This window comes from Phycodurus eques, chromosome 13 (genome assembly GCF_024500275.1).
Source record: "Phycodurus eques isolate BA_2022a chromosome 13, UOR_Pequ_1.1, whole genome shotgun sequence".
Classification (NCBI taxonomy): domain Eukaryota; kingdom Metazoa; phylum Chordata; class Actinopteri; order Syngnathiformes; family Syngnathidae; genus Phycodurus; species Phycodurus eques.
The window spans coordinates 11,602,110-11,724,149 of NC_084537.1; the positions used below are offsets into that span (position 1 = coordinate 11,602,110).

Here is a 122,040-nt window from a genome sequence, read left to right on the forward strand (position 1 = left end):
TTTGTCTGGAGTGACACCCATTGTGAGGAGACGGGCTTCACGCTGGCGTTGTCACTTTAGAGCGCCCCGTTGTCACGGTGTGGAAAAGCCCAGGCTTTTCCACACCGTAATCATTTTGAGAACTTTTTGTTTTCAAACATTTTTTTAGGAGAATATTTTGTTCACCTTACACGTACCATACGTTTTATTGGAATCATTATTGAGGTACAGTCTTACAGTTTTCCTAATATTTAAGTGTGGTGTTAATTTTCAAACATTGGATAAAGTTTCAGTGTCTTACAGTAATGCTAAAAATACTTTTTACGAATAGAGCCTTAACCTCATTTTTAAACTACAATACTATATTTGAATGTTTAATGATTTTTTTGGTGGTGGCACTTGGTGTAAAAGGTTTGCCAACTACTAGTATAAACTACAACCCCTCCACTTGATGCACAAGATGCTGCAAAGCCAAAGCACAAACATCAACATGCACACACAAAAACTTCACTTCATATGAGAGAAAATGTCTATTGTGCAGCAAATCTCAGGCTTTTGTTTTCATTCAATTCAATAGTCACACTTCCATGAATACAAAATGTCACTCTCCTTTATCAATCAGACAGCGACATGTTCAGTTGTTCTTTCCCCAAATTTTGGCACAGATGTAATCGCTTGAGTTTAAACATAAACATTTCCATTTGAAATCACACTTTAGTCTTTCCACGTCCTTTCCCCCCCAAAAGGATTTCTAAAGAACCCTTCAAACGCAAACCTTTAGATTGTCTATCTGCAACTGGCGTAGTTGAAATTTCAAAAACAATCATTGTTAAAGAAATGTTTATTATTATCATTCATGAGGTCAGACTCATTCGACTGAACTATAAGTGAGTGGGTAGTCCCAATGTATTTCTTCATTAGTATGGTCAAGATTGGTAAAAAAAAAAAAAAAAAAAACTTTCAGCTGTCATACCATTTTTTTATTAAATGAAGTCTGAGTCATGAACATTTAATGATGACTAATGGATTTGTAGATGGAGGGAGATTATGCATATTTTTTTAAAGGAGCTGACCTTGGTGCTGCCAGACACTGCTCTCAGTCCTTTTGCAAAACAAAATAGGGTTTCTCCATTTGAAACAGCTCAAAATTAATTATAGTTATTGTTGATATTATTTAGCCTGAATGAGACTCACGTGTCAATTTATAGGGATGGCATAATCACATCGTCTGAATGAAATCCTGGCTCCAAAAAAAATCATTCACAAGAGATTTTCAGTGTTATGGGAGACTTCTGGAGACAGCAGGAGATGCTCACACCTCTGCGTCCAGACTGCAAATGAAAAGGGGCTTGCACAAAGCCACCACTGGCTAATAGGAAAAGTGCCAGGTTCAAGGCAGTTGAGATCAAAGTCTCTTGCGCATTCACCGATACCGAGCGCCGATACCACAAGTACTCTTTGTGACCTAACATTTCAATGAAAACAATCATTGATAATTGTGAACCAATATCTTTCTTTCTCTTTGATGCACATGGTTTGCTGGTGTGACAAACTGCACAGTTTAGCGCCAACTACTGGCAAGGAGGACTTGCGCAATGTCAGATTTTCTTTTTTTATTTGGGCTGGTATCAGCAGCCTTCACGGGTACCCGATACCTTGAAATAAAGCCGGTATCGGTGCTTGCCCATCCCTAATTATAATCTTTGATACAGTTCTTGTATTTGGATCTCATTTAATTATGCAGGGTGGATGAGTGGTTAGCATATCTGCCTCACAGTTCTAAGGTTGATGGTTTGAATCCGGTCTCCAGCATTCCAGTGTGGAGATTGCATGTTTTCCACGTGCTTGCGTGGATTTTTGGCGGGTACTCATGCCTTCTCCCGTAGTCCAAAAACATGCATGTTAGGTTTATTAAAAAATACTCTAAATTGTACTTTGGTGTGAATGTGAAGGGTCGTTTGTCTGTTTTGTACCCTGTGATTGGCTGGGGACCAGTCCAGGGCGTCGGTCGGGTTAGTCTCTAGTCACACACGACACTAATGAAGACAAGCGGTTTGAAAAAATTGTATCACACGTTGTGGTCAGTGCGTGGTCCCCCCCAGTCCCCTCGTGTTTATTATTGTCATTTATCCTCAGCGAGTGAACAATGCAAGGCAGGCCCCTCTCTGCCCCTTCTGATAAATGCTTTGCACTTAATGATTTGACTCTGTTTGTAGAAATTGGATCCACGGGGAGCGGATGGCGCTTGCATGCAGCCCGCATGCACGTCACAGTCCTGACATCAGCACTGAGCTTAAATACGCGCACAGGAGTGGAGAGTGTACACGCAAGCAAGTGCAGCTCATACGGGATAATAACACTTGAAGCGAAGAGCAAATCGCACCTGATGCTCTTTTTGCAACTCTTTTTTTTTAATTATTACATGGAGGACGACATGCTGCACTAGCACAAGTCGAAATTGTCGATTTTCTAAATGATGATCAACGACAGCATAGCGTCGGCCACCAATGTTTCGGAGCCGCCTCTCGCGCTCTCGCTGGCCCACAGCAACCACAGCGCGTTCCCCGCGCTGAGCCTGGAATCCCGCTCACTGGTCACCTCGGCCACCATGTTCGCCGTGGGCGTCCTGGGGAACCTGATCGCCATCGTGGTGCTGTGCATCTCCAAGAAGGAGCAGAAGGAGACCACCTTCTACACGCTGGTGTGCGGCATGGCCATCACGGACCTCCTGGGGACGTGCTTCACCAGCCCGGTGGTGATCGCGACCTACGTGGCGGGCCGGTGGCCCGGCGGAGCTCTTCTGTGTCACTTCTTCTCCTTCTCCATGCTCTTCTTCGGCTCGGCCGGCATGTCTATCCTGTGCGCCATGGCCGTGGAGAGATACCTGGCCATTAACCACGCCTACTTCTACTCGCAGCACATAGACAGGACCATGGCTCGCTTCGCCCTCCTCTCAGTCTACCTGGCCAACACGGTCCTGTGCGTCATGCCCAGTTTCGGCTTCGGCCAGCACGTGAGACACTTCCCAGGAACGTGGTGCTTCCTGGACTGGAGGGCGACGGACCCCCTGGGCGCCTGCTACTCGTTCCTGTACGGCGGGGCGATGCTGCTGCTCATCGCCGTCACGGTGCTGTGCAACCTGGCCGTGTGCAGGTCTCTGGTGGGAATGAACCAGAGGACCGGGATCGTTCGGGCCGAGGCGGGCGAGCAGGGCGGCACCAGGAGACGCTTCCCCCGGCTGCAGTCGGTGTCCTCGGCGGCGGAGATCCAAATGTTCTGGCTGCTCGTTTTCATGACCATCGTTTTCCTGGTGTGCTCCATCCCTCTGGTGGTAAGAACACCACCGAGTGCACTTTTCAAAAATAATCTCGCAGCATACCACAAAAAAGCATGAATGCTAAAATAATGATATCTTCTCAATTCACTCACAAACTCAGTGGGTTTTTTTCCGGTTAAAACTGAGTGGAACTCAAAGCTATTTTTCTGGTGTTTGATGAAGAGCAACAGCTGGATACAACTTGATGCCACTTTTTGCCATCTAGTGGAAGAGCATTAAACTGTTCTGCCTGTCACTATACATTCGAGGAATAAAGATGTATTTGTAATTCCTAAGTAATCATTTTCGGAGAAATTGAATCATTTCCAACGGCATACCTGATGAGCCACCTTGGTTGCGAAGCTGCAGTATTTCGAAAGCCACCATGGCTGCTGTGTTCAAGAGAAATGGGAAATACTCACACGCTGTAGCAAAAATACATGTACAGATAGTTGTGTCAAAAAAAATACTCGGGTAAAAGAAGACACTACACTTAAGTAACAAAAGTGCAGACTCTGAAATGTACCATAGTACAAAAGTAAAAAGAAAAAAACAAATAGTCAAGCCAAGATTCTACTCCTGAATTTCAGAACTGTGGGGTAAGAGTTATTTTTTTCCTCACCGATTTTCTTGGTAAACATTCTGGGCTGACAATCATCAGTTATATCTGCTCGATATTCCATCCATCCATCTTCTTCAACTTATCCGGGGTCGGGTTGCGGGGCTAGCAGCTTTAGCCGGGGAGCCCAAACTTCCCTCTCCCCAGCCGCCTCGTCCAGGGCGATCTCGAGGCATTCCAAGGCCAGTCGAGAGACATTTCCTCTCCAGCATGTTCTTGGTCGTCCCCGGGGCCTCCTTCCGGTGGAACATGCCGGAGCACCTCTTCCTCACCAGATGCTGCCCGAGCCACCTCATCTGGCTCCTATTGATGATCAACAATCCTAATGTGTGCGGTCAACACCAAGTTCAGCTGAGCCACGGACTCTATGATTGCGTGAAATGGAATGATAGCCTGGCTTCTATTTCTTTATCTACTACAGTGGTGCCTTGAAATACAAGTTTAATTCGTGCCATAACAATGCTTGTAACGAAATTACTCATATCACAAATCATCTTCCCCATTATTCTGTTCCAGCCTCCCAAAAAACAACCAAAAGATGTGTCATGTTTTTTTTTAAATGAGAAAAACAGCACTATAATATTTTACTGTTATAAAACCATACAGTAATGACTTAATTAAATACAATTAAAAATAAGCACTTTGCACCAATTAAATGTTTATTTTGCTGCTGACCACCTGGGGGCAGTGTCAGACAGACAGACGGATATACCGACCTGTACATGAACTTCTGTACAGTGTCGCCATCTCAGCTCCTCGCGGAGGATACGAATATATGACTATGAGTAGTGTTGCTGCACCGTTTGTGTTCAAATATCTGTAGCTTGAAGGGTTATATGTGTTTCCAATTATGTGTTAGCATTAAGCTATCGGACTAAAGGTTTGCACTCACAAGTCAAAGCAAAAAAAAAAGAAAAAAATCGAACCGAAAAACCAAATGACAACTCGTATCTGGAAAAACTCACAAGTCGGGTCACCCTTATCTCAAGGTCCCGCTCTACTTGTTCTTGTTCTTTGTATTGTCTGGCAGTCTGGCCATCCAGTGGCACCATGCTGCCTCTCACAGGCTCGTATTGGTACTACAACAGACACCGTCGTGTGTGGCATTTCTCATAGTTTAAAAATGGGTTAAGATGTTAAAAATCCGGATGTGTGTGCCCTGCTGAAGCAGTCTTTTTCTCTGTTTGTCAGGTGAGAATCTTCGTGAACCAGATTTACGGCCCTGCTTATATTTCCGCCGGAGGGAAGCCCGACTACCGCAGCGACCTGTTGGCAATTCGCTTCGCCTCCTTCAACCCCATTTTGGACCCGTGGGTGTACATCCTGTGCCGGAAGAACCTGCTCCTGAAGGGCTGCGGGAGGCTGAAGCGGGCGGTGACTCAGGTGAAAGAGACCGGCGGTAATCATATAGGCTGGGTCGGAGGTCAGGACTCCCCTCCGTCGTTCAAGACGAACGACACCAGCTACCCGTCGATACGCAGGAATGACGTGGAGCGGCGATCGGCCGCCGGGGACGCGCCGTCCTTCACCAACTTCGCCATGAGACACGCATGGGACTACGACACAGCTCCGGTCAACTTCCACCCCTTCAGCGTGGAAGCGAGCGCGGTGCCCGGAGGCACGGACGAAGTAGGGGCTAATGTGAAGCAGCAGCAGGAGGATTCAGTGAAGGCCTCACCGGGGCGCCCCACTTCTGCGCATGTCAGGAGAGGAGAGATGGTCACGTGCACGTTCAGCACCCCGAGTTCCTGTCAATCACTTCAATGCCTCTAATGCAGTGTTTCCCAACCTTTACTGAGCCAAGGCACATATTTTACATTTGAAAACGCTCATGGCACATACTAAAAATATAACGATCTTGTTTCACAAATTGTATTGTGCTGTGTAAATGGCAAACAGTGGAAGCCGACGTTAATTGTAGTGGAAGACTATTTATCGTTCTGCCTGTCACTATATGTCGCTGGCATAGATTGTAGTAAATAAAAAAGTTCAATTGGATAATTTCCTCTCACAACTCACTAACATGCTTGCGCACAGTGGTTGGGAATCACTGATAAAATGACCTCATTTATACAAGACAGTCTTCTTCTGCAGCTTGCATGGATGTACCACTTTGACCAATGTACAAGGTACACGTTATTAGGTACACGTTCACATTACAATGACATCTGATACAAGGGATTTACAAAAAAAAAGCCTCTGACAGTAATAATAACAATAATAATAATAATAATAATAATACTCAGTTTTGATGAACATTGCCTCACAGTGAGGGGATTTGTAATATTTTGCTTACATTATTGAGCAACATGAAATACGAAGATATGGAATTGAACAATGTGATGATAAGGCTTTTGTTCATAATGTTGATAAAAACTGAGCATTATGATTCTTATAAGGGCAGAATTTTTGATACAGCTCTTGTATTGGGTTGGATTAACGTGTGTGTATATGAACTAATGTTGTGACTGGTGAGTGTTTTTTTTTCTCATGGTTTGGAAGAGAGGTTATCAGATATTACCATTTACCTCGTAGTCAGATAACAATACAGACTTGAACCGCATGCGGCAACTATTTATTTATTGTTTTTATACAGCCCTTTCGCTTGGATCTCATTAGATTGGATAGTTTGTTGTAATGATTTGATGAATTACAAGAAACAAGAAATTGAACAACAACTTTAAAGCTTAAAGTTAATAATTGAACCTGTTCTACATTTAAAAAAATGCACATCTTTGATTCCAAGTGGAGCTGTCATCTAATTTTAATTATGCAGCATTTTGACAGCCTCTCTGATAATTGTGACTTGAGAAACCAACCAACCAAATACATTTTAATCAACTTGTGTATTTGACAGCATGAAAAATAGATGCCTGGAAATGGACCTGAAGGTGCTTGATTCTGGCATCCCTTAAGGGTTAGTCCCTATTAAAAACCTGGACACGAACTGTCAAAGAGGTGCAGGTTCCCAGAAAATGCATTTAACTTATGCTGTGCCAATTTCCAAGCAAGGAAATGTATACAAAAACATCATTATTATACCCCATGGGTACAAATGAAACTTAACATGTAATGCATCGATTTGTGTGACTTGTTTGTGTAATAAGACAATGCATGATGGTGTTGAAATGTACTTTTTAAACGACATGCTGCTAACCTACTCTGTGCCATAGAAAAGTGATGCAGGGACAAGTGAATGTATACAATTTATTTTTTTCTATCACTACTTGCAGATGTTTTGATAAATCCTAAAAAAACAAACAAAAAATAAAAAAATGTTACCTTTATGACATGTGACGTGTGTACCAATTACAAAGAAGTAAAACGATACTTAAGAGCTCAGTAGAGAAAATGTAACCAACCTGTCATGATGTTCCCATTCAGCCAACAGATGGTGCTACAACATAAAAAGCCCATTCTGCTAACAAGAGCAAACGAAGACATATATATATATATATATATATATATATATATATATATATATATGTGTGTGTGTGTGTGTACCCTCGGGCTTCCCATACAAAAACACAATATAACAGCATAAAACTTCCCCACGTACATCATGAGTAAAATCGAAGCGTCGTAGGTCGAGTACGTCGTAACTCGAGGACCTCCTGTATAGTTGAAGTTATGTGGGCCAGCAGACTAGATTGGCGTGGCAACAGGTAGAGAGTGAAATCTGATTGGACGGGGAAAAAAATAAAAAACTAACATACACGCAGTGTTGGGAGGATTACTTTGGAAATGTAGTTGGTTACAACTACAAGTTAACCTGTTGAAAATGTAATAGCAGTGTAACTAGTTCAGTTACTTTCTCAAAGTAAGACATAACTAATTACATTTGAAGACATTTTCATGACTTTTCTTCATTTTTCATGCAATTTTTAATGATCAACAGGACTCCTGGATGTTTTCTCTAAAAAGTGGATTAAAAGCATAAATCATAATTTTAGAATCAACCACATATGTCTTCCTTAAACAAATAATAAACTGAAAATAAAACATGATGAAAAGAAAATACAATATAAAAAACGTGTTTGTTGCATATGTGTACAGTATGTGAAAAACATGCATATCATGCCATGTTGAACTAATGACAAATGTGGGCAATCTAGACAATATAGCTTCTTATGACAACCCATATAAGTGAATGTTCCATAAAAAAGTCCAAAATTATAAAAATGAAACTGTTCAAAAGTCAGTGTTTTTTTTTTTATGTGTTCAAACCTTTGAGTTTAAACTTTTCAAAATCTCAGACAAACTAATAGATTGTACCACAAGGTGGCTCTTCCAGGTCATATTTTGAAAACAAATATGCAATGTTTGAGACTTGGGCAGAATGGTACACGACCAGAGAGAGTCAATCACAAGGGTCAGCCTCACGTAATTTACGCCCCAACACTGCATACATGCGCTGGAAGCAGTGCAGCCAAGGCTTACACTATGAGAATGTTAAGAGAATGTTGGGAATTAATTCATTAAAAATAATAATATTAATAATAATAATTCATCCAAAAAATATTAGAATTTAGGTTGCCAGTGTCGTTCACTGTTCTAATAGTCATAATACATAAGTTAATAGACTGAAGTATACATATCATGTCATAATTCCATTGCAGTTGTTCAAGTTGGTGACTCAGTGTTCAGGTCAATCAATCATCAGGCTCAAGTGTGTGAGGTACTTTTAAGCAAGGATATTTATTATGCACACAATGACATTCGACTGGACGTCAGTTTGCAGATTTTATCAAGGTGTTGTTTTCACTAAAACAAATCCAGCCTGTGCATCTGCTATACTCAGTCTGACTTCTTTTTTGAGGCATTGGACTACTCTGAAAAAGAGATTCAGCACCTTAATGAAATATGTACATTGTGTATGGCGGGACCAGAAATAATATGAAATCCGACTTTTTGGCAATAAATAGATATACATCTACAATACAAAGTGGAATAAAACAGCTCTCGTGGGAAGCTATAATAAATAAATAATTTATCAGAAATAAATATATTTTACTTTTATACAGTAATACGTGAAGATGCATGGCATCCATTTGGCTGAGCTCACTTGAACATTGAACCCATTTACTTGTTATTGAACTTCTGGGAAGAGCTGGCTTCACTGTGAGTTGTAAATATTGAACATTTCACCGCCGTCTGTTTGCTTGTTTTCCAAGATGAACACTCAGTCGCTGCTCGTGCTGTCTCGTGAGTCTCAGACTTTGGGCAGTAATGCATGTCAAAAAAAATAAAAATCACAGCAGTCACGTTCATATCGTCCAGTCTGTGAGTCTGCAACAAACGCTGGATAGAAGAAAAAGAGCTGTCTCGTAACAAGAAATCCATATGGTTGGCTCCATGGTGGCCTTCTGTGGATAGCTGTTTGAGCATTTATTCGTTATACTTGATATCCAGCTGAAGGTCCATGTACGAGTACGGGCTTTGTTCGCACTAGTGCACGGGTGTCAAACATATGGCCCGTGGGCCAAAACTGGCCTGCTAGGGGGTACAATCCGGCCCACAGGAGGAATTTGAAAGTGAAAAAATACAAAAAAACATTGTGGTGGTGGGGACTTAGGAAAATTTTGAAGATTATTATGCTCATGTAAAAAATGGAATGGTAATAATTCCTAGGTCTTCATAGGTTGATTAAATTTCTAAGTGCAATGCTATATTTTTCAGTTGAAAATACCTATGGCTTAAATTTCTGTGCCTTAAAATACAATCATTACTACAATTTTTATCTATTATTTTCTATTATATCAGGTATGGTAAGATTTCAGTGGTATTGCCCCTTTTACATCTGAACCACAATGCGTTTGACACTCTTAAACTAGTAAGACAATTCAGCATGCTATTAGATTGACTGTGTGTTACTAGTAAAAGTTTTTACTTCCCAATTTCCTACGAGTGAGGACAAAGAGCATACGAGTACATGGATCTTCACCTGGTTATCAAGAATATTGAATAAATACTCGAACAGCTTTACGGAAAGCTGTTTGAGCATTTATTCCAACTAGTAGCATGTAGATGTCAACTAGTTAACTGTTTTGCCTCACTAGTAACGTGTAGATTTCCTACTAGTGTGCGAAAGCTGCCCTACTAGTGTGCAGTAATGTCATTCAGTGGTGGTAGGCAGGAATGGAAAAAAGAGTTGCTGTCGTGCTGAAATGTCTTACCAGTAAAGACGTCGAGTACTAGGACATGTACGTTAAGGTGGATATCAAGGAAATCGAATAAATGCTCAAACAGCTTTATAGAAAGCCTTCTCTTAGGCTCTGATTGTGACCTTTGCCCCCAGTCCAGTGATTCCCAACCAGTGTGCCGTAAGAGCTCATCAGGCCGCCGCAAGAAATTATCCAATTTCATTTAGCTTGTCCGTAAATGATTTATTTACTATGAATAATGTATCTTTGCTGAACTATCTCGCGGCATATAGTGACAGGCAGAACAATTGAAAAGCTCTTCCACTAGATGGCAGAATTCTTACGACTAACCTGTGCATCCACGTTTGGTTACATTTTAGTTAGGTGGCGTGTTGTGAGAATTTTTCTCGTGTAAAATATGTGCCTTGGCTCAATCACGTTTGAGAAACACTGGCCTCGTCATTAGCTGCACCCAGACCTCGCTCTCCACGACAGAAAAAACTAAAACAGGACGTGGCCTCCATCACTTCCTCCTTCATCTGTCTTTGGTGCATTTCTCAAGTTGGCTGTCGGCTCTTTCAGCCCATACAAATGCAGCTGGCAGCAGATAAGGACTGGATGGTCCTCCAGGTGGTCTGAGCATCCATGAAGGACACTGGCTCGTATCGGTCGGGTCGGCAACACGGGTGGTTGCTGACCTTGCGGGCGGTGCGTCGCAGGAGCGAGCCGTTCTGCATCAGAGCTTTCAGCGCCAGGTCGTAGTTAGTCCTGGAAGACTGGCAGGAGCCCACGCAAAATTTGAAGAGGACGATCTCGTCCGAGTCGAAGCCTAGTCCCAGATCGCGGACTTTCATCTCTCGCTTCTCTATCCGGCAATCCCGGCTGCTCTGCTTCGGCTGCTTGTTTTTACCACGGCCTTTTCCGTCTCCCTTCACCGCGTCCTCGGCTTCGTCCTTTTCTTTCCTCTTCCTCTTCTTCTTTTTTTTAGGCGAGCCTTTCGGTTGCGGTTCGGAGGGGTCCGAGGAACGTGGCGTGCGGCCCGCCCAGCGAGTGCTCGGATGATCGTCCGCTTCATCGATGACCAAAGGGTCTGAAAACAACAAATATAAACTGTTACTGTTACTTGTGTTCGTCACACAAAAATATCTTCAAGCTGGGGTACAATAATGACAAACAATCATGACTTTTCCCAGTGGATCTTAGCAGTTTCATTACCGTAAAGAGGATGCCATGGAGAGTACGGGTCGTTGTCGTCTTCCTGCGCCTCGTCCTCCATCACCTCTGGCAGCGTCACATGAAGTTGCCGCTTCTTCTGCCCTCCCAGCAGGCCCGCCATGTGACCCGAGTCCACTCCTGCACCGGCAGCACCGGCGTTAACGCGAGCTCCGTCGACCAGAGGCAACAGAAACAGGAGCACCCACAGCAGCACCTACAGGACACAGAAGACTTGTGAGCTGAGGTCTCCTCTTGTTCATACATGTTTAGCAACTACATCAGTGTTTCACAACCTTTAATTGAGCCAAGGCACAATACATACATAACAACATTACATAAAAAAAATTGTACTATAGTGAGTGTGTGTCTTAGCCACCAGGAAGCAGTATGATCCGTGTATACGTATATACATAATGAAGAAGTACCATTAGTCATTTTTTGCAGAGGATAAAGAATACCATTTGTGTTCAAATAACCATAATTCTGAAGGCTTTTAACACTATGACATTGATAATAGCTTCGTTAGCCCATCTATGGCGTTTTGCATTGTGTGTGAGCATTAACCTAGCAGACTTTCATCAGACAAAGTTATACGCTTTCTTAAATACAAAATGTGTAATTGTCTTTTGTTTGATGTTTAGTTTTCCAGTAAACGTCGACTGCTTGTGGCAGTAAACAGCCTGAAGGAAGCGCTTGATCTCTGAAACTCAACATTTTTGCTTAAAATAAAAAAAATAATCAGCCGAGCAACTGCTCACACCTCGGAAAATTTTAAGTCGGGTCACTCGTGAATGAAGTAAGTAACCAATGTAGCCACGTTTTGTGGGGTTTTTGTATTTTTGTTTGGTTAGAGATTTCGCGTGTACCTTGGCTCAATAAAGGTTGGGAAACAACGACTTGAGTAACAGCATTGATAGCTGCCTAACCTTTGCCAACATCACAGAGGTCGTCACTGGTGCCTCCTTCCTCCGATTCCTCCATCGGGTCCCGCCTGGATGCAATAAGAAAAAGAGGGAGGGAGGAATGTGAGAACAAGGTATCACTCTGTCAACTTCCCTCCTCCTTTGGAAAAGGGTAACATAAACTAAAAGCACAACATGCGGGCAATATGATGATTTCACATTCACACAATGGTTCAGATACTGTAAAATAAAAAAATAAAAAAACTACACAAAACCCCTGAAAAAGGGGACGTGTGAAATAAATCACGTCCTCCATGCCCAAGGACACCTGTCTTTGTTGCTCCTTAAAGGACCAGTGTTTGCTTACAGCTAGTGTTGGCTTGTCTCTTCATACATGCATGCAAACAGTCCCAAACAAAGAGCAACATCTGCGATATACTTGTCAAAAGCATTCTTCACGAGTTATTCCTGCGGCAGAGCCGAGATCGCTTCACGGAGGTCTCGGCCGAAAAGCCCCAGACATGCAGGACAGGTGATAAGAGGTGTCACGGATGCAGATGTTTATATATAGTACGTGCAAGTGTGAAGGTTCGAGCCCGCCGCCCGTCCCGTAACATGAGGTCATCAAGTTCTTTTGTTGATCCCCCCCCCGTCCCCCGCAAATGTCAAAGGAGGTCAGCGCATCAGGTGTCAGGAAAAGTCCAGCTTGCTCATCTGTCTTGAAGCTGACACTATTGGTGTTAGGGTGAAGGTTAGAGGTTGACAACTCATACACAACTCTTTTTCATCCAAACGTATAGAGACCCAAAACATGAAATGAGGGGTTGGGGTTAGGGTTGCGTTTGGTTAAATTGTGGCCACAATATAGCTATAATGTACATAAAATGCCAATTTGTGGCCCGAAAATACTCATTTGTTGCGATGAAGTACCTGTGGCTTCGTACAGGACACGTTCACTTGAAACATTAAGTAGAGGCAAAGGCCGACTTACCATTAGGCAAACAGGCAATTGGCTGGGGCCCTCATCTTATCTTTAAAAATAATAATAATCAAGTTTTCTTTGACTTAACGCAATTATTAGCTTTGTCTTAATTAGTGTGCTTCAACCCACATCAAAAGGTGTAAACTATCAGGATCATTTCAAGTGCCCCACCACCCCTTCTCATGCAATAGACTATTCCATCTTCTTACTGCACATGTGGAGACTTCATTCAAGAAACACATTTGTTGGCGCGTTGTGAGGAGAAGGAAGTGGAAATACAAATCAAGCACAAAAACCAACTACTAAAACTAGCTTTTCTGTTCGGGAATGCAAACAGATAACTGTAATTGAAATCTTCATCAAGAAAGAATCATTTGCTTCAATTACATTTTTTAAACAGCACAAAATATCATTTGATTAAAATAGATTCTACACACTGTACTGGTGTATTAATAAACATAAAATGACAAAATGCTAACGGTAATATATAAATGTGTTAAGCATTTGCATGGTAGTATGTGGGGATTCCGATAAGATGCTGTTATGACTTAAGTAGCCTTTTAGTCTTCAATTCATTTCTTACGTTGGCAATTCAGCTCTCAGCTCCCTTGTGCAATTTTGCGACGACAACAGGGACAACCAACACCGTCAGTGATCCCTAATACTTTGTATTCATTCAATCCCGAGTGGTTTTTCTCAACCCGACGCGGAGAGTCTGGCCCAAGCACAACAGTGAAGACGGGGAGGAACATTGTGGACATAATTCACACCGACAGACAGCCAACACACCATGGCTGCAACATAAAACCAACCCATGTGGACTTCTTTGCCTTTGCATCTCCAAGCTGATTTAATCCTTACATACAGTTGATTTTCCATACGCACACACAGTAGCGCTGTGGGTCAACTCTGAAGTATATCCTCATAATAATTGTCCATATCAGTGCTTCTCAAATGTTTTACACCAAGTACCTTAAATCAATTGTTTCTTTTGATATCGCTACATTACCGCTACTTGTTTTTGCAGCTGCAGTCAAGGTACCCTCTGTCCTCTGTGCGACTTCTGTTCCTGTGTTGCTCTTACTTATTCTTTTACTGTTTCGAGATTCCCCCTTCTTAAGGCTATGTTTTGGCGGGAACCTGTGCAAATGTGGTGGCCACACAGACAGTTCTGGGGACTGTTTCAAGCTCCCTGTTGAAAAATGTTACAACTGCCCCCCCCCAAACCAAATACACAAATTTATGGCATGTACAATTTTTACCACAAGTGTCCTTTCACAAACACTGTTAAATCTAAAACCCACTTGAGTACACACAGGTCAGCCTCAGTGTCCACAATCTTTCTAGCACCTGTAAAAAAAGAATATCATTTTTAGATCGTTTCATTTTTGTGTATTTTGCCACTTGTTTTCAACCCAAACCACCAGTATGAGTACTCACGCTTGAGTACTCACCGATACCGAGTACCAAACACAGACTTTTCTTTCTTTCTTTCTGATGCACATGATGATTCGCCGATGTGTCAAAACCATTGCTGTGTAGAGCCAACTACTGGCGAGGAGGACTTACTCAATGTAGAGATATTTTTTGCTGTAAGTATCAGTGGCTGCTATCAGCAGCCTTCACGAGTACCCGATACCTTGAAATAAGGCCGGTATCGGCCTGATATCGATACCTGGTATTGGTGCTCGCCCATCCCTTGTCTGAAGTCTGCAGAATGACATTTATGGTATTCCTTTTGCTGTTAAATCACAGTCAAATTTGACGCGAACAGTATGTAAGTCTTCAAAGCTGACAGCAGTGGGAGGCGGAACACTTCTGAGGGGTCGGTAGCGTGCAGGCCTTTGTCTGCGGGTCGAGTCCCATTCAGAGTTCCTCATGCCACAGCTGGGAGTGCTTAGCCTCTTTAGATGACTGTGCTGGGAGTCTACAGGGGCCCGTCTGCTGGTTCATTTCACCCTGGCACTCCGGAGCTGTTTACAGACCGACGCCCGAAGCCTTTTCAGGGATGCGTTGAGGGGGTGAGGAGCGAGTATGGAAAGCCGTTTGAGCGTTTGTTCCAAATCCTTGATATCCATCTTAAGGTCCATGTATTCGTACGCTCTCACCAGTAAGACAGTTATTATACTATACATATTGCAGGTTAGCCAGAAACAGGAACCTCAAATGAAATTAAAAAAACAAAACAAAACAAAAAAAAACAAAGTTCTGGATGCGTATATCATACACAGTTGGTATGCAAAAGTTGTGTGGAGACTTTCTCTTTAGCGATAAAGGCTTCTCATTGGACAGCAAGTCAGTGAAATCCTATGGCAAGTGTATAGTATCTAAAAACTACGTCAACACACTCCCTCGTGAAACTCCTCTGGAAGTTTTCTGCAGGTTTCCAGAAATGTACACAATTACCTAGCTGTGGCTTTATTTTTGTAACTGTTATCTCTTTGCCGTTTTTTCTTTTTTAAAGTAGCACATACATCAGTTGAAGAACATTCATCGTGTACTATGAAAGCCTTTCCCATTTGCGTGTACAGTCTCAAACATTTGATGATAAACAAGTCAAGAAGATTAAAAAGTGACTCCTAAATCATTTGGTTACAAGTGCAAACTGTCATAATCATTAATGCAATTTCTACCAGCTGGATTTGCAATGAATGAGAGGTCAACGAAACATAAATGTGTTTGTGATTAAGGATGTAGGTGCCTACTGTATACTGTTACTAGCTCAGAGCTGGCTGCTTGCCGACATTCTCTATAAACCTCTCACCTTGTTTTAAAAAAAAAAAAAAAAAAAAAAAAAAAAAACACCACCGCCATCTCTCGTGTTTCACCAAACCTCTCTCATAATGACCCTTTATTACGGACAAAATAACACTCTCTGCAACGTGCGCGTGCACGTACGCAAAATGACCTCCAGGGTTAACTTGTCACTAACATGGTGCCTGATTGCAGCAGTACAGTAAATCACTGCTGGCTCAATAAAACACACCTGCAGTGTAAGAAGAGATGTGGGAGAGGCAGAACACCGGGAGAGCTGCCTGATCACTACCAGACACCCAACAGTCCGAGGCAGGGGGGGGTCCCGAAAGATGCACAATGTGAGTATGCTGACTAGCTTTGCACACTGTCGAATACATGCATTGTTATTGTTTTTTTTTTTTCATTTCAACAAAATCAGGATGCTATTCCGAATGTATCAAATTAGACCTTATTTATTTAAATATTTTTGAATCATTACCATGGATCAATTGACTTAACCAGTGGTTCTAAAACTGGTGTCCGCGAGCTATGACTTGGTGGGTGTGCAAAATAATTTGCAAATTTATTACTTTATTTTTAAAAAAGGGAAAAAGAAAAGAAGGATACCTACAGGATAAAAGAGGGTAACTACAACACATATGGGGACTAATGGGGCAAAAAAAAAAAAAAAAAAACCAACCAAAATAAACCAATTCCTTGCCCCTACCTTAACTTTGGCCAATTAAAAGCACCATCAGAGTATCATCCCATACATATGACATTTCTGCATAAATAATTTTTTTAAGGCGTATTATTACAGCAATAAAGTCATATTCTTTTTGATAACAAAAGGTCGATTTTTTTTAGGGGTCTCTTTTTTCAGAGAATAAGGCATCTTTTCCAGAATAAAAGATTTAAGCTTCAATATGTTTATTTGTCATGTGCACAGTAAAAACACAATGGAAACACAGAGATGAAATTCTTACTTAGCTTGTTTCCTTCCATTAATATAAAGAATATAAAAACAGCAATTATAAAAGGAAAGGAAAGACAATTGTAAAAAAAAAAAAAAGTGAGTGTATTAGAGAATAAAATAATATTTGTGAAATTCCCTGAATAGAATATGACTCTTATTAAACATTGAGTTTAATAACATCCATCCATCCGTTTTCTGTACCACTTATCCGCACAAGGGTCACGGGAGTGCTGGAACCTATCCCAGCTATCATCGGGCAGGAGGCGGGGTACACCCTGAACTGGTCGCCAGCCAATCACAGGGCCCACAGAAACAAACAACCTTTCGCACTCAAATTCACACCTACGGGCAATTTAGAGTATTCAGTCAACCTTCCACGCATGTTTTTGGGATGTGGGAGGAAACCAGAGCACCCGGAGAAAACCCACGCAGGCATGGGGAGAACATTCAAACTCCACACAGGCGGGGCCGGGATTTGAACCCCGGTCCCCAGAACTGTGAGGTGGATGTGCTAACCAGTCCCGTCCCGTGCCGCCGAGTTTAATATCATATTATGACTGATTATCATATTGTGCTTTATTTTGGAAGATTATTATTACAACTTTATTCTTGTAAGATTATGACTTTTTACCGTACGATTTTTAAAAATCCTATAATAATACAACTTTCTTCTCATAAAAATGTTCAACTTTTTTTCCCCCTAAAAACTACGATTTTGTGTTAAACATAAAAACATGGCATTTTTTCACAGAAAAAAGGGGAACTTTTGCATTCATATGGCATTTAAGGCTACACATGGTAGGTATGGTTCATGGCTTTTGGATTATGAGGGGGGTCCTAAGAAAGAAAAACAATCCCTTGTAAACAGCTCCCTGGACCACAGAAACTGGATTAAACTCGCATTTCCACTTAGTAATACTGTGTCTCTGTTCTTGATGGACATTTGACTACTTTTCCTGGAGAAAATTAACAATCAACTGATCGAGTAATAGTTAGTTCTTAAATTTTATTCTTGTTAGTTTTTTTCCCATCCGTTATTTGTACCACTTGTCTTCATTGGGGTTGTGGGTATGCTGGAGGCTATCCCAGCTGATTTTGTGCGTGAGGCAGGGTACACCCAGGACTGGTCGCAAGCCAATCGCAGGACACATATAAACAAGCATTCACTCCTAAAGAGAATTTAGAATGTTCAATTAACCTAAAATGCACGTTCTTGGAACGTGGGAGGGAGCCGTGCTCGATTATTACATTTGGATTATGTTTTTGATCAAATTGGGAATGGGAGAATGGGGAAAAGAGAATGCAACTCAAAGATAAGAGACACAACAACTACAACAACTAACTTCATCTATCACTACTGTCCAAAACCCACAAAAGACAGCTAAGCCACGTTAACGTCACCGTTAAGCTCACCAATAGCGGTCAAACATGAACTAACCTGCATGCCCATAAAATAATGGACAAATACAGACAATGGTTTTGGGATCATTAAAAAAGAATGTGATTGTGTTTGTACAGCTAAATAATGCAAGTACAGATAGTGAGTGAAAAGTGGCGAATGTGCAAATATATGTTGTGATTAAGCAAGATTGTATGACTTGACTTGTTACCACCAGGTTTATGACTTCACTTAGTTGATATTTAGTGGGTACTCAACTTCACTTGCTTAATTATCGCCACAGTAACTTGGGACTTTCTCGGAAGACTTGGCTTGCATATACTGTACGGTATGTGACCAACATACCAACACTTACGACACTGACGTCATATTGCAAAATATGAATGTCAATGCTCAACTACATATACATAAATATAAAACACAATATATGGACAACTGAAGTAGAAACAGTGAATGCTTAATTTTTTGGAGAGGCGAAAATTCCGATTTCTCCCGTTTTATGACACGCTACGCTATGAAACACAAGATGAGACTTTGTTGAAGAGAAACATACGCATGACTACCACTAAGTACAACAACCAGATTTAGCGAAATGGTGAGTTTTGTTTTCAATAGTTTGTTTTTATTTGTGTCTACGCCTGTCCGTCGAAATGTGTCTTTATGTGAAATGGGTCCATGACGCAAAGAAACGTTGGGGACCACCATACTGTGTTGAAAAAATATCAATGACATCCTTAATTAATCGACTTGCATCACATTATAGTTGACTAGAAAAAAAAAACCTTGAGCTGTTCAACCCCTGAACTGTACATTCCATATTAAATTCATTCCCGGTCTACATAAAGATCACTGCTGTACTCACCACAGGAGAGAAAAAAAGATCATAATTGCGTTGGCTGCAATCGTATGATAAGGAAAATTAAAACTAAATCCCTGCTCAGCATATTACTACTTCCTCAGAAGATGGGAATTGTCATTATAAATCTTGGAAAATAAATTCCTGTTTCCTTTATTCAGATTATCACCAAACTGTAATGTTCTTTTCCATAATCCTTCTTAATGCACCTATTCCAAAATGACTATTAAAAAAAGTCATTAAGGGCCTTAGACTTTCCCTCAGTACTGTAAATTCCATATTAAATTTGTTCAACATTATACTCACCATAGGAGGACCCCCGCCCCCGATAATAATTGCATTGCGGGTAATCGTATGATAAAGCGAATTAAAAATAGAGAATAGGTTATTGTCCAGGGGAAGCAGGACTGAAAAAAGAGATAAAGTTAAATCGGGGACGCAAAGGGAACGTCAAATTGCGAGTGCAGACTGAAGGCCGGTCAGACAGTAATCCCATAATCCCGAGCGGGCAGGCGGGATGTAATTGCTCGTTAGTGCCACTTTCCACTCGGAGGCCTGTCACTGAGGGAAAACCACAGAAGGCTGTGCCGAAATGAGGAACAGATAGCAGGTCCGATGCGGATGGACATGTGCACCCTACTCAAAACACACACACATGTGGACTCACCATACACACACACACACACACACACATTAAGTCTCTGCCAATTTCTCTCACACACCGAGGGGGCTCACGGTAATCAGAGGTGCGGACACTAGCGAGCCTGCAGGAGCATGGCGAGGAGTGGAGAGGATCTGTGCGCGTGACCCCCCCAGCTCCCACTCCCCACTCTGCAGGTCTCCCACCTGGAGGTTTTATTAAGCCACTAACAACATCTGATTCTTTCGGAGAAAGTGGCTGGGTGGGGGGGTCAACATGTGTGGAGGGAAAGTGTGCAGAGTTGTGAGGAATAACGTGTCACAAGCCATCGAAGCTGGAAGTGGCTCTAAAGTGGAGCTGACGGCGTTTGATTGCAGTATCTTTGCATTACATTCCTGCATTATTTCCTCAGCCAAGGTTCTGCAGTTGGAAATGCAGTAAAAATGTACTTCAGGACCATGTAAAGTGAATTCAGAGATTTGTTTCTAAATCCATTATGCATTTGAAGAGAATTGCTGCAAATGTGTGCAAAGACTGGGAGCGACAGGATGTCGTACTGAATTGTGGAGAGTCAGCATTAACCTGTTTTTCACTATTTCAGTTTTCCTGATTTTTTTGGGGGGGAGGACGATGGCTAAAACGGCGCCCGGTGACACACTCGGTTGTCTTGCATAAACCTCTTTTCCCCAACTATAAGCATTTGAGCACCTTCATTCACATCAGTGGATATAGAGCGTAAATGCGAGTTACTTAGGCTACGTTCACACGGAAGTAAATACAGGTATGCCCCTTGGCGTAGGTCTCAGTCCTGACGCATTTGTGGCAATTTCAAGGATTTTCTGCAACCGGAACAAACGTTTTCTTACCTAACTAATTTTACGTAGGAGATTAAGAAGGAAGAGGGGCAGGAATTTGCAGTTTGTGGGGTCGCACTTGTTTGTCGAACAATTTTGATGATTGTCGCATTTTGATGATGTAGACATCAGATGACCGCAACCTGAGTCGTCCAGATCTGATTAATATCCACATATGAAACAGGCCTGTGTCGGATTTGAAAAAAATCTTAATTGTACTGTTCACACTGACACGAAAAAATCTGATCCATTTGGCATATGGGCCAAGAAATCGGAATTGACCTGCAGTATGAACATAGCTTTAGTTATTATTACTAGGCCCATTTCTACCACTGCAGCATGCAGTTACCTAGCTAGTTGTGGCTACACCTCGAAAATCCACCATTCCTGGATGTCACGATTTACGGAACAGCTCTTTACAGAACAGTCATTATTTAAATTTCCAAGTGAGGAGGTGACGCCGCAGTGGGTTCCATCACCTTTACGCAGGCCAAGAAGCCTGAGGCACCTGTTAGCTCGTGAGCTAGCTAGCGTCTCGTCGTGGCGTGCAGAGCCCAGCGACTACGCACTGGGATATATTCCAGCCACTAGAGCCTATTTTTGTGTCTAAAACATAGTGATGTGTTTCAGGCATAAGAAAGAATCATTGCTATACAGTAGATGTATCACCCATTTTTCAGAAGGGTGTGGCTTCATTCAGCGGACATGTCCACAACAGCTTGATTTTGAAGGCTAGTTTTTTTTTTTTTTATTTTTATTTTTTTTTAATAAATCATTCAAATTAGGCAGCACTCTTCTCTGTGGTGTGTCAAATTTAGAAGACATTTTTACTTTCACTTTACAGGGACTTCAAGGGATTTGTTTGATGTCGCGGGCATGCAGTGACTCTGGGCGAGAGGCAAGGTAAACCGGAAACTGGATAATATCCCACCACACACCTGATGAGCTCTCAAAGCAATTTCAAGTGATTGAGAATTCCTGCCATAATATGAAGGGTAATCTCATGAATGTGACATTCTTACTATTTACTATGTAAGTGTAAAAGGCTCGGTTGATGACGCAACAGACTGTAAATGCTTTGATGGCTGATCTTTTTGAGATTTCACTCGATGTGTTGACGCGCCTTTTTATGTATTATCCAGTTTGATTTACCGGTAACTGGTCCCCCAAAATTTTAAAAATACTTACTATAAATAATGTATCTTTGTTCATCTATCTATACCAGCGATGTATAGTGACAGGCAGAACAGGACCAATTTCACACTATTTAAGTAAATATGCGAGAAAATTGGCACGGTGAACGACTGGTTAGCACATCTGCCTCACAGTTCTGAGGACCGAGGTTCAAATCCCAGCCCCGCCTGTGTGGAGTTTGCATGTTCTCCCCAAAAACACGCACAGTTCAGGGTGTGCCCCGCCTCTGGCCCAGAGTCAGCTGGGATAGGCGCCAGTACACCTGCGACCCTACTGAGGATAAGCGCTACGGAAAATGGACGGGTGGGTTTGCCGTGAGATATTTCAAATGTAAAACACAGTATGTGCCTTGGCTCAAAAGAAGTCGGAAAACTCCGCATTTCGTCTTTGTCATCGTAAGAATGTTGGACCAGCGTCCCACAGCGGATTGTGTTTGACCTCAGAGTCGCACTGGATTATGGCTGGGCCTCGGTGGTTTGCGCTCTACTCCGATGCATTAAAAGCTGCACGAGAAGATTTATTGTCATGCTTGCGAGCAGCACCGTGATATGGCTAACATCGACTGCTCATTCATGCATCCTGGGATTTATTTCGACTTGCGTTTCTGACCACCTGCTGGACTTACTCTCCCTTTTTAATTCTGTTTTTCATCCCTGGGAAAACATCTGGCTCACTTCGTGGCGCTTGTGAACAGCAGATTTTGAAAACGGCGGCCTGAAATTGCATGCCGTAAAACCAAAACATTAAGAGTGGTCAACACTCATATTTCTCTGTGGAGCCATCAAAATATTTATTAGAGCGTTTTAAGATGCATTTTATGTCACACTGTGGTGATTATCGACGTGATTACTGACTTGTGAATACTTCTAGTTAACTAGTGGCAGATTTAGGAACACCAAAACACATTTGTAGCTTGGCCTAAAGTCAGACAATACAACCTGGACTTAATTAGAAGTCCCAATTAGGGGAAACATATTGGGTGCCTGATGAGGAACCTGAGTGAGTGATTAGTGGTTTCCTGCAGCCTTCCCTCCCCGCCAACAAGCTCCAGAGAGCCAAATGTCTAATGGTTCTTTCAGAGCGATGAAAAAGGAGAACAACGTGTTTGAAATGGGACAGCGTTCACACGTTTGCCAAAAGGTCCTCCATCAGGATTTTTGGGGGGGCACTGTAAAATACACGCGGCCTTAAACATGTCAGCTCAGATGGGACAGGCACTTGGAGCTGCAAACTTTATGACTTTCTTCTGGGACTGATTCCTCAGTGGGAAGAAATCATTAATGGAACTTGTGTGGAGATGGTGGTAGTTTCCTTACTAACATGAACAGAGGTTCACTGCCAAATTTCAAGTGGATAAAAAAAAAGAAGAAAAAAAAGGTCTCAAAATCTTTATAGTACTAGTTTTGGAGTGGATGTTCATCCACTTGGCATTTTAACAGTGAGAGAGATCAAGATTTCAGCTTTTATTTCCAGGTACTGTGGTGCCTTTTGATAAGACTGACTGAAATTAGGTTTTTGAGATACGAGCTGTCGTTTGGCCCATGTTTTTTTTTTTACGTTGACTTGCTTAGCATTAAATTGGCATGCAAGTGTTGTTTGGTGGCAGTAAAACCGACTCACTTCATAAGAAGTAGCACTTTGTCAGATAATGAACGATTCTTCTTCTTCTTCAAAAAAAAAAAAAAAAAAAAAAGGCTTCATGCAGTATTCCCATTCCCAGGTTAAGTTTACGTCAAACAAAACATAAAACAATGAGAACTACACCTGCATTTAAAACAACCACCTAGCTTTGCTTGAGATGAGTCTGTTAATTTGATGCTAACAAACTGCAAAAATCCATAGAGGGGGTAATGAATAGCATGTGTGTTGCGGTGTTACAACAAAGCAAAGGATATTTGAACACAAATGGTGGGCCAACACATGCTGACAGACAATGTAACAATACTCACAGGCATATTTCTTTATCCTCTGCAAAGAAAGACTAATATGACTGCATCTTACTGAGTTGTGACCACCGTCTATGTATATCCAAATGTATGTATCATACTGCCCCCAGGTGGCCCAGGTGCATACACCAGAAGGAGAAGCACAATGTCAATTGAACTGAAGCAAAAATGAGCAAAAACGGTTTTGTTCTTTACATTTTATTTAATTCTGTCAATACTGTTCATTTTTATAAAGCAGAAAATTAAAGAGTTCTATTTTAAAACACAAATTTCGTCTTGATGGGGTGGCTAGAACGTATTAATGGCATCTCCATTCATTTTAGTGGAGAAAGATGATTTGAGATAGTGAGTGTTTTGCATGGTCATGGAATTGATAAAACTCATAGCTCAAGACTGAATTGTAGATTTGATACAAAACTTCGAAAATACTTGAAACAGACAGATAAAATAAATAACTAAAAAGACATTTTTAAAAACAAGATTCATGTGGATACAATTTGATATTTAGTTGACATTTCTTTGCAAGTATTAAATTAAGCATTAAGCATGTGACCCACAGCACCAAACGTTTGCGTTATTCTTTTGTCATGCTTTTCCTGGCTTTCATTGAAGCCTCTTTTGGTTATTGTTTGTTTTGGTTTTGGTTTTTACTCTCTAATGCATGCTCTATAGGTTTTAAGTCTGGAGCTTGACTAAAACCTTCCACTTCTTGCCCCTGTTGAACTCCTCTGTTGTTTTGGCAGTATGCTTTTCCCCCCATTATTTTGATGCAAGATGAAAGATCTCCCAATCAATTTGTTTGTACCTTCCTTTAAATTGTCCTAAAAAAAAATTCCTGCAGACTCCTGAGTTGATTTTGCTGCCGCTGCCATGATGTGTCACATCAATGAAGATTAATGAGCCCGTCCCACAAGAAGCAATTACCTCCACTCAGTTTCACAGATGAGCTAGTATTTTAGGGATCATGTACACATCTTGTCTTTCTCAAATATTCGGCCTTTTCATCACTTTGGTAAAGGTTAATCTTTGTCTCATCAGTCCATAAAACGATCATTTCTGAGGCCCGCCTCTGTAGTTTTTGGTAAATCACGGCCTGGTTGTCCTGTGTAGCCTGTGTACTTTTCTGTTCACGCTCATGACCTTCACTTCCATCCTCTGGAAGTTGTTGCTGATGTGATGTTTTAGGGTCATTTATTAAAGCTCTTAAAAGGTTTCTGTCAGTCACATGGGCAAGTAGTTTTGCTCACACGGAAAAATTGGTGGGTTCAATCAAAAGGTGCTTTTACATAATAAATTATACCAGATCCGGATGACATATTGATATCTCGTCTCATATTCATCTTGAGATCTAACCAAATCAAATCTAAATGTTTTCAGTAAAATTAAAGCTATAATCCTCCATTTGTGGTGCCTCGTAACGCTGGAATTCAGCATTACAACAAAGCTTCAATGAAATGCTTGTCCGGCGCCCTCCTTCTCCTTCCAACCCCGCCCTACCTTTCCGAGCCCCCCCACCGTTTGTCACAAAACGTCGGTTACTTTCCTTCTCTGCTAATCATCCTTCAGCGGCAGGCTTTTTCTTTGTGGTAGTATTGGACGTTTTTTGGGGTTCTGCTGCGCCATGTTGCTTAAATTGCTTTCTCCTTTCTCTATGGCTCAGTCGAACCTGCGCGCTGTCCATATATGTGCCTGCCCGTTCATAGGTAACACATACATACATCATTTCCACTACGTCATTTTAGAGCACCACCAAGAGATCCAGTGCGGGAATGTATAGGATAGTTACTAAATTAAAGAAACATATAAACATCCATCCATTTTCTGTACCGCTTATCCTCACTAGGGTCACGGTCCCAGCTATCTTCGGGCGAGAAGTGCGGTACACCCTGAACTGGTCGCCAGCCAATCGCAGTGCACCTAGAAACAAACAACCATTCGCACTCACATTTACACCTACGGGCAATTCAGAGTTTTCAATCAACCTACCACGCATGTTTTGGGGATGTGGGAGGAAACCGCAATGCCCAGAGAAAACCCACGCAGGCACAGGGAGAACATGCAAACTCCACACAGGCGGTGCCGGGATTTGAACCCCCGGTCCTCATAATTACGAGAGATATACACTGTATTGAAAAATATAGCAACATGTGTCAGAAACTGACAGGTTTAATCAGCAATCTGTCATCTACTCTTGTAGTGGTATGAGGGAAAATTAATTTTTTTTTTTTTAAAACAAAATATAGTTGTGGATTATAGCTTTAAGGAATTTGCCTCACTCTTCCAACACTTTTGAAACATATCATTTTCAGGCCATAACAAAAGTGAATGAAGTTACAGTGGAAGTTACGGCAATAACAAAATGAATCATCATTTTGCTATGGGATTGTTTCCAGCAATCCACTTGTTGTACCTGCCTACTAGTCAGGCTTGATGGCTATGAGCTGTCCTTCATGCATATGTTCCAAAGTTTTTTTTTTTTTTTTTTTATAAAGCTACATTGCACCCTGTGTCATCATTGCTGATATGTACTATCCACTGCTGCCAGGCATATCTCAGAACCTGGACATTTATTGCTATTATAGTAGTTCTTAGCAGGGAATGAATATTCTATTTTTTTTTAGTCTGCTTGAAACAAACATTTGAGTATTAATGCGCTCAGTGTCAGTGTTTCTAATATTCAAATTATTAAACGATCATTATATAGTATAAATACAATTCAATCTATGAGTTAAATAATAATTATGTCCTTACTGATGTCTACTAATGTAGCTTTTCAAAGATGCTCATAAGCAGTTCCATAAATATTGCCGGATCCTGCGCAATGATGAATGACAGATGTCACCAACCATATGACTTTTTATTTACAGTTTTGAAGCAAAGTGGTATTTCTGCCATGATTAGTTGAACATGAAGCTATTATTTTGTTTTATGAATGACAACAGGTAGATACACAGGTTAATTGGACCTTCTGCCGTTTAGTGGAAGAACATTTAATTGTTCTGCCCATCAATATACGTCACTGGCATAGATAGATGAACAAAGATACAAAGATCATTTTGTAAATAAATAATCATATTTGGACCAATTCAATTAATTTTCTATCGATTTGCCATCCTGGCATTAATGAACTATTCTCTGATTGAACTGCCTTTTAGCCCAGTTTAGAATTCTCCTGCATGATGTATGAAAGTACAAACAATGCTTTGTTTCTGCTACAGGCACGTTAGTAATTGATAAAGGCTGCTATTGCTGCCTTATTGCACTTGCTGGCAACAAGTGAACACTATTATTATTATAACTATTAGTTACTTTTAGTGCAAAGAATGAAGGTTAAAATGGTAGCGAAAGTGCCAAGTGAGGAGAGAAAAGTGCTCCTCGCACACTCAGGAATTCTAATGACTCCGCTGTAGGATTTTCCACATCAGCTGTAACTTCCTACACGGCAACCGCTTCTACAAGATTAAGCTTGCAGGGTCACTGGAAAGTTGTGCTCGTATGCGGTTAGCACTAATTACCGGAGGCGGGAAGTAACAGAGTACAAATACTGGAACTTTTTGTACTGCACTTAAGTAGATTTTCCAAGTATCTGTGCTTTTACTCCCTACATTTAAGCAAATCTATCTGTAGGCTTGGCATTGTTTTCAACCTCTGCTGATGATGACACATTGTGTAAAAAAAATCAAATCAAATCAAAAATAATAATAATAATAATAATAATAATAAAAAGACAAATATGGAGAGGTGAAGTCAACTGCTGGTGAAATCTTGATTGCTTGAGATGTTGGTGACTTACAGGCATTTAATGCAAATAGCATTAACGACGATGATGACGCAACAGATTCGGAGGAGAAAGATATTCCCAATTCATGGCTTTAGTTAAGAGAATTGTTTGATATGGTTGGCCCCGAGAATTATCTGTGGCAAATGTGTTGTGCCAGCCTAAAAACCACCGGCTTCTGGCGTTAAAACATTCTTAATATAATCTGAGAAAACAAGTACAGTTAAGGTATATTTTTGCAGTTGTTATCATTAGCTAGTTTAGAATATTAGTCAGTTCTGGTGATGGTGGTAGCACGTCGCTCTGAAATCACAGCTTTTGGAGGTAACGAGCAATATAACTTTACAAATCAGTAATCACATTCAAGTTACTATTTTATATTATCGTTTGTTACTTCAGTGTATGTAAGACATACTTCAGCTTTGCTATTTGAACTTTACAGTTGCAGACAATCTCCACTAGCATGCAGTAGAGCAGTAATTCTCAACTGGTGGGTCGCGGACCCATTTTGGGTGGGTTGCAGACTGCTCGTAAAAAACAATAACGTACAGTATTCGTGTTCAGATTGTTATGGAGCGGTACAGAGGTGTAACAAGCTCCCACACTGAACATATTAAGCAAACTAACTAACTAACTAAAAGGTACACAACAAACAATTGTACAATATGAAACAAAGGCGAAATATCGACAAACGGAGCCATGAGGCATTCTGGTAGAGGTCAATCGCCTTCCCGGCTGGGGGAGTGACGTCGCGTTTTCAGCATGTGGACAGCTCACGTGTACAAGCAGTCAGTCAACAATGGAAGAAGGGTTTTAAAGGTGGAAATTCAGTCACTATTTTGAGTTTTTCCCAGCTAAAGGCGAAAATACTGAGCATTGTTGCACACTTTGCTGTCGACAAACAAACACTCTGTCAATTTTAAAGAAACATATGGAGTGGCGCAGTACATTCAAGCTTTCAGAAAATGTCCCACATTAAGATATGAACAATAGGTAGATATGACACGCTTCTTCGAGCTGCGTGCCAAAGCTGACGCACGGCTAGCGGGGGCAAAGTGTCAGCACGTTCCATTTTTGTGCACAGAACGAAAATGAAAAATAACAAGGATGCTTGCACTTTGCGTATTGTACAATGATCAGAACGAGGAACTAGGAGTAACGTTTTAAAGGTAAGATTAGTCTCTTTTTAAAAACAATTCTGTATTGATAGCACATGGTTTGGCGTTGGCCAAAAAAGTAAACCTCATTGAAAATGGTTTGAGAAATGAGCTGGATATGACTTATTTTCAATCTCCATGCATTGCCTTTGATAGGAACGTCGATTTCAACAACTACATTCAGCGCATTGGTGACATTTATTTTCAATCTTTGGTTTTGATTTGTGTTTATGAAATATGTCTTTATGTCAAACCGGTCTGTGGCGCAATCAAGGGTTGGCGACCGCTCCACTGTACTGAGAAATATCAATGATGTCATCAATTAATCCTCTTTGACAGGTACACTGTAACTGACAACAAACTGTACTTTTACTTTTCTACATAAGTACATTTTACAATCTGTTCTTTTTTACTTTTATTTAAGTAAAGGATATGGATGAGTACGTCTGCTTTCACCAGAGTCTTTTTTTAATTACACCTCTGCTAATTACCCCAACACACATAACAGTAACCGATAACAGACTCGGATAGGTTACACAACGGATCACTTCAAGTTGACGGGATGAGTTTCGCTGGATTGCAGAGTTAAAGACGTCCTCCCGATGTGGCAAACGAGTGTCCTCCCCGTTCTCTTCCCCGTCACTCACGGAGGCAGCTTCACCGCGTCCCTGACCCGAATAACCCAAATTCCTGCCTGATTGAGTTGGTTTTAAAAGGAAGCCACACAGAGAGCGCTCGGCTGATCCTCACCTTAAATGGGAACACATTTTGGACGTGTGGGAGAGATGATCAGAGAAAGATTTCCTCTTTCCGGTGCTCATGCAGGGGTTGGGGGGGGGACGCCGCTTTAAAGGCCTCAAGAGAGAAAGAGAGGCCAAAAGGGAGACAAAAGACAGAAAACACCCTCGCCGCTCAGTCTGCATCACTTAGTCTTTCTCGTTTACATCCTTACCCCTTACTCTTGGAAAAGAGAAACAGTGAACCTCCGTTTATCGCAGGGGATACGTTTCAACACATTTGAACCTAACAAAACACTTTTTAAACACATTGTAAATGTATTTGAACGAAAAAAAACATAAAAATTGAAAATGTATGTTTGTAGTGTCTGTGAACATGCATGTGCCTTTAAGAGGCAGGGCCTCGTTGGGTGACATCGTTGAGTCCGCGTGTGAGTGTCTAGGTGTAAGCTGTGGCAAACAGCAGCTCCTGTGTGAGTGTGCTCATTGTGTTTTATTGTTCACCCGGCGTTCAATATACGGCTAAAAAGTCCATCACAGACTGAGGCTCTCCTTTCCCACATGTGAGAGCATTTCAGTGAGTAAATACAGTGGCAGCTTGACTTACAAGTTTAATTTGTTCCGTAGCCAAGCTCATAACTCAATTTACATGCATAGCAACTCAGTTTTCCCCATTTAAATGAATTGCAATGCCCTCGGGAAAAGAAACACCAAACTATATTGTTCCTTTTTTTAATCATGAAAAATAGCATTCTCTTGTATATCCTTGCCCATATGCGAAGGTACAGTACAGGTACAGTAACTCAAAGCCATAGAAGACAAAGTCTGGCCACTGACATGCATTGCTCCATATTGTCACCCAGCTAGACCGTAACGTCACTGAACAATGCAAAGTAACGCAAACTGTAGCATATGTTAAGGATATTTCCCACAGAAACTCACAATATACTGTGTGTTTGCGTGTGTGTGTGTGTCTGTGTGTGTGCACGTGTGTGTGTGTGTGTGTGTGTGTGTGTGCGTGTGTATGTATATATAATATATTTGAGATTATAAGCATGGCCAGTTAGTGAACTGTAACAGAAGTAGGCTACGACTATTAAGACAACATAAATGTTTTTGACCAAGGCCATCAAAAGGGGGCAGGAGATGTGTTGACAATCGCAACACCCTTTTGAAAAAAAAAATATCATTTTCCTCACAAAGTAAATGAATTATTTATCAGTTTAAAATAATGACGGAAGACTTTGTTACTGCTTTAAACATAATTTGAGCAATATTCTATCATGCTTGAGCATGATAGAATATTGTTTTATCATGCTTGAGCGACTATCATTACAATATGTACAATCAGGGGTTGCAAATGTGTCGGGCGAGGTACCCACGCACGTCTTGAATTGAAGTTATGCACTCGAGATAACAGATTGAAACTTCTCACACTTTGTGGGAACAGAGCGACATAGATGAAGGAAGTCAGAACCCGGAAGAGATGAGATCATGCCGGCGAGACGCTTGCTGAATGATCGCCAGTGGACTGTACCACTTGTATGACAGCTATTTGCTTGAATACAAAAATGAACCTATTTCTTGACTCCCTCCACGAGCTTATCAACAAGAGAACGGGGAAAAACAATTATAAAAATAATGCACGCGCACGCCCTGTCCAGGATGAGCGGAACAGCCTACAGCCAGACAGCAAACCATTTCCCCCCCCCCGCCCCCCCCCCCCCAAATCGCCATAAATCCACTTGAAAGAGGCCCAAAACTGACCAATGCGAATGCCAGGCAATGGAGACCCATTGTCAACTCACAAAACTCGTAAGTTGGGGCAAACCTGCGGGGGAACACTGCAATGTAAAAGTGATCTAGTCACGACACACACACACACTAACTCCCCTCTTGACCTTTTTGTGCTCTCGTTATTTCTCTAAATTAAGCCCACGCTGTGAAAAGTAACACACACTCACACACACACGCTGTGATCATTATGAGCGTGTCTTGTGTCTGGGTGAACCAGAACTCTCCAAAGTGTTTCCGCGTCGCCCGCTCGCGCCCCAGACAGGCTGGCTCTAATGACCTGGCCTGACGGTTCAAAGCGGCCCGCAGACGCTATGATTGATGAACGGGACCTGCTAATTTCACCAGAATACAGTTTATTGTATGTATTAAAACACACTCTAGTTAACATTCTTCAGTATTTTCAGGAAAAGTTGTTCTAAGGAAGGCGATCTTACGATAAAGACGAGTTCATTTCATGTTCCGAAAGGATTAACTGCTCCCTTGCTCTAAATTATTGGAAACCGTTTGAACTTGAAGAAGTCAAAGTGCTCAACAACAACTAAACAACTCCAGATCAGAGCTTAGGAGGAAGGGGGAATAATTTCCCTTGGCACTCTTACTCAAGATCGTCCAGTGCGACAAAAAAAGAGGACTCAAACAAAACAGCATGGGAAGCATTTGTCCATCGAACAAATTGAAATTCCTTTTTGTCAGATCATGCCTCCTTCAATTTGCCCTGAAGTCATCAGTACGACTTGCTGTAAACTTTAAGCATTTCCAGATTGAAGTTGCCCTGTGGCACTCCGCGTTGCATAATCAATCTCTCTCAGCGCACTGAGTAACGCTGCACATCAGGTCCCGAGCATGCAGCTATTTCATTATAGCTCCAAAGACCCTACATCACTTTAATGGATGTATATTTGATTTCATCAGGGTTATTAGGGAAGTGTGGTTCTGAAGTTTGTCACTGTTGGAGGACTACGTTTATATACGGCAGGGATCATCAATTAAGATTTGGAAGGGTCTGGTTGCTACGTTTTTCTCAGGGCAAAGGTCTGGACCTAGAAATGTTTCCATTTGCGTCGCCGACCTGTCAAACAAATTCGAAATGGCACATTTTCTTTTCCTGTTCACAATGCTGATTTGTGGCTTTGCAAATGGGATGTTTTGTTTTACATGAAAAACAACGTCTCTTTCTGTGCCACGAATGAAACGACTCTGATCCTACTAAAGGACAACAATGCATGAAGATCCGTGTTTCGTTTGGAAGTGCCGCTTAACTTTCTAACATTTTAATAAAGTCAAGGTCTCGCAACATACGATATTCAACAGATTTGTGATAGCTTCCAGAAGAATAGAAAAAGTTCTGTGTCCATCCGTTCATTTTTTTATTTAAAAACTGCGTTTTCTGAGTCAACTCTCTACATTTTTGAACAAGCCATACATTGTCATCATTTGTGCAAATCTCTTTTGGTAAACAACCGGTCTAATTGGCTCAACAAGGGCTACCATAGTACTAGATATAGCTGCGTACACAGTCCGTGAAAGCCTGTGTAAGAAAGAAACGTGATGATGGACATACTTTATTTAACAGCAATTGACAATGGGTTCGCATGAGGCCATGACTTGGTTAGACCTGTTTGAAGATACCGATATACAGGGTGTCCCAAATACACGTAGCTCACTCGTTGACTGCCCATTTTTTTACTCATACGTTTTTTGTTTCATGTGCAAATACAGTGAACCCTAAATAACAGCAAATGTACGACCGAGTTTTGAATAAAGAAAATGTGTTATGAATTGCTACTGGAAGTACAAATAGGTCTCGAAAGTGCAAATGCAATTTATAAGACAAGTTTCATCGGGATCAACTGACACAATGCAGCACCGCTTGCATCAAAAAAACAAGTTTCAAGCAGATGAAACCGTTCTGGAAGACATCGGACATCCACTAGCCTCACGAGAGCAGAGCAATTGTTGGGATTGCTTCTCCAAACCTCAAAGAAATCCATACGACAATTAAGTCATGGGACAGAAATGGCTAAATTTAGCGCCAATCACATGTTGAGGAGAGCCCTTTGCACAGGAATGAGTAGACTACACTAGGAGGAAAACATTAACATTGTCTTCAAATTTTCATATTGTAACCCATTATTCTTGTATCTTTGTCACTAAACACCCAAGTCAATCCAAAATATACGCATAATGGCCATTCAAAAAAGGAAGTACATTTTTGGCGACACACTGCATAAAATACAACATCAGTTTTCCAAACCGATTATTTTCAGTTTCGAATCATGACGGCATAAATCATAATGACATCAATCATAAGGGCGACGCCTGTCTGTTTGTCAGATTGTCAAACAAACTTGAGCAGAATTTTTTTTTTTCTTCCCCACTTTTGTTACGAGTTTGGCTTTGGCGGAGGTCTGCGATCCGGACAGTGTTGACCTGTTTATCACTCATGCAGTTTATGATCATTTCCAAACGTATTAAGGGCAGCGTAGTTGTTAGCACGGTAAGTCAGCTTGGGGTTTTGAAACCCTGGCGTTGGCATGTTGGCCTTTTGCTTGCGTGGGTACTGCGGCTTCCTCCTGCGTTCCAAAAACATGCATGTTAGGTTCGTTGAAGACTCTAAATTGTCCAGAGGTGTGAATGTGTGTGCGAATAGTTGTTTGTCTCTATGTACCCTACAATTAGCTGACAACCAATCCAGGGTGTATAGAGTACCTCAAAGCGGTACTTGAATAAAAGTACAGGTATTTGAACTGAAAATAACCTATAGAAGTTAAAGTCACGTAGAATATTGATTCAAATTCTATATGTGACATTTGTTGTCATTTTCTGATGTGAGCGGTTCGAATTTTGATTGTCTTCATTTGTTAAATTTTAAATCTTATTTTATTTATTTCGTTTACTTCAGTGATTTAAAGTGGTTAAAGATCTCTGTGTTGGTTAATGAGCAAAGTTACCATGGCCATCAAGCTGAAAGAAGCAACAGAGAGAGAAACACTAACGGGTCGGTGCGCCCATAAAAAGACTTCCTGATTACCTGCGTCTCATTTTCATTCCTGCAACAACAAACAATCGCTTCGGACTTTATTTTTTCTTAGTTACAAAGATCGTTAGAAGAAATGCATCAGAGTAAAAGTATTTTATTGATTAAGTAGTAAGTATTGGAGTCAAAGTGAAAGTTGCACTTTGACTCCAGTATAAATAGTATAATATATATACTACTTAAGTGTATATATTTAAAAAAGGTATTTGTACTCGGTTAGATCACAAAACTACCGCCTCTCACCCAGTCAGCCACCCTAATGCGGGCAAGCAGTACAGAAAATGTAAGGATGGATGTATTAAGAGCTGTTTGAGTAACTGGCTGACAGGAAATGTTGGCGAGTTTGCAGGAGACGTGGCAATCTGTAGCTCAAATGTGCACTGCCGGTATACATGTTTCATGCAAAACTCTGATGGGAACTCCTGCACATTTATATATGGAGGGGGGGGGGGGGGGGGGGGGTACCTGGAAAAAAAATCCCCCAGCAGCGCACTCTGTCAGGCACCTGTCTGCAGCAATATATCACCTCTTGGTCATAAGCGGATGTAATATTTATTGAGATGCTCAAATAATTGATTTTGACTTTCCTTTCAGTCTGTTTCCAAATCATTCCCCAGGTGTAGATGATTATGCAAGCTGAGAGGAAGGTTTATCAACATGAAGTTTTGTTTAAGTCAGTGTGGGAATAGAAAAAAGTCTGCTGAACCAAAACAAGTACTGTCCAACTCTATTGTGGTATTATTGAAACATTCAATGTCTATTAGCAATGGGACTGTTTCTTTAACCAATCACATTTCAAATGTGCTGTCCCACAATATTGTAAGCACTTCTCCGTCCTATGATTGGTTGGTCAGAGCAAAAATGTTCGACTGGCAAAAAACAGCTGTAGCAATCTGCACATACAGTATGATTACATTTAGTAATCAGTAACTCTGGTGAGTATGATTTATTTCATTTACATTTTCAATATTTGTGTCATACAAATATTGATTCTGAACTGCTCCAGATGATTAAAGTGGTACAGTTATATTGCGGATAATTGGGTGAGGAAGACATATTAAACATTAATGAGGATCTTTATATACAGTATGTAGATGAGAAGTCATAATGGTAACTCATTTTGTCATTTTAATTGCGAGTCTGGAACTGGCTCGCCGTGAGCCCGACGATCAAAACGACACTTCAGAGCAACAAACCGCCGCTACGTCTCATCGAGCCTCCCGCCAGTTAATAGAAACCAGACCACACATCACGGAGAAGCACGCTGGCTGGCTGTACGTGACCCCGAGCGGGGCCGCCGACCCCCGTGATCTTTGACTGCAGGAAGTGAAAGCTCCGGCAGAGGGACGGCCCTTTGTGAGAGGTCTGCGCGAGCCGCAGCTCTCGTGTCAGCTCGGCTTCTCAAACAGGGCTCCGCAGACCCACGGGGGTCAACTCGCTGTAACTTGGGGTTAGCAAAACAGTTAGCAATAAATTATGTCAGATCATTTCTTCAAAACTAGGCGTACCTACGCTATATAAAAAGTCTACATCCCCATGTTCAAATGACATTTTTTGGGGCGATATAAAAGAATGAGACAAAGATAATCCACCATTAATGTGACCTACAACCTGTGCAACCCAGGTAAAAATAACCAACTGTTATAATGCGGTTGCACAAGTGTCCACACCCTTTTATATCGGGAATGTGGCTGTGTTCAGAATGAACCAATTACATTCAAACTCATGTCAAAACAGAAGTCAGCACACACCTGCCGCCATTTAAAGCGCCTCTGATTAACACAAAATGAAGTTCAGATGTTCTAGTAGGCTTTTTATTTGAAATATTTTCTTTAGTAACTTCATTATAGTTACTTGGTTACAGTTACTTAGTTACAATTAAAGTTACCTAGATACAGTTACTTACTTAACCAATCACATTCCACGTCATGTTAAATAATAGCCAGCACACGCCTTCCACCATTTAAAGTGCCTCTGATTAACCCTAAATAAAGTTCAGATGTTCTAGTGGGCAGTACTGACAGTAGTTACTGAGTAACAGTTACATAGTTACCTAGTTCCACTTACTTAGTCAGTTATTTAGTTACAAATTGGGGATGTAGCTATGTTCAAAATGAAGTAATCACATTCAAACTTATCAAATGGGAGTCAGCACACACCTGCCACCGTTTAAAGTGCCTCTGCTTAACAGCACACATAAAGTTCAGATGTTCTAGTAGGCTTTTCCTGGCATGGTTTGCTTTCTAGCAGAAGCCTAAAGGTTTTGTGCTAACACTAACTGCTGTTTCGAATTGTTCATAATTCCATCCAATTTGTCGAAGTTGAGTTAGCTCGGTCGGCTTCGGTGTTTCCTACTATGTGTTAATGTATGTGTAATATACCCTTGCACTCTTTGGAGTTATGCTTGATTGACATTAGGCTTATAAGGGGCTTCTTGAGAAAAAAACATTTTTGACCCCTTTGCTTTACAAGGTTGTTTCACAACATGTTTCCACACAACGTGCCGGCCTTTTACAGGAGTATGCCTGCTGGAAAGGGGTTAGATATCTCAAGTCGCGGCAAAGAGGAGAGGACGTCAAGTGGAATGCAAGCGTAAACGTCGGCCATCGACCCCCGTCCCCCGGTCCCTTTCCACTTTGCCTCGCCTGTGTTCCTCAGCCATGACACATTGCATGCACATGAGCGTGAGTCAGTGGGTCACTGAGTCAGTCATGGACTAAACTGAGTCAGCCAGGTGCCTTTTTTCTTCATTCTGAAGAGGCCAAATCCTGACAAATGACAAAGAAAACACAAACAACGACATTCCACACAAGGACACAGAGGTGTGGGAGAGAGAGAGAGAGAGAAATAGAGAGATAGAGAGAGAGAAAGAGAGAGAGAGCGAGTGAGTGAGTCCCTAACCCTAAGGTTTGAAATAGAAAGAAAGGGTCACGTTGGGCTCACAGCCAGCAGCTCAGGAAGCCGACGCGATCAAAACAGTTTCATGTGAGAATGAAGCCACACTTCAGTGAATTCTGCTCTGCCAAAACACATCAAGATTAAGACACTTCAAGTGCGCCCGATCCCCTCACTGGTACTGGACAGAGTGTGTCTGCTCTGTTTGCATGTGCATGTGTCTGTGTGTGTGTGTGTGTGTGTGTGTGTGTGTGTGTGTGTGTGTGTGTGTGTGTGTGTGTGTGTGCGTGCGTGAGAGAGAAAGACGCTGCAACATTTTCCTATTGTTGCTGTCCAATCAAAAGCATGAATCCCAATTGTTATTTCTTTTATCAACAATAAAAAGTCACTACAAGGTCCCTGAGTTTTGAATCTCAGCAGTTTTTGTTTGTATATTTCTATCTTATTATTTATCTATGGGACCATGTCCTACGAGTGCACCTTCAAGTCTTTGTACAGTCACATATACAATTTTTTTATTTTTATCTTTTTTCTCTCTAGATAGGAAAAAATAATAATAATCTGAAGATATTTTTAAGTTTGTTTGGACTTTAAAAGGGAAAAAAAGTCATACAATTTTGAAGAAACGTGTGGGGATATTTTCAACTTCATTTTGGGATAGCGAGGAAAACAACACATTTTGAGCACGTTTGAATTGTTTTCTTTTTATTTGGGATGAAAAAGGGAAATTAAAACTTAAAAAAAAAAAATTCAAACACAATGAAAAGCAAACCCTTTTTGTGTTATTTTCAGGATGGGTAAAAAACTCGGCACAACAACAAAAATCATAATCATTATCGCTGAAAAAGGGGAAAACTGAATGTGGATTTAAAAAAGATATTTTTAGATATAGCAGGGCAACACTTCTTTTTTTAGCATGCATAAAGAATAAGAGGTAGAAAAAAGTATTTTCAAGTTTTAAATTTTTTTTTGTAGGAAGAGAGCGATTTTGAAATGTTATTTAATCAAAAAATATATTTAAAATTTTTTTTTCCCACAAAAATTAATTTGAATTTTTTTAAAATAAAAGCTAACACTTTTTATCTCAGCATAGATAACAAGGGACCGTGGCACAATTCTGAGATATTTCTGGATTTTTTAATTTTTATTTTAAATAAAAGAGGGGTAATTGTCTGTATTGTGGATGAAGCCTCCCCCCAAAAATCAAAACATTTGGATAATTTAACTAAAGTCGGCAATCCTCATTTGAAAATATTTCCCCTCAAGAATGGTAATAGAAGTGATCCTCATTGGGCAATATAAAGACTTTCAGCCCGTAGTTGAGGCTCCCGCTGGAAGACGTCCTGACAGCCACAGCTCCTCCTAAGCCGTCTCAACGTTAAAAACTTCACAAACCCTTTCAGCATCCTCCCCCTCTGCGTCCCTTTCACACAAACTTTCAAATAAACCCTAAATTCAGCCCCAGAAATGTTGCCTCCAGGTTACTTTGACCCACCCTGCGGCGAGTGAACCAGCTGGCAGGTGAAAGCAACACAGTATGAAAAAGCCATCCAACATGAGCCAGTGTTGTCACAGCAAACACACTGTGACAAATGACAGCTCTCAGCAGAGGCCAGAAAAACAGAAAAACAGCTCCTGATAATCAGGAAGGCTGTCATAGAATCACCATGGCAACATGCTGACACAAATGTAACGCTCTGCCTTACCGGACGACGTGCAGAGGCGCGCGCACGGGGGGTCGGGAGCGGTCCGTGCCCCCCGCAGGGTCATCGATTGACTTGTGCATCCGCCGCAGGGTGTCATGTTTTTAACGCCTCGTCGTCACAGCATGCAGGAGCTCCGAGATGACCGTCTGCTCTGATGGTGGAGCGAACGTGAAGATTCCATCTGCGTGGGGCCGGCCGGAGGCACCTCCTCCCCCCCTACGAGACCTCGTTCTGTGGCTGAGTCCAGCCTCGGCCTCCCCGCGCCACCCCCTGGCCTTGCGCAATCTCAGCCCCCTGGACAAGAGTGGAGAAGGTGTAAACAGCCAAATGCGAGAGCAATTTAAAGTGTATTGACGCATCGCCGCTTGTTTGGATTGCAATGTCATTCAGAACAAACAATTTGATGTGATTAGCAGTTTCTGGGAGCCATGAACCACACTAAAGACTTTTCTTAAAACAACAGTACAGTGAACCCTTGTTATATTGCAGTGCATCTTTCGCACCACTCGCTATATCGCCGATTTTTAAGGGATTGCTTTGAATGGCTTTTTATAGTTTACAGGTAAAGGCAAATTTAGAGTTGCGACCTTTAAGTGTCGTAACATGTTGTGCCGCAACATGCCGGGCAGTACTGAGTTGCAATAGAAGAAGTAGAAACAAGAAAGAGGAAGAAACAAGAAGTAAGCGGAAGAAAAAGAAGAAGGTACAAGAAGATGAAGAATAGCTGTTGGTCCCCCAGAGCAGAGAGAACATATATAGTACCTTGAGTATTGTTTTATGTTCTGTTTGTATGTGTTGCTGCTTCGTGTGTGTTAAAGTAGCAGTTGTTTAAAGGTTAATAATTATTCATTAGCCTGCCTATGGCGTTTCACCTTATAGGTCAGCATGAAGCTAAGTTTGGTGGAACGAATGATTAAACATACAGTGTTGGATAATATTTGGTGTCAGTTTTACAGTAAACTTCAATTGTGCCAAATAGCTTGAAGCAAGCACGCTTTGCCTCATATTTGGAGAACCGTGTTATCGAGTGTTTCCTTAAAATGATGTTGTACAATAGTCTCCCATTTTTCAAGACTGAGAGTGGGAGACCAGGCATAATGAGTCCTTTAAAAAGTGTTTCAATAGGTTTGAGTGTGTTTTAATGAATTGGGAGGGGTAAAACTATTATTAAAAAATGTTTTTATAAGGTCTATATTTTTTCTTAAATTGTGGATTTTCAACTGTCATGGGGTAGGTAGGGTCTGGAACCTATCAATAAACAGGGGTTCACTGTACTGTTCAGAAGTCTTGAGACATCATTAGCTTTGTTGTTGTAAGCGGTCATTAAAACCTTTCTGTCTTTCTTTTAGAGTGCAATCAGAAACAGCAAAGAGACAGCAGAACATTAATTACACTACACTGTTATTTGTCACTTACATGCACAATGTACTCGCTCTTTGACTAGCCATTGCTCATGTAGTTTGATTTATTGACATAGATGCAAGTGTAATGAGGTAATTAAAGAAAATAACATTCCATTTAAGATAAAGTCGAGGCTAAAAATATATGAATAATGGGCAGTCAAGAAAGCCAGTTGTGACTTTTGCACGGCGCTGTACGGAAAAGGTATCTTAGTTATTTCAAGACTTGAGCACCACAAGTTGGAATACGAGGCCAGATGGGCAAACAAATTATAATAGTAAACTTAACAACACAGTGTAGCTCTCAGACTGAAGCCTGTATTCAATCTAATTGGAGTGCGTTTGGAAATGAAGCCACAACCTGGAGGACACACACACACGCACGCACGCACGCACGCACGCACTCAGACATGTAGAAAATATTTGTCCTCAATTTGCTTCGAGTGCTGCCTCTGTGCTGACTCACATCCAAGAACAAGCACGCGTGGTTTTCATGTGATGAAGCCAGTTTTTCTCCTTCACAGCAGCGCCACACTAACCTGTTCAGTCCTGCCTCCAGTCAGCGTGGATGCTTTTATGGCTGAGCGGGGAAAGTCTCACAATGTACGCAAAACTTCCAGTGAGTGAGAAGTCTTCTTCTGAAAGTTCAATCTGAGGAATTTAACGAAAGCTTCCAAAAAGCGAAAAGCCCGTGTGAAACTCCTTTACGCGCTACCAATCCGGTTTACGGAGATTTAAAAGGCTTTCCCCAGGTAAGTATCCAAATGTTGAGCGTCTGTGCAGCTGCGTTTGCGTGTCGGCGCACTGTGAAGTGAGGCTAAGCGCAGCGGAGTGTTCCTCCAATGGCCCGCGGTAGTGTTGGCTGTGCGTAAAAGGGAGCACGCCGCTCCCCTCCGCCTGTCAGAGTGAAACTGGAGCACGCCGGTCGCTCCTCAAGCTGTTGTGACTTCTCTCTCTCTTTCCCACCTCCCGCCTCGCGTATACATAGCTGCTCGAGTGTCTTTTTGTTCCTCAGGGGGAGGAGAGAGGAGGAAAAGAGGCTGGCACCAGGCAGGGATGGGGAGTGATTGTCACTGAGGAACATCGAGGAACATCTTTCCTCTGCTCACTGCACCCATGAAGGCCCACAGCTCACCTGCAGTCCAGTCCGAATGGATGGAGGAGGATTGGTTCTGAAACAACAACTCAGAACCTGCAGTCTGTCCACAAGTGGCGGGCCGTACATTTGGGACACACTAAAAAATGGTGGGTCAAACTTGTAACTCAACTCTTGGTTTGGCATTGTCATTGGTCAATTTGAACCAACATTGGAGCAAAATCTGAGCAAATTATTAACCCGTCTGTTGGGCAAGAGATGTCCCGCCCACACCACAAAGACAATGCATTTATTATTTGGGGAATAGTTCAATGTGAATGGCTGGCAAGCAATTCAGGGTGTATACCCCGGTGCCTCTTGCCTAAATTCAGCTGGGGTAGGCTCCAGCAGCCCTGCGACCCAAGTGAGGATAAGCGCTTCAGAAGATGGATGGATGCATGGGTGGAGTAATGCTAACTGGAAAATACTTTTCCAGAAGAAACAGTTTGGGCTGGTTCTGTATGATGAACCTGTATGATCAACGTGGGGCCAAAAAACAGTGGGATTAATAATTGATTTGTTAGACCGCTTTTTGTTTCACATTTGACCAATCCAATGGCAAGATCACATTCAACCCAACGGCAAGGTCACAGATGGCGCAACGGCAGGGTCGCGTTCGACCCGACGGCGGGGTCGCGTTCGACCCGACGGCGTGGTCGCGTGGAACCCATTTTGGGGTAGACGTCCACAACCCAACACGAAGGGTCAAACCCCCTAACCCGGACCTGCCGGTCTAAAATAGCCACTCGTTGGGTGGGTCCAACTTTAGGAACGCACTGGGTTACCCAAATAATCCACTTTAGGTTGTTTTTGAGCCAGCCATTTTTAGAGTGTACCTGAGCCTTCATTCAGCAGGGACTTACCCGACTTAATTGACCTCTCTTTTTACAGTCAGTCCCAATCGCTGTGCCTTGGTGTATTTCACTCCGAGGTGTGAAATAACCCTCGGAGTGAAATTTGTAGTAAGTTGACATATTTTAAAGCAGTTATTTGGGGATCATTACTGTGATATGTTTACAAATTGAAACTTGAGAGTGCAGAAAGTGGAGGAAACCATTTTGGCTTCTGAAACATAATTACCATTACTGTTATGAAGATTTTTTTTCTTTGCTTTTTTAGTATTTTCAAATCTAGAAAAGCTCTATATAAATCCAATTCAGGAGTAATATTAATAGTTGTGGTTGTCAGCAGCATCACACACGAGAATGTGGGTGTCGCAACCCTCCACTTTATCAGCACCCACACTTTTCACGCTGCCCACCCTAACTTTTGTTTAATAATGTTGCGGCCATGTTTATTTTATTTTTAGTGTATGCCAGGGGCCGCCTAAAAATGAACGACAGGCTGCAGGCAAATGGCCCCCCGGGCCGTAGTTTGGACATCCCTGTATTGTGTATATATGTGTGCAGATTGCTACAGTTGTGTTTTGCAATTGTAGTCAAACAACCAACCAATTAGAGGACGGGAAAAAAACTGATGTTGTTGTGGGCCTAGTGGCAGGCCCTGTGAGGCGAATTCAAAATTGGATTTTTTAGGGAAAAAAGTTTCATTGCTAATAAAGTTGAAGTTACATGGGCCAGCACTACTGATTCCAAAGGCCCTGGGCAGATTGCATTGGCATGGCAACAGAGAGGCTGAAATCTGATTGGACAAAAACATACAGTATAACATCCACATACACACATGAGAAGCATTGCCGGCAAGAGAAATTCTACAAGGTGAAGAAATTAGACTGTTGGGAATAAATGAATACAATTTCATGGAACAAATATCAGAATTTAGTTTGTAAATGTATGTTACTGCATCTGCTAGTGTTTAGGCGAGCAGTAAAGACCTTGCCAGCCCTGAGGGCGCACCACCGTTCTCCACCTTCCACACAACAACGAGGCACTCCCTGCACAGCAAACAGTTCAGGCCTGCCGCGCACAAAGGCTGGGTAAACAGCTCTCCAGCGAGAGCCCACTCACCACGCAAAAGGCAGAGACAAATGCAGGGAGGATCCCCGTTCTGCGTCTCTATTAATAGTAGCCGCGACAACAATGCGCGCGCCTCAAGTGGGTGACATGCAGGAATGTACAGTCGGATAACAAGATGGGCTCAAAAGCAATAGCAGCATGTGAAAGGGGAGAGAAACAAGTGATTGATGTTTTGTTTGGCTGATAAAAGTCACTTGGGACATCGTACAACAAGGACCACCTCAAAAATATTTAGCTCTCAAAGTACCACCATCATGACCAACATTGACATACAGTAGCTAGTCGGTCCAAGTGTTCATCAAATACAAGGCAGAGCCTTTATTCCTCAAAAAAAGTACAGTATAGCTAATATTATTGTAAAACTGCAATCAGCATCATTTGAACATTAACAGTGAAGAAAAAAAAAACTAATAATGATTCAATTAAAATATATGACACATCAATTGAATAAATAATGTAGCTAAATAAATGTTAATAAATATCAAATCCAACTGTAATGTACTTAGAAGTTAAATACCACTGAACAGTACTTAAAGGACTTATTGGGTCTAAATGGTCCATATTTCACTAATAAGTTGATTTTCTTTTATTGTTTTGGTCAAGAAAATTAAACTGGCAGTTATTTCCAGTAATAATCCGTTTTGGAGCAATTGGTAGATAACCAATGCCTTTGAAACGCCCCCCCCCCCCCCCCCCCCCCCCCCCCCCCCCCCCCCCTATTTTCGACAATCAAAAAATTGGCCCCCCAACCCCACCCCCCTTGCTGTGAAGGGAGACCAAAATTCACCACATAGCCGTTGGGGGGAAAGGAATGCACTATACTATAACGTGGCAGTATTTAGTCATATTATATATACTGTAGATGTCAGGCAGAATCTCCCCACCTCCAAAAGGACAACTTTTTAGGAAATAATTAACCAAAAAAAACAAAACGACAGCTCGCTTGAGTTTCCAAACACCACTTTGTTCAAGTTGGTATTATACCTTATAGCACTATCATATACAGTTGCACTCTCACATGAACACAGAAGCACCCCAAATGTTGCTCAATTGCTAATTTACCATGCTGAAAAATCTCTAATTTATTAGGCTGTCATCCATGAAAATTTTACGAGCACGGTGCCAACTATCCGTGCATATCGAAGTCCACTTGTGTCACATGACGCCACCACCCTAAAGAAAGCCTTTAAAAGCAAACGCCTGTGTCACGTCAACCATCCAAACTCTTTTCAAACATTGTAGAGGCATTCTTGATGCAATCAATGCAAAAGTGAGCTGACGAAACCTGTGTATAAAAGCGGAAATTAATCTCCAAGCAATTACCTCTTACCTATCTATGTCTTCTTCAATGAGGCATTTCAAGAATAATTTGTAATATTTTTTTAAAAACAAGCATAATAAAATGCTTAACTATCACTATTGTTACTCCTTGTCGTCCAAAAATAAAACCCCCCAAAAAACATTCAGACTTTCAATACTGTATAGGCCCAAATTACACCGCAGAACAATTGTTCAATGAGGGAATATCCTCGCCTTCTGCACCTGATGTGCCAGTCTGTGACAAGGCTGACGTGTCCAAAATGTGGGCAGGCCAAAATCAAATACTTAATCAGAAAACAAGCCTAAAATTGGGTCTATTTGGGGGGATGTTTTTCTGCAGACATCACAGTATTTTACTCGCAAAGTTTAATTGCGTAGTCGAAGCTCAAAAGCGGCACAAAAATGTAACTATTAGTGGCCCTCATTCAGCGACTACTACTACTACTAGTAGTGAAATAAAATTCTACTTGTTAACATCTAGTTCTTCATTAGCTCTAGCGCTATTATTTTCAGCATAAGGCTAAAAATATGCTCAAAGGAATGGCGCAGCGGTCCAGTTGCTGCAGAGGCCATGGCATGTAACAAGTGAGTCAACATCATCCATCAGTGTGAGCCATGATGAACTTGCTAAGTGTTGTTTGAGGCTTTGGAGCGTGACAATGTTTGGACAGCACAACACACACACACACACACACACACACACGCACGCACGCACACACAGCTCAAATAGAATCATTGTAAGAATGCATAACTCTCAAATAAATTTCTAGAGAATTTCAAGGCACGTTGAGATGTAGATTTGTTTTGGTTTCTGTCGTCAGAAGGAGCTGGTCATGTCCAAGTTCAGAACCAGATGTGAAGGGATAGTTTTAGTTCGTTTCTTTCCAACCCCTGCAGTCTATGCTTTAATATTTTAAACCTTTTGACTGAATTAAAAACAGCATCGCATCATATAAAAACAATGAAACACGACATAAAAGAATGTAAAGCAATTAACTGCCTTTATAGAGACTAATTATTGTACGTACAACAATGTAGTGTTTGTGTATTAGTTGTGTACCTTTAAAAGGTGTGAAATGGTACTGCTACTCAGTCACATTGCGCTACATTCCGTTTGCTACTATGATTTTTTTATCTATTATTGTTTGCGAGATCTGCAGTGTATTTGTTTTGGTTTGAGACTTCTGCCTCGGGCACAGAGCAAAGTTTTCAATGTGTCTAATTTACATAAAATATGGTGGAAACGGAAAAGAACGGCAATCTAATGTCTGCCTGGCAAACCTATTGTGCTGTTTCACGAGTGTAAACAAAGAAAGTTAATTTAAGAGCATTTCTTTTGGCTAAATTCGCCTTAATTCATCTTTTTAGAAAAATGTTATAATGTTGGGCAATATCTGAATTTCTTTCCCATTTGATGTTCATGCTTTAATAATAATAATATTAATAAAACATCAGAAATTACTCACCAGTTACTCCATACTTGATATATTTTCTATGCCACTTTTCCTTACAATAGTCACAGGAGATGTTAGTGATTTATTTTAGGAAAACCAATAATCTCCTTGAATCCATCACAATTTCAGTAAATAGAGAAGAAGAAAAAAAACACAGACAAAGGACAAAAAGTCCCACTTTGCACCAGCTTGCACTCTTTCGGGAACTTTTTCTGTGGGAACTTTTGTCCATTCATTCAGAGCAACGTTTGGAAGGTCAGAGGTAAATGATTTTGGACCAGATAGGCTCACAATCGGTGTTGCAGTTCTTGATAAAAGGGTGTTAGATGGAATTGAGGTCAGGGCTCTGAATCTCTTCCACACCGAATTCGTCCGGCCACGCCTCAATGGAGGCTAACAGAAGAGGGTCTTTCCCAAACGAGGGAAAAGAACAGTCGGAATGTCATGGTTAAATTAAGAATTAAGATTCAGGGGGGCATGCACAGTCAATGATATCCAGCTTTAGGTCCATGTACTAGTACTCTTTGTCCTAACTGCAGTATAAAGACAATTCAGCACACTAGTCGACTAACTAACTAACTGCCTCTTTTGGCCTACTGGAACGCAATTAAAACTTATTAATAAACTAGTGTGCTTCACTCGTAACACTACTCGGCATGTGTCATGCACTAGTAGCCTGCTAGACCCTACGAGTAGGACCAAAATGCCCACTTGTCATTTTACCTCACTAGTAACATGTAATTGTGCTACTAGTATTCCAAAGATGTTCTACTTGTGTGCAGAAATGTTATGTTGAATAAATGCTCAACCAGCTTCATGGAAAGTTGTTATTTGATATGCCTGATATTCATTCCGCTTAAGGTCCAAGTACTGGTACGCTCTTTGTCCTTACTCGTGAGACAACTTTGGCATACTAGTTGGACAACTGCATGTTACTAGCAGAGGTGGGTAGAGTAGCCAAATATTCTACTCAAGTAAGAGTACTGTTACTTGACAATAATGTGACTCAAGTAAAAAGTAGTCCTCCAAATAATTACTTGAGTAAGAGTAAGAAAGTGCAAAGTGCAAAAAGTACTCAAGTGCCAAGTAACTAGCGAGTAACTTTTGATTTATTTTTTCCATGAGTATGAACCTAAAATAAAATAAAAATAACTAAATAAAAATTAACGTGCAAATGTAGATATTACTGAACAATATCACTTAATCTAAAACAATAAATAAAATTGAATAAAATATTTGTAAAATAACAAATTTAGGCAAATCCAGCTCCAAGAAATACTCTTATACTGTATTGTTTCTACTTGTTAAACAGCACAATACTGTTGACTCACCAGGCAGATTACAAAAAACAGGAACTAGGCTGCACTGGATATAAAAAGTCTACACACCCCTGTTCAAATGCTAGGTTTTTGTGTGGTAAAATAATTTTGACCAACATAAATCATCTTGAACATTTTCCTCAACTGATTTATTGTTGTATCTTTTTGAGACGGGAAGTGAAAATAAACAACTGAAATAGACTTGAATGTGATTGACTTGACAAGTTAAAAGTGGGCTGAACTATCCAAGTTTGGGCAGTGACAAAACTACGCTGTGTGTTAAAGCTGTTGTTTTTTGTACTGTGCAATGTAAACACGAGTCGCGCGCGGCTGTCACGACTCACTTTGATTGGCCCGCGAAGCCCAGTAGAAGACTTTGTGTGACTTTCTTGTGTCGTTTGATCGGTGAATTGGAGTCAAACGTCACCGTGGTAATCACGGGGGATTGGAGCAACAGTGCCCGATGCGGAAGTCGAAAACAAAAGTCTAAAAATAGATCACGCAAGCAATTATTGATCAAATGAAAGTAGCAAGCGGCATGTAGATTATTGTAACGGAGTAAAAGTACCGTTTATTCTTCATATAAATACTCGAGTAAAAGTAAAATGTATGCTTCATTAAATCTACTCTGACAAGTACAATTTATCCAAAATGTTACTTGAGAAAATGTAACGGAGTAAATGTAGCGCATTACTATCCACCTCTGGTTATTAGTGAGGCAAAACTGCGCACTCATTGACAACTGGATGCTACTAGTGACGTGCTAGATGTTAACTAGAATAAGAATTTTAAAATGTCCCTAGTAGTACTAGTTACATGCATATGTCAACGAGTGGACAGTTTTGCCTCACTAGTAAAGTAGTTGTCCTATTAGTGTGAAGAAATTTTACAGTAGTGGGAAAAAATGCTTTACTAGTCAGACACAACTGGTCTATTAGTGTGCGTAAGTGCTAAAACTGCTTTATGTAAAGCTGTTTGAGCATTTATTCACCTAAGCTGTACACTCTTTATCCAGTGAGGATAAAGAGTGTCTGAGACTAATACATGGAACTTAAATTGGATATCAAGAATATTGAATAAATGCTCAAAAAGCTTTTTTTTTTCAAGCACTCTTTTCAATTACACAAGGCTATAACTAAATGAAGCTCCTCCCCTCATTTCAACATAGTTTCGCAGTCACAAAATGTTACCAAAGCACTATTTTTATATTTCACACAGCTTTGGCTTGAGCATAAAAACGGAATGCAATTAAAGAAGGATAGCTTCCCACAAAAATCACTGCAGTGGAAAAAAGCTTACTAATAAGACAGTATGTCGACTCGTTGGCTAAATTAGCTTACGAGTGAGGACAAAAAGTGTACTAGTACATACAGTAGATTTTAAGCTGGATATAAAGGCCGTTGAACTAGTACTCACTGGCTTTTAAGGGGGGGATAAAATGTCTTAGCGTCTTGTCAGAAATGTTTCATGATGAATTAAATCAGTTAAGCGGTGTATTTTAATACTTTTTGTCCAGAGAGCCCAGAAGTTCTTTGGGAAGAATGATCGATATACTCTTTTTGAAAACAGTAAGTCAATGTGGTTCCACCCAGTACCAAAGGTAACTGACTGATTGTGCGACACTAAAGACAACCCACCATTAAATCAACAAAGCCAGATTTTTCAGTTTTTTTTCTCTTTCTCACCATTCCAGCTCTTTTTACAAGGAGTTCAGTTTCAGGCCTGGGGGTCACAGCCTCTTCGTTACAAGTCTTCAGAGAGCAGGCGGGGCGGGGAACCTGTCGCCGAGAATAAAAGGCCAACCAACTGAAGAGGTGCAGGCTCATTGGTACGGCCGTGTGCTGGACTAACAGTTGGCCGGCCGACTGTCTCCAGGAGATCCCAGGTGGCGACTATCCTCCCGCTGCAGCCGCCGCACAATCCCACCTAGTGGAAGTGGGAAAGCTGTTGAGGAACCACAGCTTTCAGGCGGGACTTTTTTCTGGGGGGTCCGTCACCCAATTTACAGCAGAACGAGTCTGTCCAGCTCAGTGGTGGGAAGTCACTAGGTACAAATACATCATTACTGCACCGGAGTGGATTTTTCAGCTCTCTGTACTTTAGTTTAGTTTTTTTTTTTTTTTTTTTTTTTTTTTTTTTAAAGTGACGTTTTACTTTTGCTCCCTACATTTGAAAACATCTCTACTTTCTACTCCTTACTTTGTCAAAATAGAGTGGTTACTTCTTCCAAACCATTGTAGCGCCATGATGTCTTATCCCTTGGTGAGACTACAGCTTGGTTGGAGTGGTTCTCAAACTGTAAGTTGTGTAAGTACTGCCTCAAAAAATATTTTGTTCTCCAAGTACCACCATAAGGACCAACATTAAAAATATAGCAGAGTAGTAGGCCTAAGTTTTCATCAAAAAACAAGGTTGTATAAATTTTTAGAAGTGAATTATCCAGTTTTAACATTAGCACTGTGCTTAAATATAGGAAAAAAACAATACTATGTAAATGTTTCAATTAAAATCATATTGCACATAAAAGTAAAAAACTGTACTTTCAATACACTAAAACAAAGATTAACTGCAACTGTACATTATAGTTGAACACATAATACAGCTGAACTGCACTTCAAAATATACTGTGCCTGAAAAGAAAATACTCTACATGCAAAGTAAATTGAGTGTTTCCATGTCACTTTTTTTTTTTTTTTTTTTTTTTTTAATTGATGAATACTCTAATTTCTTTAACTGCTGCAACAACTGCTGAGGATTAATAAAGGACATCTTATTTTTAAAATACTGGCATACTTTGTTGTAATTGCTGTTGTGGTATTTTAAACTGTAAAACTAGATTTTATTTCTTTACATAATTTTAACGATGCTGCTTTTAGGAATTTTGAAACAATTGAATTGAATCACTAGTTCCAGTTTTAACTTTTTTTTTTTTTTTTTTAAACACGCATCTGTATTTCTATTCAGGCAGAGTCAAAGCAGTACTTATTACCCAAGTCAGTTTATTTATTTTACACAAGTATCTGTACTTTTACTTAAATACAGAGTGTGAGTACTTTTGCCACCTCTGATCAGCCCAGTTTTAAAGGGGCCCTCAGCGTCTTGCCCTCCCTCACCTCTCAGCGGCGCGGCCGACTCACAGCTGGACAGGCCGCTCGCTCGCTCCCAGAGACGCTTCTCTGATTTAAGACGTCCACGTGTGTATGTAAGCGACAACTCAACTTTCACTGCTGCAGCTGACAAGTTGTGCGTTTGTGGCGTGTGAATGTGGAACAGGTCTCAAATAGGTCCCTCAAGGCCACAACCATGAAACCAGATCTACCTCGTTGGACACAAGGATGGGATCACAACAAAATCAAGGAATGAGGGCAGGCAGAAAGCAAACAAGGCCAATTTGGACTATCATATATAAGATAATTCTAATTTTGCTATACATTATTTCACTATTATGATGATTGTAGTTTGTCGTACACTGATCATCATGCACCTTACTTTGGACCTTCAGGCCATGCTGGAATAGTGCCTTTTAGTTTTTTTATTAAAACGACGTAGATAATACTTGTGATATCTTTAAAACCACTAATTTAGCATTGCTGATTTGACTTGTTTTCACTGCGGAGATTACTAGAGCAGTGACTTTTCCCTTGAGGCTCAATGTATCTAAGGAACTGCAACATTGTATCTAAATTGGGTAACCTAAATATTTAACACCACACCCCTTTAACTTAGCCCACCGACCATTTACATTATCAATTCCTGTAAGATTTGTTGCATTAATTTAGACATTGTTTTCTAAAGTTGGTTAAAGTGCATTTAATTTTGTATTCATTTCCCTCAAAGAATGTATTGTACAAAAAATATTAGCAAACCATTATACATACACTACCATTCAGAAGTTTTTCTTTTTAAAGTAGTGGCTTTTTTTTTTTTTTTTAATGAAGATATCAGAAATAGTGTAGAAGCTGTTTAAAATCAAAACTGCTTTTCTTAAAAGTTACCCCAAACTTTTGAATGATAGAATATATTTCAAATGTATTTTATTTTATTAACCAATTGGTTAATTACAAATGTTAAAAACTGTTACTACCTCACACCTACAAGTGACCTGCATGACCCATCTGTTTCAAAACTCAAATCTGGCCCTTGAGCACAAAGGTTTTCCCCGGTTTTATAGGATATTGTGCTGCTGCTGTACACCATTGCAAACCACACAAATAAAACTTCGATATCTGATTATGGGACTCAAATTGTCAGGGGTCTTGATAGAGCCATTGTGTTGGATCTCATTTTACACTAATGTGACAAGGTGAGGGTGTATTGTGACGAAAAACAGAATCAGTCAGAAACTGCGTCCATTACAAACCTTTTAATTGAGTCGCAGAAAGCAATTTACACTTGGATTTAGACAGTAACACCATTTTTGATCACTTGCCATTGATGATACAGGAAAAAAAAAATAATAATAATAATCAACATGATTTGATTGAATACATTCGACTTCAAGGAGATTTGGGCCCGGTCCATCTGAACGAAAACTGCATGGGGAGGAAAAAACAAAACCATAACAAAACCGCGCAGCACTTCAACTGCAAATCTGTTTAGTGTCAAACAGATTGACAGCCCAACTTCGATGTGTAACGATACCAAAGTGGCACAGGACCAAGATGTAGTGCTGCAGATGTCGGGGGACCAAACAACCTCTTGCTGGTGCGTTCAAGGACACCAGTCACACTAGAAGTCGTGTTTGAAAATAAAAATTGACAAGGCAAAATATGTCATACTTGTACTAGCCATCGTTTTGCTCCCCATGTGCATCGAGCACATTTGCCAATATTTCAGTAACTCCTTTTTCGAGCTTCTCTCCTAATAACAAAAAGTAAGACTGCCTTGCTGAATCAAATTGTTACTCTCAGACAGTTTTTAGGTTTAAAGGGGACATTTTATAGAAAATTGACCTTTCAACTGCTTGTATACAAATAACTGTACACCAATAAAAGGTGAAATTAAAAAAAAAAAGTAAATCTGCCTATTTCTGCAAATGTGCCTCTGAGCACGCAGTTTGGAATTTTGCCAAATTTGTGTTTGGCGATGTGTTTGCTGCATGCGCTACATGCACAGAGCCACACACTAATCGAAGTGCATAAAGAGTAGTCTTCGCTCTACTATCAGATAGTGACGACACAATGGTACACACTCCTCACACTGATGATCACGAACAATCTGAAGGTCACACTAACAACAAACGCTGGAAATGTTCTCACTGTGGGAATTTTCTTCTCTACAAGTCACTTTTGAAAAAGCATACGAGAAAACACACCGGAGAGAAACCTTTTGTCTGCTCAGTGGATGAAGTGCTGCCTCCGCGGGTGAAAATGCAGTAATCTCGTCAGGAAACCCATAACAAAAGCCGTACTTGCCATTGGCCCAGCAAGAAACGGTTCTTGCCGAGCCAAATAATTTCAGCAAGACAAATAGTGGTAAGCATGCTTCTTGATGGGTAAAATGACAAAATGTAATTACACCTGGTAACGGTTTCAAAATATGAAAAAAATGGACAATATGTCCCCTTTAAAACAAATGCATCCAAATGAGTACCCTGGATTAGGACTCATGGCGAGCACATACGCAACTCACAAAAAGTTCAAAATATTTTAGGATGAACCTAAACTGCACTAGATCCATCACTAGTGAACTTAATTTGACCTCGTCTTAACCTTTGAAAGGACAAGTACCTTTTCCTAATATTTCAGGACTGAATGTCAAAGTCACAACATTTCAAAGGACATCCACTTCTATGCCTTTCTGTGACTCTTCCAGCCTCTCTGTTGTAACCTGCTGATGACACGAAGCTCAGTGACCACTTTCCTCTGAGAACATCCTGTCTGCAGCCCCACAAACATGTTCTCAGAGAAAGTATAGAATGTCAGCATATCATCAGCAGGTTGATAGAGACTGGAGGAGTTACAGAAAGGCATCCAAGTGGACCTTGGAACTTTTTGTGAGAAGGGTATTTTGTATTTTACAGCAGTAGAAAGTGACTATGCAGATTTAAAAAAAAAAAAAAAAGAAAAAAAAAACATACATCCAAGACAACCAGTGTCTTCAAGTGTTTCTAAATCAGATCTACATACGTACATGCATACATAACACAGCAGATATGAAATGGACCGCACCCAAATCTCCCAAATAACGTGCAGCTGACTGCTCATAGTGAAACAGCAGCGCTTCTCCTCGTTGCAGTTTCCAGAAGATGAAACGTAAGGCAGTGTGAGCGCCTGTTAAGAGCTCTCTCAAAATCCCATTTGATGCGATAATTTCAGAGTAACAATTTGGGATCTAAGCGCGGGTGCCTTTACAGTATGTATGCACTTCCGGAGGAGGAGCATATACAGAAAAGAGGTGAAAAGCCACCTGAGAGTGAAAGAAACAAAATCGAGAAATTTCCAAAACTATCAAAAGCACATGGATTACAAAACTGATTATGTCATTCATGTTGGAAGGCAAACAGATATTTGGAATATTTTTGGGCTATTGGATTATTCCCGTTTTGGGATTGTTGATTATGTTATATTAATATAGTACACGTCGCATAGTGAAAATACAGTGGTGCCTTGAGATACGAGTTTAATTTGTTCCAAGAGCACGCTCGTTGAAAAAAAAGAAATTTGTATTTTAATTAGGAAAATAGCACTCCATGTTAGCATACTTTGAAAAAACATACAGTAATGAAAAATATAATTAAAAGGAATTATACCTTTTTTCACACTGCATCGATAAGAGGCAGTATACTGTTCATTCAGGCGTTAACTCCTATCACATTAGTACAGCACTAATATTAGTCATTCTATTCAGAGGATAAAGAATATGACAAAGCTGTTATACTGCTGTCTACATGTTGCTGCACCGTTTGTGTTCAATCCATTGCTTAAAGGGTTATAGCAGTGCAACATGGATAACAGTTAGCATTAAGCTAATGGACTGAAATGCTAACGTGGGTGCTTTAAATACACAATATGCATTTCTTTTAGTTTAGTTTCATTTGGTGGTGAACTTTAATTATGAGTGGCACTAAACAGCCTTAGACCTTTTTGATGAATTCAATATTTGCTAAACTGCTGCTTATTGTGACGTGAGTGGGATTGAGTTCACTGCTGACAAGTCGAAGTGAAGAATCGCGATGGCTCGTATCTCAAAAACTCAAATCGGGTCACTCGTATCTCAAGGCTACACTGCATTTGAACTTTCCTGCCTTGATATTGTTGATTGTGTTATATTGAAATAGTACCCGTCGCAGTACGAAAATACTTCGGAGTCAATGAGTGATTTGAAAAGAGGATGCAATGAGGGTTTTAGATTGTAACAGAAACAAACTGAATAATTCCCGGATTGTAACGCTGCTTTTGCCACACAAATTGTTGTAATCTTAGACAAAGCACACAATGGTCAAGTCAAACAGTTTTTAAGTTTCCTCAGAACGCGACGAGAAAAGATAGCAGGCCTGCCTGTGATCCAAACGCTGGGTCTCCGTAACTAAATAAATAATGAAAACAATGTATATCTATTTTTTCAACAATCAAAAAGTGTCAAATTTCTCTAGCACGATGAGATCTGCAGCAACGGGTAGGATGGCTTCAACATTCAGTCCACCGACCCAGACGAGGCGATGCAGACAGTAGCAGGCCGCCGCACTTGCAAACTGAAACGCATGCGCACACACTCACATGAGAGAAATCAAGCGTCCAGATGGAAGTGATTGGGGTTCACCTTATAGGGATGACAAGCTGACGAAGATTGATTCTCCAAAAGAAATAATTTGCTTCTCCTTGTTTTCACTCAGAGCACCGATTCCCAACCACTGTTCCACAAGAAATGATCTAATGTCACCTAATTGGTCTAAAAATAGTTTACTATAAATGATGTATCTTTGTTCATCTATCAATGCCAGCGACATATAGTGACAGGCAGAACAATTAAATGCTCTTCCACTAGATGACAGAAGGTACAATTAACCTTTGTATCCACCTCTTTGTCTTTCATACAACAAAGATTTCACAGAGTAAATACATTTGTGGGTAGATTGAGGTGTGTTCAATCACTATATCAGTATATATACTTTTGGTAACATTTCTGTTTGGCCGTGTGCCATGATATTTTTCAAATGTAACGTCATAGTCTAAATGAAATTGATTTCAGCCTGTATTGACTTGGAAACTGACTTAAGTGAGAACTAAGCTGGCCTTAAAATGGACATTTTTGTTTGGTGGTGTGACAGATTTGTACATGTGCCTTTGCTTAACAAAAGTTGGGGAACACAATTAAGCAGCTCAAATATAATATTGCTAAAACAGGAATTGAAGTTTACTTATTTAAAAAAAAAAAAAAAAAAAGAATTTAAAAAAAACTGCCTAAACATCAAATTTTAATCACCACTGGATGCCAAATAGAGCTGTTGAGAGTTTAAGGGGCTTTAGAGAGGAGCTATGGCCTCGAGTGCAAACTATACGAGACTTCTTTTCTGTCAACATACAGTGTCATCGGCTTGTGTGAAGAAAATGGACAGAAGCAAAATGTGGGAAAAGAGGCAGGGATGGTCAGGATGCTGCTGCAGCAGCTCGTTAAAAAGTAAAAATCTTTTGCTATTTACATTGAGGAAAGTGAATACATTCAGGCAGGAAAAAGGAGAGGAGCGCCACCTCTCCTCTGTTCGAGGTACATTTGGCACTGCTAATACTCAGCCCGTCCCTGCACAGTCTCCATTTTTGTTCCACTTTGCCCGACTTCTGCAGGTCACGTCATTGGTGTAATACCGGATATTAAAGTGGTAAACGCTGTAAAGGTGTCAGCGCATCAGAGAGGAAGTGGGTGGCTCCAGTCGCCGCCCCCCCCCGTTTTACCTCGTGCTTCAATCAATCGGCGTCTTTGGTTCAGAAGGCACGCGTGTGTGCACGTTACCACTAAACTTATTTTTGAAAGCAATCTCCTTTGATATGAAAACCCTTGTATTGTGGAGGCCACCTGGACATTTGGGGGTTCTTTTGCCCTTTCCCCGGCTTCCTGTGCGGTAGTCCATGGGGAAGGAGAATAGATGGCCATAAGCTCAGATGCCGTTGGTGAGGTCCGCGATGACATTGGCCTTCACTAACTTGCGCAGGAACTCCTTCTCCTTAGATATGTTGTGCGTCCATGACTAAGGGAAATCAGAGAAACAAATCATTCGTTCGACAAAATTCACAAATATGGATTTAAGCATTATGCCCGCCGCACACCGAGCGACCTGGCCGAAAATCGATGCTACTCCTTAGCCCGTATATGGTGTTTTGCATTATATGTAGGCATTAAACTAGCAGACTTCCCTTGGGCAAATTTACGTGGTTGTTTTGAATACACAATGTATAATTCTCTTTGCTCATGCTTAGTTTGACAGTAAATTACAAACCTCAAATCCAATGAAGTTGGGACATTGAGTAAAATGTAAATGACAGAAAATGATTTGCACATCCTTTACAACCTATATTCAAATGAATACACTACAAAGACAAAATTGTTATTTTTTTTGTTGCAAATATTCACTCATTTTGAATTGGATGCCTGCAAAGCTCGGACAGGAGCATGTTTACCACTGTCTTACATCAACTTTCCTTTTAACAAAATTCAATAAGCGTTTGGGAACTGAGGACACTAGTTGTTTTGGAGGTGGAATTCTTTCCCATTCTTGATGTACAGCTTCAGTTGCTCAACAGTCCGAGGTCTCCGTTGTTGTATTTTGCACTTCGTAATAGGCCACACATTTTCAATGGGAGTCTAGTACTCGCACTCTTAATTTGAAGCCACGGTGTTATAACGCATGCAGAATGTGGTTTGGCACTGTCTTATTGAAATAAGCAGGGACGCCCCTGAAAACGAAGTTGCTTGGATGGCAGCATATTGCATGTTGAAAGCAGACGTCTCCAAGTCGTAACGCCGTGAATTGTGATGTGAAACAGCATGAAGCCAATCAAGAAGCACCTGGACTGAGGAACAGGGAAACCAACATTCATAAAGGCAAAGGTCTTACCCAATGTCTTTTTTGTTTTTGGGTATAAAAGTGGGTTCCCCAGCGGGCGAGAAGTATTTTCCAAAGCAAGTCTTTTTTTTTTTTTTTTTTAAGATATAGCTATTTACAACGCTCCTGCCCCTTCGAAACACTCAGTTAACATCAGTGCGTATGCATCTGCTCGTCTTCGTTTTTGTGAAATCACGTGTGATCACATGAGATTTCGCCTTCAAATGACTTATTTGTAAATTGGTGGTGGAACAGAATCTTCGTGTGTGACGTGCTCTGTGTTAAGATTATTGGAGCACCACACACACACACGCGCACACACACGCACACACGCATGCACACACGGTAAGACCAAAACTAAATGCCGGACTTTTATTTATTTTTTTTATCTTCATGTGTGGGGTCTGTCACAGGTAAAAATCTTTTAAGATTTTAAATATTCTTGTGTGTACGGGGCCTAAGTCGAGGTACCACTGTAAAAGCAAACCCATTCATGTGAAGAAAATATGTGATTAAACAAAATATTTTTAAAGAAAATTTGCCAAACTACACAAAAATGAATAGACAAGTGGCAAGAAGTCTTGAAACACATCCACCCTGATGGGAAACAGATTCTTTTGTTACCAACTTCATTATCTGGGCTCCAAAGACCAAACAACAGCAGCAGTCAAGTGCTCCACATGGCCAACATTGAATGGCTGATAATAACAACATTGATGAACATGATGATAAATGCCAGCAGCTCACTGGAAGTTTATCATCAAACGGTGTTCATGGTGTTTACACATATCAGCACTCGCTGCTTGCACTGGTTTTCTGTGTAAACTGAGGAGGAGCATAGGTAAATCAGGGCGGCCCTACAATGAGCGATGGCCATGGGAATTCCATGAGGAAACTTGGATACATATATAGTTCCCCCCCCCCCCCCCCATTTTTCCAATTTTCCCAAACATTGGCCAGAGAAATTATACTTTACTGACAAAGAAGTTAATTATAATTTACTGACAAAGAAGTTAATTGCCAAATGCAACTTCAAAGAACTCCCAAATGTAATAAACCATGCAAACAGAAATTTTTTTTTTTTTTTTTTTCCACTTCACTTGAGTGGTGGATTTTCTGAAGCGCCCTCTCAACAAGCAGAGGAAAAAAAAAACAAACAAAAAAACTAACAAACCCTACAAAAATAGTCCAAATGACGGCTTATTACAAAAAAAATAAAAAATGTAAACTATAAGATGTATTTTGTATGTCTGCATTTTAACAATGTGAAGCACTCTGAGTCCTTTCTGTGAGAAGAATTTCCCTCCTTTGACCCAGAGATTGTCTCTCCATCTATGAAAATCCCAACAATCTACAATTCCTAACATCAAGATTTGACACTCACCTCTTTGATAGCAGACATCTTGACGGCCTCGTAATAGTGGAGGGGTGCGTGAGGCGCATTCATGTCATAGCCGAAGCCGGCCACCGCCACCTCGTCACAGTTATGCAGCGCCATTGTTATGGCAACCGTGCCTAAAGTTGGAATGTTCTGTCGCAAATGACATACAGAAGTTCTGCATCAATTTCAAATCATTTTGAATTCGCCTCACTTGTTGTCCAGTCAGACTTCCTTTCCTGCCCTTATCCCCTTCCTTCCTTGTCTGCGGCTCTGCTAACTGACTTTGAAGACTCTGTGATTAACTGTTACCTGTAAAACGTGACCCCTTGTATGACACAGTGATCTTCAGGCTTGAACTGTGCTTCCTAATCGCCTTGGGCTGCACCCGTACGGGGGAGGTTGCGGGTGGGGGGTATAGATTCTGTGTGTGTTTTGTTTAAAGAAGAAAGAGTGGAAGGGAGGCCCCATTTAAATCATTACTCTGATTTGCAGCCCTCAGGGTAGGTGGACCTGAACAAGCAGCTGGCCAACCCCCTACTGTGTGCTCTAATACAGATTAATTTACACACACACACACACACACACACACAACCAATCAAGCTACTCATTCATTTCCACATACATAAACATACAGTATGATGGTCAAAAAGAGATGGTGAAACAGAGCTGAGGGGCACAAAAAAAGGAGAAAAAAAAAAGACCAGAGCATAAAACCCTGCAGTGTGAGACAACAGAACAATGATAGACAGAAATACAAATGTGCTAATACCAAATGAGGAGAAACACACTCCCACCAGATGCCCACATGTTGAACACGTGTTGGGTTCATTGAAGGGGTGTTCGGAGAGCTGCAAAGGACTGCACCGGGTGATATTCACTTATAGCAGTCCCGCTTTACTTTCTGGCTATACACACACACACACACACACACACACACACACACACACACACACACACACACACACATACAAACAAGCGGCTGATGCAGGGGTCAAAAGCACAAATCAAAACCTGGGTCAGAGTGACAAGACAGACTCTCCAATAGTGGAGATTCACTGCCTCAACACTAGAGAATTGATTTCAATTATAGGAATTCAATTAAAGTAAAATGAGAGATTTGTTTAAAAATACATTATATATGTCTGAAGATAATTGATGAAAACAAGGACTGCAAGGACTGAGAACTATGTAGTACTGAATTGTGGAGCTACAGCATTAAACTGTTTCAGCATATCAATTTTCCTGATTTTTTTGGGCGTGGCTAAAACAGTGCCTAGTGAGGCACTCTGGAGTCCGGCATGAGACAGCCAGCATCTGGACAGGGGCTTCACACTGGCGTGATTGCTTTAGCGTGCCTCGTCCCGGTGGGATCCAGCCGCAGGAGGCTTTAAGCGGATACAGTATATTTTCACGGCTCAAACGGAGTTCTGTGTAGGCGTAAGAAAGATGCTAGATGGAGCAGCATCATTTTTCCACGTCGTAGTAGAGGTATTTGATTGACAGTTGAGCAAGACATGTATTCCGCGCATTCAAGGGACAGGCCCACAGCGTCTGAGAGTACAGAGAACGGAGTGATTTTTCACAATTTTGAAGCCACATTTTATATACCTGTCGATTAATTTTAATCCTTCAAATTTGGCCGGAGTTTTAACAATACTCTTCTGTGGTGTGCCAAATGTAGATAATTTCACTTAAAAGGGACTTCAAATGTGATCAAATATGGTATTGGTTAGTATCAACCTTACACTAATTTCTTGTACCAAAGTGCTACAATTTTGACCTTCTGGGGTGCCTGTAAAAGGTAAAGAGCAAATCATTAAATTAGCAAGGAAAACTTCAAATATTTGGCCGTTTGACAAACATTATGCTATTTCCATACATTGTAGTATTGACCTGCAATTTTCCTGACGAATGAATGAAAAATTGCGGCTTGATTCATTCATGTGTATTCCTTCTCCGTACCCCCTCATTTCTTTTCTTTCCCTTCAAAGATATCTTCCACACCAGGTGGGAGCATTTTGTGTTCTGCTGAGTGCCAACTCTCAATCACTTTAAGAAGGTGGATACTTTGTCTCTTCCCTGTGATCCTAGACAAATTCCTGATTCCGTCTTTCCACACAGATTAGGAAATTATAAGGCAATTTCCAAGCGTAATGCTGGTAATTCTTGACTGCTGGCTCGTCATGGAGCTGCAAGTGTGTGCCTCCCTGCGACTTACCCCTTTTCCCATTATGCCATTGTTAAAGGGCAGGCCTATGAACTGGAAGGCAGCCTCCTGGATGAAGTAGGGGTTGAGGATTCTCATCTCGCTGGGCTCACGAGGGACATGCTGGGCCACGGACTTCCAAAAACCCTCTGTACCTCGCTGAGGTGATCCAGACAAAATAAAGAGAAAGAAAAAAAGACAGATGTCATGTCAAAATAAGAGCCTTAGGATAAAACAGAACCTGAATCCGAGACGTTAAAATAAAATGAAAGCAGAGTAGTTCTTTGTTTCCCATACTGGAAACATAAAAGCCAACCAGGAGCTGGATTCCTTCAAACACTATATGAATATTTATTTAACAAATATTTTGGGGCCTTGAAGTCAGGTTGAGGGGCTCTACGACAACTAATTAGTAGGGCAAAGGTATTACTGCCTAATTTGTGAGCAAAGAAGTGTCACAAATACATTTTAAGTGTGTTTACAGCAGACACCCACATACAGTACTTGCAGTCTGGCACTTGTAAATTCACCATCTTGCAGATTTCTGGATTCTGTCATCCTTTTGATACTTTAGATTCTTATTCTCCGTTATTCAAGGAAAACCCTATTTGCAATTTTCTGTACCGTGGCACCAAAAAAAACAAACAAAAAAAACAACTAGTTGTTGACTCAACCAAACATTGAGCAGTGGAAGACAGAAGCCCGTTGTCTGTAAGGTTTCGCCTACACACACGCTTATCCAATCACAAATATAACAGCCATGTTAGATTTGTGACTGTGAGAGAGGGATTCTCTAAACACGGCACCTGAGTGTGCTACAGCTAATGATAGTTTTGCCAAACTAGGACCAAACACGGCAACGAGTTGAATACAACAGCTCAACTATTAAAGTGTTTTGGGATCATAGTTTGTGGTATATTTATGGTTTAAACTGTAATGGACCCCTCGCTATTAGCGGTACAAAGGAAAGAGCGAAAATATGTGGATAATTGACATCCATTATAATTGCATTGGGGAAAAGAAATGCATTTCCCCCAAAAACAAATGATTGCATAAGTGGGGATAAACCACCAATAACCATTTTCTGGGTTAGTTTCCCCCCCCGCAGAAAAAAAAAAAAAAATTTAAATTAAAAACAAAAAATTGAATTTATTTTTAAATCAGCACAGATGAATCGGCAGGCGCCAAACCACGAGTAAGCGGGGGTCCACTGCACTAATATGGCCATCACTTTTTGTATTAATAAGCATCACTTTTAGGGTGGCGACAATTATTCGCGAAAATTTGCTATCTGCGCTCAGGCTCAGTCTCTTACTGTGTTACAGTTCTTTACAATCTAAATTTTCATTAATTGAATGCATTTTAACAATATCAGTCGGCCGAGTAACAACTGTTTTAACAAGAGCAAAACTATTATGCTTTCACCTCAACCATGGAAGTCATTCTAATCCATGTTTGTGTCTTTATTTACAGTATAACTTCCTGGCTGCAGTTTTGTTTGCTTTTACCCAAAATTCTTAGGTATTTTTCCAAGAATGTTAATGTGTTTCTGTAGCATGCATGTTTCGAATCACAATACTGTTGTGACAAATTCCCATCGATCTGGATATTGTGACTGTAGTCCGTGAGCAATGCTGTCTTTTAAAATACTTATGTATAACATGCAATGCCAAAATATTTATATTGACGAATTTGACTATAAAATGTACCCTCTTTTACCTCCCCACCTGCATTGCAATGCTGAAACTTGAGCTTCAACTGACATCAAAGGTTGAATATAGCATTTCAAAGGAAGTGATTGCAATCACACCTTGACCCAAGGGCATTGTAGCGACAGACTTTTTTTTTTTTTTTTTTTAATACATAAAGCAATCATCATTAGGTGCTTGGGAAGCCTGTTAGACAGACAGTCAGCACCACCTGAATAGAATAACTCAACTTAATGAAATGTACTCACTCTCGTCAGTCATTCAGACAAAACAACAGAAGCTTGCAGAAAAATAGTCATGACCCCTTCCTGACAACAACTTCACACCTCCAATGATAATAGCCTTCCTTTAGCCCATTACCCACGTCAGATAATCAAAATGACCAGGCAACAAACCAGCAGTGCGTGATTGACTTGGCCAATAGTGTGACTTCCTAAAAGGAATAAAGCCAGCCAGATTAGAAGATGTAAATGGGAATCACCTGTTCAAATAGCGCTCACTTGGCTACCTTTGATACATCCAAGCATGACTGTGTGCTTGTCGTGCGTGTGTGCGTTGGCAGAGGCAAACAAGTCTGCTGGATTCAACAACAGTGGCGGCTCTTTTTGAACGTAGGCCCAGCTCTGTGCTTTTGGCAAGCCGTAACAGGAACAACAGCTCATCTCTCCTGTCAACACAGCTTGTGTTTGCCAGAAATCTATTTAGCAATGTGTGGATGTGTATACTTCTTGCGTACGCTGAATAAAGACACTGAAGCATATTTTTCTTTACTCTAGGACAGAGACAAGCCAAATGACACACAAACACAATACACACCCTCACTTTGCACAGCAATGACCCAACATGTACATAGAAAGAATGGAGATCTCTTTGATGAGCTTCACAAACTGTCTCCAAAGTTTGTCCCGCGGGCCATTTCTGACCTGCCACTAGGTTAATGTAAGGCAGGGGTCACCAACTTTTCTGAAACTGGGAGCAATGATGATTAAGATCCAAACTTTGCACACTCTTTCCTCCTGGCTCGCTGCCACCACGCCAATTTACTGTATTTTTCAGAGTGGTGCTTGCAATGATTTTTTTTGCCATCTAATTATTGAACTTATTCAAATAATAAATTTAACAATATCAAAAATAATTTACTACTATAAAGTAGGAACAAAATATCCATTCATAACGCCCCTATAAACATTCATTCATTTTCCGTACTGCTTATCCTCACTAGGGTTGCGGGCGTGCTGGAGCCTATCCCAGCTATCTTTGGGCGAGAGGCAGGGTACACCCCGAACTGGTCGCTAGCCAATCGCAGGGCACATACTGTATAAACAAACAACCATTTGCACTCACATTCACACCTATGGGCAATTTAGAGCTTTCAATTAACCTACCATGCATGTTTTTGGGATGTGGGAGGAAATCAGAGTACCTGGAGAAAACCCACGCAGGCACGGGGAGAACATGCAAACTCCACACAGGCATGGCCGGATTTGAACCCAGGTCCTCAGAACTGTGAGGCGGCTGTGCTAACGAATCGTCCACCATGCCGGCCTCTATAAACAAACAAGTCAAAATTATTTTATTTTGCAGTGACTAGAATAGATCCGCCCATGATCAATTCTATGCAAAACCTAATAAAGAACAAACTGTGCCAAGCTGACAATTTTTAGAACAGCTTAATTTTATTTGAAGAACAGCTTGAGTGTGATACATTTCATTAATTGAACCTTGACATGGGGCAAAAAGTGGAGCAAATAATCCCGATTTGTTGCTGTAATTTAATTGTCTTTACTCATGGGGAAAAATGTACTAAGAAAAAAAGTTACTATTTTTGCTGTAAATAGTTTAATGGCAGCGGCATGGTGCCCGACAGGTTAGCACATCTGCCTCGCAGTTCTGAGGACGTGGGTTCAAATCCGGCCTTGGTTGTGTAGAGTTTGCATGTTCGTGTTTTGAGTTACGAGCATGGTCACGGAACAAATTAAACTGGTAAGTCAAGAGACCACTGTACTATTAAGAGTTCAGTGAGCAATATTAAAAAGGTTAAATGCAAGCTACGAGTTGCGCAAGAATGAATGGAAGTAGCGAGGCCAACGGGAGCAGCAGTCAAAAAGCTTTCGCAAACAGCCGCAAGGGAACAGGATGTTGCCTCCACTTGGCCTGACTGCTTACCCATGTGTGAGTGTGTTAGACAAGAGAAACACTGCTGCGCCAGTGGCATTTGAAAACAGACAGAACAGGAAGCCGCAGCAGTTGCCCGAGACCACTAAACTCTGACACACATGCTCCAAAGGTGGAAAGAAGCGTGTAGCTGCAGTTCTAGCTTAGGATGTCACCAAACTGGTGTTGGGGAGGAAATAGTTTTTTCTCTTGTCCTGCAACTGTTTATGGTAAAATGGGCCTTGGTCATTAGAAAATAGTATGTGTGTGTGTGTCTCTGCTTTTCAGTAAAGCACCTGTTAAAACAAGCTTTAACTGGGAATTGCAAAGTAAGATGGAAAACTGCAACACTAGCTCTGCAGAATTAAACGACAAATGTTCTACTTTCACTTGTACACTGTCTTGAGCTCAGCCATAAAGATGACTTTTTCTCCCATGGGATAAATTGTCTTGATTCGGGGAAGCTCTGCATCAAAAAATGTTTATACCCATAAAACATAATACACAATAGGCTGGCAATAAATAAGCACGCATTGTTGGTCCTGACAAATTATAGTCACAAACCTTGTCCATAGATACTATGAATATAATGAATGATAGATATACAAGTTACACATTCTGGTGGTTATGCTGTAGTTGTAAGGCCTGATTAAATAACCTTACCCTTATGTTTAATGATACAATTAAGCCAAATCCATGGTAACACCAGCATGATCCCTGAAAAGTATAGGAGTACTGCTATTAGGAGTCAATGAGGCGGAAAAGTAATCCAAACATAAGGAATGCTCAAGGCTTCACATCCATGCATTCATCCATTTTCTGTACCGCTTCTCCTCACGTGGGTCGCGGGCGTGCTGAAGCCTATCCCAGCTATCTTCGGGCGAGAGGCGGGGTACACCCTGAACTGGTCACCAGCCAATCGCAGGGCACATAGAAACAAACAACCATTCGCACTCACATTCACACCTCCAGGTAATTTAGAGCATTTATGTCAAACTCAGGCCTGGGGGCCAAATTTGGCCCATGATGTAATTATATTTGGCCCGCAAGACCATATCAAATGTGTATTAGAGATGGCCCGCCAGTATATAGCACGTGCCACTAATAATATAAATCCTAGAATGCTTTGCTAGTGTGTCGGCCCATCGGTCTAGACCGGCGAGCGCCCCCCCTCCCTCTCTCTCTCTCGCTTTTCCAAACCCCTTTCTGTTGCAGTCGTTAGCAACTATGCTACCGGTCTCCTCAAGCAAATTTACACTTCCCCTTTCCAAAAAGGGCCAAACGACAGATGTCCTTCTCCTGTTCTATCTTGTCCTGTCCTTCCCTCACAGGGTGTAGCACTACAGGCCCATGCAACTCATATTTAACGTTTCATTGTTGTAGATAATATAATGATTTACTTCTCTCATCCTGTTTACAGTTAGAAACAAAGACAAAGCACTTTCTCCCTTCTAGAAACTTTGTTCTGTTCGACTGATCAATTCTGATTCTCAAACCTTAATTATAATACCACAGCGGAAGCTTAAAAACTCCACTGTGACACAGTAAAACTAAACTCCACTGCGACACAGTAAAACTGTTTCGGGGTAAAACTATTTTTTGATGAAAGCCCAATTTTTACTAGGGCTGGAAGGGTTGAATATTTTTAGAATTGAGTAATCTACCAATTATTCCATCGATGAATAGCGTAATCGGATAAAAATTGGTTTAGCATTATTAAACATTAACATGCATGGAAAGTGCAAGTATCAGTTTTGTCCACTTGGGTGTGCCATCCTTCCGTTGTAAACTGTACTATCTGTGACTTTGAATGTGTGTGCCTTTTAAAGGTGGGACTGGTCTGGTAAGTGATGTGGGTATCAGCAAATGAGTATGTAGAGTTGGCTGGCTGTTAACTAGCTAACCCGTTTGTCACGCAGCATGTTTAATGAGTAGAGTTGTGGCTGCCAGCATCTCATGTATGAATGCGCTTAATGACGCATTTGTATACTTACTGTTTGTTCAATAAGGCAATTAAAAGTGCACTAAAAGCTGTGTAAAGCTTTGATCTAGGCTATCCTAGACTATAACTCGCTAACATTGATACATTGCCCTGTGTTGGTGATCATAGAAGTGATGTTGTGGTACACATTACAATATCTTCCTTATTAAGTGCAAGACAGTGTCCAAAATTTTGGCTTGTCTTTTACAGACTCTTTCCTCTTGGCTCGGCGAGATCGCGCAAACTTATTTCTTCATGGAGTGGTGCGTGCAACTGCAATGACATTAGTCCATATGGAAAAACTATCCCTGCGAAGCTTTGCGGCAGACATTTTTGTAGACTTCTATTTTTTAAATTTAATTATTAAAACTTATTCGATTAATCGTTGCAACCTTAATTTTCACATTTTAATACTATTTACGTATAGTATTGACTGTATTTTAAATGATTGACGCTTGTCTTTTTTCCTTGTATAACTGAATACATTGGCCGTCATGGGGTGTGTTTCGTAAATTTGTTCTCGGTGGTTGTGGCAGGGTATTAAAGACAAGTATTATAAAGTAAAGTGGCTGCACATAAGTTTCCAATTTGAACTTTCCATACTAGAGATTAAAGCGGCAATATTACCCTAAAATAAAAATAACTAATGCCAACAAAGCTTCTCATAAAGACAGGATTGTGTTTGTCCTTGTCATAGCAACCCTAAATCATCCACTTAATTGGTCCATGTTGGTACTTTATAATGGCTATTATTCTTGTCTAGTCTTAGCCCTTTAGTCTCTTAAATGTTGCCAAACTTTGTGGAAGTACAACCTAATTGGTTTCAACCCCTCTTTAATAGAATTCCAAGTTTCAGTCTCTGCATGTCAACTAGAACACAGGCTTTACAAACGTTCAGTTTATTTGTAAGGAAAATCACGGCCATAGACATCATCACTAAAGATCTTAATGCTTGGTATTAGCGCAAAACACTGTCAAAGGGCAAGGAGACCTCATATAAGATGAGAGAAGTGGGGGATCAAACACGTGTTATGGGAATGAAGACAAAAGTATGGGAATACCAAAATGGAAAATGGGCAGCAATTCATAAATGGGAAGTCAATTCCTTTTAAATTCTACTATAACATTGCAATTCATATATTCTACAAAACGTCAAATTATCTAACAGTGGTTCTCCACGTTTTTCCAAGTACCACCTCAAAAAATACTTAGTCCAACCAAAATGACCCACATTAAAATACTGTAATGAAGTAAACCTAAATGTTTATTAAAAAAAAAAATTAATTCATTGCACATAAGTTAAATACAAAGATAAAACTGTACATGAATACATTTCCAAAACAGTTCTTTATGATTAAATTCAAATGTACACAAATTCAGCAGACCTGTACTTGTGTCATGTACTTAAAAAGAAGACAGAGTTGACTTCCATATAGAATACGAAATGGGGGGTAAAGGAAAACTGTCATTATCATCACAGCTTTCATGTGCAAACATATCCGAAGCATCTTGTCCCCAACTACACGAGGGATTTAGAAGGTTTGGAATTCCACAATCATTTTATGGGGTTGTCTGGAATGAGCTCATTATATCCCTGACATAAAGAAGATGCCCTGAAACCCTTGACAAGCAAGAATCATACTATTTGCAATTCCAGTCTCGTAAACCACCGTCTGAAGATGTGGGTGGAAGAGGTGATGTTATTATGGAGTGGGCAAACCATAAAGGTGGAAAGGATTCCGGAAGGTGGACTTAAAGTAATTTAAAACCAAAAATGACAACTTTGTACTGCTAACAAACAATTACAGCTGTTTGGAGGTTCTTAGAAATGTTTGAAAGGAAAATGTATTCCACTTCTGACATCTAAATATATCAAACTCAAGATATTCTTTGTGATGGACAAGCACATTGCAGAACAACGGACATCCTCCATTCATCTAGGATTGGTTGTATGTAGTTTTAATGGTTTAGTCTTAAAAAAACCTGACTAATGTGTCAAGGTGGGATGCAATTGAATTTTGGCCATTAGTGTGCCTTGTGGTGGTTTGTAATGGTTTGTTTATCTTTTTCCTTGCATGGTCTTTGGCTGTCATAACAGTGTTTAGTGTGGTGCCGTGAAAAAGTATGGGCACTGCTCTCAAATTCTTATTTTTTCCAGTTCCCCCACTTTAAGGTTTAAATTTTTTTTTAAAAAAGTAAATAGACCAAGATAACCCAAGTAAACATAAAATGCAGTTTTTAAAATCTGATTTTACTTAAGGGAAGAAAAAAAATTAAAAGCTGCCTGGCCCTGTGTGAAAAGGTAATGGCAGCAGCAACAACTGAAATCAAGCCTATTCTATGACTGGTAATTAGTCTTTCACATCTCTGTGGAGATATTTTGGCAAACTCTTCCTTGCAGAATTGTTTTAATTCTGCCCGGCGCAGCACCGCTGCGTAGCTTGCCGCGCACACGACAAATAGTTTCTGCACGCCGAACGCCACGGAAATCATCTCTCGTGATTGGTCCGTTTTAGTCACATGCTGTGATGACATACTCAGCGTGCCCCTTGGTTGTACATACCATCTACGCCGCCACCTTCTCGATCGATTTTGCAGCATAATTAAACGTGTCATCTGATCATCTAGGTCCATTTGTTCTAGCAGACACTGTTCCACGGTCGCCGTTGTTGCTTTGTTCCTTGTTACTGGAAGGAAAGTAAAAACGGCTACTGGAAATAGCCCAAAAAATGCAGAGGAAATTAGACCCTGTGATGTCCTAACCAATACCAGCAGTAGCGACACTCTCGACTTGGAGGTGAACTGCAGTACATTTTCAAAACTGCGCGCGTGGGTTGCGCTTGAGTATAAAGGCAAACTACGCGCCGGATAGCCACAGTGACGTCAGCACGGTCGCCGTCCGTGCGAGTATAAAGAAGTATTTAGGCTCTTCGTCAGGCAGCATTAGCAGATGTCTTATCAGATAATTATTCGTAGTACTCAGGCTTTTGTTATATTTGAGGACACACTTGAATATTTAGTTTTCGGTCTCATTTTTAGTTGAATAGTTCCACACATTTAGTGCACCACTACTAGTGTCTGCACCGACTGACCACTTGTAGATTTCAGCTAGGAGTCTGTATTGCTGCCAAACATGATTACCGATTAATCAACTTTAAGCTATAATCGTCATTGCGCCGTGGTCGTGGGGCTAGTATGATTAATCCCTACTACATAACGCCTGACACACAGGAAGCGGTTCCCTTTTGGTAAAGTGGCAGGGCTGTTTGGTATGCAACTACACGAAAGTATCAAGTCTCATGTTAAGTAGTTTCACAGTTAATATCCAGGTGAGTCTTTCGAGGGAGCGTTTTAGTCAACCACTCTAAAACTGTTCAAAATCTATTGCATCTGAACACTAACCCACTGTGCAGGTTTGAGTGCTAATGATCTTTGGCTTGGTAGGGGAGTCCTTTTTGTACTAGTGGTAATTGGTGACATCCGGACCATATGTTCTTCACTAGGGTCATGTTCAAATGCCATGTTTACAAGTATGTAAATGTTTGTGAACACATTTATGCATTTATTTTGGGCTTTTGCACAGATGTTGGAGCTTTAGTTAACCGCATCGTTAAACTATTTCGCTAAAATGACATGATTTGCAAAAAGTAGGCATGAAAATAATTTCCAATAAATATTTTGATACTAAGTCAAATAAGAGTGCATTATAATGTGATTCAGATATTTAGCTATTTATGTATTTTATTCTGTATTATTTTTCTGTGAATGCTTAAGTGGAGGGCAAGATATAAAGTTTCCTGATGTTTAGTTCTCAACAGCATTACTATGCATCTAATCATCCTTTAATTGCTTCGCTCTTTGTTGCATTTATCAGGTCAGTTGGGAGCATGGAGAGCACAAACATACAGGAGTTACAGAAGACCAAACTTCCACCTTTAAGCCATTTGTTTACTGATGCTGTATAACCTTCACTGGTTCAGTTTGAAAATATTATTGTGTATATAAACTATTGCGGCTTTGGGTACATGAACCATGAATGCACACTGAGGGTTAGGCTAAAATCAAAATTTGACAAAGATGATTTTGGAGATTGCTCTCTCGCTCTCGCTCTCTCTTATGCGAACACAGCAAGTAAACAACAATCAACGTTGGGTTAGACAACACAGCGGAATGAAAAGTCCGTAGACCATCAGAAGGCAATACGAAAATCTGGTTGTAAAAAGAAAGCATAGTGGATGAGTAATTGTTATTTAGTTATTTAATCTAAATATGCCAATGTCTAGTGCATGAGTGTGATGGGTTGGGCAGGAGGCCCACTGAATAAAAGATAATTGCCTCAGAAATTCTCATTTTGGTCAGGTATCTGAGATAAAGCCACAAAAGCACAGCAAAGTCAAGCCCACTAACCAGAGGCGAAGTGCGACAATGGAGGACGCTGTGTCCTATGCACTATCCTTAAAATGAAAGCATAAATGGGGCCTGCACTAGCTTTCATAAGCACTGGAGCGATTGAAAAGGCCCTACACATCCCCTTGAGCTGTTGTTCTACAGGTTTTACAAAGAAAAAACCTTGTTTCATCAAACCTTGATGAAACCTTGATGAAACACCCCGAGCCTCACCCCCTAAACACTTAAAGATCTTTTGTGATTGACATTAATAGAAAAATGGTTCATAGTATGCCAAGCCCAGTGCACACCGGGCAATAAGGCCAAACGTGACTAAGTGGACCATCGCGAAAAAAGTTAGTTGGCGACCACTGACCACACACTGATGGAGCACTGTACATCTAACAGTGCCCTGCAACAGAAAAATTGGTCCTAAATCGGATTTTGAGGCTAGAAGACCTAGAATATAGTGCACTGCATTACTATTATTGATAGTTTACTATTGAACCACAAAAACATGACAAGACCGTTAAGAAGGACGCAGCTTGCCACTGGTACGACTGGGTTTTGCTAACGGTTAAAACCCAGATGTTTGTTTTGTGAAAGCTTATACATTTTTGATTGCCTGTTACAACTGAATGTTGTGAAGCCAATCACTGGCGATTCAAATCACAGCAAAACCAGTGGGTAACGGTCAATAACGTATGAAAACCAGTTGCACAACCCCACACGACAATTCAGACGGTTTCGGACGCGCCGCTCAGTGTGCGGCGGGCCTAAAGAGTTCTGCATCACTGCTAGAAATGTGTGAATGAGAGCACACAGGACACGTGCATGCACACAATAGCATCTCCTCATGTTTATGTTTCCAATGTATTTGCCAGTGTTGGGCGGGAGTCAGATTACACAAAGCCAGGATAACAGTCTTAACAAGACTACAGTTCGTTTCAAGATAGAGCTAAGACTGAAAACATGCTTTTTGTGAAACAGATTGTTGCCACAGCAACAAGTTTTGTTTTGTAAAAAGTCTCAGTAGCTAGATTTTTCCCGCTTGTTAAGCTAAAACGTACTTGGCACACATTAAGTGTGACAAAACAAATGTTTATTTGTTTTATGATTTGACAGGGGATTCTATATGTGCAGTTTTAAGACAGACTGCCCATTAAAAATGTGATCCATCCATCCATTTTCTGAGCCGCTTCTCCTCACTAGGGTCGCGGGCATGCTGGAGCCTATCCCAGCTATCATCAGGCATTAGGCAGGGTACACCCTGAACTGGTTGCCAGCCAATCGCAGGGCACATACAAACAAACAACCATCTGCACTCACATTCACACCTATGGACAATTTAGAGTCTCCAATTCATGCATGTTTTTGGGATGTGGGAGGAAACCGGAGTGCCCGGAGAAAACCAATGCAGGCATGGCCAGGGATTGAACCCCGGTCCTCAGAACTGTGAGGCTGACGCTCTAACCAGTCGTCCACAGTTCTGCCTAAAAATGTGATGTTCATTTAATTTACAACAGTTAAGTAGGTAAGTGATCATCTTAGAATTTGGAAGCACTGACTGATATGACTCATAACTACAGACTGAGGTCATGAAAAAAATAATACAGCGACATTCTGAAAAAGGGCCTTGAAGTACATATTGCACAAGAAACACAGAGTCAGGTCTGTCAGGTCTCTTTTCCTATATTACCATCATCGGAAGAGAAACATTGTTCAGTATCTCGGAGTCAGACTGCAGAGTTGAATGCCAGAGGCCAGATCCATGATGCCAGGCAGGCATTGCCACTGTCCTACCACAAAAGCCAACCAACCAACCAAGCTAGTTTCTTCCATTTCACTTTACTGTTACAACGCACTGCAGAGTTCCCCCCTACTGTTATTTCTCGACACTCCTTTTCAGTATAACCCCTTTAAATTAATGTACAAGTTAAACCATTCCATGCCCTTTCCATTTAATTATTTTCATGATACATATACTGTATATATCATGTTTGGTCTTTTCCTGACTCATGATCATTGTAAGCAGTTCTCAAAGTCACATCTGTTATGAAGGTGAAATCAGGTTTCTCAAATCTGGCTACCAGACACAAAGGGGTTCAGGAGTATTCTTTCTGGGTGCAAATCATTTACAGCTGCGGATTAATTAACTATATATTTTATGTATATGTTTTTTTTTTTTTCCACAGCTAAAAACAATAAAATGATTTTCGGTCTTTTTGGTGACGCCATAATTTTAAAGCTTTGATAAGCATCCCATTGTCCACTGTTGGGCCTTGAAATAATCACAGTCATAGAGATACTTGGAATGTTCCTGAGAGATTTTGCGTGACCATGAATAGGGAGGCGATAACGGCAATAAAAAAGTTATTCTTTTATTCAAAGCAATAAGGACACAATGGTCAGTCAGACCTTGCTGATTTGGAGCTTTTCACTCTCATACAACTTGACTATCAGACAGAATAATAAAGAACAAAATTGAACATCAGCGGTTACCAGAGAAAAGAGAAAGCCTTGCATGCTAGCCAATGTCTCCCACCAACCCAATCTTCCTTAAGAATTTAAACCATCTCAAACCTCTCCACCATAGAGTTGACATTCATTATGTCCTCTTAAGGATTTCCTGTTGAAGGAATGTACAGAATGTAACCGGAGGTTAGGCAGCTATGTTTAGCTAAAAAAAAAAAAAAGATACTCAAACAAATCAAGCAGCATAATTCTGTGGGGTGCCACTTAAACGTGTGAAATAACCCCAGTGAAAAACATTAGGCTCTTCATATTTTTCAAGCAAAATCATCCAGCATTCAATTCCAATTATGTTAGGTCTGTCGAAAGCCCTTATTTACTACATTGCCCATCTAATGGAAGTAAGGAAAAGGCATGGTGATGTAAGGTCTTAAATTTGTTCTTACCAGTCTCTCTTTCAAGACCATCTGTCTTAACCACTTGAAGTCCAGTGGTTTGAAAGCAGAAAAAACAAAAAGTGAATCCTTTTCGTAGTGTTCAGGCTTCTGAATAGCTCCCTCTGGGTAGGTAATTCTCATTGTAGTTTTGGTCCCTACATCCTTCCCATAACCAGCCACTGGGGCTTCATTCAACCTAGAACAAAAACAGAGGCAAACATGATAGATATATATAGATACAGATAGATATATACTCTTTCCTATAATGTACTGCACTTTGGTGAACTAATTTTTTTTTAAATGTGCTTTATAAATAGAGTTGGATTGTATTAAATAATGACTAGCCATCAGCCAATGCATTTAAACAAAACAAACAACAATACTTTCAATTAGCACTTTAAAAACACTGACCACCCGCACATGCCAGATTTAAAAAAAAATATATTTGTATAGACATTGCTACAAGAAAAGAGCAAGTGCCACATCTGAAGGTGTATTTTTGAAAAAGAAAACTACAAGACGAGATAGTGGCCAAGGTAATAAGCACGTACTGTATTGTATAGAACAAAAATAAAATAGAATTATATGGTTGCTTAAAGTTATGAAACTTGATAGTTTGCCTATTTGTAAATAAAGAGCTTTTTACACAAACAGCAGTGCACTACAGTGACTTGTTTAAGATGCATGTCTCACCTGACCACAACATCATAGTCATCTATACTGGATCCCAGAGACTTGTTGGACAGGATACCTCCGTTGCCCACAATGATGCATTTTTTACAGTTGAGACTGAATGGTAGACGGAAAGGATTAGGAGCCAAGAAAAAATGAAAAGATACTCCTTTTGTGGCATCGGGGAGTACCATTTACCTGTCCAGTTCATCTCCTAATCCAAAGTTTTTGGTAGTAGTTAAAATGCTGTCTATGATTCTCTCTGCAGACACAAATACAAAAACAAACAGTGTAACTTAGTTAACGGCTTTAAAAGACAAACTGCCAAAGGACTTCACATACTACTACTACAGGTAAACTAGGTGGTCTAAAGCTCAGTTGGAGCAGAGACCTCATCTCTCCGCTTATTCAGTTAACAGATAAGGAGTGACCAAATCAAATCCTCAGAAATAAAGGTGATGGAGTTATTGAGGAGAAACGGCTGTTCTGATCTTTAGAGGAGTGAACCCAGAAGACAACGACATGCAGGGTTCAGAAAGGTATTTGGGTGCATGTAGAAACTCTCCATAAAAGCACTCAGAGAGGAATGCAGTTTTAAAACAAACAAGTTAAGTGGGCGATATTGAGCTCATCTCCCTGCATGGCGGGAACCCCTGCGATCGCAGGGTGAAGAAGTGAGCTGTTTAGTCATAGCACACATTCCTGCCATGTTTGACAGCGTTTTCGGCAAGTGTCATGCTTTGAGCATTAGACGTTCAATATATTACACCTCCTCGTGACCATGTTTAGGCCCCTCATGCTTGAAATTCTTCCACCTGTAATATATATAGATCCTAGAAATACAATTTCAATACATTACATGACCACACTCATCTCAAATCATCTTTGAAATGGAAATGACAATCCGTTCCAGTCTAACCCCCACCCAAAAAAAAATCATTTTTGCATTTTATTTTTTAATAAGTAAAATTGCACTCTATGGTATAATATTCTACTTTATATAATACAAAGTAAATAGAATGTAAAGAATTAAACAGCTTTTGCCACATTTTTGCTTCAATTCAAATGGACATTGTGTTGTTTATCTGGTGCGTGCATGCCACCCGGGGTCAGTATTATAGATATAAGGCTATACATGGAGATGGTCACAGCTTCTCGGTAAGCTGCAGTACTATTAGTCGTTCTTTTGCGAGGATGAACAAAAAAGACATACAACATAAATACTGTTATTTTATCTGTCTACATGTATTGCTCCAACATTTGTTCAAATATCCCTTGGTTAAATTGATTTAACGTAAAAACAAAGCTATTCATTAGCCTGTGGCGTTTTGCATTGTTTATCAGCATTAAGCTGAACAGACTTTACTAAGAAAAAGCTACCACTCAATCAATCGAAACCTTTACAGTATTTTACCAGAAAAATAAAAAACATTGAGACCCTTTTTCAAAGGTGATCCAGCTAGCAGCAATGTGGTTGTTTTAACTTTGACTCGGAGTGGCAATAAACAGCTTGAAGATTATTTTTTGAACAATTGTTCACGGTCTTCCAAACTGCTGCTTGTTGTGAAATGCGTTATTATTGAGTTCACTGCCATTATACAGCGCTCATATGCCTGCAAGTCAAGGGGGGAAATAATTTCTGCCAAATGGTGGCTCGTCTTGTACATCGAAACATTTGGGAGTCGGGTCACTCATATCTCAAGGCACCACTTCATAATACAGTATAAAAGCGTCACGAAAGGATGGCTTGGATGATACTATCATAATGGAATTCAACTTTAGCAGTGAAAAAAGAAGGAAAACTCAAATCAATAGATTGGGCAATTTCTAGATTGGTGTTTTGCAATATGATTGGGGGCACAAGAAACAGGAAAAAGTGAGTGTGAACCTCAATATAGTGAGGTAGACATTATACAACCCCATTCTGGCAAACTAACGTAATGATTAACCTGCTGAAGGAGAGAGAAAAGCAACAGGTCATTGTTTGGATGTGGTGTCGATGTCTGCTGTCAAGCATCACCCTGAGCAGCATAAACACATGGCTGAGGACCACACCTGGATCCAAGCAAGTCAAAGTGACAAATCTCAATGGGTAGGACTCACATTTTCAGAAGATGACATGATAGCTAATCATTATAAGTACCCAAATGTAAACATTTCTGTCGAGTATGTGTCGTGGCACAGAAAGAGCCGTAGGGTCATAAATGGTCACAACACTACTCTTGAATGACAAAAATCTTAAATGACAACACAGAGGAGGGTTGGAAGTATCACACAACATATAAACACAGAATTCTTCCTGGGATAGGTGTAGCCTAAACAATACAAAACATCTAGTGAAGAAAGAATGGTATTTTGGCCCACACTTTTGTAAGCCTTTGTGATACAACTTGAATGGTGACAACAGAAATAATATCGTTTATTTAATACCCATCGATCCATTTTCTACACAGCTTGTCTTCACAGGGATCGTGGGTGAGCTTGACCATATCCCAGCTGACTATGTGCGACAGGCAGGATACACCCTGGACTGGTCATCCGCCAGACGCAGGTCACAAACAAACCAAACTAGTTAAATGTAATGAATATAATTGATATTTCAAAACAACCTTTCGAAAAATATAAAATCATAGCTGTTCTCTGTAGTTCTGCACTGCAAATTTGTGCTTGCTATTATATACTATAAATAACCCATACGCTAACCTTTTTTGGGGGGTGAATTCTAGCAATTATCAACATAAAAGTTAAACAGCTCAATGATGTGTCCAATTTGAATCAATACAATAAATGAAAGCATGACATAATGCTACTGCTACTGTTACATCCTGCTCTGACAGCCAAAAACAGCATGCGAGCGAGTGCATTCCATCTGGCTACATCACCCAACAGCTATAACATTGCAGCCCTTTTGGACAATTAATATGAAATGCAGGTACTTTATTGTTGGAACTGCTTATTTTAACATGTCATCAGGAGCATGCTCAGATGTTCCGTCAAAGTGCATACGAGGAAGTTGAGGTCATAGACACTACTGAGCCACATTATGAGGCGTCTTGTGCACTCAGAACACTGTACATTTTAACAAGTTACCACTTCCGCAATAGACTATTTTCCTGAGGATGCGTATGCAAGAACTGTCCAGTTAGAGTGTAACAAATGTATGCACAGCAGTAAAAAAAAAAAAAAAAAAAAAAAAAAAAAAAAAAAAAAAAAAAAAAAAAAGTTTGTCCTAGTTTTTGCATGATTCGGATTTCTGTCTTATACATTTTGTCCCAGTTTTCGTACATAAACAGTTTTGTTTAGTTTTTTTAAATACAAAAAGAAAACATGTCATTATGCCATTCATTTCCCAGCATCAATGAGTGTTCATCTGAAGCATTCTGTAAGTTGTTGTATAAAGGGTTCAACGGATGGCACAGCCTATTCCACAGTGCAAGCTTTGATTAACAACTCAAGGCAATAACCCTTCCGGTCCGCTCTGCAAAACACTCAGGCACCCACGTAGCACATCCTGTCAAAAGTGAGAACTTCCCCCCCAAAAAAACAAAAAGCATGCAGTATAATAACTTTCTTAGGCCACATGGTGGCTTATGTAATGGTCCCATTCAAACAAGCACAAAATAGTTTGAATGCTGCATGTTGTTTTATGAAAAGCTTTAGTTATTCGCTATAAAATGTTTTATACACACACACACACACACACACACACACACACTTTTGGGTGTCAGGAAGGTATTACGTAGATTTACATTATTTTCCATGGGAAATATTGTTTTGGATTTCATACGATTTGGTTTTAGTCAGACTGAACGAATTAACGAAAACCAAGGTTCCACTGTATAACAAATGAGGTAAAAGAAATTCTTAGTGCGCGTGTAAACAAAAGATCAGCAGGTTTTGAGACTGAAGACTGTACAGAATATTTTATTTGCTGTGAACATCTAACTGTTAAAAGGCTGACGTCATCTCAGAGTGCGAACACAAATGGTTGATAAAGCATCTCTGTGTAATAAAACGACTCTCCCGATTTAGAATTCTTTGTGGCGTTCTATTCAAGACACGTTCACATCAAATCTCAACACAAACACCACTAAAAAGGGAAACCCGACTGCCATCGCGGTCCACAGGGATATGCACAATTGACAACCAGAGTGATAGTGAGGGCATGTGCACTGTATGTGTGTTGTGTTACACAAAAAACCCTAAAGGAACACAAAGATAACATTCATTGTAACAATGCTTAGAAGTACAGTACATCATTGAAGCCTGTATAAAATGTCTACTATGGTCAGATGTCATTGTAAAGTTGTTTGTATCTGGGTTGTTTTATGTATTTCAGTTTCATTATCAAACCTGAATCAGTTTCTAGATAGGCAGCTGATGAGGTCAACTCTTCTTTTGAATGTGAAGCATAGTTAAATTTACCGATCTCACTGACATGGTTAGAAAAATAAACAGCAGCACTAACACTAAAGGGGCATGATTTCATCATCATCGGGGACCGGCTTTGAGAACAAACTATTCATGAACTACACAAAAAAGATTAAAGGAGGTCAAAAACAATGAATATTTCTTACCTTGTGTTTTGAATCCAAATGGAGGCAAGTAATTGCTGACTTTTGCGAGACGTTTGAAGTTTTGGTCAAGAAACATGGGCGCTGCTTTCCTGAACCTTTAGTGAGACAAGTGAGGGAGGAAAAGGACAGGAGAAGAGTTTATTTGCTCAGATTAACTTAAACCTATTGCGTAAAGAAACATTCTATCTGGATAATTTCTTCTAACATGAACGAAACCAAACACACTTGTCTGAAGAGTGAGAGCACCATGAAAGCAAGCAAATAATTGTAAAACAAGGCAGATACTTGTGGCCGCTGTTTTTAAATCAACTACGCGAGCTGTAAATTCCAGAATCACTTCTCCCTTATCTTGTGTGTCCGTATTTGTCCCTCTATGACAAATTGATGCTGGATAATCAAAGGAAGCCATTTCCTGAAAGTCATGCCCGAAAAGAGTGCCGGGATATGGGTGACCTCTTTCATTGGAGCCGCAGGATGGATGTGTGTTTATTTGACCTACTGCTGGTGTGGGGAAAACAGGAGGAAGACACTCAAATCACTGAATCTCTTTTCAGCTTTTGGCACGGATTGCACTCAAATGCTTTCCTTCAACCGTACAGAAGAGGTCTAAATTATATTTACAAAGTATATACTTTTATAAATTTCTGGCTAGTTTAGCATTTTTTTGTGGTAGAAACACAAGGAACACTGATTGAGTCCTACAAATATCTCTGCAGTAGTGTATGATTCTGCCAAAACTGTCAGAAAGAAACCAGACTGTCCATCTGACTGATGGGCTGATACAGGAGGGGTGAAATCCCCCAGAAAACACTCTGTCCTCTCATCAGAAGCATGCCCGGACATTGTAGGGAGTATAGCTCAAACACACGTATGTGCGAGATTATGAGTTGTCGTGAGGCAATGTACGGTTCAATAAGCCAATGAACCTCTACTATGTTCTTGCGTTACGCTTTTCAATTTAAAAAAAAAAAAAAATCCAAACAAATAAAATCATGAATCCTAATCTAGTATGAGTCATGTAAGGTGAAAACAAGTACGTCTTCTAAATTTGACACACCACAGGGAAGTGTTGTTAACAATCCTGTCAAATTTGAATGATTAAGAATAAAATTGCCAAGTATATAAAATGAGGCTTTAACATGTGAAAAATCAAGCCATTCTCTCCATTCATTTATTTTTTTTATATAATGTCAGCCTTCCCCAAACTTTTTACCGCCGTTTTCATGAAGACATTTTTGGTTATTTACACAATACACCAAGTTTTATTTTAATATTACAAGAGCAACAAAATATTCAAATTTAAGAATTATATTTGAAAAATGAATTAACTAAAAAAAAAAATAATACTTTTAAATTCCAAAGTCACAGACAGTCACAGCAGAAGGATGAAAGAGTCACACGCGGCTCTGGAGCTGCAGCTTGCGGAGCCCTGGTCTAGCATATGTTAGCGACATAAATTTGTGCTATCAATAAACACGACAAACATTTTGTCAATTTATCAGATTTGTCAAACAGGCAGCCACCATGTGTTTTGCTCAAGTTCTTATATAGTGGAGGAGAGAGGCAATTCATCCCAGTCGCCTAATTAAATCACTGGGCAGCCATTTTGCCCCCCCAACCAAAAAATAAATAAAAAAATCTGGAACACAAATGGTGAGAAAGTTTAGCGCTACGTATAGCTCAACCATTGAGTACTAAGCAGTTCCGAGTTACGTTTTCAGCAGTCAGACGTATAATATATTCAGACACAAATATATGAATTGACTCAAATGAACCCCATTTGCATGTGTATAATATTCCGTAAAAGATTAGAGATGGCTTTCCTAACAGGAATCTAAATTTGGATAGCTTGTTGTGAGAACACTGGGGTTCACAAGAACTATGTGGAGCTCAGCAGCAGTAATGACCAAACATGGCAGAAATTAGGCAAAGGCCTCGTAACTTCTACAAAGTCTCTTTTCCATGCACCCTAATCCGTCTTTAGCTAACTTCATTATGCTCCGGCTTCAAAGCATGCAACCCTGAGAGGGCGACTGAGAGAGGACAAGCAGCGGCCCTCTTGACGTCTGCAGACGGCAGCACATTCATGTGAGAATTTTGTCATCGTACAACAAATGAGGTTTAATGAACCCACAGACCTCTAAATAAAACGGGACCTGTGCAAATCACTTAGACCAGACCAAACGGTCTGTCACTGACAAGCAGAGACGGGAGGGGCTGCTTGTTGTTTAAAAGTTAGGGCTCTCAAAACAGCCAAGAGGCTGCAACACATTGTCTTCATTTCCTTTGCAGAAGCCATCTCTCACTGGCAATATTTTCATAACCGTGCCACTTCAAGTTTACTGGCAATACTTGATTAAGGTCTCCGGTCCAAACAGTTTGTGAAAAAACTGAAAGAAGGGGCAGGTGTGGAAAATTAATTGGATTTAGAAGACAAAAATGGAGGAAACAAAAGAAGATTAGACAGAGAAGCCATGGACCTGCCTATTAGAGGTTATGTTTTTTTTGTTTTTTTCCTAACAGCTGAACTATTCACCACACCTATTTACACAATACACTGGAACATTTACATTAATCCCCATACTCCCCCACCCCCCAAAAAAATAACTTAATTGGTCATTATGTTTCTACCTTTCAAATAATACGGTCATCAAAATGCAAAGATTTATGTTGATCTACGCAAAATTCTGCATGCAGATGCAGACAATGTGTGGGTTTGGACTAATTGTGCTCATTGACCTGGGTGTAGATCACTTGAATGCTGTCGTAATCAATGAGCTCCCATCGGGGGTTCTGTGTTGTACAGAACTTTGATGTGACACATGCGGCTGATTGGAGGAAGTCATTACCAGGAAGGACATTGTTAACACAATTCTGCTTTGTCTGTCTTGTTAAGCCAAGCTATCATTTACAGTCAGCATTGCATCTGAAGGGGTCAATGGCACAATTCCACCAGATGTCAAAGTAATAGTCAAATTAATTTTGCCTGAGCACAAAAACAATACAGAAGAGATTTTTTGCGAATGCCGAAGCGAAACTATGCGTAGGTAAGCCGTGTTGAAATGTGTTGGTAAACTAAAATAGTGATATTATTCCAGTGAAAAACATTGAAACCATGAAACTGATCAATATGGCGCCTTGGAAATTGCTCCTGTAGGTCATGCATTGGCGTGAAGATCGACGAACTAGAAAACATGCCATTTATTAGACTAGCGCCAAGAATCCAAACGAGACAATGTCCTATAGATTGAACTGTGATGGGCGACAAATAAGGCCGCCAAGAAATGAAAGGAGCCCACTGACATCACAGAAAGCTGTAGAGGATTTTCTAGACTGTGTGGGTAGGGTACAAGGAAGCGGGTGATGAGTCATGGTACGATAGACAGGAAGTTGGTTGGTGTAGTTCACAGAGAAAGTCTGTGAAGATCCAGGATTTGATAGGAAAAAGATGGGGGACCTTGTATTAAAATTACAAAGGTTCTTTTGTGTCAAAGGAGGACCGTGAGGACACCAGTAAAGTTCTGTGGTTGGGAACAAGATCATAGAACCATGACTGAAACTGGGGAAGATTGCAAAGGAATGTGGGGGTTTCTCTCAAAACCCTTCAGGCGCAGTTGGCAACAAGTGACATTATACATCATGGTATGCATGAATACTAATTTTATAGTTTTCACTTTAGTGACATTCAATTATAACTGTTTATTTGCCGGGTTCTTTAAATTTTAATCAGTTGTTAAACATTTGTAACAGTCTACAATTTTTGAATGGATAAAATAAATTGAAACTGTATGTAAATGAAAAACACAATCCCTCTCACTTTGGATAGATGGTTGTCATTTTGGCTGCTGCATATCCTGGCTTGCACACGCCTTCGCTGAGATTGCCATACTTGTATGCCAACTCCGGTGGCCTGTAAATAAAAAGAGCAGAAGCAAAGATTCATCACTCCTACAGTGATCAACCATTATTAATTATAGTGACACATTTTCAACCCTCAAACCCAAACAAAACACTTGAGTGATGCTTAGGAAGTTGAAAGAATTCCCCAACGGGTCAGCTTGTCACACGTGTGGCAAGATAAAGCAGAGAAGCCTTGTAAAAATAATCATAATGGCAGTGCTAAAACTAAAACCTCCAGATTAGCAGCAGAATCATAACGATGTATTCTGTGAATCCTGTCCAAATAAACAGGGAGGAGAGAGAGATGCCATAGTCGGCAGATGTCTTCGGATAAAAAGCTACAAATCGTCTGTGCAAAAAACAGACTTGAAGGTGCATAATCAACTTGGTAAACATACACCTCCATTATACACTCTATGGAGACATAGTCATTGTCATAATCAATAGGAGCTGCATAACACATAATGAGCCTACTTGATAAAGTGTTTTCACTACGTGGATAGTGTTGACAGATATGGTCTCGAAGAGCCATGGTGGTAACCGCTTACGATTATAGCTTGTGTGCTCATTGCAATGTAGAGATTGGGTGTTAAACCTATTGAGGCATATCAAATGACAGTGTCTATGTGACAAACAATGACACTTTTACAGCCACTCAATAAATAAAGATGCAATATCACGCATTGTTTAAAAATATTTACTGCTTGGAAAGATAAATTTGTGCATATACCACCAGGTTTAAATGTGCTTATTTAGAAAATAAATATTGATTTGAAGGATGTGATTCCAATCTATGTGTTTTTTTATTTTGAGGGTGAAGTTATCAGTTCTAAGAAAATTAGTAAGTATATAGTGGTGACTTGAGATACGCGTGGAGAGTTTTTCGAGACGTCGTTCGTATGATTTTTTTGCCTTGACTTGCGAGCAATAATTTAAGATACAAGTGCAGTATGGTGGCAGTGAAGTCAACTCAATTCCCTTCACAAGCAGCAGTTTGGCAGATGGTTAACAATTCTTCAACAAAGAGGCTTCAAGCAGTTTCATGCTATTCCCATTTGCAGTTTACGTCAAACTCAACATAAAACAAAGAATTACATGTGTATTTAACCAAACCACAAAGCTTTCCCTAAAGCTAAAGTCTGCTAGCTTACTGCTCATACAAAATCTAAAATGCTACAGATGGACTAACTAATAGCATTGGTGTTGCAAGCAACGGATATTTGAATGCAAATGGTGGAGGCAACACATGTAGACCGATAATACAAAATTCGCAAAGGCAAATTTTCTTTATCAACTGTGAAAAATTACTATTACTGCATAGAGCCATCTCTGTATTATACTGCCCCTAGGTGGCAAAGGCGCACACAACAAAAGGAGCAAAACAATTTCCATTGAAACTGAAGGGGTGGGGGAGTGGCAAAAACTGTTTAATTATTTACAGTTTATTCATAAACAGTGAAAAAGTGGTACTCACAATTTTGTGTCTAACTGCAGCAAAAAGCCCTGCTTGTCATACACTGGAAGAGAAAGACAAAAAGACGGAAAATTAGCTTTTATTAGCGTGAGACTGATACAGTAACATATTTGGTTAATTAGCACTGGTTCAACTGTGACGGTACACATTGTCTACCAGCACTTGTTGTAGTTGGAGACAAACACTGTTTTACACAAAAGCACTGGAATTAAGGGGTTGAGACAAACAAGCAAGGTTAGGGAGAAGCCAGCCAAAACAATCTGTTGAGTCTAAAAATAAAGTGAGAGGGAAAAAGAGTTAGCGATCACCTATGGACAACCAAAGTGGCAGCCAGTAGGTGTCTACTATGGTGTTGTGGGCAAAGTCAATTAGAAGACAGAGAAACAGAAACCAATGTTGTAAATACAAGGGTGTCCCAAAAAAAATACATTCAGACTGAAGTATTAAAATACTGTACATCTCATTTTCAAAATGCAACAGAATGTTCAGAGATTATTACATTTCAAGTTGATACCCTTTTCAGTTATTTCCAATTTCAGGGATGGTCAAATCATATGGAAACTACCTTCCAAACTGTGTACTTCAACTGCATTTATAAACTTCCAAAAGAATTTGAGGATAAATTCCATTTGTTCAAAGTTTAGTCTACCTGCCATTACTATTTCCAATTGACAAAGACAATCAAAGTTAAACAGTGTTTAAGTGTGTGTACATTTTCTGGACACCCTTTTTTTAATGTGATGAGAACAGATACTGTACATTAACAACAGAGGCAATGTCTAAAGCCCGCTACAAACAAGGTGACGTGGCCGAAAGCGACTGAACTGGACAATGACGGGAGGGAAAACATTTTTTTAAATAGTAAGCGACTCCCTGCCGCACACTAGGCCAAAGACCCTTGCACATATAGCTGCAACGTAAAAACAAAGAAACATTTTGAAGCGCCACATTAACTGTACTTTTTTTTTTTTTTTTTTTTTTTAAATTGAATCAAAAACAACAAGGCGCGATTGGTCATGAAGGAGCATATCGCACTGGACGCTTTAGCTATATTATAATCATACAAAGAAAAAAAAATTGATGGATGTTGGTTCCATTCATTGACTGCACTCGAGCATTTCAGCAAAAGAATATCTCCACGCTGCACTTTTTCCATCCATAGGTACGTATGAAATTCTAAATAAGTATTATTGTAAAACAACATACTGTATATTCTTACAGCTTGGCTGCATGTCGCTTCTACCTAAAAACTTATTTTTTGTTGCATTCATGAAACATAACTATAGTTGAGTATTATTTTTAACCTCTCCACACACACACACACACACACACACACACACACGAGAGACCTTATTAGTACGGCTTAGCGGCGGTCAGTTGAATTTTGCATATACCCGGAAACACATTTTTCTTCAAAAAGGTCTTGTGATATGATGACATGGCATTTTTTTTTATAGGCCATTACATCACTGTTCACATGCGATTCAAATTTTGAACTGCACCAAAACTAATGGCCAATGGTCAGCCACTCATGAAAACTAGTTGCCAAATCCCACATATTGTGCGACAGTTCAGCTGGGTTCGGCCACATTGCTCAGTGCCCGAGGAGCCTTATATACCACAATGTATCCCACCGGGCATTGTCCCGTTTCGATACCACTTGTGTCACAAAAGTAGTTTATCTATGAGTGTCAGCTCAAACAAAACTGTTAGTCTTCAAATGTAATCAAAATCTTAATAATTTCAAGTACTGTTACAATCACACAAGTAAAACTGTGACCGGTGTTTTGCGTGTGTGGTGTGGTGACTGAGAACATTGACAGACAACTGAAACAAATGAATCCCCTGGGTTCCTTCGGTGGGATACAAATAATGTGCAATCATATCATTCTAAACAGACATACTACAATACTATACTTTCTTGTGACGCTTACAGTTCTATAGCATACTGCTTTAACAAGATAAGCATTAGTGGGAAGTAGAAAGAGCAGAGTATTACGCCTGTGGTTGTGGAGCTCGTCTTCACAGAGAAGCTGAAGGAGAAAGATAAAGACAAGCAAAATGGGAATGCATGACAGCTCATTAAGGAAGGATCCAAGCACTGCCCTGGAGGATGAGGACTTCTACCAAAGCAGCCAGGATGACAAGAGTGAGTGTGTGGACAGGGTCAAGTCCCCAAACATTACATTGCGAAAAGTAAAAGCTGTGGAGTTGTACTGGAGTTGTACAAATGAAGTACAATTGTAACACAATGTACTGAATAAACAATCATTTAGCAGACTGCATTTTACAGCTTTGTAGCCAAGACAGCAGAGGGCAGTGTTTCATTACAATGCAACTCGTGGGGAAGAGACGCACACCACAGCAGATTTCCACTATTTGGATCAAATTCATAATTTCATAAAATATCTGCAAAAAATGTCTCTAATGTTGGCATGTTTGTATTTTGAAACATTTTGGTGTGTGTGAGTGGCTAATTCCTGCCAGGTTTACTAGCATTTTAGAAGGGGATGCGACTGAATTTTTCAATTAAGGTTCTTTCATTGGTCCATTAAATGGGGGGGGGGGGGGGGGAGAAAGAAGGAGGATGAGTAAAAGGTTCACTTGGTAGAGCTGCAGATGTACCTGAGCCTACTATTCGTCCCACGGAGATATCAGTTTCCAGCTCTGAAACACAAAAGGTTTGGTTAGCAGCATTCGAGGCCAGTCTTTGTCAGAAGAATTTGACTTGAAAATAAAGCTAAGGGAACCAACCAAGCGCACAGGAAGGAGAAATATGGATTAGTAGATTTATTCCCAGGAGGCTGAATTGTCAATGCCCCATGATTTATTCAAAAGTTGGATGAAATGGAAACAGCATTAAATCCCAAAGCACACTCACTGTGCTTAGGATATTACATCAGATTTATGTTCAGTCACTTGTGAAGATGGAATGAACACAAACACTTTAGGTAAGAAAATGAAAGATAGATGAAAGTGAAAGACAAAGCTTTAGCTGTTCAGTTAGCAATGATTTATATTCCATGAAAATCAACCACCACCACCTAGCAGCCCATAGGTGGACAGTCACCCAGTTTAAATGGGCAGTCCCAGGCCCACTACCTGCAATTCTTTTCACTTCATTGCCGTTAGTGAGGATTACAGTTGTCACTTCAGCATCAAGCTCTGAAAACAAAAGGGGGTTAAAATACTGACAAAACAATTACCACTGTAGATCTGTGAGCAACTATTGCCATTCAGGTTTTTCTTATGCATTAACACACCACAGATCTATGCACTAAAACAGATTCACAAGAGAGGCATATAGGAACAGTGAGAATGTTTTTTTTTCTTCATCAGGGTGCGCCTTAATGGAGGAGTCTCGCTGCACACAGAGCGTACACAGCTGGCAACTCACACCCGCATGCCAAGTGATTGAACACCGCACACACACAAGATGCAGACAGTATTACAGTTGAACTGACTATTTTACAGGAATGTCTTAAATTGAAGCTGTGAGTACAATACACAAATTGTGATGGTGTATAAAGGGGAAAATCATTTTTAAAAAAATTTTGTAGTCCAAATACTTCTGAACCCACTTGTATATATAGCACTAGCACAAAAATACAGTATATGCAGACATTACATGGCATATAATTGTTCGTAGCAAAGTAATGTTTAAACAATATACATACAGTATGATGTATACATGTTAAACAGTTATCAAAAAAGCCCAAAATGGCCATTTTTAGGAGATCAAATTCCTCTAATTGATCAACCTCTAGCTCTGTTACTGTTGGATCTGAAGACAACTACCACAGCACTATTAGATAAAGGAAGACAATCCCTGGAGAAAACCAAACTGAGTATCAGGGGTAAATTACAGTAAGTTCCTAGTTATCTACCAACCTTACTGCCTTGTAAGCACTACAAAATGACAAAAGGAAAATCCCATCGGAAAAACAATGAGGTAATAGTCACTCAAAAGGATGCATCTATATTTTAATTCGTCAGAGAAGCTGGATTCACTTGTTTACGGTAGACTTTTGTTTGACATGCACAGTGGCAATAACGCTGCCACACACAAGCCATATACGCCACCTGTAAATGTTGTAGTGCATTTTACGTTCATCCTCGAATTGTACCCAAAAGCCGAATATTCTAACTTTTTGCGAGTGGTATATGCACATACACTTATAAACTGAATATTTAACATAACACCAGATGGCGTGGACTCAAAACAAACTTGGAAAGGGGATAATGTAAAGAAAGGGTTTGACAGTTAATAGTAGACCACAATGATAATTGTCTGTATTACATACTTCCAGTCCTGTCACACTGCAATAGTTAACACCGGTTTTAACAATGACTCAACAATCTTTGCTTAATTAATTTCCGTACGCTTTGCACCAGTTTGAATATGATTTCAGACCTGAATTCATTACACAAAAACTTTTGCCTGTCAGCCAAAACCACTTGTCAACATCAACTAAGAGCAATAACCAAGGAGGACTCTTGGGGTGGGGGCCATGAAAGAAATACCTATACAGAAAGGCCTCGATTTACGAACGAGTTCTTCCTACGCTGGCGACGTAACACGAATTTCCGCGCAAGTCGGATTTCACCGTTAAAGTCGAAATTTACGGCAAAATACTTCAGTTATGGGTATTGTCCCACGTGATTGTGACAGCAAGCTCAGTGTGTGTGGGCGTTTGCGTCGATGTGTGAGTGAGACAGATCTGCGCAGGTGTCGTCCGGCGGGTCTGCGAAGGAGGACGGAGTGCGCACAGTAGCAAGTGTAGTGACGGCGACTGGGGAAGAGTAGCGATTAGCAGAGGACCCGTTGACGTTGAATGTGTGTGCAGCGGAGCTAATAAAGCCATTAAAGCAGCAAATCGGTGCTTCGTGCCTTTATTGTTGCCGCCACCCAGCTCAGCTGTGCAACGAGAGAATGGAGTTAACCCCTGCGTCTCCCGACCACAGACAGGTGACTGTAGCAGGAAAGGTTAGCACTTCGTATAAAGAAACTAAAATACATTAAAATAAAAAAAATAAGATGCTGTACTTACCAATACTGCCGAGAGTGTGAAAAAAAGAGGGCAAAAATGGCAAAGATACTCCCGCCGCACAAACACAGACAAGCACTTATGCACTAGCTAAGCAGAAACACTATGGCGATGGGACAAAATGGCGGACGAGGCACGGGCGTCGTAAAGTCGTAGGTCGAGTGAGTCATAACTCGAGGACTTCCTGTACATATTTTATATATATATACACATACATACATACATACATACATAAATATACATATAGATAGACAGATAGATAGATATTAATACACACATATACTGAACATGCATATACATATACTGTAGATGCCACATGAATGGCAGTAGTCTCATTGGCTTGCTCTGACATTCAATACTTTTGCATAAACATACTAAATTGAGCTACCTCTACAGTGCAAGGTGAATTATTTCAAACATTTTTTACACAATTAATGAAAACTATAACCTGTAAAACTCAATTGCATATTTTTTTTTTTTTCATCTTTGAGAGGGAGATAAAATAAATGTTTGCACAAGTGTGTACAAACTCTTAACTGGTATGTGGCTGTGTTCAAATTTAAGCATTCACATTCATGATGAGTCAGCACACACCTGGCAGCATTTCAACTGCCTCCGCTTAACCCCAAATAAAGTTCAACTGTTCTAGTAGGCTTTTCCTGACATTTTTTTTGTATTGCTCTAATGAGCCCCAGATTTAGCTGAACAGCTCCAAAGCATGATGCTGCCACAACCATTCTTCGCTGTAGATAGGGTATGATATATTTTTTGTGGTCTGATGAGTAGTGTTGTTTGCACCAAAAATATCTTTTGGAATTATGGCCAAAGAGTTCAACCTTGGGAGATTTTGTTATGGTCCTATGAAACCACAGAGACTGTCGCGTGTATGGAAAGCTAGTTCTGATAACGATCCCAGTGTATACATGCAGTACAATTTCAAAACAAGTAGACCGCATGTGTTAATCCAACTTTGTAAAGTCTAACACTGTAACATTAACCCTTAACCATTAAGGTGTTTAAATACATTTTAAAATTCTAGTTTAATTCAGTACAGTAGTTTCTTTTTTGTTTGAGTTAGCAAACCTTGAGGCATTGGTAAAACTAGACTGAATTACTGATCCAAACATCTATCTATCCATCCATCCATCCATCCATCTTCTGTACTGCTTATCCTCACTAGGGTTGCAGGCGTGCTGGAGCCTATCCCAGCTATCTTTGTGAGAGAGGTGAGGTACACCCTGAACTGGTCGCCAGCCAATCGCAGGGCACATATAAACAACCATTCACACCTACCGGCAATTTAGAGTCTTCAATTAACCTACCATGCATGTTTTTGTGATGTGGGAGGAAACCGGAGTACCCGGAGAAAACCCATTCAGGCACGGGGAGAACATGCAAACACCACACTGGCAGGGCCGGGATTTGTACCCCGTTCCTCAGAACTGTGAGGTAGATGTGCTAACCAGTTCGTCACAGTCATCTAGTAAAAGGACATTAAATAAAGCTTCTTATGGATCATTAACCAGAGCATTTGAGTATTAATCAAAATCTACAGGCAAGCTGTGTGCATTAATTACAAAACAGTTACTTGACAAGAAAAAGAAGACATGGCACTACAGCCGTAGTACAGCCGTGACCATCTGGCTGATCATCATAAAGCAGCTGGCTGATTACATCTTTATCACTGCATGCTTCCTAGGCCAACATCATTGCAAATGTATTGGTATGGATTACAGATCAGATGGATTTTCATAGCCCACAGCAAGATAAAAAAATCATCAAACATCCACCAACTCCAACAAGCTGTGAGTATGTCAACAATCTGATGAGCAGGACATCATCCGCTATAGGTATATAGAGCATTTTCCCTGTGAGAATTGACTGTGGCACTTCAAGTCAATATTGAATAAGTACGATTGAGATTCTCAGTCATCCAGGTCATGGCAACTCACATCGACTGAATCAAGGCAACTCAACACTTTTTGCTGAATTTTTTTTTTTCTGGTTTTCTAAATTATTAAAAAATGACTTTGTAATTATGCTACTAGGGTAGCAATATTTTTACGACTAATAACTGAAAAAGCAGCCTGAAAACTACCAGTGGGAATTGGGTGAACAAAAAATACACCACTGTATCAGTCCTAGGTATACAGTAATCTTTAGCAACAAAAATCTGTCTCCAGTGTTGCACAGGAGATCATTTTGACATCATACTGCATGCAGCTATGTGGAGTAAAGCAATTAAGGGAGAAACCATTCCTCATTTATCCTAAAAATAAGGCAAAGTAGTTACGCCTGCAACCCAAAAAAATCCCAATGTGTAGGAAAACTTGGAGTCAATAAGAAAAAAAAGGAAGAATGTTACTTAGACCAACCAGAGAAGAAGAAACAAAATATATTTAGGCTGCCAAATTTCAATTATGTGGTTCAAGAGAAATCCTGTAGCCCCTTCTGCTGGTATGCAACACTGGTGCTTTCAGGAAGCTCCCAGGGATGCCAAATCGTAAGTGATGTAGACTAGGCTCTATCAGTCAAAACCTCTTTCAAGAAAATGTTAATCAAAATAGGCGCAATTATAAAGGTGTCGAAAGGTGACATTACGAAAACAGTGTTCTGCTGAGTAAAACAAATCTTTAGAAATGAGTTATAAAGGGGAAATTTCTGAAAATGCCCGAGTTATTGTTAACACTAGAAAGAAAAAAAACTTTTTGAAAATGGGGAACTTGCACATTTACGAAATGAATGGCTGAACACAGGACTAATGTTGCACGTACACAACTCAACCACAGGCTATATGCCGGCATTTGGCCGTTTAGTTGCGCAAATGTCCAACAATAAATTTGCACCAGCAGCCACAATGGCCATCAAATAATGTAGTGGTAACTGGCATCATGTGTCACTTCAGCGGCCATTAGGAGGATCATCCAAGCTCCACATACATGAAATACAACTCAATATTACAAATAATGAAACATTACTATTGCCATTTTGTGTTTTGGTCCACACTTGCTTACTATGTTTCGTAGTTTGTTTTGTTGCTTTTAGGCTGTTATGATATTTGTCACATTTTGATGAGTGTTAATTTTGGAAAAACATTTTTTTACCTGTGACAAAGCTGCTTTGTTGCATGGTCCTCCATTGCGGAATGGTGCCTTGCAACAAATAATGTGTAGTGCAGTGGTTCTTAAACATCGCTGAAGGTACTGAACCCCGCAAGTTTCCTACGTGCATTCACTGGACCCGTCATCACTGGAAAAATAAAATGTGATTCTTGTTTCAAATTCAAAACATAGGAACATACAGTACAGACCTCCGCTCAACCTCTGAGACTGACTCACCGAACCCCTGAAGTTCAATTGAACCCAGGTTAAGAACCACTGCACTGGGCCTTTTTTTTTTTCTTCTTTTTGTTAAGCCGTAAGTGTCCAGCATGTTCCCGATCTTTCAATCATTCAAAAAAAGTTACTATAAAGGTGTGGTATTAGTCAAGTAGAAGAAATATCATGTAACACTACCCTAACGTAACCTGTGTATGCAATGATGTGGTGGATAATTAACTGTGGCCAGCGGAAACAGTCACTAACTTTAATTCTCAAACCAAATTTACACCAACTAAAATGTCTTTGGGATTTTTGCTCAACCGCGTGAATGGAGATGATTTTAAAAATGATGTACTATATTTTTCCAAAATGCAAAGAACCCTAAATGTTTTTACAACTATGTTCACATGTATAAAAAAATAATAATAAAAAAAGGCTTTGACAATGTGAAGAAAATACAAAAGGAAGAAGCTGAGCTGAAGTATTAATTCTTATTCTTAGATTTGCAACATTGCAATATGTGGTATTACAAAGAAATAATTCTGAATCATAACTGATTAACCCAAACCTACAAGAAGCCCATTTCAGTGGAAAACAAATTCAGAATCTGGTGTTTGAGAACTGCATTTTCACCTGGGTAGTTGGCAAGCTACAACTGTATACTTTTAAAGTGGAAATCTCAATATGTAATTTCCTGCTGGTGGTTTCAGAAGTTACATGAAACTCAAAATGTCATCATTCTTGCACAATGTATTTGAGTGGATCTGGTGATTTGAACAAGCCAGTGATGGCCATGCACAAGGAGCTCTCATCTCAAGTTTTCCCCACAACATCCACGGCACTGGGCTACAAACTGACACAGTCTGATACAGTAATGAGTTGATAGAAAGATTATGGAATAAAATAAGACAGGACCAGACTGAAACAGACAACAATCATGAGTAATGAGCACAAAGTGGAAAACAGATATGCCAAACTAAATAAAACAGAAGACAAACGGACACAGGTCTCAATGAGAAAGGGGTGATGAATAAGTCGGACCAGGGGTGTGACTTACGTGGCTTCTGGGCCCATACGTTTAGATGTAGCTTTCCCGATGAGTAGTAAATAAAGCCTAGGACCAGCATGGGGCACAGGACGAACAGCAGCTTGTGTGTGGACTTCATGGTCTTCAGTCATTCACATGGCACTATCCAGGTCATCACCTGAATGACAAGCAGAGCGGGATGTTTCATTTTTAATACTTGATGGAAAAGTCATTCAATGGTCGCAAGAAATCTGGTGACATAAGAGCCACATCATCCAGATACAACCAGTGAGGATTAAGGGCTATTATTACAGGGAGGAGTGAGGAGCCTGCAGGGGTTCTACACTAACTTTTGCACTAGTAGCACTGTTGCGACCAACTTTTTCCATTGGCTGCGTTAGCACATGATTTGGTCGCATATTCTTTTGAGAAGGTACAGCATGACCATGGCATACCAGTTTGGTATGAAGTAAACATTGACAGTGACTCGAGATATGATTATTTGCAAAATATTTTACTGTGAACACGAAGTTTAGCCGCAACAAGCAGTAGCAGACAAAACAGTTCAATTTAAAAGACAAAACAACAAAGGCTTTACTTTTATTTGATCATTTGTTTGGCTCAGAGGGGCCAGTTCTTATAATGAGGGCTCCTAACCATCTTCCTCTGGGAAAACCACTTTTGAGCATAACCACAACCATATGATTGTAATACTGTACATTAAAAAAACAATAGCATTGGTATTCCGCCACCATATAAAAGTATTGCTTATGATTATTCACACTATTTTGCAATTTACTTAGCAAAAAAACATATCCATACAGTATATGTATGTGACAGTGCTTTGGCAGTGTTGACTAGTTGAGGAGAAAGCTGGCAACTTCAGTTTCAAGATGGCAGCCTACTGGGTCACCACTCTTATGTATGAATAAATCTATAATTCTTCGCTTACGATAATGTATCAGATTATTAGCAGATGTCAAAATAAACCAATTCTAACATATGCAGACATTGATTTTGGCCAGTAAACAACTGAAAATGTTACACAGTGTCCCTTTAGTAATTGGTTTGCTGAAACAGTCAATTCAGAATGGTTAACATCTACCTCACAACTGGAAAAATTTATATTGCATTATTAAATACCAATACAAAATGTACACAAGGTGCAGGTATTGTTTTTGCCCACTTGGGGTCACCATCCTCACTTTCTAAATTGTAGTATCTGTGACTTTGAAAGTGAGTGGCTTTAAAAAGACAGGGCCTGACCCAGTGAGTGATGTGTGCATCAGCGAATGAGAGTGAAGTTGGCTGTTGTTAGCGCAGGTTCGCCAGTCTGCGCGTCAAGTGCCTGGGCATCATTTGTGACCGGTGTAGCTCGTCTACGAATGTATCACTGTTCTTTTTATTGTTACAGTTTGTTCAATAACGCGATTAAAAGCGTGCTGGCGGCTGCATATATCCTTGACCACTGGGGAGAGCATTACAATATGTTCTAACTAGCGGTGGTAGGCTAAATTAAATTAGCTAACATTGCTAAATTACCCCTGCCCGATGACAGCTGGGATAGGCTCCAGCACGCCCGCGACCCTAGTGAAGAGAAGCGGCTCAGAAGACGGATGGATGCTAAATTAACTTGCATTTTTATTGTTGGTGTTTTGGTACACAAGCTCTGATTTGCAATAGACACAATGCACTTTGTTATTTCCTTTTTTAATGATCCCAAACTTTGGACATTCTTTGTCTTTAATAGACTCATCCCTCTTGGCTCGCCACCATGCATCCGAAGTGTGGAAAAATTGTAGAAAGATTATTATTATTATAAATTATCGCTGCGAAGCTTTGAGGCAGATTATACGGGGACTGTTTTTTTTTGTTTTTTGGGGGTAGTGGAATTATTACATTTTTTTTCAGCCGTACTCATGATCCATCGAGAATCAATTGGTTCCCACCTGAAAGTATGTTGCTTTATCAGTAATTATTTTGTAGTTTACAGGAAACCACACCCTAACTCCTTCAGAAAGCTGACAGCTATATTTAGTATGTTTGAGTCCCTGTATTATTTATAGTTCACTCTACTTACCTTTTTGAAATAAACAAGACAAATCCATCCATTTTCTGAGCCGCTTCTCCTCACTAGGGTCGCGGGCGTGCTGGAGCCTATCCCAGCTGTCATCGGGCAGGAGGCGGGGTACACCCTGAACTGGTTGCCAGCCAATCGCAGGGCACATACAAACAACCATTCGCACCTATGGGAAATTTAGAGTTGTCAATTAACCTACCATGCATGTTTTTGGGATGTGGTAGGAAACCGGAGTGCCCGGAGAAAACACACAGGCACGGGGAGAACATGCAAACTCCACACAGGCGGGGCCGGGGATTGAACCCCGGTCCTCAGAACTTTGAGGCAGACGCTCTAACCAGTCGTCCACCGTGCCGCCTAAAAATGCGATGTTCATTTAATTTACAACAGTTACGTAGGTAAGTGATCAGCTTAGAATTTGGAAGCACTGACTGATATGACTCATAACTAAAGACTGAGGTCATGAAAAAAATAATACAGCGACATTCTGAAAAAGGGCCTCGAAGTATATATTGCACAAACTCCACACAGGCAGGGCCAGGGATTGAACCCCAGTCCTCAGAACTGTGAGGCAGACGCTCTAACCAGTCGTTCACCGTGCCACCACAAGACAAATCATTTCAGCAAATGCCACCTCACATGGCCTTAACTCGTCATTCGAGCCCTCAAACTAAATGACTCAGTTAAATAAGATGCAAGTTGGGCTAGATATCATTTGACTTCAAACAAACCTGTGTAACAGAATGGTCTTCCCACTGTTTTGATGTTCTCAACTGGAGACCAGAAGTAAAACCAAGCATTTATTAAATAGCCTTTGAAGACACGTCATCATTTAAAACACATACATACTACATTCAGAGAACATTAAGGTATTGTAAAATCAAATTTAAGACCAAAATTGCACAAAATATGCCATCTACATTGAACACAAACTGAGAAGGAATGGGACAACAACAAAGGGCACATTTATGCCTTTGAACATCATTCATTCATTTTCCATTTTCTTTCTGGTTCAATAGATAGTTTTTTAAATAATCAAATTTTTCCATTTGTTGAACTATTATTTTTGGAATAGTACAAGGAGTAACGATTCATTTTTTTACTGTCAAAACGAGTAGCAAATCTTGAGGGAGAGTCCGAGCCCTACTACTCACTAACCTTTTGAAACAGAAAGCTACTTACTTGGTACTGATTAATGGGAAGGACTACTAATTTGATACATTCTACACTTCTGAGACTGCTTCAAGTTTAACATTTACAGGTTATTCATACTAAGGCAGCAAACAACAATTATTTGCAATAATAAATGGTGGCACGGTGAACGACTGGTTAGCACATATGCCTAACAGTTCTGAGGAACGGGGTTCAAATCCCAGCCCCGCCTGTGTGGAGTTTGCATGTTCTCCGCATGCCTGCGTTGGTTTTCTCTGGGCACTCCGGTGTGAATGTGTGCATGAATGGTTGTTTGTTTATATGTGCCCTGCGATTGGCTGGCGACCAGTTCGGGGTGTACCCCGCCACTCGCCCGAAGATAGCTGGGATAGGCTCTAGCACGTACACGACCGTAGTGAGGATAAAGCGGTACAGAAAATGGATGGATAGATTAAACAATTACTTTCCTGTAACTTGCTTATGATTCAGTGACTGGTTTGGTCCATAACATGTCAGAAAACAGGCAAAAACAATCATTGTTTTCCAAAGTAGAAGCAGATGTTTGTAAGTGTCTTATTTTGATTCAACACAAAAATAATCACTCTGCTTTCGTGAATGACTACAGAATTTGGACAATTTTAAGTTAAATAATGGCTTAAAAGGACCAGAACAGTTGATTAGACTTTACACGATCAGGATTTCTGGGGCCGATCACCGATCAGTTTAAAAAAAAAAAAACGATAACCGATCACGTCATTGATCGGATCGGCGAATGACAAACCTGATCAGCATAAAATGCCAATTGTCGGCCGATACCGATCAGATTGTTGTAAAGTCTACAGTTTATTAACAGATTACACTGACGATAGATTAGCTTTCAATTAATTATGATACCTCTAGACGACCATTTTTTTGTGGCTATGCCATTATTTTTTTAAGTATTGTTTTAAAGTGATATTTATGGGCAGTATTTTAATTAGCTAATTGCTGTAAACCAGAAGTGATTCACAAGTTCTTGAGTCGGTTTTTTTTTTTTTCTCTCCACTGACTACTTTAGTTATTTGAAGGAGAACCTTTTATTTGCACTTGAGTCATGTTATTCTAACGTAACAGCACTCTCACTAGAGTACCATTTTTGGCTACTATACCGACCTCTCTCAATTATCCAAATGAACTTCCCAAACCAGAAGAAACGCGCACAGCTACTAGCTAAACAAACATAACGGACTTTTTTTTGGTCCCGAACTCCACACGTCAGCCTCACTACATACAACGGCTATATGGGGAACCATTGTGGCATCAATGGCCCTAATAAATGACTTGAAAAGCGAGGTGACAAACGTCAAGGTTATTGACTTCTTTTAGCCGCAAATGTCAGGGAGCGTCTTGACCAGCGAAAACGTTCTGTTAGCTTCGCTATGCTAACGGAGGGGCGTCATTTAGCCTCCGTGTAGTCGCCAGGCCTGCGGTAACAATACGGGACTGGGTCAGCTAAATGTGGCCGGAACATTTGGCTCAATGACGGGATGGTACACGAAGAAGCAAAATAACGCGAGGAATTTAAGGTTACCCTAACAAAAAGAGCGCAGTGGCGAAGTACACCCAAGGAGAGCCCCAATTTGACAAAAAAAAAAATCCCCCATTATTGACTCGTAAAATGAAGGCACGGTCGGCGATAGTTTCAACAACAAAAAAACAGCATTACCTTATATTCTCCCCCGAGCCTCTTACTTCAATCCTAATTGGTGTAATGGATGGGGTGATAATAGGAGAGTGTTCTTGCTCCCCTCCAGGCCATGACGGCGAAACCCGAGGGCTCGACAAAACGAAGAAAAAGACGAAGACTGCGTGCTGGTTCCAACGCTCGAACGTGCATACATCAAGCCAGCCAAGAGTGGAGGAGCTGAGGGGGGCAACAAGCACGTCCTCCACGCCGGGATAGCGGCGAGAGTGTCACCGTTGGTCACATGAGGCGTCTCGGTAAATTAGGAGTTACCACCACCGCGTCCTCCTTCTCCCAACCCCTTCCCCTTTCGTTCTCCTCCTCCTCCAATGAACGCGCCTCTTCATCCGGGGATGGTGCGACCGCCCTGCAAGTCAGCTCCCCTAGATGCTCACTTTGATTGAGGCTCTGCCTCTTACAAGCCGGGTGCACGTCATGTGCTAATGTGGCAACGAAAAAAAGAAAAAAAGGCAAAAGCAATAACGTACAGAGTCTGTGTGACGCCCTCACCGCCCCACCGTCGTGCGACCCCCTCGTAATGGTATGTGCGACGCAAGCTTTTTTTTGTTTGTTTGTTTTTACGGGTCTGGAACACACACTGGTGAGATACTCGTTAACATCCTTGATAGACACATTCAGCAGATATACTATGGTGTAAAAGTGTTTCCATACCCACCAGTGTATGGATTTCCAGTATGTGGCATTAAATCCTCCATTTATCTGTGTGTATATTCATGTATTTGGCATATACAGAAAGTCAATAACGAGTTAATTTCGGCTGAGCTCTGGCTGAGGCTGTGTGTCATATTAGCTCATTGTTTGCAGCATCATGTGAGATGAGGACACAGATGCGTCAGTCAATTGCCTTTGTCAATATTTTCACAGAAGTGGGTGATGTACAGTGACAATGAGGAAATGAAACTATGCGATTTCTGCTCTGTTATTGTAGAAATCACTTTGAGTGACATTGTAAAAAGCAGTTGGTGACAAGATGCGTGACAAGGTGTGGTGGCATCCACATGCTATTTGTCTGAACATGAAAATATCTTTCCAGGAAGGACAGGACTTTATAGAATCATACACCCCGATAAGGTACTAATTCTCGTACATAATTATCAAATCAGTGGTGATTGTGAGCCATTCGACACGAAGTAAAAGCATTAGAAGACACGCTAAAATGCATTTAAGTGATGCTCTAACGCACGAGTGTATTTTGTTCCGTTTCCATGCTTGTATCCCAAACCACATCTCCCCATTTAAATGAAAGGAAATGCCATTAATCCATTCCAAAAGCCTCCAAAAACAGCACCATTTTTTGTTACGTCTAAAAAGTTGTTAGACAAAAAAACTTTCAGGTCATAGTTCTGCAACCAAGAGACACATGACAAAGTGAATAGAATAGACTTGGGAATATATGAATGCAATTTCATGGAACAAACACTACAATTTAGGTTGTAAATGTAGGTCAGTGCTTCTGATAATGTTTTGGCCAGCAGAAGAGTCCATACTGGCCCTGAACACCCACAACTTATATTGACAGAAATGCATAACCACTATCCTACTACTCCTTTGCTTAGATGCCAATTGAACACGTTACACGTGACGCTTTTGTCCGTTGGGCTTTTTATGGTATCGTGTGGCAGATTCCTCCCCAGACACAAATCTGCTATTTTTCACACCTTGAATTACTCGCTTAACTCAATTTTGCTCAGTTTAATTCATATTAATGCCTCTGCCATTCGCAAGGACTCACATCCTACATAAACAGTTTTAAGGCAGCAGACCAAGTTAGCAGAGCGCAAGGGGGACCGAGGGAGATGGGAGACAGTCTTCCACTTTTGCCGTACGTGTGGCAGGGTAGCAAGCTGATCTATAAATATTCAATCAAGCAGGAAACACAATCTGCTCAGCCACTGTTCTCCATTTGGTGACCAGTCCATCAGCAGAAGCCAGAAGAACAAGCAGCACATGCAAACACTGATGTACTACATGGACACATCAGTGGTGGGAAGTAACAAATACTTCATTACTGCACTTAAGTAGATTTTTCCACGTATCTGTACTTTACTTAAGTATTTATTTTTGCGAGGACTTTTTACGTTTACTTCCTACTAGGCTTTACACGGTCAGGATTTTTGGGACCGATCAGCGAGTTGAAAAAAACGATCACCGATCCAATCACATGATGGAGCAATGTGTCTATTTAAATGACTTGTTCATTTACTGTGTATACTTGTGTACTGTATACTGAGTAACTTAAAGTATTCTGTATTCAGGTCATGTATTCGAATCAGTCAGGTCAAACCAACATAACATGACAGAAATCATGGGTGCTAACTGACTGTAATTCAATGACTTTATTGTAATTAAATTACTTCACACACACCGAAACTTTGGAGCATGATTCGACATAACGTCGGCATGTTTACGTGCAACCTGACTGTTGCCATGGATTGTCCATAATGAACACTATTTTCAAGCACAAGGGTGTCCACAAATGCACTTGGCACCAGGACACCCTAGGTCACAGTTCAATGATCGACTTTGTGGTCGTGTCATCGGACTTGCGCCTGCATATCTTGGACACTCGGTTGAAGAGAGGGGCTTAGCTGTCAACTGATCACCACCTGGTGTTGAGTTGGCTACGATGGTGGGGGGAGATGCCAGTCCGACCTGGCAGGCCCAAACGTATTGTGAGGGTCTACTGGGAACGTCTGGCAGAATCCACTGTCAGAAGGAGTTTCTGGCAGAACTTCACCCACGTCTCGGGGGAGGCGGGGGACATTGAGTCCGAGTGGACCATGTTCCGCGCCTCCATAGCTGAGGCGGCCGACCGGAGCTGTGGCTGTAAGGTAGTCGGTGCCTGTCCTGGCGGCAGTCCCCGAACCTGTTGGTGGACATCAGCGCTGAGGGATGCCTTCAAGCTGAAAAAGGAGTCCTGTCGGGCCTTTCTGGCCTGTGAGACTCATGAGGCAGCTGATGGGTACCGGCTGGCCAAGCGGAATGTAGCTTTGGTGGTTGCTGAGGCAAAAACTCTGACGTGGGAGGAGTTCGGTGAGGCAATGGAGAACGACTTCCGAATGGCTTCGAGGAAATTCTGGTCCACCATCCGGCATCTCAGGAGGTGGAAGCAGTGCACCATCAACACTGTGTATAGTAGGGATGGGGCGCTGCTGACCTGGACTCGTGATGTTGTGTGTCGGTGGGGAGAATACCTCCTCAATTCAACCGAGACGCCTTCCCATGAGGAAGCATAGTCTGGGGTCTCTGAGGTGGGCTCTCCTATCTCTGGGGTTGAGGTCACCGAGGTGGTTAAAAATTTCCTCAGTGGTGGATTAGATTCGCCCGAAGTTCCTAAAGCCTCTGGATTTTGTGGGGCTGTCCTGGTTGACACGCCTCTGCAAAATCTCGTGGACATTGGGGACAGTGCCTCTGGATTGGTAAACTGGCGTGGAGGTACCCTTTTTGAGTTGGGGGGACCGGAGGGTGTGTTCCAACTATGGGGGGATCGCGCTCCTCTGCCTTCCTGGTAGGGTCTATTCAGGGGTGCTGGAGAGGACGGTCTGTCGGGAAGTCAAATCTCAGATTCAGGAGGAGCAGTGTAGTTTTTGTCCTGGCCGTAGAACAGTGGACCAGCTGTACACCCTCGGCAGGGTCCTCAAGGGTGCATGGGAGTTCACGCAACCAGTCTACATGTCTTTGTGGACTTGGAGAAGGCATTCGACCGTGTCCCTCGGGGAGTTCTGTGGGGGGTGCTTCGGGAGTATGGGGTGCCGAACCCCCTGATATGGGCTGTCCGGTCCCTGTATGACGATTGTCAGTTTGGTCCGCATTGCAGGCAGTAAGTCGGACTCGTTTCCGGTGAGGGTTGGATTCTGCCAAGGCTGCCCTTTGTCACCGATTCTGTTCATAACTTTTATGGGCAGAATTTCTATGCGCAGCCGAGGCGTAGAAGGGGGTCCGGTTTGGTGACCTCAGTATTGCATCTCTGCCTTTTGCAGATGATGTGGTTCTGTTGGCTTCATCAAGCCATGATCTCCAACTCTCACTGGAGCAGTTCGCAGGCGAGTGTGAAGCGGTTGGCATGAGAATCAGCACCTCCAAATCTGAGACCATGGTCCTCAGTCGGAAAAGGGTGGCGTGCCCTCTCCAGGTCGGGGATGAGATCCTGCCCCAAGTGAAGGAGTTCAAGTATCTTGGGGTCTTGTTCACGAGTGAGGGAAGAATGGAACGGGAGATCGACAGGTGGATCGGTGCAGCGTCTGCAAAGAGCTGGACGAAGTGGCTGGGGAGAGGGAAGTCTGGGCTTCCCTGCTGAGGCTGCTGCCCCTGCGACCCGACCTCGGCTAAGCGGAGGAAAATGGATGGATGGATGGATGAACATACCTCAAGCAATCCTTGAAATAAAGTCCTCTCCCGAGCATCAGTGACCACCACCACACGTTATTCCCCATTTTGCTCTTATTAAAGACACGACACAATCAATTGTTGTTGTCGTCGCCATGGTAACGAGTGTATCCGGTCGCATTTGAGTTGACAAGATAAAGCTCAGTGATCGTAAAAGACGGGATGCGGTGGTATCGGAATACAAGATTTTATTGCATAGTATAAAATGCTAATTGTCGGCCCATACCGATCAGGCCGATCAGATCGGTGTTAAGTCTACTTCTTACATTAGAGTAGGGACCGAGCTCTGCTGCAAATGGTGAAAATCCACAAGTAAATGACGTCCCCCTAAAATGTTCATAGTTGCCTACTGATACCACAAGACACACTATCACAAAGCACTACGTTTGTTTAAATGAAACTTCGCAACACACTTCAAGATATTTCATTGGCACAAAGATGCCACAAGACGAAGACGAAGCCAAAGCACTACTTTTGTCTAAATGAAGCGCCTCTCTTCACTATAGTTCCTTGGTATCAAGATGCCACAAGATAGTGGCAAAGAACTACTTTTGTCTAAATGAAGCTTTTCAACTTAGTTTCTTGGCACCAAGACACCACAAGATGGTGGCAAGCACTACTATGGTCTAAATGAAACTCCTCACCTCACATCAACATAGTTCCTTGGCATGAAGATGGCAACAAAGCAATACATTAATTGCTTTTGCCTGGGCACAAAAACAGTGGATAGGTCAGTTTTTTAAGGGAATAATGGAGGACAGATTTCCCCCAAAATAGAAAATTTGCGAATGCTGAACCATGAATATGCAGACGATCACTGTATTGTATATGATCGAATATACAAAAATAATGTGTACTTTTTAGCTTTGTATTCAAATACATTTCCAGGTAGCCTATGTACTTTTGTACTTTATTTAGGTACAGGAGTTGAATCAGTACTTGTACTTTTACCACAGTAGTAAGTACTGCATCTGTACTTCCATATAACCATATGGTGTTAGTACATATGGTACACATACAAGTTAACACTTTCATGACCTGTAGCACATGCATTGCTTGTTTACAATACACCCCCTTTCAAAGCAGGAGTCAATGACTCAACTAATTGTTCCTCCTCTAAACATGTCTGAGAGGCACAAAGCTACATGGTGTGCCTCTCAAGGAACTGTTTGAGACACGGAAAGCTCTATTTGTTTCTTTCAATTGTCTTTGCTCAACGGGCATCCGAAGTCAAGATACCGAAAGCAGGCCACTTCTGGAAGTCTTTAAGAATCAATATGTGAGGCTTTCAGTTTACTATGTTCTGTGCTCTAATAATATTGTCACTAGAGGCAATTCTGCAACTGTTTTAAAAACAAATTTGTCCTTCAGACTTTCTCATGCCATGCATCACCTCAGTAGAAGTCCTTCAGAAAAAAAGCACTTTTAAGTGTTATGCGAAGTGATAGGTTATTAATGGGGACATTCAACTTTCAAGGGAAATTTCAGGATGAACCTAAAACTTTTACAGGTGGACTTAATTTGACCTTCTCTAAACTTCCACCAATACATTTCCTATTTCAATTAGAATTGGTATTTAAACAGTCCTCTTCATCTTACTGTTCATATTTTGACATCTGACAACTGATCCAACAGTAAATCTCTGTTGCGAGGCTTCAAAGTGGATGTTCTCAGAGGGAAAGAGCTACTGATCTTATAATGTCACAGAGTGCCATCAACGTGGCAACAACGATACAGAGAGACCGAAAGATTCCCAGAAAGGCACTGAAGTGGACACTCAGTTCTGCTCCCTCAAGTAGGAGCCACTTGCTTGCTTGCCTGTTTAATCCCCTAGCTCCACCCCCCAGTTGTCATGGTAATGATATCTGTACTAGTCCAGTCTCTCACTTGCATGACACAGGGCTAATTCAAATGGCTGTTTTTTTTGTGTGTATGTGTGTGTGCTTCCTCAGAACAAACAACAAACAATCCAACACAAAAAAACAAACAAACATTTTTGCTTTCAAATTTTGTGGCGGTTTGTCTGTTCATGATAGATAATCTTGTTCTGTAGCTACTGCAGATGGCTACTGTGCAAAAGTAAAACCTTTACAGACTCTTCAGTAGATTACACAATAAGTAGTGTCTACTATAACCTCCATCTACTATCACCACAAAGGCGGACTGATAAATTCCTCTTCACATCACTGTAATGCGTCAGTGCGATACTGCACGACATTGATGAGCGCTTGAGTGAGTTTACGACAACAGTTCACTGAGCTACTTATGTGAAGTAGTGCTAATTTTAGCAAGAGGGTATTTGCCCTTGCCTAGTTGTTGTGGCATTTGTGTAATTAGAGGCTAGGTGTGCTCATGTGTTGTGACTGGTGGTTATCTAGAAGCCAAGGTGGCAGCTGGCTTTTATTCTTACATCCGTGTTTGTCAGGATAGACATGTTTGGTTGAGGCTTAGGGTTACCGCTAAAGTAGGCCTATCTACAGTTCCAAGAAAAAGAATGTGAGCCATTTGGAATTACCCCAATTCCTGCATAAATTGGCCATAAAATGTGATCCGGTCGTTTTCTAAGTCACAACGATAGACAGTCTCTTTAAACGTAACACACAAACAATTATATGTTTTCAGAATTTTTTTTGGACACACCATGTAAGCATTCAAAGTGCATGGTGGAAAATAAATGTGAACCCCTATAGGCTAATGCGTTCGACAAGAGTTAATCCAAGTCATGAGTCAGCCACCCTAGAGTCCAATCAATGTGACGGGATTTGAGGTGTTGGTTAAACCTACCCTGCCCTGCAAAAACCTGCCAGTTTTTAAGTTTTCCAGTACAGTTATACTTTGAGATATGCGCTTGCAATTCAAAGCAAAAAATAGGCTGAATGACAGCCCATATCTCAAACTCCCAAGTTGGGTCACTCGTATCTCAAGGCACCACTGTATTCTCAAGAAACATTGTCAAATGTGAACCATGCTTCACACAAAAGAGTTCTCTGAATACCAACAGGTCAGACAACATTAAGAAGATTCAAGGCCTCTAAAAGCCTTGAATCTTCATCAGTCCACTGCAAAACCGAATGTCGATAAATGGAGAAAGTACAGCACTGTTGCTACGCTCCCTCGGAGTGGCCGTCATGTAGAGATAGCTGTAAGAGACAGAATGATCAAGGATGTGAAGAAAAATTCAGTGTAAAGGCCTACAGATTTCTGTAACACCTGCTGACATCTCTCTTGACAAATCCGTATGAAAAATGGATGTCATTGGAGGACACCACGGAGGAAGCCATTGCTGTCCCTCCAAAAAACAATGCGACAGGTTTGAAGTTTGTAAAAGAACACCTCGATGTTCAACAGTGCTATTGGAAAACAATTGTGTGGCCAGATGAAACCAAAGTTGAGTTGTTTGGAAGGCACACACAACGTGCAGCACGCCACCGTCAAAACTTCATACCAACTGTATGAGGTTTTGAAAAAAGTGGCATTGCGGTTTGGGACTGCTTTGTTACTGCTTTGTTACCTCAGGGCCTCGACACATTGCTATTACTGATGGAAAAATGAATTCCGAAGTATAATAAAGACATTTTGCAGGAGAATTTAAGGCTGGCCGGCACGGTGGAAGACTGGTAAGCACATCTGCCTCACAGCTCTCCCGGTCCCGCCTGTGTGCGAATGGTTGTTTGTTTCGGTGTGCCCTGCGATTGGCTGGCAACCGGTTCAGGGTGTACCCCGCCTCCCGCTCGAAGATAGCTGAGATAGGCTCCAGCAGCCCGCGACCCTAATGAGGATAAGCGGAAAAGAAAATGGATGGATGGAATTTAAGACTGTCTGCCAATTGAAGCTCAACAGAAGATGGGTGATGGAACAGGACAACAATCAGGAAAGCATAATAGCAGGACAGGAAAATATATGCCTTTTACGTAAATTTGAACTAAAGTATTGTAGTATCGCGATTCAAAGAGCAAAATGACACGACAGCAAAAGCAGGAAAATGGGTGCAGGCCATTGTCTTATTACGACACAATTTTGTTAGCCTTTGCTGTTTCAGAAATATCTCAAGCATGGGGAAGTCAAAATGATGATCTTGTTTTATAATGGAAGGCAAGAGACATTCATATTCTCTAAGGGTTTGTGTGTGATACTATTAATATTAGAAAATAATCAAATGCAAGATGAGTGTAAGAATCACATGACTGTGACAGACCAGGAAGCTGACTTGAAGCTCCCTGTTGGATTTATCTCACCAAACATTATAATGAATAAACACAAAAGGAATGAAGACGTTGGTCATTTTACTCATGAGGAGGGCGCATGGGAGATTGTTCAGGTTACAGCCTCTCAACACGCTCTAAACAATCTCTCCCGTCGCTCCTGCATTTATTTGCTCATGAGGAGGGCGCATGGGAGATTTCTAAGTTTACAAGACATAACGTACTAAGCTACAAGACACAACACACTAAGGGTAGGGTTTCAAGGTGAAAACATGGCACCTGCCACGTCCCGGCCACGTCCTTCTCTCAGATGATTCCTGCTGAGTCATCTTCTTGAAGGCGAGACATCTTTCTTTCTAAACATTGTCCATAATACTAATGCAAGCTAAGCAAATAAATGATAACTTCTACAATATATCTAACATTTCCCTCCTGTTTATCATGTATTTGCACAAATTCTCATATCATCTTACAGTCACTTCATTTCGATTTTTTAACTGTAGAATCATTTTTATGAAACAAATACATTTATACTCAGAGTAAATTTGTCATACATGAATTTTGTAGTCTAAACATCGTAATCATCTGAATCAGGAAACAAATCAGTTAAAGCAAAATCATCATCATCATCATCATTATCTTTATCATCAAACAGTAATGGATACATCATCTCCATACGGTTCTCCATGGGGTTATGGCTTTGGTGATTAATTTACTGATTAAAGCCCGAATGCATGGGATACAACAACATCCACAAAATGTCAGAATGGCTGCAAAAACAGCAATTGATATCAATATTGGTGAAATTAGGGTTTTATATTTACCAAAAACGTCCATCCAGCTGTCCCACAAGGAGTGTTGATTGAGGGTCCGTAGACCATCGATGGCTCTGGTCAAGCTGCCATCTGAAGCAGTATTGTTTGTTCTCCAAACATACCGCAAACACCTCCCTCTCTTGCGAGGAGTGTGTCGACAGCTATGCGGTTTTGGAACGTCCTTGAAGAGGTAGCTTTGAGCTGCTCATGCACAGCTTCCAACCCACTCTGAGTCCAATTTCCTAATCTCTGTACATTGAAGTGGATATAGTTTATCCCATCAACATTTTTATTAATCGTACACCACCAGCATATGAAGTCCTCCTGCAACTTGGTCAGCTAATTTGTATTGATTAGGAACCCCACGAGGAACACCTATGGCGTTGATGTATATTTTATGTTGGATAATTTTGCCTCTGCCAGGATAAATCTATTTTTTGTCTATGTTCTAGATTGGACAAAACATTGGTGCCCTTTCCATTAAATCTTGAACAGGCATAGGGTATACTGACACATGCAATATCAAAGTGATAATAGTTCACAATCCAGATCTTTAGGTAATCTATCAAACAGTCTATCATCTCCGGACCACCACCAGCTGCGGCTCCGTGATACTGGCATAAATTTTGGTCCGACTTTTAAGGTTACTTTACACTGTGTGTCATTCAGTGGTCCTAATTTTTTGCCTTTACTAATCATGTTTATACAAGTGAAATTATTTGGTGCTACTAGAGTAGAAAACATCGGTTTGTTTTTATCTGCTTCTGTTACGGGATATATACGATCCCATGATTTACATCCCTTAGTTGGTACAGTAGCGTTCATTAATGGAATAATACAATTTTGTGATAATTGTGCCGGAACTATTCGCAACAAAGGCCTTGGACCCATGCAAACCACACAATCTTTTTTTGCTACATTTGCTGCTTGTTCCACCAATAGTAACCAATTGTTATTTTGTCCTGAAACTCCTGTGACTACAAGGAACCAATCATCAGTAGTTATTTTGTTAACCATTAACATGTGTCCACCTTTCTTTGAAGTTTTTAATGGCATTTCTGGTTTAACGCGGTTCCCATAACACAATGCTACTTGGAAGTGGGGATCTTTTCCCGCAGTATATGCCCACAAACTCACCATCAAACACATTGGGTGACTCGACTTGTATGTCAATATTAAATTATGGGTCGTTTTGCTTAAGTTAAACTTCTTTCTATGTTCTTTTGCTGCTTTTAATGACCAATTGGACCAATCATAACCTGTTTCACCAATGAGGTATTCCCATCCAAAGCCTATAGATGCATACCAGTCATATTTATCTCCCCAATTCTGCCCATTCTCTTGAGCTTCATTGGTGAGAGCCGCATATGGAATTATGATTAAAGTATCTTGATTTCGGGGGGCACAAAATATTAAACTGTTTTGCCGCATTTGGAGGTCATGCCCACAGTTCTGATCATCAACTGTACTCCTTTTGGTACGAGTTAATGCTTCCAAATTTTTTATTATTGGGTTGGTCATATTGGTCCAGTTGGTAGGTGATTTCCTATCTAAAAAATGCGTTGTATCGTTTAGTGTGGGACTTCCCACGTACCACATAAACAAAACCAACACTATAGTAACCAAAGTTGCTGCGTAACAGCTTATCGAATCTCGTAACCAACGTGGGTGTGCCATTCTGCTGAGTTCTCACTAAACGGGTTGGTGTCTTTTTTCTTCACTGACCAGCAAGCGTTTTCAGAATCTACACATCTGCTCCCGCTCCGTTATCAGACTTTTGCTCACCTTCCCTATTTGAGTACTCAGCTGAAATGACTCTTTTACAGTGTGTTAAATGAACCCACGTGTTTCTTTCTGCTATTTTTTATTGTCCCATTCATTCTTTCCACTCGACCTACACTCTGAGGGTGGTGGTAAGCACAATGGTTTTTCAAATTGATGTGGAACATGGTTCCTATTTTATTGATTATTTGATTTACAAAATGAGTCCCATTATCACTGTAAATGGTTTCAGGTATGCCATATTTTGGAATGATGTCTTTACATAGTGCTTTTGCCACCGTCAGAGCATCAGGTGATTTTGTTGAGAATAATTCGATCCATTTAGAAAATGCATCTATGATAACCAAACAATACTTTTTTCCTTCACTTTGGTTTAATTCAATATTCCTCTCCTGGGCCTCAAATTGCCTTGTGGATTATACCTAGCACAAATCATACATGCTCTACAAATTATTATTATTATTATTATTTTAATAGGAATTAAAACCATAAGTTGTATAATATTGATTTATCTGTCTTACCATCCCTCCTGTTGAGACATGTGACACAGCATGGCTCAATATAGCAGCCCATTTGAATAGTTTTTTTTTTTTTTTTTTTTTTTTCTCTCTTTGCTAATGTAAATTTCATTTTGTAGTTTTGCACTTTGAATTGCGTTCTTGTTGTGGAACCCTCTTACTGGCTATCAGTATAGATTGTACCATCTTTATTTATTTTTAGTTTGCATGCCTCGGTTAATGCTACTAATTCAGCAGTTTGTTCGGCCAATTCCTGACAATCATGCTGCGTGCCTTCATCAGGTAAGGGTGTTAGCGTGGCTGGATTTAAGGTTGTGCATCGCTCAACAGTCAAATGTGGTTGTGACAGCAAGATGGCCATGCAAGATAAATATCTTGCAGGTGTTAAAAACGCCATATTGGTTTGCAATAGGAGAGCAGACACTGTATGTGGGTCCTTAAGAGTTAATGGATGAAATAACACAATTGTGGAACTGCTCTCTATTGCCATTGAAGCTGCCACAACTGCTCTGACACAATGCAGTAATGCACACGTCACGTTGTCTAGTCTAGTTGAAAAATAAGCTATTGGTCTCAGTTTATCACCATATTGTTGTGTAAGTACGGAGGTCATGTCATAGTGTTTACAATCTACAATTTGAATGAATGTTTTATCATTAAATTTGGAAGGCCGAGCGCAGCCCTGGACACCAAATGTTGTTTAATGTCACAGAAGGTCTTTTCCGCCTCTGTATTCCATAGAACAGGTGATGTCATTTTAAGGTTTGCTTCATACATAAATTTTGACAATGGTGCAATAATTTCTGCATAGTTTGGAATCCATGCTCTACAATAATTTGTCAGACCTAAAAATGACATCATATGTTTCTTTGTTTGTGGTTTAGGGTTTTTTAAAACTGTAGCTTTTCTGCCTTCTAATATAGTCCTTCCTCCTACACTTAGATTATGTACCAGATATTTGACTTGCTTTTTACACCATTGCAATTTACTTTATGTCCCTCCTCTGCTAGATGATGCAGTAAGGCTAATGAATCTTTGATGCATGTCTCTCCATCTGGAGATGCCAAAAGCACATCATCGACATATAATAAGATTTGGCTCCCTCCTGGGGGAGTGAATGTAGACATGCTTGTTGTCATTATTTGTGAATAAATTGTTGGACTTTCACAGTAACCTTGTGGTAATCTAGTAAATGTATATTTCTTTCCCTCAAATGTGAATGCAAACCAAAATTGACTGTTCTCTTCTATTGGTATAGAAAAGAAAGCATTGCTTATGTCCACTACTGTAAACACAGTAGCGTCTGCTCTTAATGAATTTAACAATGTGTGTGGATCTGGTACACATGCTGCTCTCTGTATCACTGCAGAATTTACAGCTTGCAAATCTTGTACCATCCTCCAACCGACTGAAGGTGGGGCCTTTTTCACGGGAAAAATTGGTGTGTTACATGGTGAATCTGGACACGCCACTATAACTCCTGCTTTAATTAGTGCTTCAATTACCGGTTTGATTCCTTCATGTGCATCCGGTTTTAATGGATATTGACGAATCCCTGGCCTATATTCCGTTTTTGGTCTAATTTGTACTGGTAAAGCCCCTTTAATAAGGCCTACATCGAATGGTCCTGCGGACCATAACTTTTGTGGAACTGTTTTCAGCATCTCTTCATCAATTTCAGTGAGAATCATCTGGTCTAATCATACAGGATGCATGTGTCTCCCTTCATCACCCTGCATTGTCCAAAATATTGCCTTCCTGATTAGACCAGTTGACGCACTGTATTCCAGTTTGTTTTCTATTTGTCGCCAATCATTTGTCTCCTATCCTTGTTTCAGTAATGTTCCCACATGTTTCCATTGTGACCCATAATCTTTGCACAATGAAATACGTGGGACACTTGTATTTTTATACAGTTCCTTTAATTTGTCCAGTAAAATAATTCCTGCCGCGACTTTTGCTTCATTGTCTGAGTACAGATAATCTTCAGTAATTTTATCAGGTGTCGCATGTTGTAACTTGTTTTCATATACTGGGTCTTGCATTGGCGTGTTTTTTTTTTTACCACAGTGTTGTATGCAGCTCATCATTGTTTTTTTTTTTTTTTTTTTTTTTTTGTGTGATAAGCTGCAAGGCTGCAGACAACAGACTCTCTCCCATGTTTAACGGTGGTTTGTCTGGGATATCGATTGTATAATAGAATGTACTTTCTCTGTTTTCTAGTGTCATATAGAGGTTGTCTCTTTTTAATTCATGTTTTCGTTTCACTACAATATTTTTATTTGAAGATGGAATGAGTATAAGTCCTAGTTGGAATAAGCCATCTCTTCCCAACAAATTCACAGGGCACTCCGGGACTTTGAAAATTGGCATTTTACAAGTTCTCCCCTGAGGGCGAACTCTCTCTAATCCACACAGGCTCAAGTTCAAGTTCCATGGCAAAAGTAATTTGCGTATTTGCAGATTTAACTATTGCCTTATGTCCCGATAGTTTGGAACCTGGGATCTTTTCCTACATGCTTTTGTATCGCAAGGAAATTTCATTTCTTTCCCATTTATTGACAAGGTTATTTCAGGTTTTTTTTTTTTTTTTTTTTTTTTTTTTTTTTTTTTTTTTTTTGTGTCCAAACTCAGAATGTCCTGTAAATTGAAATCCACTTCCTCATTCTCTGTAATAATTAAACAAGAGGATTTGTTGAGTTGGGAATCAGGTTGGCTTAGTCATGCGGTTGTTTGTCCATATTCTCTGGTATTTTTCTTAGGGCAGTTACGTGCGATGTGGCCTTTATCTCCACAGCACCAACAGATGGTATTATCATAACATTTTCGACCATATCTTACTCTGCTGCGTCCTCTAAAATTATCTCCCTCTTTGCCTCGATAGTATTTCTTTTTCTCCTATCCTTTTTCTCTTTTAGACGCCATGTTTAGCCAAAAAGTAAGTTGTCAAATCCATCTTTTTCCATTTGTGATATATTATTTTTTGTGTCGACCCTCTATTTTGTTTCGAAGTTGAACTAATTTTTGCGAATTTAGCTAGCCAGCGAAACCGTATTTGGTTATCCGCGTGTTTAAATGTTTTATTTTGGAAGGGTTTTGAAGTTGTACACATTGCCAGTCTTTACACGTCAGGCTTTCTGTTGGATTCGTTTTATTGTTATTGTTTCCCATTTTTGTGAATTTGGAAGTCAGTTTATTCGCACCTAGAGTGACCTAATACTGACTTTATTCAAACAATGACTGGGTGACAATGAATGTCTGAGTTATGGTAAACCTCAACCTTCTACCCCAAATGGGGCGGAGGATTCTTGCCTCTGCTTCCAAACTCAGTTGTCACTTACAATCCAGTCTCTTACATCCATACTTTTACACACACACACACGAAATTAGTAACGTTTTAACAAACACACGAAAACATGGAAACACGGAAACACAAAGGCACGGAATTTTAAGTACGTCTAGGACTCCGCCGTCCTTTATTTTTTGAATTTTTTTTTTTTATTTTAACACGGAATTTTAGCACGTATAGGACTCCGCCGTCCATGCGGAATTTGTAGGACTCCGCCGTCCATGCGGAATTTGTAGGACTCCGCCGTCCATTTACTTGCCAGTGACTAGTATTACACAAGGTTTATTTCGCCGCAGACTTCTTTGTCGCGCGATACATTCAAAAAAATTTTAAAAATTTTACTCACCAGTCGTCTTCAATCCTGTGGATTGTCGTCAACCTTCAGATCCCAGTTGAGGAGTACGAAGACCAGTCCCGGAAAGGGTCTCAATTGCCGTGGCCACGGTCTCTTAACTGGGTGTCGGCTCCACAACTGGAATCCTCGGGTGTGTTGACATCCGGCTCGAAGGACCAATTTAATGTTGGATTTATCTCACCAAACATTATAATGAATAAACACAAAAGGAATGAAGACGTTGGTCATTTTACTCATGAGGAGGGCGCATGGGAGATTGTTCAGGTTACAGCCTCTCAACACGCTCTAAACAATCTCTCCCGTCGCTCCTGCATTTATTTGCTCATGAGGAGGGCGCATGGGAGATTTCTAAGTTTACAAGACATAACGTACTAAGCTACAAGACACAACACACTAAGGGTAGGGTTTCAAGGTGAAAACATGGCACCTGCCACGTCCCGGCCACGTCCTTCTCTCAGATGATTCCTGCTGAGTCATCTTCTTGAAGGCGAGACATCTTTCTTTCTAAACATTGTCCATAATACTAATGCAAGCTAAGCAAATAAATGATAACTTCTACAATATATCTAACACTCCCTCAAGGACTTCGATTCATTTGTTGGCTCCAAAATAATTCCTGTTTTTGTTTGAGGACTTTATCTGTGACCCTGGTGATACTGTTTCTTGGCAGGCACATTTATAGGACCAAACCTTAAGACCTTACCTTAAATAAATGTTCTCTCAATTGCTTGCAGCCCAATGTTTAAATAAGAGAAGTGACCTGTGCATCAAGGTCACTGTTCCTTCCACACACACACACACACACACACACACACACACACGAGTCAACTAGTAACAGACAATACGAGTCAACATGTACTATACAGTAATCAATAACAGGAGGCATGTGTAAATCTTTGTTCTAGCACATCAACTACACATTGTAAATATGTAAGCGAGAATTATTAGCAACAGTTATTCATATTCTTGCCCTATCATATTATAATTATCTATTATCATATTAGAATCACCATGTCAGGTTTCCTGATTGTTGTGGGGTGTGGCTAAAACAGGGCCCAGTGATGTACTTGGGCCCCATCAGAAGTCTCCCTTCCCATACTAAACAAGAATTTGAGTGCAATCGGCTTATCTGGCACAATTGCGACGTGCAGCTAGCTAGCTAGTTATGCTTACACTCCGAAAATGCATTTTTCTTTTGGATAGCCTGCTGGCTTGGTGGCTTTAAAGCGCCTCATTGTCAGGATGTGGAAATGCACCATAACAACCCGGTGGGATGTATTCGAGCCTACGCAGGCTCTAAGTGGATATAATTTTGCAGCTCAAACATGTAGTTATGCGTAGGCATAAGAGAGATGAGAAAATGAGTAGCATCCCTTTTCCAGGTCGTAGTAGAGCTATTTGATTGACAGTTGAGTGGGACATGGTTTCAGCGCATTTGGCGGCTTGATATTTCACAATTTTGAAGACTCGTTTTATGTTTGGAGAATATTTATTATTTTTTTATTTTTTTTAAACATTCAAATTTGGCAACCTTGTTAACAGCACACATCTCTGTTGGTGTGTCAAATTTACATTGTTTCACTTTACAGGGTTTTTTTCCATGTTAATATTTGTAATATGAACTATTGTGGCGGCGCGGTGGACGACTGGTTAGCACAATAACCTGTGGTGTTTGCATGTTCTCCCCGTGCCTGCATTGGTTTTCTCCGAGTACTCCGGTTTCCTCCCACATCCCAAAAACACACATGCTTGGTTGACTGAAGACTAAATTGCCCGTAAGTGTGAATGTGAGTGCGTATGGTTGTTTGTTTCTATGTGCCCTGCCATTGGCTGGCGAACGGTTCAGGGTGTACCACACCTCCCGCCCAAAGATAGCTGGGAAAGGCTCCAGCACGCCCGCGACCCTAGTGAGGATAAGCAGCAGAGAAAATGGATAGATGGATGAACTATTGTTCATGTTTGTAAAACCAAGGAGCAGCAATTCCTCATAGAATTGTTTTGCAACACAGAAAATTCATTTTAAGATGTCTAATTTTGAAGACATACTGTATTCTATGCTCCGAGTAAATGCATGGCTAAGAGTTGTGATCTGTTTGCAGAAATATCTGACATTCAGTTCACTTTCCTAATCTCTTGGGCCCAGCCAGAGAGAATTCCATGACCCGCCAAGCACAGCAGCAACATGCCTAAGGTCAAGGATGTGTTTCATCATCATCATCACAGTATCACCATAAATCATCAGTGCCTGTTGATGTTTTCCTTCAGGGTGATTTTTTTTGTTTTTCCACCCAATCAAGAGCACAGGCTTGTTTTTATAGGGGGATTTTTTTAGGGGGAAATTGGAGACATTCTTGGCAACACAAGATCGCTCAGATGATTAAGGGTTCGATGCATCATGTGACGAGTAGACTATAAAGCCTTTTGGTGGAACTTTTGACTTGCGTTGCTGCTGTCTGCAGCTTAATGAGGTGGCAACAACAGGAAGTACTGCTGTTATGTATTGCATCTCACGCTTGTCATGTTTGTATTGTCTGTGCTTTTGGTAAGGAAATTTTTCCAAGGAGACTTCATAATTCCAGGTAAACATAACTATCATGTTAACCTAAAAATGCTATGGGGTTTATTTATTTGCTGAATATTTCAAAGCGGCACAGTGGGCGACTCGTTAGTGCGTCAGCCTCACAGTTCTGAGGACGCGGGTTCAATCCCCGGCCCCGCCTGTGTGGAGTTTGCATGTTCTCCCCGTCCGTGCCTGCGTGGGTTTTCTCCGGGCACTCCGGTTTCCTCCCACATCCCAAAAACATGCATTGATTGGAGACTCTAAATTGCCCGTAGGTGTGACTGTGAGTGCGAATGTGTTTGTTTCTATGTGCCCCGGAGATTGGCTGGCAACCAGTACAGGGTGTACCCCGCCTCCTGCCCGATGACAGCTGGGATAGGCTCCAGCGCGCCCGCGACCCTAGTGAGGAGAAGCGGCTCAGAAAATGGAATGGATGGAATATTTCTACCTAAATACAGTGACAAATTTACCTTTTATATATTTTTTTGCCCTTTCTGTAATGCCCTAAGACGCGACCAGATGACGCCAAAAGCCCTGGCTAATAGGAAAGTAGTAATTGGTGTCGGGAAATATTGTTGAAGTGGTACATCTTGATTTAGACAGATCATCTTTGTACATCAGGGAGGAGCTAAATTTAAGCTGGGTTTTTACGGAAGTTACATGCAGACGTCGTGACTTTTTTTTTCAGAATCAAATCATCTGTAAGGTTTTTATTTTTAAGGGTAATGTAATATGAGTTAGACATATTAAAATAATTTGTGGTACATAAACAATTAATACAGGCAATTATAAGGATTTGGGGTTGGGCATCAATTTCTCACAGCAAGGCTCGGTCTCTATCCCCATGAATAGCAAGGGTTTACTGTATTCATGACCTGTGTAATAGAAAGGAACTTAACCAAATTCAAGTAAATGTTTATATTTATCCATTGTCGCGAGCTGAAACACACTGCTTCCACTAACAACATGACCGCGAACAGAGAAAAGCACAGTCATTTGCCAACTTAGCCATTTGGTTGCTAGCGTTCCAACCGCTCTTGCAACAATTTTTCAAAAAAGCAACTAGCGAGTTTGATTTCTGCTAAGAAACAGACAATATAAGCGGAATCACTTTCACATTATTCACATTTGACAAGAAAGGAATCCGGTGGAAGGCGATCACCAGAGTCAATTGTGCTGAACACTGCCAAAAGACATGACCATTTATATGTTACAAAAGCAGTGATCTATCAACACGATGGAAATTCTTGACCCGTGGTATGTGCGTCAAGCCACAAATATTTCACATAGCTCACCTGTATAACTTGTACATGAGAAAATAGTGTGAGAGAGCTAGAAATGCTGCAAACATGCTAGAATGTCAGGTTTATGCATGTATTAAGTCGCATTCAGAGCTTTTAAACGTTCCAAAGCTTGGGTAGGGAGGAGTAATTAGTTTAGTAGGTTTGGTTTTATTTTTTTTTAAATGATACAACATAATAACCTATTGCAAATTATTTTGTGGGCCCTCAAGTTACAGCTCACGGAACCCCCCCAGATTTAGAACTGCTCTTGTAAAAGCACTCAAGCATAATTTTACATTTTGTATGTATACACAGTTACTTGACGTCTTGTGGCTTTGCAGCGTGCTGCTGCAGAGATGTTGCGTTATCTTCTTATGACGTGCGGAAGAGGCAGCTTCGACTCCCTGGTCAGTTCAAGCAAGCTGGGAGATGAGCTGGAGTCCATGGGAACACGTCTGCAGAGCTGCACAGGTTAAGTCAAGCATTCTGGTTTGATTCCTTTATGATGAAGTGTCTACCAGTCAAGGAAGGACGCCCACTTACGAAAGAGACAATTTCCTGCACACCTGTTGCTCACACAGCTGATGTAGCACAGAAGACAAGAATGTATTTCATTTCCACCCAAAAGAAAACGGGAACGCCTGAAATCACAGTAGAACCTCTGAGGTCGAACACGATCCATTCTGGAATGCTTTTTTTCTTTACATTTTTCCCATAGGACATAATGTAGTGGCGGCATGATGGGCTTTCTCTAGATACTTCCTTCCACATTCCAAAAACATGCACGTTTGGTTAATTGAATGCTTTAAATTGCCCATAGTGAGTGTGAATGCGTGTTTGTCTATGTGTGCCCTTAGATTGGCTGGCAACCAGTCCAAATTCCAATATTTGTTGTATTTTATGCTCTCCCTTACCATAGTTCGGGTATGTGGACGTTGGATTTTTTTTTTTTTTTTTTTTTTTTAAATCTGCCTATGGCTCTTCAGAATCAGCAGTGGCTTATGTAACTTAAACTACAGCATTTTAGCAATGGGACTGTTTCTTTCGGCAGTTATATTTCAAATTCATCCTCAGAGGGCCAATGAGTTGGCCCTCGACGACGTCAGCATGTTTCCATCCTCTGATTGGTTCAACGACCAAAACACGACTGTAGTGATCTTCACACAATACATTTAATAATCAGCCTCTCTGGTAAGTATGATGTATTTTATTTAAATTATGTTTTTGTTATGTTATTAGATAAATATCGATTGTGAACTGCTCCAGATAATGTACATACTGTAGCACAGTTGCAAGCTGTTGTATTGCATCTTTGTATAGTGCTGATGGTTTCTAATCGCAATGTGATAGTGGTGGTATTAAGAGGTGGATTAAGTCGGGTAAGACCTCATTGAAGGCCTAGGTACCAAATGGGCCTGCCACTGAATGAGAGACACACACACACACGTATCTTGCTGTTAATGGACAGTAAATTGATGCTTTAAAACAGTGAGCGCTCTGTTCAGTGGTAATGATTTATGTGAGCTCAAGTCCCTGTCTATATGTGGAAAATCTATTTGGATATGGGAAGAGCCACACGGCAGAAAGTAGGTTTTTCTTAAACAAATGATACAAGGACTTCCATTTTCATCACACAACTACACCGCAACCCTCAGCAAAACATTAGCCTGTAATAAAGTGGCCACAAGCAGCAAGGCTAATGTTCCACTTTGACAGGTGTTAGATTCCAGTATCTGTTAATCCATCCTTGAAACGATCAAGTTTCCCCAGGGAAGTGTATGTTTCCGGTTATTCATGCAGCAACTTGTCTCGACGTGAGTGTGTGTGTGTGCTAAAAAGATAGCTCCATATCTCTACAAATATAGCACTGGTATCGCCCAGCAAGTGCACCAGGAATAAAATTTTTTATTAAGTTTTTTTTTTTTTTTTTTTTACTAACTACTGCTTTTTTACATGTACTGCATATAATGTTATATTTGCCCATGTATGCATTTTTGTACTGCTTGGTCACAGGTGAACTGCAGCCTATCCGAGCTGAGTCACATACAGACAAGCAGCCATTCATACCCACATTTACATCTATCAACAATTTAGAGTCTTCAGTGAACCTAACATGCATGTTTTTGGGAAAGGTCAACCCTGGTTTCATTGGAGCATAACAAAATCTCCCAAGCACATGAAAAATGTATGTTTGGTGCGAACAACACTGCTCATCACCAAAAGAACATCATTCCTACATTGAAGTATGTTGATAACAGTGTCATGCTTTGGGGCTGTTTTTCTTCAGCTGGACATTAGGCCTTAGACAAGGTGGAGGGACAAAGTGTGAGAACGAAACCTACAGGCCTCTGCCAGAAAGAAAATGTCAGAAAAAACCCAAATGAACAGCTGCACTTTATTGGGGTGAATCAAAGACACTTTATATGGTGGTAGGTGTGTGCTGGCTAGCCATTTAGGATAACTTTGAAGGTGATTGGTTAAATCTGAACACAGCCACATTCAAGTTATAAAAGCGTGTGCACATTTGTGCAACCACTTTATTTCACTTAATTTTTTACTTCCCCTCTCAAAAGGCCCACATTAATGGTGAAAACAAGTTTTGAAATGATTTATCTTGGTCTCATTCGTTTATATCACACAAAAAAAAGTCATTTGCACAGGGGTGTGTTGACTTTTTAATTTCACAGTACATTTTCTTTTCATATGAGAGAATGTTTGAGCACATGTCGAATCATTCTTGGAGCCAACAACATCAAAGGCCACAGAAGCATTGTCAGACACTCAATATTCTAAACAGTGAAACCTGCGCAGCTGCATGTGTGTATATAGCATTTCATTGTCAAATGTTTGTACCATTGTGTGTTTGGTGAATACACTTTGTTTAAAAAAACAACAACACTGGAGCCCCTTCAAATCAGACATCATGAGCACAAAGTAACATGTGCTGTGTAACTCGAGCACCATGCGACTGGCGTCAGACGGTTGCGGACACAAAGTATGTTGAAGTGATATGCCACACCTGTGTTGTCTCTGACAGGTCTGAGTGATTATGTGATTTTAGCTGTGCAGCACGTACAATGGGGGTGTATTGTACCTACATCCTAGATTAGAGGCTATTGTGAATCAAGTCCAGTTTGATGGGCAAGACCAAACAAACTGACACCACCTCAGGTGAGTGTCTTAATATAATAAACCACTGTGTACACACAGTTTGGACCAGAAGAGTTTGGAGTTTTTATGGGCTTCTGATTTTAAAACTGGTTATTCCTCAACGTGATGTGTATACTGTTATTACAGTATATGAGGTAATTTTTCATTTATATAGGTCCACAGTCATAGCGGCCCTCTGAGGGAAGTCATAACTGCGATGTGGCCCGTGACAAAAATGAGTTTGACACCCCTGGTCTGTCTGGAAGGCAACCTGTACATGCCAGTTACCAGTTGATGAAGAGGAACTCTATTTTCAGTGGCCCAAAAGTATTTGCATCTCAATAAATGAGATGATAGAAATTTTCATTTATTTCAGTAGGTCAATTAAAAACGTTAACATATACACACTCAAA

At 40.6% G+C, this 122,040-nt stretch overlaps 4 protein-coding genes across 8 annotated transcripts; 1 reads left to right on the forward strand and 3 right to left on the reverse strand.

Annotated features, from left to right (window-relative positions):
• The first annotated feature begins 2,452 nt into the window (after positions 1-2,452).
• Positions 2,453-5,687, forward strand: ptger4c (prostaglandin E receptor 4 (subtype EP4) c). The gene is made up of 2 exons (XM_061694086.1): positions 2,453-3,310; positions 5,106-5,687. The coding sequence occupies exons 1-2, from the start codon at positions 2,453-2,455 to the stop codon at positions 5,685-5,687; spliced, it is 1,440 nt and encodes a 479-aa protein (XP_061550070.1).
• A 2,914-nt stretch (positions 5,688-8,601) lies between these two features.
• LOC133411781 (glial cell line-derived neurotrophic factor) lies at positions 8,602-41,297 on the reverse strand. Its single transcript, XM_061694468.1, has 5 exons — positions 40,804-41,297; positions 38,865-39,158; positions 12,199-12,263; positions 11,273-11,486; positions 8,602-11,147 (listed from the first exon to the last, which is right to left on the reverse strand). Exons 2-5 carry the CDS (start codon positions 38,959-38,961, stop codon positions 10,636-10,638), a joined length of 888 nt encoding a protein of 295 aa, XP_061550452.1. The 5' UTR covers positions 38,962-39,158; positions 40,804-41,297; the 3' UTR covers positions 8,602-10,635.
• A 10,408-nt stretch (positions 41,298-51,705) lies between these two features.
• st3gal3b (ST3 beta-galactoside alpha-2,3-sialyltransferase 3b) lies at positions 51,706-99,509 on the reverse strand. 5 transcript variants are annotated; one of them, XM_061693239.1, is made up of 13 exons: positions 99,189-99,509; positions 94,282-94,429; positions 87,959-88,021; positions 87,482-87,523; positions 84,857-84,899; positions 83,300-83,392; positions 79,483-79,577; positions 75,104-75,167; positions 74,927-75,022; positions 74,243-74,429; positions 61,107-61,253; positions 58,892-59,038; positions 51,707-56,652 (listed from the first exon to the last, which is right to left on the reverse strand). In XM_061693239.1, exons 2-13 carry the CDS (start codon positions 94,388-94,390, stop codon positions 56,563-56,565), a joined length of 1,176 nt encoding a protein of 391 aa, XP_061549223.1. In that variant the 5' UTR covers positions 94,391-94,429; positions 99,189-99,509; the 3' UTR covers positions 51,707-56,562. The 5 variants fall into 5 exon arrangements, 3 of the variants coding, with proteins under 3 accessions (XP_061549225.1, XP_061549223.1, XP_061549224.1); XR_009769633.1 differs by lacking the exon at positions 51,707-56,652 and adding an exon at positions 59,658-59,793 and having other exon boundaries at positions 58,966-59,038; XM_061693241.1 differs by lacking the exon at positions 99,189-99,509 and having other exon boundaries at positions 51,706-56,652; positions 94,282-94,423.
• An 8,397-nt stretch (positions 99,510-107,906) lies between these two features.
• Positions 107,907-115,148, reverse strand: LOC133412010 (uncharacterized). Its single transcript, XM_061694960.1, has 2 exons — positions 108,640-115,148; positions 107,907-108,513 (listed from the first exon to the last, which is right to left on the reverse strand). Exon 1 carries the CDS (start codon positions 110,305-110,307, stop codon positions 109,153-109,155), a length of 1,155 nt encoding a protein of 384 aa, XP_061550944.1. The 5' UTR covers positions 110,308-115,148; the 3' UTR covers positions 107,907-108,513; positions 108,640-109,152.
• Between the last annotated feature and the right edge of the window lie 6,892 nt (positions 115,149-122,040).

Coding starts and splice junctions, on each gene's coding strand:
- LOC133412010 (XM_061694960.1), bottom strand. CDS start 110,307: ATGGCACACCCACGTTGGTTACGAGATTCGATAAGCTGTTACGCAGCA.
- ptger4c (XM_061694086.1), top strand. CDS start 2,453: ATGATGATCAACGACAGCATAGCGTCGGCCACCAATGTTTCGGAGCCG. Junction 3,311..5,105: donor TGTGCTCCATCCCTCTGGTG/GTAAGAACACCA, acceptor TCTGTTTGTCAG/GTGAGAATCTTCGTGAACCA.
- st3gal3b (XM_061693241.1), bottom strand. CDS start 94,390: ATGAAGTCCACACACAAGCTGCTGTTCGTCCTGTGCCCCATGCTGGTC. Junction 88,022..94,281: donor CGTATGGGCCCAGAAGCCAC/GTAAGTCACACC, acceptor TTTTGTTTTCAG/AGCTTGATGCTGAAGTGACA. Junction 61,254..74,242: donor TGGTCTTGAAAGAGAGACTG/GTAAGAACAAAT, acceptor GGATCACCTCAG/CGAGGTACAGAGGGTTTTTG.
- LOC133411781 (XM_061694468.1), bottom strand. CDS start 38,961: ATGACACCCTGCGGCGGATGCACAAGTCAATCGATGACCCTGCGGGGG. Junction 12,264..38,864: donor GCGCCTCTGCACGTCGTCCG/GTAAGGCAGAGC, acceptor TATTGCATCCAG/GCGGGACCCGATGGAGGAAT. Junction 11,148..11,272: donor TCCATGGCATCCTCTTTACG/GTAATGAAACTG, acceptor TGTTGTTTTCAG/ACCCTTTGGTCATCGATGAA.